We start from the raw sequence: 144179 nt of genomic DNA, 5'->3' as shown, positions 1-144179 counted from the left end.
AGCCCTGGGAGAGGTCTCACTGCATCACACCAGTCCCCCAAGACAAACTGCACCAGATCTATTTAAAGTGATAGTCAGCTGCAGGCTGTGCAGCGTTGCTCTTAGCAAAGGCTCGGGAAGCTCTTGTGCAAAGCTGACCTAATTTACCGCCTTCGGTGCTATTCTAGTAGTTTTGGATGTAGCGAAAAGGAGCCTGGCATCTATCCTCATTTAATACCCATCTCAGCCTGACTTTCAAATGTCCTGCTCAAAGAGCAGCCAAGGGAAACTTTTTTTATTTAAACAGACAAACAGCCAGGGGGGAGTAAAAAGCAAGGAAGAGGCAGTGAGAAAGGAGCAAACAAACGGCAACCAAGGGCTTGGGGACTGCAAATAGCTTCATGAATAATGTCATCCCCTGGAAATGAAGCGGGTGCAAACACTTGCCTGACCCAATATGCAAATCTGTCCCAGGAAGGGATGGGGCAGTCAGGAGTTTTTGTACCCAGCCCTGAGCTGTTGCAAGGAGGGAGACAAGCCTTGATGGCTGGGCACAGTCAGAGGCTCTTTGGCACAGTGTGTGTGCCACCTCTAGGGAGGCTACTACAAATGAGGTTAGGTTGTTTCGGTGAGACTTTGAGGAGGAAGAGGATGCATATGGTTGGTGGGGCCAACACTGGCCCATGAGAGCTCAGAGCACCTTGCAGTGCCAAGTCCATAGATAAATGTGGGTGTACATGGGGCTGCAGGAGCAGGAAGAGATCCGCTGTAGCTCCACATGGGGAACGTGGACCTCTTCCTGGGAACAGCAAAGAGACTCTAACCCCATGACGTGGCTGCCACTGGCACTGTCCCACCAGCAATGTCTTGCAGCACACGAAAGGCAGGTGCTCCACTCCCTCTGCCTTGCTAAGGCAGTTCCAACCAGCCCCGTTGCGAACAGGCTGCAGCAAACACACCTCTGTTTACAAAGTGCTCATGAGAAATAGCCTGACATTGCACCAAAGGAGACAACAGATCCTGGTGAATGCAAAGGGCATTTGCTCACCTTTGCCCTTGTCAGCCCATGGCATGGAGGAACCTTTGCTGCAGCATCCCTCCTGCAGAGGAAGGGCCATCCCTTCTGCTGGCCTGCATGCTGCTTACTAGGGAATGCAGCTGGGGAACCTCGGCACTCCTGTTCCCGGGAGCCCAACACAAGAGCTGTGACAAGGGCTGGTTCTTTTACCAGGTGGTTTCTCAGCACTCACAAGTGCTTGGCTTTGTTTTCCAAGACACAGGGGTCCAAAATCAGGGTGACTCTTGTGGGTAGAGGTTATTAGTTTCCAATAATGCATAAAGTATCGCTAGATATTTCCTCATCACCAATGCACACAAGGGTTTACCTGTGTATGTCATTCCCAGGGCACAGCCTTTTACAATGGCTGCCTAACTGGTATCAGTCAGTGATGCACAGGGACTCGCGTGCTGGCCTGGCACAATAGGTAGAAACCACCATAAATGTGTCCTGCCAGAAATGTTTGCACAAAACTGGCATTTTTGCTCTCAGAGTCCAGATACATGTGGTCATACTGCAGTCTCTTCAACGCTTTCATCCTGCCAGTTCAGCTCGCTTCCACGGGTCAGTCTGCTCACAATGGCTCATCGCACTCTGAAGGCCTTTTCTTCATTTCTTACAGGAACATCCTCCTTTTCCTCTCATGGCTCTGTTTTGACTTCCTCCCCTTTGCCCTTGGTGGATAACTTTGTAGTTATTTTTATACGGAGTTTTTGCCCCTCTTCATGGCACATACCTCAGGGATTACAACACTGACTGCTTTTTGTTTTCACAGAACACATCATTACATGCTCTGCACTTTTCACTATTATTTAGGGGTTGCCCCCATATATGTTACCGTAGGTCAACTAAGCTGCCTCTGGTGCAAACAACACAGAGCATCTCTTTAGCATCAACACTCCTTTAAAATACTTGCCAGTGGAGTGTTACTGAGATAGCTCTCAGAGAGGTCATCTTGTCAGTCTCACATGAGATGCAAGTACATTGAACTTGAGCACAAGGTGCCAGTGCTTGAATTAAAACTGCTGCAGCACAATTGTGCCTGGAATAAGCCTGATAAAGCTGAAGCCAGCAGAGACCATGATCAGATGAGCAATTTGCTGGGGTGCAGCTTACTGACCTCTCTTTGGAGCTGCAGTTGCTTCATTCTCCCTTTGGCACAAGGAGCAATTGCGAAACTTTTGAAGACTGAGGACTGATTGCTGCACATGGGTTCACTCCTTAGTGTGCTCCCCCGATTAGCACAGATTTTGAGGGTTGAATCTTGCAGTGGCTTTCTTGGATGCATCCTGCTGAGGTGACTATAGGCTAAGACCATAACAGTTTTGTTGCCTGGCACAGAGCTGCAGTGGGAAGGTTCAATGCTCTTGACAGAGATTCTGCCCTTTGGCCTGCAAATTTCCATGTGGCAAAAGCCATCCCTTAAGCTACAGAGATTTGGGCTTGCATTCCATTCTCAGCTGCTTCAACAGCTTTGGTCTTCTTTTGTCTAAGGTGTACTTTTTAATTTGGAGCACTGGTCACACAGCTGAGCCTCAAGGCTCTGTTGTTGCTAATATGAAGGTCAGTTTTAATACAAGCTTCAATTTTAACCACAATGGCGTTGAAGCCTGACTGACACAAAAGGGAACCAAGCCCATTCCAGTTCAGGTGTGAATTCTGCTCTGTGGCAGGACAAACAAATGGCAGAGCTCAAAATCCGCAGGTGCAATGAAAGTCTGCTTCTCTTCTTACTGCAGGGAAGAAGCTAAAAAACTGACCCTGGCATTTGCAGTGCAGATGTTGTGATCCTGGGAGTGTTCACTTGGATGTAGCTGTGTGGAATTGGTCCACATAAGGTTTGCATTGTGGAGGGAGGCTTATTTGCAGCATAGGATGAGATTTGCAGCGCAGGCTACAAGGCCAGAACCAGCTGACTTGCTGTATGATCATTCCACATGTCTCCTATGAGTTTGGGGCAGATTTATAGCTCCATCAAATTAACTACCCTAGGACAGAGATCTCCCAACCCAAGCAGACTTCAAGTGATGTATGGGATTGCTGTTGCTGTAAGGGGTGTTTCTTCCACAGTCTTCTCCTCTCGCTACTTCCACTTTTCCTCTTGTGCCAGTAGAGTCAGGAGGTTCGAGTAGATGGCTAGTCAGAAAACGAAGCCACAAGGGAAAGAAAGATAGCTGTCTGTTTCCTCCACAAAGCTGGAAAAGTCCCACTGGAGGAGAAGGCAGGTGGGACCATTATTTTCAGCTCTGCTGTCAGCTTAGCTGCATCGTCCCAGTGCTTTCCTTTAATTTGCATTGCTTTTCCCACCTCCCAGGGAAATTCCTGTCATTTTGTGCATGCCACCAACACACAGAGAGGCGATTTCTGCAACCAAAAGACAGGTAGCATCAAATGACTTTAGAAAACAGATGAGGATTTTTAGAGCATGTGCTGTGATAAGAATCTTCTTCACCTGCTATCAGGAAGAAGATACTTCAGCAGCTGTGGATGTAAATAGCACTTATCAGGCAGCAGAAAGGAGACAAAGGTTTGAGTAATCAGAAGAAGAAATGTCTAGTGGAAGATGATGGATTTTTAAAGGGCAAGTAAATCAGCTCCCATGCAGTTGATGAAGAAAGGAGATGCCTGACAGCATGGTACCAAGTCTTACAGGGTCATTTGGTAAAGGTCAGGCAAGAGCAGGAAGTGGAAACTTGTGCATATATTAGATTAGAAAAAAGAAGGAAGATAATAATGACTTTAATAACTACTGAGATTTGTCTGATTCAGGAACAGGGGTCAGCCTTTTTCAGATAAAGTTTATGGTCACATCCCTCTTTATTTCACAAATAGCATTTTTGTTGTACCTTCACCTTCCAGAGGTGGGCAGGGGATAATATAAACCCATCATTTATCTGATGATTGTACTTCCTTTTGATTCCTTAGTTTTCAAATAACATTTTGGGAGTGACTTCAATGCCAGCAGGCCCCTGCAGTGTGCAAAGACCCTTGGTTGGGAACAGGGCAGGGGCCAGGTACAGTGGTGATGGAGAGCTGCTGTGCTGCATCCTTTCTTGATGGTCTTGAGTTGTGGAGCCAAAATGAAAGTTGACATGATCAGGAGGAGGGCAGTGAAACCAGTGGAGCTACACTCATGTAAATCCCTCACGGTACAGGTTATTAATTCAGCATGACCAGTCATTTGTTTGACTGTGTTCAGATTGACTGATTGACAGTTCTCACTGTTCTACCCAATCTACCTGGTTTACCCCTTTTGAAAAAGGGGCCAGGAAATATTTTACCAGAAATATGTCCTGAATATTTCAGGTTAAGAGAGAGTGAAACGTGGAAATACATAGCTCCCAGTCAAGCAGTGTGAGACTCCTTTTACCACGCACAGGCTTACATTTGGCTTACACATTACTCAGATAAACAGCGTGCATTGCCTGAAGTGTTAGGAAGGTCACCCAAGGGTGCTGATGTAACTGCAGGGAGAGCTAACATTGTAAAGCCAGGCTGTTACCTCTGCTGTCGCTGCAGCCCAGGGGTATGGATTTCTGCTCTCCGGCTTGTCCGTGCTAGTCATGTGTGGCAGCATGCATGCTGCTCTTCAGTGAGGGAATGGTAATATAACTGCATAGATTACTGATCTGCTAATACACCTCTCACAATGGAAACAGGAGGAGTGAAACGATGTTGAGAGCAAGCGAACAAATGCAGGTATTTCAACCTGCATCAGTCTCTGGGAAAAACCTACGTTCTGGGCTGACACAGCAGCAGGATTGTTGGTCACTCGGCTCTGCCCTGATTTGACTAAAACAATTTACTTCCAGCTTCTTTGGTTTTAATGACAGTGAATGACAAATTGCAGCTGCATCACATAAAAAAGAATTACTTAACTGTGCTACCATTTGGTTTGCATTAACTGGGAGGCTGGTGCTAAGTCTCCAAGGCTTTGGTGCTTTTTGAAATCCCGCAGTATAAGCAACATGAGGGAAATAGAGTTTCCCTGAGCTACAGTGTGAAAGCATGCTTAACTCCTCACCACAGCTTTCCCCCTCCTCTCTGACCCTGCCATGCTCTCTGAACCCGCACATAACAATGAAGTGTTCTCAAATCTTAGAAGATGGGTTTTTAACAAGGAATGCTGGTACCTGGCTCTGGCCCATGACTGCCCTTTTGGAAAGCCCACCCCAAATCCTGCTCCCGCTCGACAAACAGCCCTGCCCATTTTCTGTTGCCCATAAAGCTGGCATTCCTTTTGAGCTGGGGACGCTGCATTGTGTAACAGCCATTGCGTTGTTCCCACTCAGCCAGCAATCACCATACAGAGCCCTCAGCTCAGCTCCCTGCAACTGGCCTGATGTGTGCTGTGGAAAACGCTGGGAATCTCAGGGTTAAGACAAGTTTGGATCACTTTATTTAGTAAGGCAAACAATCGCAGGGCTGCGGTGCCTAGGAGAGGTTCTGCCTCTTTCCATGATGAGTGCTCAGGCACTGCTTAGGCATGCCAGGCATTTTTTCCCTTTCTGAACTAGAGACTACTCTGCTGAAGGAAGCTTAAAGAGCAGAAGGAAACTGTTTCTTGTTATAAAATTCCACTTAAAAGTACTTACTGGTCTCACTGCATCTTGGGGTCTACTGTGAACTGGGCTTCTGAAGCCAAAATTCTACCTGCAAGGAGGCTGGACCTTCAGTGGCATGAAGGCTTCAAAACAGAGAGCTGAGTCCTTCACTCTTGTCCTCTGCCAACAGCCAGAGGCATCCAACTCTGGCGACGTCCTGCTCTCCTTCTTTGGTTCCTGGCTCCTGGCCTGTGGGGAGGGTTCAAATGCAGCTATGTTTAGCGACATTTTTATATGTGTTTGATTTAGATCAGTATTGGTCCTTTTAGAGAACCTTCCTAGCTTCTAGAACAGATTCTGAAAGCCCAAGCTGCAGCTGTGGCGCTTGTCAGTACCAGGCTGGTCCCAATAGTGCCAAACAAGCTGCAAAAGTTTACAGCCCACTCCATCCTCCAGCCAATTTATCCTGCATAGTAGCTATGAGTTACAGATCTTTCTGTAGGGAAGGGTACTTCTTCCCTTCCCCTCCCCATTAGCTTAATCCTTCACACAGAAATTAGGGAAATTAAACATGGTTTACATATCGAGTTACCAAATGAGAGGTGATCTCACCCTATCTAAGCACAAACCAGTGGGCAGTGTGTCCCATGGGATGTTCGATATCTTGAGCCCACTTGGAAGCTGACCTGTTCAGATCTCATCCAAGGATGCTACCTACCAAGAGCATCAGTAGAGGACTGCCCTGTTCACAGGAGAAGTTATTGATCCTGCTCTGGATTCTCCAGCAGCATTTGACAGCTCTTCTCACTGTTCATCAACAGATGTCAGTGAAGATTTTCTAACACTTCCAGCCTCCCCCATGTATGCACACCCAAATATCTGTCCCTGAAGATGTGGGGCCAGTCAACACCCACCAGTTCTGAGAGTAAGGGCCCTTGGACAGACTGCATCAGCAGTTTGCATCCTGTGGTCTACCCTAACCTCCATTCTGAACATAAGTGGGAATCTGGAAGGCAAAGAATTAAAATATACCAGCAGAAATCAGGAATGCTGAGGAAGCCACAGGGGCTTTACCATGGAGTTCAGTTCCAATTGAGTGTAAAGTTTGTGGGGTTTGATTTGCAATAACACTATGGTGATGGACTGCAATGTATGTCTGCCACCTCCTCTCGAGGCACACCCGAGTGAGGAGAGCTAATGAGGTCCAGATTGATCCGAATTGGAAGGAACACACAGTCTGCTTCTCAAAAGGATTAAGAATTTAAAAGCCACTGTCAGGTCCCGTAAGTGTAAGCCAAGGTACGAAACCCAGGAGCCCTGAGCTGCTGATGCCGAAAAAGCTCATTGAATTCTTCAAGGCAGGACGCAAAGGGCATCAATCCAGCAGCACCTGCGGAAGAAGACCTGGCACTGTGTCAGAAGGAGAGGCCATGCCAGGCAGGTTCTTGCAACAGGTTGAAAGTGTAGTGCTCACCAGCGGTGGATTAACATCTGTTTACCCATGGGGCAACTTCAGCCTGAATATCCTCGTCCCCTAACATTCTCTGAACATACAGCTTCTTTGTATTGATATGGTCCAAAGTGCATCTTAGAACAGTGCATCCCACGTGCCCAGGCAATATCAGGAACCCCACAGGTAGCAGAGGAGCAGAGGTGTTTCGGAGAATTCGTCCCAGCTGTGGTCCATGGGCGTCCTTAGTCACCTTGCTCTGAACCCAGACATCTGAGTCACAGCCCCACTTCCCTGCTGGGCCAGGAGGGTTTGAATCAGATCACAGCACGTGAATCAGGACTGGAATGAGCCCTGCTCCTGAGTGTCAGGAGGCTCTGAATCAGATGTCCTTCCTTTCCAGACATGGAGGGCCTGAATCAGGGGCTGAGCTGATATTTCTGCTGCAGAGCCCAGGGCATTAACAGGGATGATGGCAAGTATCCTTGGCTGGCAGAATGAGGAGGGAAAGACCCTAATTGCATGGTCTGAATAAAAACTGTCTGGATGCTTGTGTTGCCTGCCAGTTTGCTGTAATGTCACAGGACCTTTGAGGTGCAGACAAGAGGAAGGAATAGAAAGAGGAGTGTTCCTGAACAGTAATGATGATTGTGTTGGAGAAAGGGCACTAAACAGGTGCTTTCAATCTTCTTTCAAGATGTCCTGATCCTAGAGAATACATCTAGTAGTCTTCAGCTCAGTACAAATCCCCTTGCCTCATTGCCTCTACATTTAATGCAGGGGAGCAGAGTTTGTGCAGATTGTTATTAAGGTTTTGGAGATTCCTGTCGAGTTTTACAGAAGGGAAATAGCCTTTATCCAAAGTCACCCAAGGGCGCAGCGTGGCCAGCACAGATCAATTTTTCATATTGCTTTTGAAGCTTTGTTTTGCTGACACAGGCTTCCTCCCTCTCCATCAGGGAATAACGGGTGATGGCTTCAGCTTTACACTTTTTTTGAAGACATTCCCTTTCATTGACTTGTTAGCAATGGGAGTAATTAGAGTGGGCTGCACGTGCTCTTCTGTGCTCCTTATCTTCTTTATTATTCTCCTTGACACTAATAGTGCTCTCTGGCTGGGATGGCGATGATTCATGTGACACTTATTGTCATCTGAGAACGGAGTTGACAAGATGTATTTTCTTCCAGCCAGCACCATGGTAGCATCTCTCAAACTTTGGCTGTACCTAAGGGCTGTTGCAGCAGAGTATTTCTGCAGTGTGAGCCATCCGGGGAGCTGGGCTGTTGCAAGAGAAGTTGGAGGCAGAGGGAAGGATTAGTTAAAAGTGTGGGCCAGGTCCATCTGTGTGTGCAGCTCACTGGTTTCAGGGTGCATTATGGAGAGGACGACGTGGACAGCCAGTGTCTCACTGCTCACAGCTGATGGCTGTGAGACATGCTTAGACCAGGCTGGATTTTTTCTCTCCATGTTGACAGCTGCAAATGCGGCAGCATGGGTGCCTGCTCCCAGCTTCCAGTGTCAAGGTAGAAGATGCCAGATCACATTTGGAGAAGGAGGTTAAAGAACTGTGTTTCTTAGGGTTGCTTTAGTGGAAGATTGTTATGGTTGGAGACAAGGCTGACTAATATCTGGCAGGAATGAAAAGATATTTTGAGCAATCTGTGTAACCTTCTGTTTCCTTTACTCTTTTCCTACAATATTCCCTCCTTTCATTACTTGCAGCTATTGTATCACACATTACTTCGGATCTGCTTTAGCACCCTTGGGAATCCCTTTGCTGACTTGAGATAGTCAAGTAACATTGGAACAGACTTCTCATGTAACTATCTCTGTCGTTTATAGGAGGATGCTCATGCTAGGGTTGTGTCAGCAGCAATGATCAGAGCACAAGTAATGAATTAAAAATAAAATAGTAACAACAAAGTGGTGTCTGCACCTACCTACAGAGCTCAACACAGCCCAAGCTAGGCTACTGAAACAAAGCAGAGCCCACCAAGCCATTTCAGGCTGCTGCTATAAGGTGCAATCATAGAATCATTTAGGTTGGAAAAGACTTCCAAGATCTCCGAGTCCAACTATAAACCTAACACTGCCAAGTCCACCACTAAACCATGTCCATTATGATCAGGAGTGAAAATCAGCTGTATTTTCCAGTTCCCAAGTTCTGGAACTCTTCCAGCTCCTAATTTGCAGTACCTGGTTTACCCACAGGGAAGTATCCTTGTTTAATAGTAGTTGATTTCTAATTTGAACCTTTCCTAAAAGGTGTTTCTATATGATCTTCATTTGCCTAGTTTTTCTCTATAGGTCTACTCAGGAACACTTAATAACTTTTGAACGCTTAATTTTAAGGGCTTCCAGGGGAAGATAAGGCTAAAACTGGAGAAAATCCATCCTACTGACTGGCACTAAATCTAGTAGATATCCCCAGTATTCTGCTGTATCAGGAAAATGTTCTGATAAGGGGAACAAATGGAAATACTTGTAGACCTGCATGGGATCCCAGGCAGAGACAGCAAGAAAGAAAACCACCTCTCATGGCTTTGTATGCTTAAGTGGCATTAAAATGCATGTTAATAAGACAGATACTGTTTTTAGTGTTGCTGGGCTAAAACATACAAACTGGGATGTAGTTAATGCAGTGATTATTAAAATGCCTCTGGGGTAAAAGAGCTGTCACGCAAGCCCATTCCACATGGCTGGTGCCTTTTTACCATCTCTAACAAGACATCGATATTAAGCATTGGGAGCAGCTTAAATACAGGACTCAAGCCTCCAGACACTTGCTATTTGCACAGTGTTTCTTACCCTGTTGCTGAGTTTGGGCAGCACTCTTCTGTGCCAGTTTTGCTTAACATGCCAAGGATATGCAGCAGTGCTTGGTCCCAGCACGTGGCTGTGGGTGTTGCCGGGATGCTCACACCTCTGAGCATGCATGCAGAGTGAGGGGTTTGGGTGTCAAAAAAGTGGTCAATCAACCAAGCAGAGATGTTTTGCACCAGCTGCTCCCTGTGTGGCTTTTCCCTCTATTCTTTCAAAACCGCTTTGCTTTGGGAGGGGGAGCCTCTCTGCTAACGGCAACCTGACAAGTGAATCAGTGCATACGTGCAATCAGCGGTGCCGTGGAAGGAAGCAAGGATTTATCCTCCCCCTGTTGTTTTAGACAGTGCTTCCGCTTGCAGCCTGAGCTCCAGTTAAGGATGTTTATTGATTGCTACTTTGGTTTACTACTGGCTGCCCAGGGAGTGAATAGCAATGTTCTAAATAAGCAGGCTGAAATATGGCAAGGCAGGAGTTGACAAGCAGTGATTAAGCAGCTCTCTGATCTGAAGGAGGATAAGAAACAAATGACAGTATATACATGCATGACGGCTAATAGACCAGGGGAGAAAACGACCTCATTGCAGGAAGGTGGAAGGTCTTTCAGCTACTCCTGTTCCTGTCTGATGATTAAGCTGCTGAGCTGAAGATTACCGGAAGGAGGGACAAATCCAAATATGTTTTAAAAACACTGCTCCAGAGCACTGTGTATCCCTCCCTGCTCCCACAGCACCCGCAGAAATGAGGGGCTGGTTCAAAGACTGCTGAAGTCAATGGCAGGGTTTCCAATGACATCTGTGGGTTTAGATCTGATCCCTACATCCTGGGCATGGTTTTACTGAGAAAAACACTTACTACATGGCAGCCTTGGAAACTGGTCCCCAAATCACTGTCCTGAGAATAAAGGAAGCATTGCTGTTTACTGCTGGGTGCCACAACAGCACCTTGCACCACAGACAGGCAGTTTTGTATTATACACATTTGAATAATTTTGCTCATCTCAAGAGTTTAAGGGACTAAAGTCACATTTCCCCTCAACCCCAATCCTCACCTGGCACATACAGGCTAGACTGGAGGGTCCACTCAGTGGTGTTCTGCAAAACATCTTGCTAAAGAGGTCAGTTGTGCTTAATGGTTCATTCCCGATAGTACAAATAACTTTTTAGACAGAAAGAGTCACCTCATGCCCAGGCTCCTTAATCACACATGACTGGTGGTGCAGGTGCATTTATCTGCTGATAAGAAGTATTTGCATAAGGCAGATTGATTTATTTTTTTTTTTTAAATACATCCTGATATAAGAGGAAATAGGCTCCTGGAAAATACTGGCAAGGAACTGGAGAGATACCATAGTTCCTATGACATCCCCATCAGCCTTTAATCTCTCTCTATCACTGGTATTACCATTTGCACTGGGGTTGAAAGGCATTTGAAAGAGCTCAGGTGGTAAAAGTGCTGACTGCAAGCTCAGAGTCCACAGCTGAAGGTTATATGCTGAGATGGGGCCAGCAATGGCAGGTCTGACACACACGTTGAAAGTCAGGTGCTCACCTTGCCATTCCTTCACTAGACTTGAATTCAAAAGCCTTTGAAGGTCAATGGTAATTTTCTCATAGGCTGAAAGGAAAAGACTGTCTGCAATAAAGTTTTCACCAAATGCAATGTTACTGTAGAATCAAAGTCCTCTTTGTTTAACAAGGACAATGGGTTTATAAAGATCTTATCACTGCTGGGGTATTACTGTTTTTCTGCAGAAGCACACAGCAGGGTGCCTGAGAGCACAGGACTGACATCACATTAAAATCTGCAATTAAAGGAATAGTTCTTGCTTGGAAAAAGCCTAACAGAGAATGCCAATATTCAGCTTTTTGCAGGCAGGCAGAACTCAGAGAGACATCATGCAGGTGTCTGTGTTACATGGTGCTGGCCTGGACCTTAAAAGAGGCTAGAGAGAAAGCCCAGTCAAGGTGCTTGTATGATTCGAGTCCTCTGGGTTGATTTTAAGGGGTCCCACAGGACCAAGCGGTTTCCACTGCTAGCGCAAGCAGACTTTGACTTCTGTTTCTGAGCGTTTTCATTGCTTCTCATTAAAATTAACTTTCCCTGCTGATATTTCCTCCTAGTTGCCATTTGGTGAGTTGCTGGACTTCCCTTGGGAATAAGTAGCTGAAAGACCATTTCACGTATGATTCGCAACATGGACTTCAGAGGAAAGTGGAAGGACTAAAGGTTGCAAATTTGGAGAGATACAGAAGACGCATTTAAAGCTGTTGCTCAAATATTAAATGGCAAGCTTTTAAAAACAAAGCATTTTTATGAATAAGAGAAGCTCATTAAGACTTCTAAAACAGTGCCAGCTCTGAGGAAGAGACATTTTCATTTAGCTCTGCACGCTGTGAGAGAGAGAGTTTTGAGATTCTTGATATTTACGCTAAGAACAGGTTGTATCTTGTAAAGATCTGGAGAAAAGTGACAGAACACTTCCTTTACTGAGCTAAGGCATTCCCCCTGTGCAATCCAGGCCAGCAAGGATGCAGGTGAGAGGAGCAGGGGATGCATTAGGCTGCACCATCTCTTTGATCTGTGCTACCATAAACTCATCTGGCTTCCAGCTAATGTGTGTTACAGCTGAGCTTGGCTATCACAACTCTGCTCCAGAGACCTTCACTTTGCTTCCCTGTTAGATAAAGATTATAGAGTGTTTATTTTGTGCAGAGATAGGGCTGAACTACACTGGGTCATTCCTTGGCTTTCAGAAATACAAATGGTTGGCCTGAACTATGTAATTTACGACAAATCTTTGTTTCAATGTACATAAGCATTCTAAAAGGCATTAATTTACTGAATAAACTGCTAATACACTGACTGTATAAAGCACACTTTGCTTTCTGCACATAATTGATCATTATGTTCATATGGACTCTGTAAAGTAGAAACTAATATTATAAACAACACTGTTAGAAGGCTTAATATAAACCATAAAAAGGTAGAGGACTGCTACGGGCAGAGCCAGCAGCAGCATCTGGCCCTGTGCTGGCTGACTGCAGAGTCCTCACCCATGATAGTGCCGTGCTGGAGCTGAGTGACCCATCCAAGGTCAAGCACAGAGCCCAGTTTGGCAGCAGCAAGCAGGAACACTGGCCGTGCCCCAGCAGCTGAAGCTTTCCTGTACAGGTAATCACGTTTTCCGTGATGTCTTTGTTTTGTATTTACAAGAAACTGCCCCTGAGCTGCAGGGCTTCATTCTCCAAAGGGGCAGCAGCCTCCCTGCCCCTGCCCTCCCCAGAGCGGCACTGGCGTTCCTGGGGTTCAAACACAGCCTGACTGGGAGAAGGAGGACTGGCAGCAGGGAAGTGGAAACACTGATTTCAGCCAGGAACACGGAAAAAGCCTTCCCACTTCTGGGGCTTGAGTGTCTGAATTTGCCTCCTCCCACCGCACTTGCTCCTGGTGAGACAGACCAAAGTTCCTTCAGCATGGTTCCTCCATCAGGATAACACCAGTCCCCTGCAGCGTCCCAGGAGGTGACAGGGACATACATACAGGCACAGCACGTGTGTGCTCCTCCTGCTCTTGCAGCTCACAGCAGCACTGCCTCTGGGGGACATCCACCTCAGGGGGAACTTCCAGCTGCTGCCCAGCCTTTCCTTTGCTAGTGCATACTGATGACGGCATGGGATTATCCGTGGTGAAGGTACAACTGCTTCATTTCCCTCAAGTAAAACCTTTAATGCAAAAAACCCCTCTGTAACTAATGCCTGAATTCACAGCACATGATGCAGCCAGGTAAAGCTATGAAGGTCATTAAGGAGATAAAGGCTGCTGACTGCATTACCCTCACATGTGCCAACATGCATTTTGGGGCATAAAGCAACCTACCAAGATGTGCAAAGCTATGAGATGGGAAAGTCATCCCCACAGGAGCAACCTCTGCTGTTCCTGCTCTTGGGCGTCAGTCCCAGTGTCACCACGCATCCTGAGAGCCGCCTGAGAAAAGGGAAGAGATTTAAACTGACACATTAAGAAGAGACCAAAATGAAACACTGTGGGTGCAATTTGAATAAATGTTTCAGAGCTGCTAGAGCTTGTGCTCCAAAATAGCATGGTGGAGGGGGTTTTAAGCCCTCTGCGGTATTTCCAAGTGGCTCTTTGGCTAAATTGACACAAATTCCAGAGGGATTTTAACTAAAAGGATGAGGATCCAGAGCCTCTTCTGTTCAGCCTGTGCACAGGATTTAACTATGTCATGGAAAAAGCCTGATTTCAGTTCCATGGGACAGGAATTGGGAAGGGGCATGCTTATAATGTGCATACATTACACAAGCTTTATTAGGATTCTTTTTAGGAGTATTGTACCTAGCCAAAAAGGTATGAGCAACACAAGCTCCCTTCAAAAACTATCTAGTTTTGTGAGAAATGGCAAAATAAACATGCGCCTAGGGAAAGGCTCAGGAATAGGGTTAATTTCCCTGTTAAAGAAAGGATTTTGCTGTTAAAGCTTTGTTTGCAGAGAAGTGTGGTCTTTTATTGAAATCGACTTTAAACTGCACTGTGGAGAAAGTCTCTTGGATTTCCCAAGTATTTTTGAAGGGAGGGGGATGGTGGTGGGGGAAGAACCATGAAAGCAAAGCGGATATTCTGAGGATTCAGTCTGTTCCTGCTTACTTCCCTCAGCTACTGTACTGCAGTGCAATGCCACTCTGCTCTGAACCCTGAGGAAGGCACAATGCTTTGCCACGCAGGTTTGTGCCAGGTCCCAAAGAGATGAAAGAGGAGTCTGTCCTTCCACTGGCAAAACCCACTGGTTACACTGCTCATGGCAGCGCAGTTCCCTATCAGTAGTTGAACTGAACTGAAGCTCCTTGTAAGGCTGTGCCTGCACCCTCAGCCCATGCTGCTGTGGAGCTCAGCCTGGCGTTCCCGGATGCCAGCAGCAAACTCCAGCTGCAGTTACACAGCAGTAGTCCCCAGCAGCCAAGGCAGTGCCGGTGCTGCATCAGAGAACCCAGATTCCAGCATCAAGACATTTTTCAGACGGTTTTGAAGCCATCTTGCCCCTTTTATCTACATTTCAAAGATAATGAGCCAAACACATTTCTGATGCCATTGGTTTATATTTCCTCATTAACTCTTATTGCACTGGGTAGGAGAACAGGGACTCCAGGCAGAGACATGGCAGCTCCCTGCTCCTGAGCAGCAAGGAACGCCTTGGGTGGCGATGATAAAGGAAATCATTAGAGCAGTCTCTTGTATGGGTATCCCCCAGGTAAGTGCTGAAGGTGAAACTCTCTGGGATGTTAATCAGATCAGATCAAAGAGCAGAGCCTTTCCAGCCCAGGCATCCTTGACTGGCAGCTTGATAAGCTCGGTGCCAGCTGAGAGACATCCCATAAAACCGGTACCAAGTGGGATCAGGAGTGCACCCTGACTGCATGTGACTAACAGGACATTGCATGCAAACAGTGGCATTGCACGCAAACAGGAACATAAAAACACCTCTTTAATGTACCTGGGATTTAACAATGTCACCTTACACAAGACAGGTCTAATTCCAGAGAGACCTTTCCAAGTTTGTCCATGTTATCCCATCAAATGCCGAGCCTGGGACAAGCACTTGAACCCACTTGTCTGATGCATCTTTTAAGGCTCTTGCTTGTCAGTGGCAGTTGTTGAATGGGGCTTGAGTTACAGGACCCTTCCAGTTCCCCCCATTGTGTGAGCGCCGCTCTCACAGGCAGACAGCTGCCTTTACCTCTCCTCTGAAATTCCGTGAATTTTGGATCCTGTTCAAGACTGAGCAAATCAACGGACTTCCCATTGTTTGCCGTGAGTTTTGGAGCAGCTGTTATTGTTCTTCATCATCTGCTAGAACATTCCTGATCGAATTATTGTTGTCTCCCGAGGAAACTTTTAGGAGACTTTCAGAATGAAGAAGCCTTCGCATGTTGGCAAAGCAATTTTTTGGGTTCATTCCCAGGGTGATAGTCAGAGTTCTTCCTTCATACTGACGTCATGATGTTTGGATGTGCTTGGGCTAAGTCGTGGGTGAATTCAGTGTTCATCTTCATAGCTTCTGCTACGTTTTCCTTTTTGCCCTGCAGTGGTTTATGGCCACCAGTTCTCACAGAACCATGTTTCAGTTCCACAAAAGAACAAACTGTAGTCAGAAAAAGGTCTTTATTCTTGAAATATTTAGAAGGAAAAAGGATCAATTGCTCTTGTTTAATATCCCAATGTCTTTGTTTGTTTTTTCTTTGCAAAGACTTCTCACACATATCTCCATCTGTAGCTATTTTTCTGGTGCATCTGGGTTTTGTCTCTCTCTTCTTGTGTGAAGACTGATGGGCATTGTCAGCTTTTTCTGAAGCTGTGTATTTAGAGATCCAGAAATCTACTAATTAGTTCATGTTTAATCTGCATGATCTGCAGAAGCAGTGCTGGAGTCTTGTGGATTTGTTCCAGCACAGCCAAATGATGCTGATTAGATTGGTAAAGAGCCAAATCTAAAAGCATAAATAGCAATTATTTTAAATAAATTCCAAGCACATAAAGACTGATTTTAGCCTTGGCTGTTGAAAAACTTCAAGCAAATTGTAGTATGTGTTTATTGCATTTTTTTTCCCCAAAAAGAAGTGAAAGAGTTGGATTTATTAGTAGTCAGAACAAAAGCTGACGTGCCATGGGCAGCCGTGATGAGGAGCAGTGGAACAGATACTTCCTGCAGCTGTGTGGTGCCTTGCAGGGGAGAGCACCGTCACCCGCGTTTTCTGCTTCACCTGTTCCCAATGCAGAGAACTGTCTCTTAAAAGTCCTGGTAAAATCCTAATGCCTGTAAACCAAACTGCTCCTGTTGAACTCTGCCATCTCCCAAGGCTGCTTGAGCTGGCTGGCAGGGGAACTGGGCTGCTTCCTGCTGCAGCCACCCCTGCGCAGCACAAGCCCTGTTTCAGGTGAATGGATGGAGAGGTGCAGTCGCAGGCTCAGCTCTCCATCAGTGAGCACAACCAAAGGTGCTTGGCAGTGCCCTTCCTGGTGCTGCAGTGGCTGCTGACCCTGTTTTGGGGGTGGAATGGTGTTTAAACAAGGAATTTAAAAGCCTCGCTCTTTGGTTCATCACAAAGCCAGGCATGGGAGCCAGGAGGCTTAGCTCCCCAAGCTGTACTGCAGGTTGGAGGCTTCTTCCGTCATTGATCTCACAGGACTGCTGCACTTGCCAAACAGCAACACCCATACTCAGAGGATAAACAGAGAGTAGAAAACAAGTCTAATTTAAATGTTTGTGGACACAGTTGAGCAAGCCCTCTGCTTTTCAAAGGCTTTCAAATTGTTTAGGAAACAAAGCCATAATGAAAATCTCCCATCTTACAAGTGGGCAAATGTGCTGCTAAGAACCACTAGAGTTTTGCAATATAAATCTTATTACTGTGATTGAAAACACAACTGGAACTTGACTCTGACTTGCAGCAAGCAGCTACTACATGCTTCGGGAAGTGTCATGGAGCTTTAGACCATCACTGCCAGGAAGGCACAGAGAGACCTTGGAGCAAATGGCCATGAGCTCCTAGATTTGCTCCATTTAGTCATGCTTTGCTAGGAGGTTTAAAACACAAGCTCCGGTGAAAAAAAACGAGCTTGTCCTTCCCTGGAGAGGATGTTAGTGCTCCTCTCGGCAGTGTCGCTCATCTGTGAGCTGCCACCAAGCTTCTCTCTCCATGCTGCACCCCCAACACCTGGTACCCAACACCCACAAATCACAGAATGCTTTGGGTTGGAAGGAACCTTAAAGATCATCCAGTTCCAACCCCCCACCATGGGCAGGGACACCTTCCACTAGAGCAGGCTGCTCAAAGCCCCGTCCAACCTGGCCTGGAACACTGCCAGGGATGGGGCAGCCACAGTTTCTCTGGGCACCCCGTGCCAGCGCCTCAGCACCCTCACAGTGATAAAGATTTCTTCCTAATATTTAATCTAAATCTGCCCTCTTTCAGTTTACACTTCCTGACAGGGTTGCCCCCCTTCCCCTCTCCCTGGTAGCCCTTTGCATTTATATACACTAAGTTTCACCTGCACTTTATTGCTCAGTCAACCACTCATAAGAAGGACTCGCCTATAAAGTCTTTCTATGGTTTTTTACAACCTGTCCCCATCCTTACTGCCATAAACAAATTTGTGCCATCAGCAGATTTCCTCGGCTAAGTGCTCAGCCCTTTTTCCGGGTCATTTATAACCTGCACAAGTATCAGTAACAGACGCTGGGACGCCACTCGTGACCTCCATGCTCCTGTGAGACCCAGCTAGGATATCTACCCTCCATTCCTTATCCCTGAACTCATTACTTAGCCTTATTTTTCCAACAACTAATAGCTTCAGAAAGTACCTTAATTCTATTAGATTTCCAGCTTTTTGCATGGGTGGCTCTGCAGCCTTAATCATGGTCTTTTAATGTTACTTTGGGGTGTGTAATTGAATTCAACCACTCTTATGTGCTCTATAATGAAGTGGGGTAGCAAGAGAGGAAACCACTGGTGCTTTTAGCAGCCTATGTGGTATTTCTGCTTTGTTGACTTTTACTGGAGGAAATCAAGTGCTGGCTGGTATTCTGTAAAAGTGCATCAAAACGTGACTGTTTGCTGCTAGTGTAACTGTATTGGAGCGAGACTATTCAAAACCAGTGGTGGGGAAAAGTGCAGTATCTATGTACAGTCACTGATCCTGCTAACTCACAGGGAATTCGGGCTTTTTTTTCAGCTCTGTTAAAAACAATGCAGCACATAAGCCTCTTTGAGTCATTCTTTCTGCTATAAGAACAACCATAAACAGCTGATTTCTATAAGGCAGATGTATTTATAGGCTTGGGATAGAATATAGATTTTAAAATGCCACTTTTCTGCTTCAAAGAGATTGACTTACATCTTTAATCCTTATAAAATTAACCGAGCTGATTAATGAAAATGGCCACAGAGTAAAATGAATTAAAGTTTCAGGAGATCATGAAGCATTCATATGGCTGCATGCTCTGATTTAGTAATGAGTTGTGTCACAGTGAACATTATCTAAGTGTATCTGCATCCAGGTACTGTAAGAACTTGTGGGCAATGAGATGCTGCCACGTGAGAGCTTTGCTCTGGAGATTCTTGCTCAGCATTCAGAGAGCACTGTTCTTTAGGAGGCAGCTGTGACCCTTTCAGCAAAGGGGAGGTCTGGGATGTCATGTCCTGTTTTCCATCCTGCCACTGGCTTGCACAAGCCCCTTCTGCATCAGCCTGTCAACTGAGCATGGTGCTGTATGATTCCCAAAGAAGCCTATGCAGCCAGAACCCAAGTCATCAAGGCTGAAATTGCACTGAAATAAATGAGTAAGGGAAATCAGTAGGAGCTGGGGCATGAAACCCCTTTATTTTCTTTCAGAAATCTGCTCTTTCTTCAGGAAGCCAGCAGCTCCCTAACATAGAGGTACCATCACACTCACAACAGCAGCAGGTATTCCATCTCCTGCTGCAGCCATTTGACAAAACCCTTCCCCTCCCTGAGTAAATGTTTGCAGGATCAAAATCAAACTGCACAAGAAATGAAGAATGGTTTCCTTATGAAGCAGAAATCATGTGTCACATGGTGACTTATCATGTGGAAGAATCACATTTGCTTCTCCTAGGGAAGCATGTTGCACCTTGACTCTTATACCTCCATCAGAAGTGGTATGGAAGGAGCTAGCAGATGCAGGGTCTGAAGGAAACACTGAGCTTTGTGTATCCCTTGGAGGCAGAAAATGCTCTGAAGGATTAATGCACAAGACACAGTGCTGTTCCTGAGGTTGGGAGAAAGCCCTGGGCTAGCTGGCGTGCTGTGCAGTCGTGTGCCAGTCATGCCATGTCTGTTGTGCCGGTGGCTTGCTCAGCTGATGAGCTCTTTTGGGACAAGATCTGTGTGCAGTGTTTAGCCCACCTGGGCCTCTTGCTATAATGTTAGCAATGCATAGGGGCTGGATGTAATGCTAGCTACCCATTGAGTGGGGATACAGTCCCATTCATAGTCTATATAAGAAACCTTAAGGAGTCCAGTGCATCCTTGCTCTGACATGTCCACAGGCTGGTAATCAGCCATAACCATGTGAATTATCTGCTCTCTCTGCTGAAAAAGGGCCATTTTCTTTCTAAGTGCTGCAAATATCAATGAGGAAATGTTGAAAATGGTTTCCCCTGGGAGCACTGGGTGGTCAAAACTGGAAGTCAGTCTCCTGTCTGGGAAGATTTGTGTGCTTGTGGGGTATATATTCCACTCAAGTATTATCCATTTTCTTAAATGTTTCCACCTTATCTAACAGAGGACACAAAACCACAGCAAGAGAACATGCAGAAACTGCAGATGGTTTCTCGGTTAAACCTGATTTTTCAACACAGGCAATCAAATCCCTTTCTTGTTCAATGCTCTTGCCCAGTAATGTTTTTCAGTGTGTGATTCTTTTCTGTATTATCTATCAGTACACTGTGTATTTTTGTTAAGACAATTTAGACCATACTGCGACTACAGCGAGACATGATGTACATGTAATCCAACAGGTTGAGCTGTTGGATTGTTGACTGCAGATGTTTTTAAAACCTCTTTTCCTTCCCCTCCCTCCTTTCCACTCCCTCTGTTGCAGATCCAGCCTACACACCTTATTAAAACAGCCCGATTGCACTGACATCCTCACTAATGAGCATTTCTGATCCACAGCTTTCAAGGGGAGCAGCTGAAACCTTCTGGGGGATTGTCTCTTCATTGCAAAAAGGAGGGAAAAGAGAAGCTTTCTTCCAGAAATAATTCTCTACCTTGCCACTTCTTTCTGCAAGCAGATTTGACAGCTCTAGATTATTTTTTTCTTATTAGTATTCTGAAACATTGCTTTATGGACATTTTCTAAGGGCATGGGGGACCAATGCAGAGAATACCATAGAGCTACAATCTCGTCATCTTCCTCACCCCTCAAGTGGAATAAAGTAACTTCTGGCTCAGAATATTTTGGCATCCCAGACACCTGTGGTGGGGGTAACAACTGATAAGGTACTTTTGACTCAAGGAAGGACAGGAGACTATAGCTTCCCCAAAGCAACATGAGAGAGGAAAATCCCACTGCAGACTTCCCCTTCTTGCACAGTGCCTAATACAAAGGGAGGTTGCTAAAGCAGCAGTTTACCCCAGCTGACTGACCTGGTCATGCACATGGGCTTCATGCTGAATCAGTATCAGCACTACCAAAAAAGATGGAAGTTGTTCCTTCCTCTACTTAGGTAGCTTTGCTCAGCAAGCACCTCTGGGAGCAGTGGCTCTAAATTCACAGGGTCCCAATCCCCAACATTTCCTGCAGCTTTTCAGATCTCTTGGGAGAGCTTCTCCATAGCTCCACTGGAACCATTCATGCAAATTGCCCTTTTAAGAACTATAAAGGAATACAATATTTAGCATCAACCCACTCAGTCCCCACCAAAATATCTTAAGGCTGAGTTAAGTGGCTTGAATGATGCTGTGCTATTGCTGTGGCAGCACACAGCTCTCCACAGGGTGCCTGGGGTCAGGAGCAGTGAGGCAGCTTCTCACCACAGCACCTTGCAGCAGCCGTACCTGCAAGGCATCTGCATGTCCTCATGGAGTGGCAAAATACAGCCTTGCCTTGCTGTTCAGTAAAGAGAAGCCAAAAATGCTTGCATCTGCCAAAAACCAGCTGTGCAATCTAGGTCACCTTGGAGCATTAGGAAGAGCTCGTGCATGCTAGCAGTACGTCCAGTAGCCTTGGGTTTGAGGGCAGAAGAGGAGAGACGGAGGGAAAGGACCACTCCATGGCAAGGGAAGCCCAGTGGTGGGCAATCTACCTTAGCAGCTAGGTAGAAACATGCAGGTATGGTGAGATGATCCACAGGCCAGTGTTCCCAGCTGGCTTTTGCATTTATTTCTATCAGCATATCAGCCAGCCAACCTCAGAGTTCAAAGCTGTTGCCCTGTGGCAGAGAACAGTGTATCCTGAACAGTCCAGGAAAGGACACAGAGCTTGTGGATGAGATACGCAGGTAAAGGGCTGGATACCAGTGAGAAGGAGTATTTTTATCTGTTTAATTCAAGGTTTATTTGTTCCCTGTGTTGATATGATGCAGATTCACCGCAGCTCAGAAGCTGTCACGTAGAGAGAAAGGAAATAACACAGTCTGGCTTCCCTCTTTGGCATCTGAACAACACAGCTCCTCAGGAGCACTGGAGAGGCCAGCAGCATGTAAATGATTTCCCGCATGGTGACACAGACAGAACTTTCTGGTACTAGAGCAACCCCCTTTCTCCTTCCGAGTAGTCACAGCTGCACGTACCTTTGGTGTAACATCACGGTTGTGCAATGCGGACTCTCCCACTCTTTATTGTGCCCGTCATATTTGCGCAAGCAGAAGCTGGGATGGAGCCCAGCAATGACCTCCAAGAGCACAGGCATTTCTCAGTGCTCCTCTTCTGAGCCTGTGCTGCTCTCACTGGCACCAGAAGGGAGCTGGGAGCACCAAACACCACTGAACTGCAGTGTAGGAGGGCAGTTTTATCCAGAAGGAGCCTAGTAAGTGTTCATACACATGGGCTGCCCAGTGCACTCATCCACTCATCCAGTGCACTCATCCAAATGATGCAGACTGCTGGGATGAGGGCTAGTATTTACAAGTAGATCTAGGCTTGCTGCATCTCTGGACACCCCATGACTTCCATGGGGTCACCATGACTTCTAGGTCACCATGACTTCCGCAATCATCCAGTGCACCAGGACTAATGGAGCACAGATGTACTCTCGAGGGAGTGAGTGTGAACCAGAACCCTCATCTCTGGAATGCTTCGCAGGAAGAACCATCTCCTCACCATCACGTATCTCAGAGTACCTAAGCAGAAGACAAAGCAGGAAATTAAGCAGAAGAGTGAGTTCCTACCATTTTTGCTACTTTATCCCTTTAAGGTTCTCAAGCAGGATTTATGATCACACCTTCAGAGGAAAAACAGTGTTGTGCAGGAAACAACCTTGATGAGATACAGATCTGTAATGCTTTAGTTGATGGCTTGGCTTCACCAACGAAGATTTGGGAAGGGCATTACCCACACTCACTACAAGCACGATGACTAAGGGCAAGTGAACAGGCAAAACTGATTAGAGAAAAGCTGCATAGGCAATCAGGAAGATTCCGCACGAGACTGTCATCTCCTAGATCAAGCTTGAGTGACCAAAGGCCTGAACCGCCCGCAGGCAAGGTTGGGTCTGCAGCTTCCGGTGCACCTTGTCACCTGCCGTTTCGACCCTCGCCTGTCGCTACAGGGCTTTGCAAGTGTGAGTAAACCCTTCCAGCCTGCGCAATGGATTTTTTAGGTGAGGCGCAGCGTGTGCGGAACTGGCCCCACCCTTTACACCTGAGGTTTATCTGCCACGGCCTAGCTAGCTAGGATGGTGACAGCAAAGTCCTCAGGTTGTAGGTTTTGTAAGAGAAAAAAAAAAAAGCTTTAGTTAAAGCACAAGTAAACAACAAACAGCAGCAGACCTCTTCAGTGTTACACAAGCCTCTTCCTAGTCATCACTGTTGGCCTTGTAGGTTGCAGGTGTCTGAGACTGCTCTCCAGAATAGCTTGGAGGGCATGGAGCACAACGGGACAAGGTGAACCTGGCTGTTGGGCACAGCTGTGTACTGGTGATTGCCCACAGCAACTGAGAGATCCACATGCATGGCACGAAGCAGAGATGTTTCATTCCTGACTGAAGATTAAAACATATTCAAAAGAGAAATGAGTCTCTGAAAGCATGGCTCAGGCAGATTCCCCCAGGGTAGATCTATGCTCTAGATTCCCCAGGGCAGGAAAGACCCGTATTTCTGATTTACCACTGTGGGCAGGGAATACAGTCAGAATGTAAACAATGGGTTATCATAAGCGGAATGAAACAGTGAGGTGTTCTGGCAGTACAGCACCATCCATGCTGGACAGTGTGGGATTCTCCCCATGACCCTGACGACAAAGCAACAGCAGGAAGCGGTGTGGTGCTGCTGGCCATGGCTGTGACTGGCAACAAAAACACAGAAGCCTTTTTAATATTGCAGAGACAGAAATGAAATCCTTCTCTTCTTACACAATGCTTGCCCTTCCTCAGCAGGGATCAAATCAATATGGAACCATGGAAAGTCAATGGTTTATTTCAGGATATTTTGAATTAGGCTTTGTAGGCAAAAAGGCATCAGCCTTGTTTCAAACTCCATGAAGGTATGTAAGTATTTCCATTCCATGTCTATTTGTAGGACAGAAATGTGACTTTTTTCCTCTTAAATCTTGTTTAAATGTTTTGCTATTTTAAAATAAGGTCTGTCAGGAAAAAAGATTCAAGTCTAGGGCTGGAATTATCCCTGGTGAAGCCTGGGGATCCCATTTGTTAGTGAATGAGAATCACCTTGAAGGAACTTAAGAACAACTTTGTAGCATTAATGCCGTGTTTCCCTATTCTTTCTTCTGGTTTATGTTAGTACCTTAGCCCTACTTCTATGGTGGTGGTTTAAGCACACAGAAACCCCACTTGTGGTGTCTTCAACTTTAGAAGTAAATGGAGCTGTTGGAGCAAGTCCAGAGGAGGGCCACGAGGATGATCAGGGGACTGGAGCACCTCCCGTATGAAGAGAGGCTGAGAAAGTTGGGGCTGTTCAGCCTGGAGAAGAGAAGGCTGCGTGGAGACCTCATAGCAGCCTTCCAGTATCTGAAGGGGGCCTACAATGATGCTGGGGAGGGACTCTTCATCAGGGACTGTAGTGACAGGACAAGGGGTAATGGGTTAAAACTTATACAGGGGAAGTTTAGATGGGATATAAGGAAGAATTTATTTACTGTAAGTGATGAGGCACTGGAATGCATTGCCCAAGGAAGTTGTGAATGCCCCATCCCTGGCAGTGTTCAAGGCCAGGCTGGACGGGGCCTTGAGCAGTCTGGTCTAGTGGAAGAAGTCCCTGCCCATGGTAGGGAGTTGGAACTAGATGATCTTAAGGTCCTTTCCAATCCTATTCTATGATTTTAAACACATACATATGCATACACATGCAAGAATGTCATTATAACACAGCTCCCAAACCTTTACTGCCTGCCTTTCTGGAAGACAGCAGCAGCAGCAGCAAGAGAACTTTCACATAATTTCTGGAGAAATGCTGCAGTTGTAGGCCAGCTTACATAACTGGTTTAGTTCAACAGAATTGCTTTCTGCCCTTAATCTGCTCAACAGTTTATCTTTGCTGTCGTGATCGGTTGAGCTTTCTTTAAACCGTTATGGATTAGCATTCTGCTATAACACGTTAAAAGCTTAGCTTTGTTTATTTTTGTCCAGAATGGGGGAGGGATATCAGGTTCAAATGTTCAAGCAGCAGTTTGTGAATGGTTATTTTTCTTACACAGCAATCAATGTACTGAGGTACCAAATGCAAGGCACAGCCAAACACTTTGAGAAACAGTAGTAGTGGCTGGAATGAAAATACGTGTGAATTCACTATTAAAAAAAAAGAAGAAAGGAACACCATATATTTGCATAATTATTTTAATCTATAAATACAAAAGTTAATCCAGCATTCAAGTAATTCATCACACCCATCAGCTTTGTATGAAGACCAAAGAATAAATGGTCTGAAAACTGAATTAATAAAGCTGGTTGAGGATTTTACTAAGTTTGCATTATTGATGCAATTTTGAGACAGAAATCCTGCCAAATGCAATCTTTCTGACATTCAACTGCAAGAATATAATACACCATAATGCACATAAGCCATCAAACAAACAGAACCTCAGCCACACCACTTACAAAGAAGTGTTCAGAGAATATTAACCAGCTGTTCAGTGACTTTTCACAGTGGATTCACCAACTATGAAAGTGGATGATCTATTGGAAAATCCAGGTCCAAATTTCTACTATAAATTGATGAACACAACATACCAGTTTAAACCAAATCCATCAATTAGCACACTTCTTTGAAGAGTTTAGCACACTTCAATCTCACCTCTGTGAAATTGAAATTATTTGCAGATGCCAGTCTGGAATAGAGTAAGAGGTTATGTTCCTAAGTGGTGCCAATAATCCTATGTGCAGCTGAATGCTATTCCAAGGAAAAACTAATTCTGTGATCAGTTGTGCTGACAACATCCATATCTAACATGAAGTAAGTAGGCACTTTTGCATTCCTAAGAGCAACACAGACACTAGAGAAGTTAAAAAAAGGTGTCTAGTGTTGCTAGGAAAAAATAAAAACATAAACCTGGGAACGTAATTCAGAAAAGAGGAAGAAAAAATCCAACTTAATTGTAATTTGTGTGCTGTTTGTTTTGCTGTCTTATGGGGAGTGATCTTTATTCTGCACATTCCAGTGAAAGGCCATTCACTTTTCATTAATCTTCTTTCTGACAGCAAGTGGAGCACGATTCCAGAGTTTCAACATTCCCTTGATGCTGCTCTGCTTAATGTTTGTGTGCTATTTAAACAAAGCATATTCAAACCAAATCTGACTATATATGGAATTCCCTGACAAGTAAAAATTTGGATGCCTGACAAAAAAGAACCATGAAAACAAAATACACACACAAACACACAAAACACTCCAAACTGCACAAACTCAACATGTACTAGAACAGGCTCTTGGTGGCAAAGGTCAGGTACCCAGTGTGACCGACCATCTCCCTGAGTGGCACACCACTTTTGAACTCCACAGCTCCTTGCTGCAGATTAGAGCACGGGCTACCTTGGTTTGACGGGTTGCTGCTGTCAAAGCCAGTGCTAGAATTATCCTCAGCTGCTTTTCCAAGGTCAGGGATTTTCAAGCTAATTGTCCTCACATTGTACAGTCGGAGCAGAATTTCCAAGGTGTTAATCTCTGTAAAACCATATTCTTCCATCGCTACACAGGTTCTTTGGACTTGTTCAATGCAGGGGGAGAAAGAGCAGATGCGGCCACCTGCAGAATGAGGCAGGCAGTGGAGAAGAGAGCAAAAACCAAAATGCAGCACTTTTAATCATTTTTCAAATTCTCCCAGATGCCCATAGAATTACTGTTATACAGACAAAGTGAAAACATTCTTCAAGAAAATCTCTGTGAGGCAACTATGCAGGTTTAGTGTCAGCATGAAATCAAACACAGATGACTTTACAAGATGCTTCAAACCCTTTAAAAACTGCAACAGCAACTTCATTCATCTTCCAAATCCTGTGTTGCCCACTGCATTTGTTCATGATAAAACCATTAACATTGATCCCTTTAGAGCAAAGACCCTTTCAGAATCACTCTCCCACTATTCTGGACTGAGGACTGAACTGAAGTTGGCACCTACACAAAGCCAGAAGTCATTCTCCACACACTGTACTGAGTTGCCTTCATTACAATATCGGCGCGTGTGCACACATAGACTGACAAAAGCGGCTGTGTTTATTTGAGAACGATGGTATGCATGTACAGAATAAAGTAATCTCTCCAGGCCATCTATGGAGTGCTGTTAAGGCTTTTCCCGTTTAGTCAAACTGACTAGCATGTCTCCTGAGCATTAAAATTTACTGGATATCAAGAAGGTTTACAGCAAATGCCTCAAAACTCTAGGACAGGGCTTTTAAGTGATAATCTGACACTTGCCTCCTTATCTGAGCACAGTTCAGATTTTTGATTCTAAATACAGAGTCTTAGTAGGCCCCCTACAACTTTCTGAGTACTACAATGTCACCTTAACAGCTGAGAATAGAATGATTCAGATTTACTCTGAAAAGCCACAGCCAAATCAGATCAAAGAATTACAAGGACACTGTCTGCCACAAAGCCAGGGCATGTGCTTTCACCCAGGACAGAGTGTCCCACAAGGCCCTTCCTGAAAAGCTTTTGTGCTGGGGGAAGGAACACTGGGCAATGCAGCTCCAGCTATTGTTTTACTTACTACAATTAGATGAAAATGCTTGCTGACCTGATTTGCATTCTTTCCCAGCCCTCTCCCAGGCTCATCCACTCAAGCCTTCCAGCACCCATCATCAAAGTAGTTAAAGAACTCATGCAAGTGAGAGCAAAGCATTCTGCTATAAATAGAGGCTATGCTGGGACGACATGAAGCCTGCTTTATCTCAAACTCCCCTTTTTTTTTCTTTTTCGTTTCTACAGTCACATCTCTATAAAAAGCAAGCATCAGGTCTGAAAGCGTCAATGTAGCACTCCAGTTACTGAACAGCAATGATGTGCTGGGTACTGACTGCGAAGAACAGTTTCCATGACCATTAATCCACCATACATTAAGTAGGATTTAATTTTAGACATGAAACAAAGTCTCCACAGCCAGGGATTCTTATCATGCATCTTAAGAACAAAGTACCTTGGACAAGTAATTCCCTGGAGTGACAATTAAAACCCAATCTAATAATCACCTGCAAAATTAATGTTGGTATGTGTCATTATTAACCAACTCTGTTGATGTTGATTTAATTGCACACCCAGTCTGCTAGCTCCCATGAAATTAGATTTCTATGTTCAACAGGATTACCAGGGCTACCAAAATGATGCTGAAGTGGACAGCTAATCTTTTCTGGCCAAAGCAGTAGACACTCTTATCATGTTTGTGGATGTAAAAGAGAAAAGCTCAGGAAGAAATGTATGTTATATAATTAGAAAGCTACTATGAGGCACACATGTTATAAAGAAAGATGTTATATGCTTATTGTGTACGGAATTGAACAAATGTCTAACTTGGCTAAATGTCACTTCATAATAACTCTTTGTCTGCAAAGCAGGAATGTGCAGAGAGACCAGAGACTTACTACGATTTCATTCAGGCTTTCTGGTTTTGGTGGTTTATATTGCAATAAAAAAGGGAAATATAATCACATTTACATCAAGTCTGTTCTTATTTGTTCTGACTACAAGGATTTCAAGATATGTTTAGGCTTTCGAATTCACATGCTCTGGATTTACACTCAAAACCTAAGAAGCCTGCACACAGCTGTTGCCATACACGCTGCAGAGCCACCTACGAATCTTGTCAAGCCTTCAGTTAAAGGCAGAGCACCCTTCATTTTGCCTTGGGATGGTCAGCTGAGCACAGAATGTCAACACCAAACTTGGTGATGATTTATCAGAATGCCTCCTTGTAAAGTGGACTGTTTGAGGAAGTAAGATACAGAAAACAGGCTTTCAAACTGCCTGGTAGAGAAAGCAAGCTCTTGCTTCCAATAGCTAATACCCAGAGGGGAAGCACAAAAAATAATGTTACTTTACTTATTGCACTGCTGGAAGCTTCTCAGGTATGAAAAGTGAGAAACCAGTGTAACAGCTGGTGTTCCATATAACTGAGAGCATCCAGTGGGTTTTAGTAGTTCTGCCAATTTCAGTTTTTCCCTTTAATATTTACTGTTCTCATTGTTATTATTATACATGCCTCCCAAATAAATATACCTACAAACAGCTTTATGGATCCTAACAAGTGGGAAAGGAGTCTCCTCTGATTTTCCCTGTAAACACCATTAAGCTGCCTGGATTTGACTTGACGGCTGGACTTGTTTGATTAAGCAGATATTAAGAGAATATCGGAAAGGCAAAAAAAGAAATTGCAGTTCCAGACTGCGGGAGGCTGTCTGAAATAAAGATTTGGGAAACTTCAATTGCCATGGTATGTTTAGACCAGCAAAAAAACCTGGACTGTGAGCAGCAGAAAACCAGCACTCAGAAGGACATGCTCATCTGTCCCAGGAGCAGAGATCCTGTCATCCCCAACAGATGAGATGCTTCTGAATTCTCTACACTGTAGGCTGCCTTCTGTACCCTCACCAGCTTACCAGCTAGGCAAGACCCTTTCTGGCACAATCACCAAGCAGACAGAAATCTAGATTTTAGCATTCACAATTGTCAGATTCTCTAAAAGCCCTCTTGTCTTTTAGACATCAAGAGGCATTTAGGGCTTACAAGACTTGAATATGCATTGGTTTGTCTTGCCATGCCAAGGATTCCTTAGTGAATGAAGAAAAGACATGTACTCCCTCCCTCTCCACTTGCAAGGGCACACTGCTCTGTCTGTGGATCCCAAAGGGGTGGAGGAGACTAGAGAGCAGTGAAAACAACTGAACGGAAACTTCTTAGTACAAACTGAGTTTGTGTTCTTTCAGAGCTCTGCTTTTAGGAAAGCTACCGTTCCTAAATTTGGTTAATGAGATCTATGTGTCATTATAAATTGATACAGTAATTATCTGAGATTAATCCTGTTCACATTGGAAAGCTGTGTGAGCTTTTTGATCTGAAGAGCTCTCTAAAAATGTGTTTATTCATGTATAATGCACCTGACAAGTGTTACAGTTGAGGAGAAAAGAATAATGAGACTATGAAAGACTTAAATTTCTTTCTATCTCCAGTTCTATAGGGAGTGAGTTAGTTTGAAACATTTAATAGAGGTTAAACCTCCTAAACCTGTAGGCTGGAACAAGCCTACACAGTCCTGGCAATCATTATAACTAGCAATAGGGTCGAGAGGGTATGAAAACTGAAATGCAGTTCAAACTGGAATTATTAGAAAAGAGAGCATAAGGGAAGGGAGAAATAAAAGAGAAGATTTGCATCCACAAAACTCTGTACATTTTAACAGACAGTAACTGATTAGTAATCAAGGGACACATCCTTGCATTTTTACAAGAGGTCAGTGCCTCAAAAGTTGCTCCTCCTTCAGGAGCAGCTCCTGGTACGTTCCTGTGCAATTCCAGCAAACAATTTTGTTTCTGGTTTGTCTGAGCGAGGACTAACACCTCTACCAGATCTATTCAGCTGATAACTACATTAGGTTTCAAGCATGGAAAATCTGGCAGTACCCAACTGAACATGAGCTTAGGATACAGAAAATGTGTCCAAGTTGTGTGCTCTCACTTTTGTAGATTTTAGTATGCGTCACAAGTGCTTTCACAGTTTTTTTTTCATCATCCCAATATTATTCAGAAGATGAAAAAAGAACATATGTAGTGCAGCACCATTAAGTTCCAGGGAAAAGAGCCTGTAATTTTAGAAACAATTCTGTGATGTAAAGAATACAACACAGCCTTTTTATCTCTGGAAAAAGAACACAGCTCTGGGTTTTGGGACTTCGGTGCATTGTCATAATTGGAAGATTACGTTACAAAGATCTCAAGGAAGAAAAAATTACACAGGCATTATCATCATGCAGAGGCGAGGCAGGAGAGTCACTGAGCAGCATCACCATGGCATTTACTCTTGCTAGTAGGACACTAAAAATATTGCCTCTGTAAAAGGGGACAGAACGTCCTTAAAGCAAGTGTGCTCGTGGGCGATTTGATGTAGCTTCCCTGACAAGTGAAATTAGAGGATTCGGCTGTTGGAAGAAATGAAAGGATGTTTCTTGGTTCAGAAAACAAATTTTTCTTCAAATCACTTGCCAGCTCATTAACAGGAGCTTGATGTGATTTTCTGCAAATGTGACCTTAACCTCTACATTCATAGCTGCATCCTTCAAAAGGGATTTATTCCTGCTCACTATCATGGGCTGGCAAAAGCATGCAACAAGGAAATGTAAAAAATCAGTTGGCTCCAAACTGGGGAAGAAAACTTAAGGATTCTTTCATCCCAGACTACTTCCTGAAAACTATGTAAAGGCAAATAGCTTTGGCCAGCATTCGATGGCATGGATTATGATGCAGGAATCCTTCTGTTTGACTCTTAACACATGACAGAATCACTTTTACTTAAGGCCAAGCCCATCATATGCACTTGACCTACCAATCCCTGACAGACCAGAACTACGTTAATGCTCTCCAATGAGATACAACAACTTAGGCTGGCTCAGCAAACAGCCAGTGCTTGGGAGCCAAATGAAGCTGTGTAGTGGGTTTTCTGGTCCAATTTCCTAGCAGGGCAGCTTTGCACTACAGCAGATGGCCCCCCAATGTTGAGAGGATAGGATTCACAGAATACCAGGCTGGGAGGGACCTCAAGGATCATCTGGTGCAACTCTTGGCAAAGCATGACCTAGACTAGACACCCCAGCACCCTGTCCAATGAATCTCAAAAGTCTCCAACACTGGGGAGTCTACCACTTCGCTGAGGAGCTTATTCCAATGGCTGATTGTTGATTTTGTGAAAAATCTTCCTCTACTGTACAACCGGAATCTCCCCGGGAGTAACTTGTACCCATTGGCCCTCATCTTTTCCATGTGACTCCCTGTAAAAGGGAAGTCTCCATCTTCTTTATAGCCACCCTTTAAATACTGAAACATAAAGTCTCCCCTAAGCGTCCTTTCTCAAGGCTGAGAAACCCATTTCTTTCAGTCTTCTCTCATGCAGCAGGTTTCCCAGTCCTTTGATCATCTTTATGGCACTTCTCTGGGTAACACGTGCTTCCATCTTAACTTAGTTTGTGGATTTTTAACCTCACCTTCATTCTCCTTCAGATCAAACCAGGTACCACACTAGCAAAGGCTGGTGCTGACATTTCACCAAATACTTATTGCTGCATCCATTTATTCCAAAACAATCCCCTGGGGACACGAGAAGCACTGATACCAACTTGAGTACCACCTGCATGGGTGGAGGACAACAGCATGCTATACTGTCAGACTCCACTTCCTGTCCTAACACATTCCCTGAGAGTTCCTGAGATAGCCTGAGCCCAAACAATATCAGCCTAGATGTCACTGCCCTCTTCTCAGTGTGATTCAGCCTGTGGTACTCCCTACCCAGTTACCAGAGGGGTGAGACTTGCGGCCAGTGATTTCAGCTGCTCCTCAAAGCCACACTGAGGTGGTTTAAAAACTAGAACACAAACAACCTCTGGGGCTGAAGAAAAATAGCCAGTGAGACTTTTGATGTAGACCTAGTATTCCCTGAAAGCTCAGAGGAGGAGGGAGGCAAGCCCAAATGAAAATTGAAACTAGCTAAACCAGGCAATGCCTTACTTGTACCACAGGCTACTGGGAGGATGAGATATGTATTCTCTTGTACAGCATCTGTAATAACCAAACCTGGCTGGTTAGGACAACAATCAATGGCTATGCTAAGGGGAAAAAAATGCAAACAAGACCTGTTTTAAGTTCACTGTGTCCAAATGAAATAAATATAAGACTTTGGAAATGAAAGCCTACTACTACTACAAAGAGCAAAGTACTGCTGAAGGGCTTCTGTGATGGCAGGAAATGCAGAAGCCCAAACAGGTAGTTGTGCAGAGGTGACTTTCCCTGCAGAGTTTTGGGGGGAGACCTGACAGCACCATGTTACCTGATTCAGGTGGTATCTCAGGAATCACAATTTAATAAACTCAAAATATAGGGGCTTTAGGACACTCAAGAGGAAGTGGTGAGTTGAATTTAAGAGTAAAATCTTTAAAAGAAAGAAATGAAACAAAAGAGAGGTGCTTTTAATAATTTTATGACTCAGATTGTTAAACACCACCAATGACTGAGTTATAATGCAAGAGGCCAATCCAACCTAATAGATGGCTGTATTTTTCCATCTTCCTACCTGAAAAATTAAAATCCATAAGAAAATTATTGTACAAGTGGGTTTCTGCCTCAGCTTCCACAGGCTTGGAAGATATAGACAATATTTATGAGAGTGGAGTAGGTGGGTGCAGAATTATATTCAAAGCACTACAGTATTCAGCTGAGAGATGACTGTGACTCAAAAGTTTCAGGGCATTTAAGAACTGCAGAATATTGATGATATTTTTGTTACCTCACAATTTTTTCATTTTCTTCCTTTTTAAAATTTAGCCTGAAGGGGTTAACAGCAACTTTGCAAAAAGCCGCCAAGGTCAGATATTGGGAACAGCAGTTCTGACTATAGAACAGCATTAATCAGCAGATGCTGCAAAAGAAAAACAGTGCAGGTCTGAAAATGAAAGCAAGTTCTGCAGTGCAGCAGTGCCTGAGAGATACCACAAGCAGCATTTCTGCTGAAAGTGTGACTGGTGAAATCAGCACAGAAGGATGCAGCTGAGATGCAAGCCTGAATGTCGGCAGAGTACATCACCAGAGAACAAGAACCTTCTAGTCACAAACCTACTGTGCCATTTTATTCTTTTGGCTTTTCAGAGGCTGGCAGTGCTTTAAATGGGAGGCCAAGCTACTATAAGTGGTGTATTTACAGCATACTGCAAGGCATAGCCTCAGTGATAAATGTACTCTGTAAAGAGGATCATTAACACCCAGCCTACTAGGAGCTGCCACTATTCAAGACCTTGAGTTAAGTAGGGGAGAAAACACTGATTTGATAAGATTTTGTTAAGAACTCTCTCTTATATACAGAGTGTTCAGCTGAACCTATATGAATATTGTAGTTTTAAAGAGGAGGCAAGTTGATGTTATAGATCGAATTTGCTTAGCTCTGATTTCATCCAAAGTACCCAAAGACTTTAGGGAATAAATTACCACTATCTGCAGTACAGCTGCGATATCTGCACGGCACACCACAATAAAACCCACAGTGTGAATGGTTCAAATGTGACCTGTCCAGATGTGAGAGAGAGGCTGGGGGTGGAACGACTCAGTGCTTTATCACTGTGCTAACTCTTGGAACAACAGCAGTATGTGCACAGACTGTCCTTATTGCAGAGGAGCTTCAACTATTTGAAAACAAAACAAAGAAGCCCTATAAAGCTATCTGCCTGCAGTAGGGAAAGGGAAGCCATTACAGATACCCTTCTATCACATTTTAGATTTTGCAGCAGTAAAAGAAAACCCACAACAAAAATATTCATGATTTGGAATGAAACAGAAGCATGCGTTAAGTTTGTACCTATTATGACTGCAATCAATTATATTTTACATGAAAAAGCTTTTGTTTCCATGCAAAAAAAAAAAAAATAATAAAAAAATATGTTTCTGGCTCTTATTCAGGTGCTGTGAAACCCAAAAGATGAGCCTTAGATGAGTACCAGATCTCAAGACTCTGGTGGCTGTTTGCAGCAAAAGTTACAGCAAGAGTCATCAAATTTGCCTTTTGACTAGCACATAAAGTGTGTGATGCCACTTCACAAACACAAAAATGTGGGATTTTAAAGCATTATCTATATTGCCTAAACAGATGTAACCTTGTGGCACAGAAAAGCACAGCCAGATGGCGTGGCCACTTTGGAACTATACTACCTTTTTTAGGATTTCAAATGAGACAAGGATTCAAAACTTGAAACTGTTCAAGCAGCTCTGCTTAGTATGCTAACCGTGCACCACTTAAATATCTCAAACCGGACTGCGCAATGCAGCGCCTTCTAAGCAGGGAAGTCAGCTGACTGTTGTGCTTACTAGATTAGATAATTTGAGCATGGGAAGGGCATTGTATAGTGCACTGAAAACTACCTTTTTTCCCAGGACACACTGGAAAGCAGCTACAGATAGAGCTGTAACCCTTGCAGGTACAGAGTACCAGCCAGGCTCTCTTTATTCAGTATTTTTTTAAAGAAAGTGTGTGTTACACTGGTATCAGAAAGCTTTCTAGAACATTTTCAGTAGTAGCTGAGGTAGCCTACCAGCAAGGTCAGCCCTGACTCAGCAAGGTAATGTACATTCAGTGACTGTTAAGAACAAGCTTAAATCCTGTGATTTCAAGACCTAGCAATTCACATAAAGTCAGGCCTGTGATTACATATTTTAACAAACAACTGGGCCTTGGCACATAATCAAGTTTTACTAAACTCATGTCCCAGCATGCTCTCCTGATTAGAAAAGTCACTTTTGTAGATGTAAGTCATCTGGCATAAGTTAGTTCAGATCCACACCAGTAAAGTCACACTAGTATAACATTAATAAAGGGAAAAATTATTCTAGGATAAAAGAATGATTTATTCACTGAAGCTTATTTTGCAATAGGGAAAAGAACTAATGAAATCCATCCAATACCTTGACAGTTCTCACTTGCTGTCACAATCGTGGAATAACAGCATTAGCTAGACACCCTTTCTGTTCAATTCCCACTGCAACCAATGGCAAACTTCTCATTAGCTCCAACAGTAAAGATTTAAGGCAGAAATTGGCAAGTATATTTAAGTATAACCACATTAACAATACTGATGGAGTGCTCTGTTGAATAGGTTCAAGTCTACAATGATTAATGTGAAGTGTGTCTGAACACCTTTTATACAAACGCCTTCCCATTGAATTGCCAAATAAATATGCTTTCAGCATTTCTTGTTACTGCTGCTTCCCACACCCCTCAGATCTAGCAAAATGCACTTGACGGAGGTTCAAAGGGTTTTTCATAAATTGCCCATGCTAATTGTAGCAGCTAGCACAGGCCTGTAGGAAAAAAAGTTCTCCTTTCAAATCTTCCACTGTAAATTGAAGACCTCTTTTGCAGGTTTTTCAGCCTTGGAAATGCCTAGAGACTTTCACATTAGAGAACACTGATTACACAATGGAAGGGAGCAAACCTAGGTATGGCTCAACAGCAGAGATGTGTACATGCACAGTACTTCCTGAGCAGAAAGAGGTAAGTGCAGTTACCTTCAGCTTTTAATGCTGACTTTGCATGTCCTATGGCTTCCCATGGAGACGGAATATCTAGGAACACCGCATCTGCAATGTTTGAGACACCAAACCCATCTTTGCACACATCTTGGTTGGTGACAGTGACGAGATGTTCCACCCCATGCTCTCGAAACTCCTCCCTGGCCTTCTCGGCCCTCTGTTGGTGGAACTCCACCGTGTACAGGTGCCCCGTGGGAGCCACTGTCCTGATGACAGCATGTGAGAGGGATCCGCTGCCTGTACCTAGAAAAGACAAACAACTCATTAAATGCCTTTTGTCAGTGCTAAACATTAGAACAGAGCTCTTCTCCATTAGTATTCCTTGGAACACTTACTCAAAATCCAAATGAACAGAAATCACTGGTTAAATTACTCAAAGAGAACAGTCCTTCCTTTGCAAGGCAAGAGAGACTAAATGCCCTAGGAAACAGTCTTAAGGATCCTCAAATCATTAATTAAAAATCTGGCAAACTCTGTCTTATCTCCCTAGGGTAGGAAACTAATGCCAAGGGTCAGCTCTAACAAATGCCACAACAGAACACAAAGAAGTGCATGTGACAGGAAAAAGTCAGGGAAATTAACCAGATTTTTTTTTCAAAGGCCAGGCTCTTCTAGGGTGAAAAAAAGATGAAGGCAAATTTTAACGTCTTTCAAAACCTTATGCTTTATTAAAACAAAAAACAGATGTTGGCAAGAGCTAGTGCTTGAAAATCCTATTGATATCTATGCAAACAAATGGTCTTCAGGATATGAAGTCTGTTTTACCCAGGGCTCTTGAGAGACACTGGCCATCCTTGACTCCCACTGAAATTATCCAAAACTAAGGTTGCAGTCACACAGACCAAACAACCTGCTTTCACAGGTGACTCACATACATGCACAGCTACACAATCTTAACTTAGTCTAATGAGAGCCATCACGTACCTGAAATTGTACACAAGTATCATTACCATGTACAACCAGGGACTATTAAGACAGATTCTCTTCATTGTTTTAGTCTGATAATTTAGGACACTTATTTTAAATGATCCATTGGCATGTTAAATAGATGAATGACTAATAAAGAACATTTTCACTGCAGAAAACACCCATATACCAATTCACATTGCAAATTACTCACTGAAATGGCATTTAACAGAATAACCCCTCAAGCTCAAAACCCCACAGCAGCCCCAAATTATCTGTATTTATTGATTTGTAATTCTGTACTTGGAACATATTCCTCCTGTAGAAAGAAAATCTATTTCTAGCTATCTTAAATGACTGTTCAGGCTAAATTTCAGCCTGAAGCAAGTTCTTTCAACTAACATAGATCTTAAAAAGCTTACAAAGACAGACCCTGAAATAAAGCAGTGGTGGAGAAAGTTCAGAAATGAGTAGAAAGGAAATTAATTAGGGGACACAGGTCCCCTGCTTAATTGGAGCAATACTTCCTGCAACCATACAAGAAGTCAGAGTTTACTGACGGATCCAACGTTCTTGCCACCTAGTCACATAAGGGGAGAAACATTACCATGGCACCGTATTTAATCTGTCAGCTCTGAAAGAAGAGCTATTCAGACTGTAAACAGAGCTCAGGGCACATTTTGCCCCCGGATCAACTGCCTGCACTGTGGAATCAGCACTGCACCTCTGCTTCCCTCTGAGAGGGCTCTGACCCCAACAGGCAGGCTAGCAACCTCCCCCTGCTTTAATGGGATAGATAGGTGGGGAGGGAGGACTGACATTTTAGCACTGGCCTCAAAGAGGTCCAAAGGAAGAGAGAAACTGTGACACACACTTATTTAAGGTGAAAATCCATTGATTTTCACAATTGAAAACCAATTTTCAATTGTGACTTTATGACAGTATTAAAATAAAGCAAACAAAAGGCAAAGACACTTACATGTGCACACATGAAAAACCATCTGGTCATAGCACCCATAGGCTCTGAATGTCAACATGAACTTTTCCCTGGTCAGAAGGAGTAAGGGTAGCATAATAGCCATGTGGTTGTAAAGCCTCAATGATACATGTGCATAACAAAGAAGTGACATTTAATTGATTTTGCGGTGGTGGGGTTTTTTCCCTTTTTAATGACAAGAGCAGGGAACTATTTTTCACAGGATGCTAAAATGACTAAACTTCTGCCCTTATATTTCATGCCAGGAGGCAGGACTGCACAACTGAGACCTTTTGCAAACTGACAGAATTTCATTATTTTACCTCTCAAGTGAGTTACACTGCACACTTTCTGCATCTTTCTCTGCTAATCTAAAAGAGTGAACAGAAGGCCTGTCAGCACAGCTGGGCTGTAAGCAGAAGAGAGAGGCAGTTTGTGCATGTATCCAGTTTCCTTGTTCATATTCTTCTACATTTTTAATCACTTTCCTTTTAAATCTGCTCTTAAAAACACCACAGAAGATACTGTTTGTCTCCTTCCTAGGAAAACTCATTAAGATCTTTTGGCTTCTTTTCTTTTCTCTCCATGCCAAACCCTGAAATTTCCAGGATGTTGGAAGTCATCATCACTTGCACGCATATTACAGAGCTTTTGTTAAACAAGGTTGTCAGGAACTGTTCATTGTTGACTGGCTACTGCAAACATGAGAATATGTATCACGTTTTAACATATCAATCTCTATCACAGTAACATCATTAATGAGAGTATTTCTGAAGATGCTGTCTGCCTTCTCTGTGACAACTCTCAAAACTGCAGGAAACAAAGAACAAGATGGTTATGAATCACTCACCATTGTAAAATCTCTTCTTGAAGAGATTACAGGTTCTGAACGCAGTCCTGTGCAATTACGATGACTCTCAACTCTGATGTGTTTGATAGTTTGGCACGCTTGATGCAACTCATTAATAATATTTCCAGCAGTAGAAAGGGAAATTTATGTTTATATTCACCTTCTCCCATGCAAATCTGCAACATTCAGCATCTGAGTTCTCCCACCACCTTCCCAATTCCCTTTTGATTTCTCTTTCTACTTACTTTAAAATCATTACTGAAAAAAGTAGTATTCAGCAAAATAGTTCTAGTCAGGGTCAGGTTTCATTGGGAAATGAAGGGTATCCTTAGCATGATACAGAATCAGTCAAGAAAGCAGGAAAACGCAAGGAGTAATGCTACTAAGCCTGAAATATCATAGCTGAATTACCTGCATAGAAACGAACCAAAAACCTGAATGCTCAAAAATTAACATTTGCTATCAGAAGAGGCAAGTTAAGAACTGGATGGACCTCAAGAGATTTTCATTCTCATATAGGTGCACTGAAATGCCTATCTTTCCAATTTGACCTAGAAAGCGGAAGGTAAGAAACTTTTAGAAACAAATAGTTTTAATTTTTGCACCAGAATGCTTGCCTCCCTGACAGCCTGCACTATAAATAGTCTAAGAAACTGTTTGCTCGCTACCACAGCACAATGCCCATTTAACAACAGTGTATTAATCATGAATGGACTCTATAAAAGAGAGGTAAAATGATGGTAACTCAAACTGCCCTGAAGACATTCCTAACACCACAGCTGCCGTTTTAGAGCTCACTTAGGTGAGCACTTAAGACACTTGCTAATGCCCTGGGGAAACATGATGCTCTTAGACATTGACTATTCTATGATCTTAAAAGTCTTAGTCAAAAAGCAGACTTCTGCATTGCAGGCATTTAATAACACATCACAGGGTCCCCAGTACGCCATACTCAAAGCTCAAAACCTGAGGAGTAGGCACTGTGTAGGGGATCAGCATGTAGACTAGGAAAGTGGTCCATCCCAGTCCAAAGGCAGGAATTAAGATCCTGTGTGTTAAAACCACGTAAGTCAGGTGGCTCATGGCCTGCAGACTGATGTAGTATCCTTCCCTTCTTGGTGGGCTCAAGCACATTCCATTCTCCTCTGATACATTTAAACTCAGGAAAGTGTTTTTGCCCTCTCCCAGGGCAAAGAAAACACTGCACTGACGAGTTTCAATCCCAGCAAGAGAACAAATAGATGGAACACTCTAGCTCAGCACCTACTGATACTTCCTTCAGATTTGTAGACAAGAAAGTATTGATCGGATGCACTCCTCAATCATTCCCCTGACCTCAAACAGATCTGTTCTTCTCACTCTCTGCTTAATTCAAGCGACAGGTTTCCACAGAGAAGCCTCCACACACATCAGCTATCTTGAGATGATGTCCACATCAAGACCATTTCTTGCCTTTTCAAAGCTGCAGTGGACAACATCTGAGCTGTTAAAAAATAACGTGCTATTTCAAAACAGTATAGATACACATCAGAACACTGTCCAGAGAAATGTATTACTACGGCATCTAGCATAGCACTTGACTGGTAACTGATTAAGAAAGTACATTTTTACACTGTTTTCTGTTTATTATTCTGTCTCATTTTCTTACGGCAAAGGATATTTGTCTAACCTCCTGGAATCTGATCCAAGCTGTAAACCTAAGTGACTCAATTCTGTGTTCTACTGCATTTCCTTCTTGCAGGCTATCACTTGGCTTGTCTTCCCTAAAAAATTCTCATAATAGGTGCTTCTTTCTAAAAAAATAATTACAAATAGTGATTTTGAACATACAGATATTTACAGCTGTGCATATGCAAAAGGATTTTGGAATAAAGCAAAAGAAGCTCTTTTGCTTTAAGCAAAAAATAAGAACATTGGTTCTTATTGCTTGGAAATGGGAAAAGTGATATTTAATACTGGTCTCTACAATATCTAATAACATTTTTAACAGAACTGAAGTTTCTGCTCTAAATTTGGCTACCGAAGTTATTATAAAATGAGTAAATACAAAACAATGACAGTATGGCTGTATTTGTCTCTTAGCTACACCACTTAGACCTAGCAAATAGTAAGACAGGTCATGAGTCAGCTATGAGAAAGGAAGGAGCCTCAAAACCTAAAGAAAATTAATCTTTAGACAGAGCTAGCAACTCCACAGCTACCATCTGTCAAGAAACACTGAACAGAGGAAGACTGGTCATTGTACATGGCAAGTTTGTGTAACTGGAGAATCACTAATGATTTTTAGCAAATATATGAAAAGATATTAAGCACCTGATGGAAACTAACCCAAATATCTTACTGTGAGAATAGTCAAGGGCACAAATCATAGTGGCAGAGGTAAGACAGGGCAAGAGCAGGGACAGAGAGCAGCAGGAGGAAAGGGAGGGAAAGAGTTTTAAGAAGATGAGCTGGCAACTGACAAACGAAACAGTAAATCAAGAAGCCCCCTTTACAGAACATTAGCTCTTTCTGCTACTATTTTTTGTGGACACCATGCTGAACTAGGCATTTTGGGCAGCACGCTGGAGGTCAGAGAGTGCTGCTGCTCACTGACCACATTGAGTAGTTGGGGGAAGAATAGCAGGGAAGTTTTCAAGACTGGCACTGCCTACAAAAGGAATGAGAATGTGAAGACTGAACTTTTCCTTAGAGATTCAAGAGTCTGAGTTCCTTAGAGAGGGATCTTCTGCAGAACAAACATAATATTGTTAAGTTCAGAGCTGCATAACAAATGCGCTTCGTGGGCAAGTGAAATGATAAGATGAAAGTGAGTCCAGACAGTCTGGAAACAAATGCTTTAGGGCATGACCAGCATTCTTCATCAGCTGCATGTGAGCTGCAAGTCTGAATACACTGGAGTGATGCCTCATGTGGCCACAGTTGTTTTGGTTCAGTTCTCTGGTACATCAAGAGAATACTCTGCTCTCTGACATTTGTACTGAGGCCTTTCTTATACTTCAAAAGGTGCTATAGAAGAATCGGGTTTTCAAATTCTTCCCTCACTCTAACCTGAACAGCTGCTAGGAAGTAGGTAAGAGACATCATAAAACATTGACTTAATTAGTATGAACATGTTCCAAAATCAAATTAATACTTACAAACTCTGACCTGTACTTTACACTAAAGATAGAGTTGCAAACAGTTTACATATACGTATACCACAAAAATTGTAAAGACGTGAGCAGTATTTGTCAAAAAGTCTATAAGCACTTCAGAAGACTCATAAGCACACAGCTGACTTGCTAAGGCTTCACAATAAACTATTAATCATTTATTAAGTATCCATTAATCATTAAGTCCTCATTAATTTTTTATGAACGTGCTCTTAACAAAATCTATACCCAGGCTGAGTTTGAAAATTTCGTAATTGTTTCTGAGAAGCTCTAGTGTAAGGCTGGCTGGCAGCTCTCATTACTCCTCCACAGAAAAACCATGAGGACCCAGAATACCTCTCTCAGTCTTCAGAAACTCAGTCTGTGGGCTCAGAAACCCACTGCAGTGTGGCAATAAGCAGGGTTTAGCAATTTTTAATTTGGGATTTAGCCGAAGGGAAACAAAAAAATCCAATTAACATTTTTTGCTCATGTGAGTCTGATTTTGCTGAATGCTGAAGGATCACTGGAATGGTGGTTAGAATACTTTTGACTAAACTACATTTTGCCTAAATACCATGCTCCATTGAAGCTGAAGTATTTCTAAGATTTATCAGATTAAATAAGGTTTCACAGTGCTGTATTGCATTCCCCAATTCTGAGGGCTAGCATAGACACTTGTTTAGGTCTCACCAGGGAGAGAAGACAGTAAAAAAGCCTTGATACATGGGCACTGGAAGCAAAACTCTAGAAAAAAAGGGTTCCACACACTTCTGTTTGGAAAAAATACCTGAGAGGTTTCATTCTGGTTCAAATGTAGAATAAAAAGATTAGTTTTGGAGAGTGCGACACAAAAGATAAGATTCATCTTATTCCTTTATCTAGACAGTGGATGCACGTGCAATGAACACAAATAGGCTCAGAGTTACCTGATGAGAATTAATGGTTCCTGCTACCAGGCCACCCACAGCAGGTATTTTAGGAGCTACCTCAATTATTCTTTAATTCTAGAAAGATCAGGTTGTTAAAGACTGCGTCAAAGTGGGAAATTCCACAGTCCAGGGACCAATGATTTCAAGAGATCTTAGACCCAGCAATCATGCTAACGGTCTTTAAATTTCAACATACCTTTATAAATTAGAAACTGGCAGAAGGCAGAAAAAAGATCATATTCCTACACCTCCATCATGAAACATCAGGCAGATCCCGAGTTCCCTTATAGTCTCAATAGAGTATGCTTGCATCATTTTTAATTATGCATGCACTGCTGACAAGCTTGCTCTTTAGGTATTTATTAAAGATGATTAAAAATAGTAAAACCTGTATTAATATGATTGTATCTTTTATGACAAATTATGAGTAATCAATTTAAAATGCATAATTCAAGTGATATAAAATTGAGCCTTCTGGTTATTCTACTGAATTTTTATTATCACACACAAAAGATCATTTATACTCATATACAACATTATACAGAGGGTATTTCATCTTACTTTCTCAGTCTTCATAGAGTTGTGGAGACTAATCCACCATCCTGCCTGCTTACACTGGGCAAATGCCACAGTCTAATTAGTAAGACAAAAGAGCCTGGCCTCTTTACAGTGCCTGCTTTTCTGGTCTGATCAGCAACTATGTACAAAAGTTCAATTTCAAATAATAAAAAGACAGACCTCCATGCTAATTAATGCTCAAAATACACCTAAATGCAGCACCAGCAGGAAGCAGACTCAAATGTCATTACTAGACCAGATTTCCTGTCTTGTTTCTATTAATCGCCATTGGGCTGTTTCTGTCTAGGCCACACAAGGTTAATCTAGAACTAATTATTTTGAATCAGTGAAAACTGTCTAATTTAGGATGGCACCGAAGTAGGTTACATCACCACCCTGGAGGCTCCAGTTGTCAGGATCTGTAAAATTTTTCATTTGAATCACATCTTTTGGTCAGTTGCAAGCAAATTTGCAGTAAGATCTCTTGCATTAAGGTTAACAGGTGAATTTGATGCAATACTCTTTCTTTCTGAACAGTAAAACTTTCAAGCAATATAAGTACAACTATAGCAATAAAACTCTTCAGTTTTCCTGGAAAGCTGAAGTTACAATACTTTGACTGCACAGGCATTAAAATAAACCTGGGGACAGATTCCCATTAGCCAAAAGGATAGCTTATGGCTATGGATTTTGACTCATAACATCTTTGGGAATCTGGACAGGTTACCTCATCAAGTGTTTCCGTTTCTTAGCTATTTAGACAAATGAGCTACCACCTCTAAGTAGCTTGGACATTACTGAAAACTGTTTATGTGCAGGTCTGTACATCAACACCCACCTATTCCAAGCAAGGCAGGACACAACAATTCAAATCTTCCACACTTTGACTAATTTGCTGCGTTTATTTTTCCCATCTTGTCTAAACATAGCAAGGAGGTGAAGAGCTGAAGAAATGCCCAATGAACAACAGGGCTACTTCCCAAGACAAACCTAAAAATTCCTGACCATCCTACAAACCAACTATAAACTCACAGGACCCAAACATTTTAGCAGTTACAGAGGCTCTGCCTGTGGCTTTGCCTGTTTCAAGTGCTGCTATACAGCAACAAGCTCCATATACCACCTGTTCCTTAATTTGTTCAACTGGATGCAGAGATAAAGCAGCATTTCATCTTGTTGGAAAGTGGTCATTATGCCTCAAAAGCTGCCCAAAATTATGCTTGGGTGGGAACAGAAAATGTTAAATGTGAGAAAATACAGTACACCACAATCCTGTCTTGCTGATCCTTCGCCACATCTATGCTTGAGAGGGAAGTGTTTGGAACTGCTTCATAGAAACACTCAAAGGAAACGGCAAAAAAATCAAGGACAATCTACCCCAGTTCATATTTTTCCAAACTACAGAGATGGACTCAAATCAAGCAAGCCTCATACTGCTTGCAGCAATAGTCAAGAAGGTACTATTATAAACTGTATTTAAGCAGGAAAATACCTATTAATATAAAATTCTGCTCCTTACTTGCAAATTAAGCAAAATCAGGGAAGTTGTAATAAATTAAACCAAGTTTAGAAACAAAACACAGCCATGTGATAAACACATTGTCCATTGTATTAAACAGCTACAGAGATTCTGTATGCAGTTCCAGTGCTAGAAATAGATCCCACTTTGGAACAGAAAGCTGAAATAGATGTACTTACATGGTATCACACTATATAAATATTCCATTTTATTTTCCTTATTAGTTCAACACCCTATCATCAGACTCTCTTTCACTGGGTTATTTCAACTATGCTATCTGAAAGTGCAAATTCAAAGCCTGAATTTTGATTCAAATCATGTGTTCAAAAATACTTTTTAACCACTTAACTACAGTTTTAGAAAAGGGAAAGAAAAATATTCATATATGTATTTTAAGAAGATTAATTAATCAAACACATACTCAAAGGTATACCCATACATGAGGCCAGTACACTGAGGTAACATCACTTGCTGAAGAAACAGCAGCACATGAGGAAACACGTGCACTTGAAATAGAATACTCAGTGCGTAGGCTGCAAAAATTGTATCATAATGATTCAATAATTTATCATAAAGAGACTTCATGCAAAATGTAAAGATAAGCCTTTTTTTTTTTTTCATGAAAGTGTTGGTGTTACTTCTTAATAAAGGATTTCAACACATTAATTATTACCTGATTCGCATACTATGGAGCCTGGCTTCAGTTCTAACATCATGGTGATTATAGAGATGTCAGTTGAATACAGAATCTGCGTCCTGTGTGGAAGATTCACAGTCCACAGTTCTGGAGTTGGATGAAGAATAAACACCCATCCTCCTTTACTGCAGGTTACTTTGGAACCATACTGCTTGCCTATGAGGTCCGTGGAATGCCTGATGACCCCATATTTAGTGTGAGTTACAGTGCCATGCTGGACTTTCACAGGAAACATGGATTCATGGCCCAAGAACACAATAGCTGTGTCACCATCCTTTATTGTATCCCCATATTCAACAAAACTCATTGTGACAGTCTTGTAGCTTGCTGATAGTTGTCACCTAGAAGAGAATAAATATGTCAAGAGAGTTCTGTAGCATCTTGATGGACACATAAACTGAAGTAACTTCATTTTCCCCAATACCAAACAAAAACATACTGTGCAAATACGTTAGCAATAGAACTCCACAAAGTTCAGGAACCTCCCTCCGCTGCACTCTTGATCTAACTAAAATCAATTGAAAGGTCCCACAGATTTGAATATAACCAGTATTTTTCATATTTTATTATACATTTTAAAGAAAATTTACGAAATACATTATAATTTACTCAGCCTGCTCCACAATACTGAGAAACCTGCGAGTTACTATAATGTCAGCACTGCTCAATTCCAGTTCACAAGCTCTCAAGAGTCTAAGAGGAATAACTCTTAGAGTTATAACTCTTAAAGAGTTATACCACAGGCTCTTAAGTGGTAAATCTTATTTTCATCTGCTGGCTTTACCATGGTGATTTACAACATAAGACAATTGTTATTTGCCTGGGTATAAATCCAGTAACAAAAGTTTATTTGAAAGTTTTCCAAATGCATATTTAGAGATAGGATAAACATAGTATATGCATTAATTTATGCATAAATTTAACTAACTGCAAGGATAGAAGAATATTGTGGCCTTTAATTTGCCATCAGGGGCATAAAGCAATTGTCTGGGAAGTGATCTGTGCTGCAACTAAATGTAGACAACCATTTGCAAGCTAATGCAAACAGTTGTATTATTTTAGCTCCATGGTATCAAAGTTGTTTAAAGAATTACAATTAAATTTTGGTTTTGAGAAAATCTAAAAATTAGAAGGCACATTACAGTGAAACCTGATGTTGCCTTTCAGATAAGGCAGCTATCTAAACTGAAGGTTGATCAGTTCATGGGAGGAATTGTTTAATGAAGTAATGGTCATCCCAAAGTTTTCTAACATCAAACCCTAAGACAGAAGGCTTTGAAAGTCAGATTTCTCAGACTTCTGGTACTTTCTTCCATGACAGAATTAAAAAGTGTTACTTTTAGCTTCAGAAAAATGATTTGATTCCACCACTTCTGTACTGCATGCATGACAGCCTGGTCTGACTTCATTATTTTAATGAAAAGCTTGTTGTTCTAAAATTCTAGTTTGTTTTTGTTGACCAAAACTCGCTGTAGGTCAGTTTGCTGTTAAGCAGCTAGATTTATAATTTTTCCACTGCAGTCACTGAGACTGATAAACAGATGTGCTTGTGGCCAATATTTCCAAAGCTTATGACATGCTTATTGCATAAGGTATTCAGATGCCAAAGCAGAATGGACCTGTCTGGACATATGGCGAAATAGTAAGAAGGGCATCCCATGAATTCAGAAATGTATACATACTGGACTTTGTGAGATAGTAGAAATGCTTAACCAGATTTAATAGCTTGCACTTTCTAATTACATTCCTGTCTTAAGCCTTCAGAAATGATGTTTGTAGCTCTCATTCTATACAGCATTAAAGCAATGTAGTTTTCAGCTCTCAGTAATAATAGTATCATTTGAAAGGACTTTGACGGTAACCCATTTCTTTCATGATAGTTAGACTGTAGTTACACCCATGTGCAAAAGTAACATTCCTTCAGTATGTCAGGGACATAAAGAAAATTATTCTCCCTTTGATTACACAGACTGACTTCCAGTTTCTTTGCCTTCCTTTGAGCCACCAGACTTAGCACAGCTAAGTGTCACCACACTGTAGGCTGAGACCCAAGTGTGACAAATCTCTCAGACTCAGATCTCACCTGGCACATTATATTCATACATGGGGTAAATGCGGGGTCTTTGGTAGTTTGTCTCCCCTATGCCAAGGAGCACAGTGATCTACGAACATTCGTTTTCATGCATTTTTAATCATTTTCTGTTCCATACCACTACAGAGCCTCATGCACTGTTCTTACATTTCTCTTCCCAGGTAGCATACAGATGTCTTGGTACAGAGTTACTTTTGTCACAGGTGCTGTGTGGAGTGGGAGTGGAAGGGGAGACAGTGCCTTGTGGCAAGGGCTTAGAACTTTTCTATGGGCCTTGAATGCAGCAACCTAAACTCAAATGACCCAGTAAATCTCTCAGCAGCCTCACGAATTAAACTACTAAAACGATTCTGTGTTCCCGTCAACCAAAACCCAGATACAGGTCTCCTGACCAGCTACCACAGAGTCCTGGCATGCTGCCTCTTCCCTCTCCGAGAAGCTTGGCTGCTTGACAGGGCAGCACAGGAAACTCCCCGAGGAGGATGAGGAGGCAGGCATAACCCTCTCACCGCCGGGCAGCACAGGGCCCCGGTAACACGAAGGCCGGTGGCACACCCAGAGCGCTGTGTCCCCCGGGCCTTTCCTCTCTGCGGCCCCTCAGTTGAGGGTCGTGAGGGTGGTAAGGCAGCTCTCGAGCCGTAGGAGCACAGGAGCCAGTCCCAGCGGAGCGGGGCACCTAACGGCTGTGCCGGGGCCGTGTCAGGGTTGACGGATGTAATTCGATATTTGCTGAGGGAGGATTAAAAGCACAGACAGGGCAGGGAAGGAAGGGAAAGGGAAAAAGCCCGCCGGCAGCGTCAGAGGAGGGATTAGCCTGCAAGAGAGCAGCATTAAGCCGTGACGGGCCTGAGAGGCGACTCCCTGGACCGCTGCCGCTCCTCGGGGCCTTGCGTCCCCCCCCAGCAGCCACCAGCTCTTCCCGTCCCCCAGAGCCGTTACCTTCCGCGGCTGGGCCCCTCCAGCAGGTCCTGCCCGCCCCGGCTCTCCTCAAACGCGGTGCCCGCGCAGCGCCTCCTTCCGCCCCGGTCGCAGGCTGCTGACGCTCCCGCCGCCGCCGCCGCCTCCGCCCCGCCAACCCTCATTGCAGCCGGGCCGTTGCCGCCGTCCGTTTCCGGCGCTGAGCCCTAGCTCCCGCAGTCCCGCTTAAGCCGCCCGGCCGTCAGCCTTCTGTCCCGTTGGCCGCCGCTTCCCGACCTTGATTCCCCTCCTTTCCGCGCTCCTTGCTGGGTCCCTGACAAAGGGGGACAGTCACCGGCAGCCCTCCGAGGTGATCCTGCCTCGGGGAGGGGCGGTGTTCCCAGCGGCTGTGGGCACAGAGGAGCAGTCGCCCTCTCTGTGAAACTTGAGGGGCTCAGTGGGCCATGATGCGACCTAATGGACCCAGTGAGAACTCGTGTTCATCGCCCATCTAGCGTGCCAGTGGGGAGTCCTGAAGGCCAGTACCAGCAGGGGTGAAACCCCTTCCTCAGGGAATGACTGTGCTGCTGGTGAACCTGGGCCTCACTTCCTGCACCCAGGCAGGCAGCTTCCAGAAGGTTCTGCTACCCTACCCCATAGCAGCCTGCTTGGGGAAAGGTAACTCAAGGCTGCCAGAGTTCTTCATACGGATTTCGTAAGGCTGTAGGAGAAACCACAGTGTGGGCTCAGAAGCAGTGGAATTGTTATCTAAACCCCAAATAACATGGTATTAACTTCCACTTCTGTGTGATGTTTAGGACTGAAGTAATGTGGAGAGCCCTGTGTGCCCCTGTGGTATGGGGGATGTAGTGAGGATGAGGAAAGAGAGAGAGTATTGCCTCATCTGCTTGCAGCAAGGCCAGGCCACCTGGCATGGGAGGGATATGGGCATAGGAGAGAGCACGTGAATCACCCTGGACATGCAGGTAACATCCCCAGCTAATCAGATAATGCTCTGTATGGTGCTGTGTTCCCCAGTAACCTTTAATGCGCAATACTGCAGAAGAAGTCATCCGTCCACAATCAAGAAATCAGTAACGGAGAGCCGTTTAGATGGCAATTTGCGATTTTTTTTTTAGATGAATGTGAGTCCATCAAGTATAAGGGGAGTTTTGCCCATTACCTTCAGTGAGAACATATTTTTTGTTATGCTTTTGACCTGCCCATATCATAATTGCAGTAGTCTTTGTTATTTAGTTATGAAACTCTTCTCCATCTAATCTAAACATAATGTATGCAGTTTCAGGGGTTTCTTAAACTGCAAACTCCTACTCAGCTGTTTTTCTGACTGGCAATTATGGCTCTACTGTGCCTTTATATTTGCACCTACCTTGTTTTTTTCCTGTCATTTTTACTGTCATTGATTATATATGTAATTGTTCTTATGTCCTTTCCCATGATGAACTGCTGGTCAGATCACTGTGGGCCTGAGTGTATGCAAGATCAAGACACTCAGCAACTCCTAGTTTCCACAGGCACTCAGCTCACTGGAAACGATCAGTACTTTTTCAACAGACTGCCTAAGCAGTGTAAAAAAATACACCAAGGATAATAACTAGGCAAATATATTTTAAGCAGCAAATGTAAATGGGAAGAGAATTTTCAGTTCAGAAGTTAAGCAGATGCAGCTATAACCAATTTCTTTAATTTACTGACACGAGTGTTAGTTTAATTTTTCAATTGTTAGGTAGGAATTGGAAACAATTCAATTGTTTTAGTAAACCACTTTCTCTTGCTGTTTTCTAATATGGTATACTCTAGATTTTCAAGAAGATCCTAATTCTTCAGGTTCATCTTATGTTCATGCAAGTAATTTCAGAAGACACATTCAGTAGCTAAAACCCATCTCTTGCAGTTGTGCACTGCACAACATTTATAATTAAGCCTCTTAGGAAGTTAGCTGCATGGCCCATGATTAACTTCCCTTAATTCTTCGTTGTTAAAGCCCAGTGCAGAGACCTCTGGAGTAATCTCCCCACCTTTCCATCCTGGGCTGCAGAACGGCAACGTGGTGTGTAAGTCAGCGTGCACTACAGTGTCATCCCAGCACGGAATGTAAGTATTGCTGCCTTTATCACAGTCTAACAGGCCATACCGGCTTATCCAAAGAAAGTCTCAGCAGATGAGCGAGATAAAACGGTTGATCAGAGGCTGTTGACACATGGCACAGCATCTATAATTAAGTCACTAGGGAAGCTGGGATGGGATACTGTAAGAAAGGTAGGATCCAATTTACACACAGCTTTCATCAAATCTTAAAATGCTGTCTGAATAAAACCCAGTGAGGCAGAAGCCACTGCTGACTTACTGCAGGCTAGAAATACGTCAAATAGTGGTGAGGAACATGAGCAGAGGGTGCACTGTTTATTAAACATGTAAATTTGGTATATTTTGGTTGGTTTGCACTCTTTGTTTGTCTCTTTCCATGTCTTCTTGTTGGAAGAAGTTTTGTGAAGAGGCGTCTGTGTCAGAACGGCACATTGAGAATATATTTGTTTATAATAACAACTGGTATTCCCTGTTCTGCAGGACAGGGAGGGGAAGATTGTGTCCAGTGGATAGAAATAGATCCTTGGATTTTGGTTCTTGAGGTGGCCTTGACTGAACGAATCTACAGAACAATTATAGTACAGAACAGCTGATTGCTTCTCTGTGCAACGGTAGATTATGAAATAAGACAAAATGAGCCTTCATTACCTATCCTGATACACTTTTTTTTTTTTTAATGAAGAAAAACACTGCAGAAGTACGGTGTAAGAAAATGTTCTTGATTTTTTTTTTTTTGTTGTTCTAAATTAAAAATTAAATCTGAGTGGTTTACATTAAAAAAAATATGCACAATCAAAACTATCTTTGCCACTGAGGTCATCCAGCAATATTAAGCAATATTACACTTAGTTTGAGGACTCTGGGTACAATTTTACACTTACATTATTTGCAGTTTACACTATTGTGAAGCATGAGCGTTGTGTGAAACTAAAAGTAAAATACAGAGGAAGATTTTGTGAGGTTAAGAAGTCAGAGAAGACCTAGAGAGAAGATTTGTTCTTTGATCCAGAAGATAAGAGACTGGACTTGCAGAGATGCTGAGCCCTGGACTTCTGCTGGAGATCTGTGTGCTCAGCATCTGTCTGTCAGATCTGGAAAAACGTGGAAATCTGGATGGCAGACGAACACAGTACATTTTCATTTGAAGCACTCTGGTTTTTATTTTGTAATTATTTCCTCTAGGTGTATGTTACTTTTTTTAATCCTGATCAGTTCTGTAAGTGCATGTGCTTCCAGTTGTTGGGGTAAGGGTAGTGGCTCTGGTGCCAAAAGAATTGGGGGGGGAAAGAGCTCCAGCTGATGTCTCCTGATACTCACAACTTGGGTCAAAGAAAGCAACTCTGCCACTTGGATCTGCATTCACATGGGTGAGTACATGCCGTTTGGACAGGAGGATAAACTGGGTTCTGCTGCGAGAACTACATGTCATAGAAAGATAAACTTATGTAAAGGTGAAAGTCAGATCAAGATAGTCACACTGTTAGTGTATTTATTTCAGCAAACAATGGAATCCTCAGTTGCATCTTGTATTTGGGACAAACCCTGCTGATTCCTACAAATAGTCCAATGAAAGTTACTATTTTCACGAATTTCAGGTGGACTTCAGACGGGTCAAATCCCAACCTTCCTCCTTCCATCTTCAGCAGGAAAATCAGCTGCTCTCTAATACAGATTAAACCCTTTTTTTTTTTTTTTTTGGCACATGATAAGAGCAGGAGACTCCCTGTGCTTTTCACAACCACTTTGAAAGGAGCCATTTCCTTTCAAATTAAACTGTAAGCTGAGCCCACAGATTCACAGGTGCTGGAGGCAAGGTGCAGGGCAAGCAGCAGGACCTTACTTTACAGAATGAGGCAGCTGCTCTTGGGTGCCAGGGGGATTGAGAGCCAGACCTGCAGCGAGCTTGGGGGCATCGGGACAGAACAGCCCTGCCACTATGAAGCCGTATTTTTATGCAGGGGAGTTATTACACCCGTTACTGAATCCTCAGCCAAGGTGTGAAGCGTGACTGGCAGCAGGCCACATGCCTGCACTGGTGTGCGGTGGCACCCTCGAGACGGGATCCCCGTGTGCATGTGCGTGTTCAGTGGGGCTGGCGAGGCGCCGCTGCCACTCGGCTGTGGGCAGCGGCTCGGACGGGAACCCCCAGCCCCCCACCCAACACCGCCCTGCTTCCCCCCGGAGACAAGCAAAATGGCGGCAAGCGCGGGTCCAGCCAGCGGCAGGCACTCACCCCGCCCTGCCGCGCATGGCCCAATGGAATGAATGGGCTATAAATAGCGGCCAATGGGGCGGCGGGTCGCGCTCTATATAAAAGAGGCGCGGCGGCGGTGTTGGGCTCCACTCAGCTAGGGCAACAGTGGAGTGTTGGAGCGGCGTGGAGGTCCTTGCTGCGGTTTGGCTGCGGAGCCCCCGGTAAGTTCTGGGGCAGCAGAGCCGTCCCGTAGCTTTAAAATAAGATTTAGTTTAAAAAAAGTGGGCGGTTTTTTTATTATTTCTTTGCTCCCACCGTGTGGGGTGACCCGGTCCGGCTGAGGAAGGGGAGCGGGTGCGGTGAGGGGCAGCACAGGGCAGGGGCGCCTGGCCGGGGTGGGGGATGCGGCGCGGAACTCCTGCGGGGTGGGGCGCAGGTGCTTACTGGGCTTGCCCTCAGCTGGAGCTGGCCCCGCTCTTAAACGAGATTAACCCGGTATTTAGCAGGGTAGTTACATATGCTCGCCCCAGCCACGTCCCCCAAGGGAGCCGTCTGTTGTGTAATGGATCGTTGGATGCTTCCCACCGCTCCGCTCCCAAGTCGGGGAGCAGCCGGGATGTGGGGATGCTGAGGGTGCCGGGCGCAGCGGATTCCTCTCTAGCCCAGTAGTGGCGGTTGGAGGCGCGGCTGCCTTCAGAGGGCATCGCGGTGCCGCCCCGCTCACCTGCCGCCCGGCCCGTGCTCTTGGTGGGGCCGCGCTTTCCACCCCCCTGCCCGCAGCGTCCCTGTCGCTCCCCCTCCCCCCTTCGCGGAGCCGCCGGCGGGGGCTGCCCCGCGCTGCCACGGCCACTCTGCGCGACCTTGGGCGCGTCCGTTGACCCGGGCGGTGCCCGAGCCACTGCCCTCGCGGAGGGGATGTTGGAGGACCAGGCAGAGCTGGGGGCGGTGAAGAACTTTTTCCGTTGCTCCTTTGTGGCTCTTGCGGAAGGTGGTGTGGCAGCAAAGGTGTGAAAGGCACGGGCGGAATGACAGCCAAGGTGACCTTGCCTGGGTGCCTGGCTTCCCCCGGGCGATCTGGAGCTTGCCAAACCCCCGGTGATAGGTTTCCCCTTTTTCTTCGCAGTGACTGCAGATAGGGGCAGACATGCCTTTCTCAAACACCCACAACCTCCTGAAGATGAACTTCTCTGCCGATGATGAGTTCCCTGACCTGAAAGCTCACAACAATCACATGGCCAAGGTGCTCACCCTGGACCTGTACAAGAAGTTGAGGGATAAGCAGACTCCCAGTGGATTTACGCTGGATGATGTTATCCAGACTGGGGTTGACAACCCAGGTAATGGCGGGGGACCGTTAGATCTGCATAATGATGATCTGTTCTCCCTCCATACTCGAAGTGCTTTTTGACAATGGCATCCTAAGCTCTTCAGTTTCTAAGAGGCAAATCTTGTAAAGCATTGAAAGATGGCTGTAAATGCGTGGCTGGTTAAAAGGGGCCTTTCTTCTATCAAGCCATGTTGCTTGCTGTGATCTGACATACCGATTTCCAAACACTTCAATTATGTAGCTGCTCTGCTAAGTACTTTCAATCAGAAAAGAAAAAAACCCAAAACCAACCCCAAACCCAAATGCATTCTAATTATGACACAATGGGGAAAAAAAGAAAGTCAGCTTACCTGGCTGTTCTGATCTGATTCTACTCCAAACTGGTTATGTGATGTTCTTTAGCACTTCTATGAAAAAAGGGGAACAGATGTGTTTACATGTTAATGTTACAGTATTTATTTTTACTCTAGCAATATCAAAATGGCCCAACTAAATAATCAGAGACTGCCTCCTGATGAGGAGTATCCGGACGTGAGAAGCCACAACAACCACATGGCTAAAGTTCTAACCCTGGATTTATACAAGAAACTGAGAGACAGTCACACCCAGTGGCTTCACCCTGGATGATGTCATTCAGACTGGGGTTGATAATCCTGGTAAAATGCGTTGAGAATATTCTGTGTGAGCCAGCTGAAATAACTGGTGCTTTTGAATATGGTGACTTAAAACTAATTTTGTGGAGGTGGTTTTCATGAGCAGACTACAGAAGTACAGCTCTGTAGCAGAAGAAAAAAAAATTGAAGCATTCTTGCTTACAGCAAAGCATGATTGCTAAGACAAAAATTTCTATCTGGTGGTCTAAATTAGCTAGTGAAACTGGATATGCTATGCGAATTTGTCCTAAACCAAGCTTGACAAATGAGTGTGGTTTAACGGCAACAGCTATGGGTTTCCATAGCACTGCATCTGACTGCCTGGATGAAGTGTAAAATGTAGGGTCTCTCCAAATGTTTTTATGTAAGGATGCATTTCTAAGTGACTAGACCTACCACTACAGAACTTGCCTGGTTGGTGCTACGCTGGAGTACAGCCAAACATCACCCATACTTAGCTCTTCTGATTTCACTTCAGGCCATCCCTTCATAATGACAGTAGGATGTGTAGCTGGTGATGAAGAATCCTATGAGGTGTTTAAGGAACTCTTTGATCCAGTTATTGAAGACAGGCATGGTGGCTACAAACCAACTGATCAGCACAAGACCGACCTGAATGCTGATAATCTGCAGGTATAAACTTCCGATCGATTACTGATGCCTACTGGTCTGAGGACTGGGTAAAGTTGTTGGCAGCCGCCTAAACTGATGGCTCAGGCTCTGTTCCCTGCTTTCACCCAGGACATACCCACAGGCTGCGTGTCCAGTGCAGTCAGACTTATGAGGTGGCTTCATGTGCTGCTGCAGTGTCTAGTCATGCCAGACACGTTCAACATGTGTTTCCATGAACTGTGGGGCTATAGTAGCCAAGCTTTAAGTCACACAGTCCTGGGAGTCAAGGACTGTCATGAAACACCATCTGATTTTGGATCTTAAGTATCACTTGGTGGTCTCATACTTCAGAACAGACATTGCTATGGCTACAAGTAAGGATTTTTGCCCATTTTATGGATTTCAAATGTTACTGTAGACTCTAGGAATCCCTAATGCTGTGTTGATTGGCTAGCTAGAGGTCAGCTTGAGAATAAGAGACTTTGGGTGACAGTAGTCAATAACTCTCATTTGCAAGAGTAAACACCTAATTGAATGAGGGTTTACCTCATGTTGGTGCCTCTAGGTTGCAGATCTGATGAGGTAACAGAAGCCCAGACTGTAGTCTGAAATGGACGTAAAATCTTCTAGCACTACTTGGTATCTGTAGCCTTAGTCTCAGAACAAGTACTGTTAAACAGATAGTTGAGCTGAAGACAAAAGAGTCCTGAAGTAAGACCCCTGCTTGCAGGCCAGGTAGTCAATATGTCTGGTATAAGGTGCACATTAAAATGCATGGCAGCAACATGTATTTTAGGGTAGGTACCTTGACAACAAAGTTGTACTCACTGGCTTCCTAATCTTGTAGGGAGGTGATGATCTGGATCCGAATTATGTGCTGAGTTCCCGTGTCAGAACTGGTAGAAGCATCCGTGGATTCTGTCTTCCCCCGCACTGCAGTCGAGGAGAGAGGCGGGCTATTGAAAAGCTCTCTGTTGAAGGTAAAGTGAAAACTGGAGGCATCAGGGAATATTATGTCCTTTGCACAAGAGATGTTCTTTGCAGTTTGAAAATGGAGGCAGTTGGCAAAAGCTGCCTCCCTCAAGATTTGGTGTGAACATGGAGCCTTCCCTGAAGAAGGCTTATTACATTACAGCTGCCTCAGCATTGCTGTTTGTAGCTAAGAGCAAGAGCACATGTCAGAAGGAAGTTGAACTGCATTAAGTTGACCTTTGCTGATCTTGAAAGCTTTTTTCTATGTGTGTGGGGAAAGAGGTTGGTTCATCACGGCTCAAACCTGAAATATAACAGGTATGTAGCAACTTCAGGGCTTGAGTCATGGTTGCAGTATTTTGTGGCTGCTTTTAATTGACTTTCATTAACATTCAGCTTGCTTAGAGGTGTAGTCTTGCTCCAGATACGCAATTGACTAGAGTAAGCCCTAGTTTTCAGTGGAACTCCTCAGCTGCAGGTTTTTTCTATTGCCTCCCAACTCCATTGAGAGGAAAGGATACACTCAAGGTGCAGTTCTGGAGACCGAGAGTGTAGTTGTTCCAGAACCTCTCAAGGTCAGGGTAACAGTCCTTGACTAGAATAATGCTGTTTGTTGTATTCATGACCTTGATTCTCCTTGGAAGAAAGCATGTCACTTCTACAGTTAAGCAGCAGTAATGATTCTATACTGTATGTAAAGGGACAATGACTACTTGTTTAAGCCTGGAAGCTGCAGACAAATCATCTGATGCTGCCTAAGTTCTGTAATGGCCACAAAGGCATTGCCATTGCAGATGAAAGCAAGGGAAGAACCAAACCCAGCAGATCAGACATTGCCATACTTTGTTTATGGTCTCTAAAGTGCTGAGGATGTCTAGCATCTTCGGTCCCATCCTAAAAGTGACTCTGTCTTTCAGCTCTTGGTAGCCTGGAAGGTGATCTCAAGGGCAAGTATTATGCTCTGAGGAACATGACTGAAGCAGAGCAGCAGCAGCTGATTGATGATCACTTCTTGTTTGACAAGCCAGTTTCTCCTCTTCTTTTGGCATCTGGGATGGCACGAGATTGGCCTGATGCCAGGGGTATCTGGTGAGTATGTCTGGAAGAGGGGAGCTGTATGAAGTCACTGCAAACAAAAGTCTTGCAGTTTCAGTTATGGCTTTTACTGGGGGCAAAATGGCAGCTTCTGAGCTAGTATTACGGAATCTAATGAGAATCTTGTATGGTATCCTCTGGGGAGGTTGCATCTGAACCAGCAGAATTTGGAGAAGTGTTACTATGCCTCATGTTGGGCTGGTAGGAACAAGGCAGCTTTGCTAGCCTGTAGGTAGAGCCTACCCATCCAGCACAGGTTAGTGAAACCCCAGGCAGTAATTGAGGTAGCTTAAGAAAGTAGATCGCTTACAAAGGAGTATATGTGCCACTACATTTAGTTTCTTGTCCCAGGAGCTTAGAGTAACTTGTGCTAATAAGCCATAGCATTTGCTTAGTTCAGACTTGATACTGAATGCATAGTAGTCTCATCGCTTCTGCTTGCAGAAACTCACAGGTAACAGACTACTGGAAAGACTTCTCCCCTTGGCCCCAGATATATTTGGTGACATGAATTGACTGATGCAGAGGTGTGGAATGGAAGGATTCTGCTTATCGGATATAGGTCACCTACATAAACTTGCATCTCAGGAGCTTCTGCAACATAATTAACTTGCTCCCTTGTAAGCTAAGGGCTAGGTTTTTATCAGCTGGAATACTCCAGTCTTATTACTGTAGCTGCACTAGGAATACAACACAGAGGAAGCATGCTTTGTTTCTGGAGGTCACCTTTAAGATTGCATCATCTACTTGCAGATTGCCAGCACTAGATAGTACTGTCACCTGAGCATGACTAATGTACAAGCTTGAAGTGTAGAGTCTCAGTGTTTCCTGCATAAATAACTTTCCTCAGGTATAGTTAATTTTTTGATCCTAATCAAGCTGAGAAATTATCAGCATGATAAATATTTGTGATAGTGCTTGCTGCCAGCTGCAGGCTAGGACAAGAGGGGCCCACTGGTGTTCAGAGGTTTTTATAACATATCTGAAGAGCCCTGATCAAAAATGAATAGTGAAAACTAAACTTAGTTCTCTGCTAAGTTACGAAGTGCAGGTTAACAGAATCTGACAAAATTCTGGTAAAAGGATATATTAAACTTTGTCAACGTGGTGTCATTATGAACATCACTGTACAGGGCTGCCTCAGTCTATAGTGATCACCCTTCTGCAAACTCTGCTGAACAGGCCTTTACATTTGTGAACTTGGGCCACAAGTGTGCTAGGGGAATGACTGGGGTTTTTATGTCAAATCCTAAGACTGGCTCATGTCGTGTACTACTTGTTCATTCTGTTATGTTTAGGTATAGACTAATTTAAACTACCTCTTAGAAAGAGCAGGTAGCTTAACTCTGTTAGGTCCTGCATGAACAAAAGAAGCATGAATAATTTCTTGGAAGAAGCAACTAAGTGAGCCTCTTAAAAGCTGCAATGATGAGTAATTTGGTGCTATTACAATTACCTTGAAAAGGTCAGGTGGGACAGACAACAAGTTGTTCACCTTGTTTCCTAGGCACAATGATAATAAGACCTTCCTTGTTTGGATCAATGAGGAGGATCACCTTAGAGTTATTTCCATGCAGAAAGGTGGCAACATGAAGGAAGTATTTACCCGCTTCTGTACTGGGCTAACACAGGTAAATATTGCCTGAACTGTAGGTTTAAATGTTACATGTCTCTCTGGTTAGATCTGAGAATGCAGACTCTTTGAAAGCCACCTGTGGAGTCCTGCATGGTTGTGCTCCATAACCTGGGTCTCTGGGAACACCCTGATGTGGTCCAGAGCTGTGAGGGTTTTGAAACACTTACATAGACTTCATAGCCACAATGCTTTGCCTAGAATGCGTTCTCTGATACGGCATCCTCACCCAAGTGTTTAAACTGTACTTAAAGGAGATTATACATGGTTTTAGAAATCTAGCATTGAGGTGCCTTGGGTAGGAGGAGAAATTGCTTGAATGTGGATGGACAAAGCTGGACTGCAGTTTCTAGGCTGAATGCTTCTCTCAGCTTCTGGTCTTGATATGAACTTGAGCCTTACCAGCCTCTTCCCTAATCCAAACAGATGTGCCAGTTGGATATATACTAAATCAAGCTTCCCAACAGATAGTGACTTGAGATTTTGTAGTATAGTTTAAAATTAGCCTGTCCCACTGCTAGGAGCGAGGGCCTTAAAAGCCCCTTTTTGGTGGCCCATCTTTCCCAGTGGAGGGAGCTTATGTGACTGATGTAGATAGCTGTTCAAACTGTTGAGGCTGTTGCTGTGTAACTGAAGCTGTAAATGAGCACTAATGGATGACCTACATCCTTCATGCAGTGAACAATCTCTAAATGTCCATTCTCTGCATTTATAGATAGAAAATCTCTTCAAGTCCAAAAACCACGAGTTCATGTGGAATCCACACTTGGGCTACGTCCTGACCTGCCCATCCAACCTTGGAACAGGGCTCCGTGCTGGTGTGCACATCAAGTTACCAAACCTTGGGAAACATGAGAAGTTTGGAGAGGTCCTCAAGAGGCTTCGGCTGCAGAAACGAGGCACAGGTGGGAGGTCATAGTCATGTCCTAGTCAAGTTGCTCTAAGATGCCAGCAGAAGCCTGGGTACAGTCAGAACAATGTCTTGGTTCACACTGGCAGTGCCTGTCAGACCATTCAAAATGTACCCTTGTAAAGTACATGGAAAGAACCAAGCCTTAAAATTGCATCTTGGAGGAGGTGGGGATGCAAGTGCACTGTGTAGACCTTACTGTATCTGGCTGTCTAGGTATGCTCTATATGTGGTATTCTTAGCATCAGATAAGGTGGACCTGGTGGCAGGTGTTCTGTTGTAAGCAGGGATGGGAATCCTGATTTAACTTCTGGCTAGGAAATAGCTACAATGGGTACTTCTAACCACAGGTTAGACTGCTCGTGGGTTAAAAGAGTTAAGAGCTGGCCTAATGTCACGCTGAGTGGCTCATTTTGGCAGTCACATGCAGCTTTATCTCCCTGCATGCAGGAGGCGGCAGCAGCGGTACTTGTAGAGAGTTGTCTTGCTGTGTTCCCATCTCAGGCTAGTGAGGGAAGAAAGGTAGAACTTGCCTACTCTATCTGTGGTCAGTGTGCTAACTCTCTCTCTTGCTCCAGGTGGTGTGGATACAGCTGCTGTTGGAGGGGTGTTTGATGTCTCCAATGCTGATCGTCTTGGCTTCTCTGAGGTGGAGCTGGTGCAGATGGTGGTGGATGGTGTGAAGCTGCTCATTGAAATGGAAAAACGCCTTGAAAAAGGCCAGTCTATTGATGACCTCATGCCAGCTCAGAAATGAAGCACTTTATTTTCATGCTTCTTAACTTATTGGATGAATAATAAAATGTCACTCCAGTTCAAACCCCTGGGTTCAGAGCCCACTTAGTTACACTGTAGAGAAGTCTTCCATCCATCTGTGTTAGAGTTTATTTTTTTGATGGTTGAGATGTTGCTGAAAATTAAATAAACTGTTGTTTTGGCCTGAGCTGTCTTAGATGTGTCAACTGAATGTCTTTGAGGTTTAAGTGCTTTGATTTTATTAGTTATGCTAGATGGGCTGGTTTTGTTTGCTAGCACATCTTCCTGGCTGTGCTGCTGCAATCTACTTGAGCTGTGGTTAAGGCAATGTCAAAAATGAACCTTTAACTTGATTGTAGTTTGTGTAAACTTGAGAACTAGTGTTAAACATGAGTCACAGCAAACATGCCCTACCTCTAAGGCTTTGACTTGTGCACCTGCTCATGGTAACTAAGCTGTCATTATCCTGACTACAGTGAGCAAGACTGACTCCTGTAAGGTAGGGGAGACGGCCTGGTACGAAGAGCTACTGTTTTCAGGCAGGTCCTCCTGGAGCTGCAGGGCAGTGCTCTGAGGTCAGACTTCAGCCCATAATAATACCAACACTGAGCTAGCTTGTGGGGACAAGATAGCATGTTTTATCTAGGGATGTGCAAAGAGTTGGTGTAAACAACTAATTGCCCTCTTTGGGGGAAGAAAGGAAGGTGAAACTTAGATTAAGCCTATGCTGTAACTGGTTTCACCTCAGCTAGGGAAGAGATGGGGCATGTAAGCTGCCAGTCACAGGAAAATAAGTAGATAAGATAAATCTCTTCATCTGACTCTTGTTGGGCTATATACCAGTTGTTCCATGAACTGAAAAATGAGCAGCATAGTCAAAGCATGCTAAGTGGTTGGGCTTACAAGCTCTGGCAGTCCTCTGGGTGTGAGCTTACAGTGCTGGGTCAAGTAGGTCTGTTCTCCAGAATGGCTGTAGCTGGTGTACACATGTGCTTGCTGTGTGGAAGCATCACATTAGCCTACAAGATTAATACTGAGAGCTGGGGAGGACTGGACCCTTAGTGACAACAGCTTTTGCAGCTAGTGCAACCTGGGAAGCAGATAGCACCTGCTCAACAGCTCTACCCACTGCTGAAACCTTTTATAGTGGGAGCATGATGAAAGGTTGATGCATAGCTTCACAGCATGCAGCTTTATATAGGTTTGTGTCAAAAACTGAAGCTTTCTTTTGTAAAGGCTGTGGTATTTCAAAGGTTGATTGCAGGCTGTCACTTAGCTGAAGTGATGACTCCAGCTGGGGTAAGCTGATTAAATTGTGGTGAGGGAAAAGCTGAGGGAACATCTCAGATGAGTTTTTTATTTTAAATACAGCTTTCTACTTGATTCAGAGTTAACTGGGTGGGGGAGAGGAGATCACATGCAAGAGCTTAGTTTCTGCTGGGTGATGATCCTGTATTTGAGTTAATCAGCACAGGCGTTTTTCTGTTTGAGGCTTGTGAAGGAAAGGAAAATGGTGCAAGAGACAGCTGGTTGGTTCTGTATATTCTTCAGATCCCCCTTGCTGTGCTGCTTGTCACTGTTCATAAATGCTTGACAAATACCTGGTTCTGCATCTTGTAATCAGAGGATGTTCAGTTAGTGGTGCTTCTCCTGAACAGGGCATTACTATTGCACTCAAAACAATTACTTAATAGAAGGAGGGTGTCTGAAAACTTGTCTGTTTCTTTCTAGCTATATCAGCTGGAATAAAAAATACATCTCTCCCTATGCATCTTGTTTCTTTTATGTCCTCAGCCCATCGGAGCTGCTACATCTCTCTGTCTTGTTTTAGCCCCTGGGTCCCTGCAGTCTGAGACAGAACTTGTAGCTGGCTAAAAAATGATGGCCAAAGCAGCAAGCCAGTCTTTAATGCTTGCATCCAACTAGAAAATACTTCTTAATTGGTTTTCTTTCCCACCCACCACTACCTTTGCTGTGTTCCCTCCTGTTGCTGCCACAAGGACTAACATGACTGCTTTTGTTTCAGCTCCTACAAAACAATTGACAATATTCCAGAGAACGAACATGTCATGACAAAAGGCTGGACATGGCTGGGACTCGCTAAAAACCTGTGATGGAGAGAAATTAAACCTCCCACCCCCTCAACTTAAAGGCTTTGGTTTCTCAGCATTACTCACTGCTGTGCCCTCAGATACTGCAGCTGTGCAAAGTAGGACACAGAGCGGCCGCTCACTCGTGCCTCAGGCACCTGAAGCTGTGCTGGGCAATGGCAGGCTGCCTTGGCCTTAAACCGAGGGGAGAAGGGAGGTCACCAGTCACTGCTGTGCTTTATACAAGGGAGCTGCAATTACCCTTGCTGGCGGAGCCACCCGTGTCACGTAGCTTTCAGGAAGGACATGGGAGCTGGCATGGCAAGCAGAGCCCTCTGGATGGGTGAGCTCATTCTCTGCATCACACCCAGCGGGGCTGGCGTCCTTCCTCACCCAGCCTGGAGCACTGCACCGGCTCCTCTGCCGGCCAAGAAAGTGCTGACAATGTGCGGGTGTGGACGGGGAGGAGAGGGGCCAGCGAGCCCTTTGGGCTGTGCAGGCACACGTTGCATCTCTCTTCAGCTGAACTTCTCTCACTTACAGGTTCGGAAACAGCGATCATCGCTGCCGTCCTTCTGCTCAGCAGAGTAACTGAGCTGTCAGCTGCAACACGGGCCTTGTTGTGTTGTGCTCTTTCGCTGCCTTCACATACCCTGCTCCCACAGGCTGGCATGTTGTCCCTCCACTGCTGGCCCACTGCTTGAAACATGCACTGGTTTTATAACATTTCCAAGGGGAATTTCCTCTTGTCATTGCCTTTTTCTTCTTTCTGAACATTTCTGTGTTCCTCAGGGAGCAGCTGCCTCTCCCCAGTATGTGTGCAATGGCCATGGAGGGCAATGCCAGCACTGGCAGCAGCCATCCAGCCCAGTCCCCTTTCCTCTCAGCACACAGGGCACAAGCAGCACTTGTCCTTATTCAAGAAACCAAGCTGCCTAAGAACACATTTACTTCTCACATTACACTTACTGGCAGTAGACTGCCCATAAATGCTCCTTATTCCACTTCCATGCTATCTACTGGAAAATTATTCATAGCCTTTCACCCGCTTGTGGACTAAGCCACACAAAGGGTGGTGGTAAGCTCAGCATTGTGGCATTGACACTGGGCATGCTTCCATGCTGTGGGAAGTTCCCAGGCCTGAGTGAAGTGGTCAAGCTCCCTACATGCTCCCTTGTGCCCCCAGCTAAGTGAGGGGACAGGACAGCTGCTTCCCAAGAGATACAAGTGCTGCAAGGTTTCCAATGGGGTGGCCAAGATGTGTGACTCCTCTCTCACAAAATCAAAGTATAAGAGCACGGTGGGTTTATCTGCAGGATGCCTGTGTCAGCCCAGCCTGGGGTGCAGGATGCCGCTGCTCAAGTTCTGCCCTCTGCCAGGGATCCTCGCTTGGCTCACCCCCAACCACAACCAGGGCCAGGGCAAGGCTGTCCTCCAGCTTTTCATTTTGCCCAGCGTGTATTAATCCATCACTAGGCCAAGAATAAAAGGAAAGGTGCTACTGCCTAACACCTCCAGCACCCATCTGGGAGAGAGGAGGTTTAGGCTCCAGCCTGTCCTCAGATGAACATTACCACGTTTTCACTCAATGTGGAGTTGTTTGAGCAGGAGAGTTAGAGTGATTCTATTTAATCTACTTTTTTTCTCCACCCTCCCACACACAGACTGTGGTAGCGTGGTGGGCAGGGCACTCGTCTGAGAATGGAGACGGCATCACTGCCTTTTCATCTCCTGTTTGCTTTGCTTTTCCCCCTGGGGACACAGCAGGCCAGCAGGCTCCTTTGGCTGCTCCAGCTGGTCTGCCTTCCCACTCGCCTAACATACCATAGTTGGAAAGCTGTGAATAGCCTGGGGGTGACCATTTGCTCAGCCCGGTGGGACAGGGCACTTCTTCGCTATCATAGGGCTTTGGTGGGTTTTATTTGTGCCCAGTGAAGGGGAAGCCAAGCCTAGCAATGGAGGAGGACGCCCCATAGCCTAAGCTGTTGAGATGAGAGGCTAATCAGAACCGGGTCTCTTGCATGGAGTGACTCTCTTCCCCTGGTTTTGATGTGTTAGGATGTATTTTCTTACAGGAACCATGCAAGCTCCTGACCAGCTCCTTTCCCAGGCACAACCTGCCCTGGGTTCCCAACCACACAGCACTTCAGCATCACCGCATCGAGCTGCTGGCCACTGCTTGGGAAACCCAATGGCAAGGGGTGCCCTGGGGCTGCAGAGTGCTTGTACATGAAGGTACTGGGTGTCCTCCCTCTGCCTTTGGAAAGAACATCTGTTTTTGTCCAGATGCTGCCTGGAGCCAGGCTGAGTGCTCACTGCCAGGTGAGAAGCTGCACCTACAGCACCCACAGCGTGGGTCTGGGAATTAAACTGGCAGCGTGGGCTCAGACTGGGATTGACAATGGGAAAATCTGCGTTACCAGACAGGGTAAAAATAAACAGAGAAGCATCCAAACCTACCCAAGAGTTTGGTTTTCCTCCTCCAGCCAGTGAATAAGACTATAAGAAATCATGCATATATGTATTTGTATTTATATGTACACATGTATATTTTTATATATGTTTTCACACATATATGAATATAAACTTTCAAAGGGCAAAATGTCTCATGCTCAACACCTGGGAAATTGACAGAAAAATGTGAACATTGAGGTTTTTAATGACTGTGAAAAGCTTCAGCTAAAAAGCCTGAAGCATTCTGTAATGCAATTTCAGGATAAAACCAGAATTGAAGACTAATTTGACAGATACACGTGCAAGCTCCAGATCTCTGTAAAGATTTCAGCTTGTCACCATGTTCAGTACAGGTGGGTGCGACGTTCTGCTCATTCTAGATCCATGATTGATGACCAGAGAGTACAACTGCGAATAAGCCATGCTGAGGAGACCTTGGAAGTCTCAGCTTATATTTTGCTTATTGTGATGGTCTTTGATGGTAGTACTTGAGCACAGCAAAGCTTTCCTGGATTACTTGGGAATGAATGCAACTGAAAAATGAGTGAATTAACTCAAGTGGAACCCCATGTTCTTTAGCCTGGTCTGGCAGGGTGGTTAGCACACACACTGAGGACAGTTTGGTTGGGGTGTAAATAGTGGCTGTTTGCAGTTCAAATGCTGCTGCATGTTCAAAACGCAGTGAAACTGGAGTGAAAAGCAGGTTCAGGGCTAGCGCCAGCCAGCGGGAGCTGATGGGGTTGTGTGCCGACATTGGCACGGGGGTGGGGCGGATGTCTTCTGCTTGTCTGGCCCAGGTGGACAGGGATGAGCTGGAGGCGAGCATAGCAGTGAGATGCAAACAAGACAGCTTTAGGGCACTGGGCGGCGAATAACCTGGGGCAGGAGGGCTGGTGCTTCAGTGAGCGTGGGGCGGGCTGTGTCCTTGCAGTCTGCCCGCGGGAACCGGCCGGTCTGCCTCCGCGCCTGTGCTGCCGTTCCCTGAATCATCGCGAATCCCTGCTCAGGCTGACGGCGTTCCCAGGCTGCGGGCAGAGCATGCCTGTGTGTACTGGGAACCCGGCACAGGCGTCCAGGCAAGGCTGATCCGGACAGCCATGCTGGGACCGAGTGAATGGAGATGTCCAGATGGGCATGAGAGCTCTCTGGTGGGAATGGACACCAGAAGGGCCATGGACTACACTGCTCCATGAGTGGGCTGTGTTCAGCCAAGGGCATCAGGACACTAATTTATTGGATTGCTTCTGTAACAGTCTCCAGGCTGGGACTTGTCTGGGGAGAGATGGCTCCAGAGATACCCATGGGAATGTGCATGGAAAGGGGTTTGTGATGAACCCAGCCGCTCTGGTGCTCAGCCTCAGTGCCCACTGGCTGCTCTGGGCACCTCCCCATCTGGCTGTGGCTCTCCAAAGGCTGATCCCCAGCCTGCACAGCTCTCACAGCATCCCAGAAGGTCCATCCTTCCTACCCACCAAACTCTTGTGAAGCTGCATTCCAGCAGCAGGAGATAAGTGCTGGGGAAGGGTGCACCGCCCCATCACAGTGATGTCCCGAAGGGCTGTGTCCTGGCCAGCATCCCTGGCCACCAGTGACCATACCGTGACAGTTTCTCACTGCAGGGCACCTCCTGACTGCATTAACGTGGAAGACAGTCGGGTTGATAGCATCTTGGAGCAGAGGCAGTAGGGGTTGCACCAGCCAGCTCTCTGCAGAGCTGTGTGAGAAGCACCCTAATGCAGCAGTTTGGATCTGAGCGCCAGCCACCCTTGTGCAATAGCTACATTGCCCACCGGGCACCTCACCAGAGTGCTTGCTCTGACTTACTCATCCTGTGGGGTGCTGTGAAGTGGGGCAGGGTTGAGGGCTCATCTAGGGAAAAGGCTGAGCTAACCTCAGAGCCAGCAAGTGGGTGCCTGGCCAGCATGGAGCCGTAACCTATCTGTTTCCTGCTACCTGGTGGTTTGGCCTTTCGGGGGGGGGCACTTTTTTGGTTGTGTTTTATTTGCAATGAACCCTGTGGTTTGCAACAGGATTGCATGTTTCAGGGTGCAGCCCTGGGAATGTTGCTGTGTCCCTCTCCACCTTGGGAGGACCAGGAAGCCTCCAAGGGCTGAGCACCCTTCCCTGAAGCCCCCTCCTGCTCCCCTCGAAATGCCTTTGAATTGATTGGGGTGGCCCTGGTGCTTGGGGGGGGACACCCCTGAACGCAGGCTGGGAAGACCCCTGCAAAGCACAATTTTAGGAGACAAAAGTTGTGTTTCGTTTTTCCTCGCAAGGAATAAAGGGCCAGGCCTTGAGCAGTGTTTATGAGCAATGGCACCAAGCGATGGGTCAGCTGGAGCCCCTGAAGAGGCGTAAGACAGCAGATGGCCAGTGTGTCCCTCCCAGATAGTTTACATAATCAGAGTCAGAGCCAGCAATGACATGTGTTTGCAGTTATCCTCTGCGCCCTTTCAGCCTTTACCTTCCTGGGGTACCTGTGCACAGTCCTGCTCTTTTGTGATCATATCCATTTCGCTTGCCATTGATGTGGCCACACTACGATCTTCTCATGCAACCTAGTTCAAAAGTGAAGCCTCCGCCAAGAACAACTCCTCTGGAGAGCCGTTATCTCATTGTTTAAATGCTGATGTGCCTTTCAGCTCAGTTTATTCACTTTCAGCAAGCCCTGAGCAGAGCCCATCGGAAACACATACTGGATTACCTAAAAGGGATTTGGAATAAACACAGCAAAAAGGCCTAGAGAAACAGTGAAATACATTTACAAACCCAGGAGCTATTTGCGGCTCAGTGAGCATGGGAACAGTTATTAAAAAGAATGACAAATCTGGGAAGAAAGGTGAAACAGTTTTTAAGGTACTAAGAAACATCTTCCAGTGTGCCCCAGTGAGGGCGGAAGCACTTTGCTGTTTGCCGGTGCTCTGAGTCCCATGACACTTTCTACCACAAACATCCACCCTTAAACCTTTATTAATCCTCCCTTCTGATTTCCGTGTGGGTCATTTAGCATTACCTAATACTGAGCTTAGGGGAAAACCTAATAAGCCATCCACTAATCTTTGAACTTGGCACTTAATTCTCTATGCGCTGTTTCTCAACATGTTCTGTCTTGTCCTTCCACCCCATGAGAAGAGCCCTGCAGTGCCGGCAGAGGGAATTGTGGATGGCCGTGGCGGCAGCCTGGGTTCACGCCGGCGTCAGGATATGGTGACCATGGCTGAAGGGATGCAGATTCTGAATGAACTCTTGTGGGACTTGGGAATGAGCCTCTCAGAAAAGCCGACCTGTGGTGAGACTGTTACCAAGCCACAGTAAGACTATAGGATCCTTGGAAAATAAGACAAAAAATTAAATACACATATACTTATTTTAAGCAATGACACACTCTGCAGGAATCATGCGGCTAAAACATGTTTTAGAATCAGATGAAAGCTTGACAGTGTTTCTCTCCTTTCCAAGGTGGAAAAGCCCCCTGCCATCCTCCCAGATGAGGGATGTGATGTTAACCCCATAGAAGGAAACCTTTGAGGGCATCAATAGCATGAAACCCAAACTCTGGCTTGGAAAAGAAAACAAGAACTCCTGATCACCTTATACCAGGCTCAGTGCTATCAGTACTTTGTGCTTGTATGATGCTGTATTTAGCAAAGCATCATGCAGGCTTTTAGCTGGCCCTCGGAGACTATTGTTAGCCCCATTTCACAGTGTGGAGGAAGCAGCTGAGGCTGGGGACAGAGCGGTCAAGGTGGCTCTTCAACATGGTCCTCTGCCTTCCAGCTCACCCTCTTCAGAGGCGAGGGTAACCCAGTCACTCTGCTTGTTCTCCAGAGGGAATATGGAAAAGAATAAGCTCTCATTTGAGTTGCAGCATCCCCCCTGTCCAAGTGCCTTCCTCACATACAAACTCACAGCCCTGGGCAAGGATTTCCATCAAGTGTTTTTGTCCCAGCTTAGCTGGGTTTATTTATGCCCCTTTTAGTCTGTTCCTTCCTCAAGATTAAAAAGACCCAACAACAACAACAACAAAAGTAAAAATAAAGCACAAAGGTCTCGAGAGAGCTCAACCTTTCCTCTCCCTGCTGCCTCTCCTGCAGAAATAGAAAATTCCTGCAGAATTTCTCTTGGGAATGGGAAAAAGGACTATAAAAAGCACATTATGGAGGTGAAGAGCCTCATGGTCCACTGGCAGCCAAAGACCCTGGACCCCCACAGGTCACCTCCCACCAGGGTGGAAAGGTATCAAAGGGGACGTCAGCCTCCAACACAGTTCAGGGCATACCCTAGTGCTGACCCAAGCGCTGGCGCAGTAGAACCCTGCGGCAGATGTGTCTGACTCACAGTGCACAGCCCACAGCTCCTTGTTTCAGGAGCTGGGCTTTGTCCTCCAGATTTTGGCCATTCTGGGGTGTGGGATCCCTTGTGCCCTGCACCCCAGGGCACTGGTGGTGGTAGGATGGGGCTTTGCTGCCCCAGGAAGGATCACAGGGCTTGGACCACAGCAGAAGTAGGTGCAGGGAATGGGGACTGCAGTGAGGGTCCACCCAAAGGAGCCAAAAGGAAGAGCAGGGGAGAGATCTCCTTTCAGGGTGCAAGTGGGGTGGGAAAGAGGAGGCCCCAGGGCCTGCATTCCTGTGTTCTCTTGGAGACAGGAGCGATGCCCTCCGGCTCAGCTGTTTTCTCAGCTTGTTTCTGAAGGCAGCTCCTGTTTACACTGGTGAGCGTTTCAGCAGCCCCTTTGAGGGGACTCCCCCCGGCAGGACCGTGGGGCAGCCTCTGAGGAGCAAGGTAAGGCTGTGAGGCACAGGACGGAGAGCTGCCCTGTGCTACCTAATCAAAGTGAGGCCTGGAGCCTCTTAAATGGCAGCACCAGCAAGCCCCAGCCTCACGCACCGGGGAGGCTCTGACAAGCTGGTGGTAACCCCGTATCTGCGGTAGGTCATAGTCACATTTGGCAGAAGCCAGAAGCACGAGCTGGTGCCTTTCAGCTTCCCCACTGCACTGAGCAGGAGAAGGATGTGCTAAACAAAAAGCCTCCCTTGGCCCAAGCACAGGAGCAGCCACCTTCCAAGTAATTGAGTTGAGCAAGAGACTTCCAAATCAGGGCATCCCAGTCCCCCTGCGGTCCTCATGCTGCCTGCGTGTGAGCGCTGAATGGGGAATGCTCCTCTCTCCCCGCACTAGAAACGGGTGCCTGTCTGTTCCTATTAAAGGATATTGTTTAATCTCCAGCTGGGCTGGTGCTCGCGCAGGCTGGAAGCTGCAGCCCAGCAGAAATCCTTGGCAAGTCTCATTAGGAGCACAGGTCTGATTTGGGGTGCTCATGCTTTTGTGAAGGCTCTGAAACACGACCAGGTGTTGCTGCTACAGGCAGGGGTGCTTGCAGCAGAGCTCACTGCTCCTGAGAAGTGAACCCCCATCCCACTGCTTGGGTTGTGCTTCCATGGGGCAGCTCCCCAGGGTGAGGGCTGGCAGGACCTGCTGGTCTGGGTAATGCTTTGTGAACATCACCAGGTCCATCCTGCAGGGCCACCTCCACCGTGGATGGTGGGCAGTGAGGTGAGGGCCCACCAGACACGGGGAGTGGGCAGCAGAAGGCAGGGCTAGCAGTGAGCCCTGTCATGGCACATGAGTGCGCCTGCTGCCAGGAACCCGAGCATCCAGCTGGATTTGGGCTGGGCTTAGGGATGCGAAGACTGCCACCGCCACTGGCTGTGACCACATGGTGCCAGCATGCAGGGCTCAGATCTTCGCTGTCCAGGGTTTGGTTACCTCCAGCCACATCACTCTCCAAACCCAGGCTGACTGCACAGCAGCATGCTGTGGGCAGGCTTCCACTCGCCTTTGGAGCTATATTTCCAGGACATCCATCTGTAGGTCACAAAGCTAGGGCCACCACCAGCTGCTGCGGTTTGGGGCTGACAGTTTAAACCACAGATGGTCCCTACCATCACCTCAGAGCCCACCGAGCTGAACAGGGCTAAACCTGACATGATGTTTCCTGCAAACCATTAGGGTTTCTGATGACATGTTCACCCCACTGAGGGTCAGGTTCACAACAGCTATAGCCAATGTTGTCTGGGAGATGTGAGCAGGGAAAAGAGCACATCAAGGCATCGGGCTTTGCCTTCAGCAGCCAGGTCTGGCTGCCAGCAGGCTGAGCCACCTCCATCCTTCCTGCCTTCTCCTCCTCCCAGCTCTCCAAAGGCAAGGACAGGCACAGGCTCATCGCAACAGCAGATGACTTTTTCCACGGAAACAGATGCCTGCTTCAGCTGATGCTTTGTCTTTGTGTTGAGCTCAATCCCACCTACTCTGATTGTCACTGTTGTTGTTTCCATAGCTGTTTTGCCTCCAGACTTCCGGCATGTTCCTGCTCCAGGAACACATTACTTCAGCCCTGCCCACTCCTGGGGCTCAGAGGCTTCAAAAGGCAGCTAAGAGATCAGTCCTTCCTGGTAACAGGTTCTTCTTCCCTTGCATGCTCTGGGACATTGTCTGCAGCACGTCATATGTGGGGAGGAGCTGCCCAAGAGACCATGGCTACGCAGCCAGCCCAGGCACCACTCAGGCTGGGGCAGGGGGAAAGTGGTGATGCTCCTGCTAGCACCAAACCAGAGGGTGGCTTTGCTCCTGCTCTGCCAAGGGAGAAAACTGCTTGAATTCAAGTACATGACAGTCTGAGCAAGAGCCAGCGCTCAAGGTTCTTCTGGATTGCTGCAGGCTAAGGGGTTTACAAACACCTCCAGCGGTGCAGGCGAGACGGTCACAGCTACCCACCCAGGGAGACTTCAGTATGCACCAGCAGCTGCCTCCCTGGGATGTGCACAGGACGTCCTGGTCCAGCTGACAGAAGCAGCTTGTACACAGGACAAAAAACCATGAGGTTGATGCCTCCTCATGGTTCTTCGCTGAGCTATAAAGTAATAGTGCTTTTGGATGTGGTGACCCCCTTACTCTTCCCTTCTCCAGGAGAGGAAATTTCAGCCAAGTTCTCACAACACTGTGAAAAATTATTGTTTTACTTTGCTGAGAAGAAAACCTGGGGCCTTCTCAAACTACTCCGCTTACATCCCCCAACAGAGAGCTTTTGTTGTCCTACACGTCAGCCTGCCCACACTCATTGTGGCGGCCAGAAAGAGATCCAACCTGAGGCTCGGGAAAGTCTGACTCCTACTCTTCCTGCCTTGTGACAGACGCTTGCACAAGCTGCGCCACTCCCCATGTGCGAGGCCAGGACCTTCCCTTCCTCTTTCACACAGGGGAGAGCCCGGGCCATGTGGAAGATCCTCCTGAGGAGCAGCCAGCATCCAGCCAGCCAAAGGAGAAGTTGGCCTAGCGACCAGACAAGAAACCAGGGCTAGGAAGTGTCCTGGCCCCAACCCAGCCTGGATTCAGGCCAACAGGGAAATGAAACCAGCTGAGATAGGAAGAGGCACTTTGCTATGATTAGGCAGCAGTTTGTCCTTCACCTCCAGCTTCGCCCTGTCCTGGACCAGCACCCACCCCACCACCCTCCGCTGCTGTGATACAGGGTAATATGGCAGCAGTCCAGGGTGCTTTTTTGTGGAGAAGGATGTGCCAGTGCATGATCTTATTTCTTGTGGGCACTTGCCCATACCTGTCAGGCTGGACCCTTGCTGCAGTGGGCACTGGTGACCATGGACTGGTTGTATGTGGGCGCAGCAACAAGAGGGTTCTTGTTGCAAGCACTAGACAGGGAGGAGGCAGAACAAGTGACTGTCCTAAAAACTGACCCAAACTCCAGCAATGCCTGGGAGGAGGGTGGGGAGGAAGGGAGCTGCTGCTGCTCCATTTTCAAATCCATTGGTCTATTGAACCTCCTGGAAAATAGAATAGAAGCAGAGATGAGATCACTCCAGCCTTTCCTCTTCTGGACTTGGCTCCACTTCTGCTCAGTCTCCTGCTTCAGGAGATGGCCTAGTTAGGGACCCTCATCACCCGCAAAGACACATTTTAGTACCTTTTTCCTGAATCTCAGCCTACTCCAGGAATTTCCACACAGCAGCTGGTGAGTGGGATTGCTGGCAGGCCTTTTTGTCTCCAATGGCATCAAGGCTGAGCAGGGCTGTCTTCTATCTCCTACTGGGTTTAACACCTCATTTCCTTTGGTGTGTGGCCCAGGAACACAGAGAAAGGAGGCCATGCACCCTTTAGGCTCAACATCGAACTGTACAGCGCCATGCAAGCACAGAGAGCTTGCTGCGCTACAGGCTAGGAACTGGTTTGGAAGCTCAGGCTTGCTGATGACCGCATCCTCTTTGTGCATACACTCATTTCTGAATGGACACAAGCTGTTCATCAGAGCGCCAGAGAATGGTGGAGGTCCTCTTGAGCTGTGGAATAGGCGCTTTGCTGCACAGACTGCTCATACCTCAACCCTTTGCCCTTGCACCAGAAGCCAGGGTGGGTGTCAGGCACCCTTCAGAGAAGAGACTGAGGCTTCATTCTCCTTTCAGCTTGGTACAAGCACGAATGTCAGGTACTGCAGCTTAGGTAGTCACCATCAGGACTGGGGATGCCTCCTCTTCTGCACTGCAGAAGCCAATAGAGCCTGGCTCTGTAGCACATGAGGCATCCAAAAAGTCCTCTAGCACAGAGAATTCAACGTGGCCAATATTGCTAAAGAGGTCCCTGCCACAGTGGAGATATCCCCAGCCAGTTGCTTGTCCCCACAGCAATTAAAGAAAGGGCAAGCTACAGCAACAAGCATGACACTGCAATGCTCCATTTGCTGTGATCTTCAGAGCTGGCTCCAGCACCAGACTAGTTTCATTTGAAGAGACCGACAGTATTGTTTCCATGACATTGCTGTGGACACAAAGAAGTGGAAGCTCCTGGATTTACCCTCCTGGCAGCCTGCAGGGTGCTAGGGCTGGGCAGAGAACATGGCTTCAGGTATCCCAGCCCCACAAAAGAGTTCAATAGGCTTGGATACCAAATCTTTATTTTACACACCAAAAGTACACACAAATTTGAGCAGATGTTGGTTAAAAGGTTTGAGCTGTTGGAAAAGCAATACTTGTAAAACAGATGAACCAGCACCCCTTCCTTACTTTTCTTCCTATATTCCGTGGGAAGCCACTTTTGAACTGAATCAGGGTCTCCCACCTCTCAGGCCATGTGGCTTCTGCAGGTTAAAGATGCATATTAGTGATTCTCTGCAGTGCTCTGATGGGGGCAGGCCAGTGTAGCTTGCACTTGTCTAAGTAAGGGCAAAAAACTCCCATTTCTTGACCCCAGCAAACACTACTTGCTCTGATCAGCTGCAAAGGTTGGGCACTGCTGGCAGGAGAAAGGAGAGCCCCAGCCATGTCCCACACAGCCCTTAGGGGACAGTGTGACCAGACCTTTCAGAGGTCAGAATTTGTCCTCCAGCCTCTGCAATGCCTACCCTCAGGGTTACTCCATCACCAGTGGATTTAGCAGCACAAACCCCCGTTTCCCTGCAAGCAGCCAATACCGCAGAAGAGGTGACTTCCACCAGGCTCTACACACTCCCAGCCAGGACACTTGCACATGCCATAAGGAAAGAGGACAGAGCACATTACAGCAGCGTAACGGGTGCTATTAGCACAGACACAGATTTCAGTGCACTACCATGCTGATCCAGAGCTTTCTTCCAGGTTTTCAGTCTTCCATTTAGCAGCATTTCTATCTTTGGTTCAGTCCAAATTTAGGACTTGTTTTCATCCCCTGCCTTCCCTGAACTCAGCTGCTACATCAATGAAACTCAGCTTTGCAGAGGTATGCGGAATGCTACTGCTTCCAAGGCAGAAAACTGGGAAAAGGCATCATCCAAGTGACAAAGCAAGGCAAGGATGAAACATTCTTTATTCACACATGTTGTTGCAGGACAGAAGGGAAGGACAAGGTAGAGGTAACAGCAACTTAATGAGAGATGCTGGATGCTGGTTAAACAAACAGCATGTCTCCCCATAAACCTTGGCTCTCATCCCCCTGCTTTATTTTTATCCATGAGGATGCTTTTGTCGCTGCCTTTACATCTACTGCTTTGCAAAGGTTGTTGCAAGTTTCCCTGCTGCTTCAGCAGAATACCCAGATGTAAAATAGTCAGGAAGAAAACAATGATCTGTCTTGTATCATGCCAGGTTGGACAGAGCTTTGGGTGACATGGTCGAGTGGAAGGTGTGCCTTGGCAGAGGGGTTGGAACTAGATGGTCTTTAAGGTCCTTTCCAGCCCTAACTATTCTATGATTCTATGTAACACTCACCCTGGCAGACCCAGCTAATGTCAGCAACAGAAAGAAAATTGGAGAATGGTCAGTAGAATTTCAAGTTACCCAAGATGTAAGGCGCAAACTAAAGCTTGGCTCCCCCTTGTGCACAGCAGAATTCATCCCTGTTCCATCAGGATTTACCCTGAGTGTGGCTTTGACCTGAAAAGTGACCTTTTAAGGAGAGCTGCTTCTTGATTGACAGATCTGGTCCCTGCTGTGAACTGTCACGGTTTTTAGGCTGTTTCCCAGAGAAACAAGCCTTATGTAGCCATGCACTGTGTGTGACTGCCTGTGGTCGTGTACGCTCCATCTGTCAGCCAGCTTCAATCAGGGTCAGAGCATGGATCAGAGATAAACATCCCTAAATAAAGTCCTCTGAAGTCAGAGCTTAGAGGAGGAACTCGTCTTTCCATGCAGCCTCTGCGAGCGCAGCTTTACCCCAAGAGCATTTGCACTAAGTGTGAGATGGGAAATGGTACACTGAGCCTCTGACACCAATTCGCTTGAACCAGGGGCAACTTGAGGTGGTGCTCACCGACTTCCTCTTCTGCCACCAGTAAGCTCCCACCATCTCTCCCTTTACATCTTGGAATACTCCTTTTAATGCCTCTCCTTAGCAGAACTAGAGGGCCACTGGGGAGAAAAATGGATGTTGTTCCCTACACCACACAGCCTGGACAAGCTTTTCCTCCTGCTTATGGAGGCCTTAATGGCGAGAGCAGGCTGCTCTTGGAAGAGCCACAGTAACAGGACAGTCCTGCTCCTGTTCATTAGCACATAGAGTCCACACAGCATCTCACTGGGGCATTTTGTTATCATGCATACTGCCCACCACTGTGCAGGCCCTGCTGCATTACAGAATACACCTAGCCAAATATGCATTGTGATGACGTCCTTGGTTCCATAACAAGAAGTCTGGAAAGCACCTAGGAACCAAAATCATCCAGAGGAGATGAGTTTCCTTCCTTCTCATCCTAGTGACTGCTCTAAATTCAGCCATTCATTACAGTCTTGGTCTCACTTGAGCTACTGTCCTCCAGGCCTGAAGAATCACTTCAACAGAATACTGAGCTGATCCCTTTGCATCTGCCGTGCAGCGTACCACAAACCAGCACTGATATGTTCCAGGGGCCCTGGAGCACTTGTACTCTTTCCCCAGCTATAAGAGCACTTACACACCCAGTCTGGAGAGATTCACGGAGCACTGACACCACAGACCTGAAAAAGGGACTGTCCCTTGAATCAAGACTTGAGCTCAAAGAAGCAAAGTTCAGCCAAAGCTCATCTCTGGAGATAAGGAGAAAGCAACAAGCTTTAGATGCCAGGGATAAAGAGATTCATAAAGGTGTCAGTTAGATAAAACCACTAAAATATATATACATGACCCAACAACATTTGCTGTAGTGGCTGCTCCCAGACTGGTGATGAGGAGCAGAACTTCCCAACAGCAAAATTCTGCTTTTGGTGCTCCCACTGCACGGCCACGCACGAAGCGGTGAGCCCTGCACTTGTCACAGCTCCCACTGCAACCAATGATTCAGAGCATCACCTTGGAAGGAGCACGGAAGGGCTTGGCAGCAGCGGATAGCAGTAAGACTGCAGAAAGGAGGGGACAAGCTGCAGGGCTCCTGAGTAGAAAGAACACAAAGTCTGAGATTGACCAAAATAAACAGCTCCTCCATTACCACTTGCCAAATCCAAACATCCTAGCAATAAATGTTGGTACCAGTTGCTATTATCCCCCAATGGCAAGGCTTTGATTACAATAAGAGTGAAAGCTGCAGGAAAAATATGTAATTTGAAAAAAAAAAAAAACAAAACCCTGAGCAAATAAGGAAGTTTCACTTCTTGCCTACTCAAAGCACGAGCACCAAGATTTGTCTGAAGATTAAAACAGACTGCAGGGATGGAAAATACCAGCCATAAAGCTTTAGAGAGCTTCTTAACACAGAGAAATACAAACAGCAAGTGATCCCAGATTATTTTAGAACAGGCTGGCTGCAATTTAGAATCTTCATTAGACTGATTACTAAAGGATGAACAGCAAAATAGCTTCAGTAATTAAATTTCCGAACAGGAACACAAAGATTCTTATTCTTTAAAAAGCTGGAAATTAATTTAAATATTCAATATTACTTTTGCCCTCCTCAGCAGAAAAGCCTGCTGTGAAACATGGTAATTTCTAGGAAAGGAGATGGAACAAGGCTTGACAATGAAGTGGAAAAGGGTTTTGCAGCCCTACAGGTTTTCCATGGCAAGCTAAAGACCATTTAACTACACCTCTGAAACAAAATCATACTGGAAAGTTAGTGTTAGGGTATTTTTCAAACTGAAAAATTTGCAGCTTTCATCAGTATCTTGATATGTGTTCCCCCTCTAATGCTTTTAACAAGTCAGAATTGTCCAAGGAGATGATAACACCTATAACCGATGTGAAACTGCCGTTCTGCATGCAGCAAGTGATCTTTGGAGCTGTTTGCTAAAAACACTCCAGACGAGCACCAACCGGAGCTGTATTTCTGCATTTGAGAGACATCATGTGGCCACCACAGACACTGCAACGTCCCTCTGTTGCCTTGCAGCCACCTCGGTGCCATTCATGCTTCCATCCATCTGACCCTGCCCTGCAGCCTCTGCCCTTTCAGCAGGTACCCCACACCACCACCCCCTGCTCCTTTGGACACCGCAGGCACAGGACAATTAAGACGTATGACTCCAAGCTCCCATCAGGCTGGTGGTGTTTTTCCTACTGATGTGGAAACACGTGTGAAAGCACTTAATTTCATGTGTTTGGGCTGGATAAGCCAGGGGATGGAAATAATTCTGTCCTTAGAAAGACTGCTGTTTGTAGTTGATTACAGTGTTCACGCTGAGCTGATGTCTTGGGTAAGAAACACCTCCAAGCAAACAGGACTTTACCTTGAAGTAGGCAAGTGACTGAAAACTGTGTGACTGTTAACACCAGTAGCATTTTACTTCTATGTACTGGCATTTACTACTACGGTTTTGCATGCCCATGTGTTTTACCAGAATTGTTTTCATGGTGAGATATTTAATTATCTATTTTTACTCACCTAACACATTGAATGCAATCAGCAACTACAAGGAAACATGAACTTTATGAATATTTTGGGTTTATGCCCTGGATTTCATGAGGGTATTATTAAATGGTAACATAAGGGTATTAATGGAATGAGAACTGCAACATTTCAATGCCTTGAAATTCAATGCCGCAGTTCCCATGGCAACTATAACCATGGCCACTCTGCATGAATTCTGCATCCCAATCTCAGAACACACAGTTCCAAGTGCTGAATGCACATGAGCAAAACCCAAGCAAATGCTTTTCTTTTTTTGCAATATCTTACCTGCTAAGCCACAACCACTGCAAGGTGCTAATGGCACTTGTAGGTGAAGATAAACTCCCAGCAACTGGCAATTAACGCCCTGACCATGGCTTCTGTGCACAGGTAATTACTTACAGGATTCGCAGTGTTGGTATTGACACTACTTCTGTTTTCAGTTATTCCTGGAACATGAGCCCATTGTTTGCACCAAAGGTTAAAATATTCTTAGAAGGCTAAAAGAGACCAAACTGAAAGACCAATCACATGAGGAAGTACAATGACTGCCCTGAAATGTCTTATTGCTATCACAAAATGGAGTTTTCATGGGGGAAAAAAAATCATAGAACAGCACAGGAATGGGCAGAGCACTGACAGCCAAATGAACTCCAGCAGCACCTGGAATCCTCAAGCCAGAGCATGATACAGAATACACACAGAATAAAATGCAAAATTCAGGAATATTTACTACATTTAACAACTAAAATTACCCTTTAAACTAGCATAATCAATATCAGTGTTTACGGGGAAAGGGAGGGGAAGTCTGCTGCCTTCACAGAGTACAGATCACAAGAACTAACTTTAAAAATACAAGATTTTGCATTTTTCACCTGGGGTCAAATCTGAACTGTGCGCTATGAATAACTACTAGCTTGCTGCAAACTTAAAATGCAAATTTAGGCTCCAGTTTAAAGCACATGTTAGGTACATGCTTAAGTGCTTCACTGAAATATAACCATAAAACATTAATACAAAAAGTCAAGCAGATAATGCGGGATATTATCTACATAAGGTCTTGATGAAAAACTGGTATGAGTAGGACACAATACGAAGAAATCTCTTCATTCTAGTTTGCAAAATCATATCCAGCTCACCGGCAGTGATGGCTGAAGGAGTGGGAACCATCCCAGAGCAGTTTTACACCCTACAGAAAGCTAGCTGACCATCAGAGAGTTCATCAAATGCTTGTTTCCACGTTTAAAGAGCAACAGTGAACTCTCTCTGCAGCAGCAGCTAGATACACAACTGGCACAAAGCCATCAAAACCAATACAACCAGAGCCAAGTGGAAGCACACTGGAAGAGAGCTGCAAGATTTAACTACACTGCCTATGGCTGTAGTGTAGCAAGTTGGCTGTTACAACAGAGGAAAGGAGTAGTCAATTTGATTCCCACTTTCGGGTTTCAATACTGCTCGTGTCCAGAACACAAAGGACAGTACCGCCACATGTGCAGCAATACCTCAGAATGCCACCAACTCACATGTGGTGACTTGCATCAAAATATGGTTGCTATCTGAGAGCCCTTTTGTGTTTTGTATCAGTCTGACCTAATCTAACGTGGAGAACTTCGCCTGAAAGAAAAATCACTAGTTAGCATTTAGCACGTCCTTTTAAGACTGCCTCATTCCGTAGAGGAATGGTGAACAACAGAAGAGCGTTCTTAGCTGCAATCAATACTCATAAGCCAAAAAGGACAAAGATACCACTTTAGTAGTTTAGCAGAAGCAGAAGAATGGAAGTTTTTACCCAAATTTTAATGCACAAATCAACTACATTTTTAAAATTTGATTCAGACTTAAATAATAAATAGGTGGGCAAAATATAATGCAAGACTTACTCAGTAAAGGTGAATTTTTAATAATCTCATGAGATCTACTTAGAAAACAGGACTAATAATGTTCACAACCGTAAATCCAAACCCTTCACACACTTTTTTTTTCCTTAACACAGCAGTGAACTGTAAACCTGCATTTACTGGTTATCGCTTCAGTTATTTTAAATATTTAACTCAAGTGTTTCCTCCTTGGCCATTTCAATTTTTAGCACCAAAATTAGCCCAAAAAAGAGGTACTGGTACAGCTCAATGTTGTAAATGTATTGTTTACATATAATACTTTATATATTATACACACATACTGTACATTCACACATCCACACAAACAGGAGGCATATTTAAATGAATATATTCTGTGTTTCAATTTGTTGTCAAAGACTTAGGAGCAATGGAAATAAAGCAGAAGGGGTAATATTTTACATAGTAGGCAACTTTAATGCTGTAGTGCACTTATAAAAAAGTTCAACTCTCCCTCCCAGCTCAGCAGCTTTTTTTTTTAATATCGCTATTCAGAAGGATGCAGAAGTTATTGCCTAAATGTTATTCTATACATTTCCATTGGAATTCTCAAAAACACTTGAAACTGCTAACTAATTTCCAACTTCACTATGTTTCTTGTTACAGCTTTAACTCATTGGCAATTTTGGAAGCAATGTTTTTGAAAGCTATGGATGTTCCCGATATCCGCTTAAAGCGAACTCCATTCAGGGACAGTCTTGGCAGTTTACACACCTCCATCTCCCACTGTACAAGGTTTTCCGCATGCCCATCTCCATGGACACAGAAAAGCAAGAAACGCTCTCTTTGTTCATAGTCACAATTATTGGCGTCCAGGACCTTTCGTATTTCCCTCATAATTTCATTAGGATCCATGGAGCTGGTGGTTTTCATGCTCCAGGTAAAACGCAGAGACCGAGGCTTGGCTTCCTTGTTCTCATCCTTCTGATCCACAGCTACATTGCGGCTGAAAGACAGGGATTTCGTAGTTAGCAGGACCAGCCACCTTCTCCACATTTCATGTTAGTGAAGCACACTAACACTCAACGCACACTACCAGTACCAGAGCAGCATCTACAGGCTCCAGCTGTGAGCAGTGCCCTGCTTTCCTAGCTGCTGTACAAACACACGGTAAAGGTAAAGCATTAGCTGTTGGGGCTGAAACAGAGATACGCTACGACATGTGACACAACTGGAAGTCACTGGAGTCAAGAGCATGAGGGAAATGACCTTGTGGAAGTAAAACTACATGCATCACCTACAACTCGATTTTAATGCAGGTTCTGCTCAAACTCCTATTCTCAGGCTGTGCAGGCAGCTGGAACACCAGCTCTGTGTTAGAAGTTTCTGGAACATTCAAATAATGGCGACTTGTGGCAAAAAGGTGCTCAGCCCAAGTTGTGAGACAGCCATCCCATGGGAGGTGCCCAATCATAAGCAATAGGAATAAGCCTGTGCAGAAAGATCCTGGGTGTTCCTCTGCACCTCCTCCTGTACAACAGGGTACAGACCAAGCACAGGGAGGGCTGATGGAGTCCCACAGTAGCTAGCTGCAAGCAGGAGGAAGCATAGCAGGACCAGGATCCACGCAGCTAAAGAAAAAAGAACTACATTTGGACACGCAGGGGGAAAAGAGAGAATTAAATATATTGACTATTATGCTTAAATATTTTCTGAAGATACCTGACTGATCCCAAACCATACAGTTCAGGTCTCATGTTGAGCTTCAAAGTTACAATATTAAGACAAGCTACTCTTTAAAATAGTTGACCATGAATTTCTGGTTACACAATGCTTTTCTTCTACCACCATTAAGCAGGCAATTATGAAAATGTTAAATAAAAAGTGACAGCGAGGTCAAAACTAAATAACTATATTTCTCAAATATAGTCTATTTCCTAGTTTAACCTTTATTAAAAAGGTTTCCACTGACTGCAAGAGGCCCAGGATTATGTTGTCAAATCCAGCTACACGATTTGCCAGATGTTATGAAATTCGGCAAGCAAATTAGGGAGTACTTTGTTTTAACTTTAAGGTTTAAATTTAGTTAAGGCTGTAAGGGGGCTGGGGAAGCATCAACTTCTATTCAATGCTCATTTTATTTCTGAAAGCTTTTTCTACTTGAAAACAGTTGGCAGAACCTGCACGAGTTTGATATTTCTAGTATTTTTTGATATACAGATTTTGGAAGTAGAATGCAACATGAAAAATACTGTCTGTGATTTTGGAGGTGCGAAATATCTTATCACCCTTCAGTGGTTATCCCACACATTTGCTGCCTCACTAGAGACCACTTACCCACACAGCTACAAGACAACAGCAAATTACAACGACTAAAATGCAAAAAAATCCAAACCACACAAGGGAAAAGGCAACAGAAGATGAAAGTTTAGGACAAAGTCAGTGCTTTAACAGTTGTTGTGCAGACAGAAATGCTTCTTTGTTTAGTTTCAAAGCCTTACATGAAACAAAGCTGCTGCCTGAAGCTGCTACGCCACATAACCGAAGGGAGAAAGGTTCAAACTCATCTAAGTAACATTTTAAACAAAAAATTTACCCTCACCTTGAGCCCTCAAATCTCCCGTTCCTCTCATATTCAGTCGGGAGCCTCATTGAAAAGAATGCAGAAGCAAAAGGAAGTGGGAAAGAGAAGACAAATCTTACACTACAATATACAATATCCGAGTAGTTGCTAAAAGATACTGCAATCATACTAAAGGTGTGTTAAACTACAAAGCAACGAAGATGTAAAGAACTTTGTCAGTTAGACCAAATTCAGAATCTAACATACTGTCAAACCAAATGGAAGTCTATAAACTATAGCTTAAAAAGACCATAACTAATTTTTAGTGTATTTTTATATATATATATATTAATATTGTAGAACTCACATGAATAAAGTTGAACTTCTAAAAGCAGAAAACATGAAACTAAAGTTACACAGCATTTTGAAGTTACTGTATTATTTAGTAAGTACCTCCCTGAAAGAGAAATAACTACCCTATTTAGAGACAAGTCTGGCCACCCTGTGTGTTTGCACGTGCATCAGGTCTCAAGTATTAGTGTTTAAAACAATACCAAATACCTTGACACACAAGAGTAATATGCATACACATTTTAACAAAAGTTTAGAGGTAAAGCTAAGATTTGTCAAGCTGTTGTAACTCCATCCTCTTTATTCCCATGCTGACGCATCTTCCAGTCTTCCACATCTAAGAGTAAGCTTAAGCCTTCTGTCTTCCTGCATTGCTTAAAGCTACAAAGCTGACCACTACCATTTTTTAAAAACCCAGGATCAAGCAGAATTAAGGGCAAAATCATCTTCCTCTACCTTCCCATTATTGCAGTACCACGGTGTGTGTGACATCTTGGCACCAATTCTGCTCAGAGGGAAGCTGCCTTTATAAGGCTCTTATCAAGACTACTCTAGGCTAGTACATGGCTTCACTTACTAATGTAAATTATTACAGCAGTTTGGCTGACAGGTGTCTAGGGACAGCAACGTAAGAGTTGACTTTCTTGATGCACAGTGGTATTTATATCAGTGTGTGTGGAGTGTTTCATTTCCTCCTTTCCTTCCTTTTGAGCGTTGCAGTGAGAGAACAGGCTTGTAAACGGAATTCGTGCAGTTCCTGTCACAAGGGAAGAGACACTGTGCTAGCCCTGTGAAGAGCATGGTGGCAGCACTTGCTGTCTAGGCTGTGGAGCCTGCTCCTCATTCAAAATTTACGCTGCTATTGCAATGGAAATCTAATTAAGAAAGTGTTAAGTCACTCCGCTATGAGGTGCTTGTCACAACAGCATGCAATCAGAACCCTGCTCTACGAGGTACTGCTCAGCACATGGCGCAAAAGGGTCTTTGGTAGGAAACATTTGCCATTGACTGATGAACAGCTGTCACAAGCTAAAAGGATAAGGAGGATAACAAGAAGAAAACAACTGGCAAGTCCTCAACTAATTCTAGTGCTTCAAAGTACGTTTTTAATGGTAGCTATTTTCATGAGATCTTGTGCTATGGATCCGTGGTAGATACACGAGACGGCAGAGGATTTTTGAGGTCTGCATATACAGTCTATGCATTCATCCTTTATGACAGGTATGTAGGATCAAGAAGTGGGGTAGGTGGGATGGGAGAAACAATCACATGTACCAACTGAACAAATCCACACCTTTCAGATGATCTGGGAAAGGCTCATTCGCTGGCAAAGCAAGCAACAAGTCTGTAGACACTGCTCAACTGAAAAACTGAGAGTACCTGAACTTTAAAGAGCCTCCTGTATTCCTACAAGGCAGAAAACATCAGCTTTGTTAAGAGGTGCAAGCTTTTATGGATTCTTGGGGTTGGTTTGTTTCGTTTTGTTTATATTTTTGTTTAAAACCAATAACCAATCTCCTCAGCAACTAACAGTCATATTGTTACTGGAATCTGTCCAGAAAAGTCCAGGAGGAAAAATCCCTAATGATGTTCTTAGACACTTTTCAGGCTGAAATTAAGCCAAATTACTCAATTTCTAAACCACTGTACTCTAAATCAAAGAAAGTAATTATTTTCAAAATACCTGCCACTTTGAAATAATAAACACCTTCATGGGAGCTTCTCAGACAATCCTTACTTTCTTCAACGCACCGGTGTTCCATTCATTTCGCGCAGGGAACTGCATGTGGTGACATGCACTCTCAAATACAAGCCATCATGCCAAGCTTACGAGAGTTGTGCCAGTCTCTCTAGATGTTCCTTTTCTTCACGACAGACATGGTTATATCCAGCTCTGCTTATAAATACTAGCCCAGCACTGGTGTTCAGGAACAGTTACTTACTGTACTTCCCAGCATTGTTTTGGTGGGTCTCCAAATCAGATGCAGGCCTGAGCCCCCCCCACTGCTGATACAATCTTCACTTCTGCAGAAACGGCAAATTGCTAGTTCATGCTCTGAATTTTCTGCTTTTGCTTGTATTTTTATACAGATTACTTTCATTACTTTCCTACCAGACACTCATTGGTCTTCAGAATGGAACAAATACAGATGGAAGTTATGTCTCATTTATCATGCCTATATACTATCTCCTTTACGGTTTTTGAAAGGTTTTGAAAAATAAGAATCTTCCCATGCATCTGTCCTGGGTTATGTTGTGTTTTCTGTTCTTTACATCTTTGTATACTCTGTGTTAAAAGTCCAAATAAATGCAAAGAAAACTGTCTAAAAAGATATGGAAGACCAGCAAAAAGTGCAAGACAGTAAAATAAGATCAATTTATGGAACTGGAAAAAAGATGCTGCAAGAAAATCCAGAACATTAAGTGATTTTTGCTGTCAGGAAAAAAAGGTAGACTTCCACAATATGCAGATTGGCAAGGCCAGTACATGGTACATGAGATATATATATATTTTTATGCCTCTATGTACCAAGTACAATATTAGAACTCACTAATTTAAAAATGAGTGACAGATATCTACTTTTGGTTAGCTCCCTAGAATGATATTGCAGTACTATATATATAAGTGCTACTGGGTTGCAGTAGTTCTTTCACTATCAAAGATTTAGTGAGCTTAGGCAAAATTCATAATATATAAAGCAAGAAGAAATTGCCAAGACCTCCAGCACTTCAATTTCATTTTGTATATATACAGATCAGGTTGGGACACCACGCACACTTAAAACATTTACATGCTTGAATTTTAAATTTAAGAATTTAAAAAGCATAGCCTGGTCCTGTGTTGGTTGTGTAAGACTTTGTAAATCTCTTATTCAAAAGACATATTCATGGAAGCTGTAGCAGATGTTTCCACAATAATCAGATTTCCGGCCTCAAGTCAGAGAAAATTTTTTAAAAAATGAATTTAAAATTACCTTTCTTAAGTCTCAAATTTGAACAGTAACCTTCTAGTTTAAAACTGTATGCATATTAGCATTTTCCATCTTTCTTCAGAGCAGCAGTGTAACAAACTTACATGCACCCAGTTGTGGAGGTTGCACACATCACAGTCCTTTGGTTTAAAAGCAACATGACTAAGAAAAACAGAAGCTGCCTCCTACTAGCGATATGCACTCCACAGCCCATATAATGCACAATGGATTAAAACTAATGCTGCTGCTCAGTTTCATCTGTATGTTGTGTTGGATGGGTTCTTTCCTTAACTAAGAGTTGGTGTATGTTCCTTTTCTCAAGGCAGCTGTGACAATCCCAGCCAACCCAACCAATACCAGTTCTAAACACAGTCATGTCTGGAAGAGCTCTGATTATTATTACCATGGCACAGAATTTACTCACTTAATTGGGTAGGGTACCTTTAGACTCGGACTGTACACAATAAACCCAAATTCAGACAGCAATTTACATCTCAGATCTCCCTAATCTAAGTGTTTACTTGAAATGGTCTGATGAACTTCAAATTACATTCACACGCATAGCCTTGCATTCTGAAAGTTAAAACAGATGTTTATTTTTTACCCCATCTTCCTATTTTTCATCAGTGGTTGAAAATTTAAAGTCCCACCCTTTAGGAATCTCCAAGATATGATACAACTAAACAAAGTATTACAAAATCCTACCGGAAAATGTACCTGTGGATCAAAACTGCATAACCACCTTTCATGAGTCGCAATGGATTAACAAGATAAGTAGCAACCTGATTAATTCCCGAACTGCAAAACTAAATTCAATCATTTGGGCTTGAAACGTGAACCAGACTTCTGAACTCTGACATTTTGTTAATAAACTTGCATAGATGTTATACTTTTTCATAACCAAAGTGCTCTCTTTGCACTTCTGCCGCAATTAACTTCAGCAAATGCATCCCATTTTAAGATAAATACACAGCCACTGCGTCTTCATTCACAACCACGCTGCTTACTTTCTACTGCATCAACTGCAGACAACACTTAAACTGATTTGTTTTATAAAATATCGTAAAACAAAGAGAATGTAATGTAAATTCAGCATCACTTACCTTTATTTGCTTGTAACCTTATGTTTTGTTTATACTTTCATCATTGTTATCAAACACCTCATTCTTCAAACATAAGCATGCTAAGTGTATTAGTACAGAGAACAGGATTACTTTGGTACTACCAACTCTATCAAAGAAAGAAGAATTCACGAGGCATGCTTAGCATCTTGTTATACAGGTGCCACAGATTCTTAAGTATCATCAGGAGTTAATGGATTTATTCTATGCTTTCCTCTCAAGAAAGAATTTAGTTCTCAGCAGGAAGTTTAGTTTTCAGAAAACCAAGGCTAGGAAGCCAAATCTGTTGTTAATTGCAGGAGCCACTTTTTTTAAAATATAAATAAATCCTACCTTTTGATAAACCTGAATGACATGTTTCTAAAAGAAATTAAGCCAAAATAATAATTAACAAAAAGTTTTGTACAAAATAAATTGAAAAAGCCATTTAGAGCGAAACATGCAAAAAAATCTTGTTTAAAACGCACAATGGAAATTACACTTCAATGCATTCTGAGATTAAGCAGATGATTCAGGGCATGAAGAGTCAAACTCTTAGCACTGCTACTCCCAAACTTAATTTTCCTGGGAAATAGGCCACCAGTAGTTAATTATGAATTAAGATACGTACTGGTGTTAAAACACTTTAAAACTCATAATCTGCAAGGCCACGTAAAAATATTTGGATTTTCTTAATGTATTTCAAATAGAAAACAAAAATCTATAATTCTACTATAATTAGATCTTGAGTATCTTCAGAGTTAGGTTTCTTCTTTCCTTCATAACTTCAGGTCAGCCACGTTGTGCCAAGGACTGCCTTCAGCATTTAATTAATTCAGTGGCAGAAGCTGCAACAATTGCCTATACCAGAACATAAGTAGTTCATAATGAGAAGGATTCTGATTATCCATAGAGAATGCTAGAATAAATTAACAGGTTAAGAGTTTTGTTTGGGTTTTTTTTTTTTTTTTTTTTTTTTTTTTTAGAGAAGAAACTAAACCATGTCTTTTGACAGCACCATCCACCTCCTTTTAGCTTGTACAGCACCTCTTACAACACGGCCCCAACTGTAAGAGGTCCTCCAAGCGCAAACTTCCGTGTCCTGGTGTTGGCTGGGATGAAGTTAATTTTCTTCCTATAGTTAGTGCAGTGCTGTGTTTTGGCTTTAGTCTGAGAACAACGCTGATACCACACCAGTGTTTTACTTGTGCTAAGCAGGCTTACCCTGATCAAGAACTTTTCTGTCTCTCAGGACACCTGACCCGAACTAGCCAAAGGAGTATTCCACAGCACAGCACATTATGCCCAGTATATAAACTGGGGAGAGTTACCTAGAAGGCCCAAATTGCTGGTTGGGTTGGGCTGGGTATTGGTCGGCAGGTGGTGAGCAATTGTACTGTGCATCACTTGTGTTTTCTGAGGTTTATTTTTTCGTCATTTCCTGTTATTATTATTATTATTGTTATTGTTGGTATCCTTTCTATTATCACTATATTGTATTTTATTTTAGTTATTGGACTGCTCTTATCTCAACCCTTGGGGTTTACATTCTTTCAATTGTGGAGGGGTGAGGAAGGGGTGAGTGAGTGGCTGTGTGGTGCAGAGCTACTGGCTGGGCTTAAACCATGACAATCTGTAACAGTGCTATTGTGTTATGACTTCAGGCTATTTAATCTATTACAGATGGAACTTAAACTATTGCCAAAAGAAGTGGGGAAAAGCTTTGAGAAAACCACACTGCACTGTGAAAGTTGAAACTCGGAAGTAATGATAGAAGTTTGAATGCTGCCTAAAGAACAGAGTGAAAAGCTCGCATATTGACATTTTGAGCGTCTGCATTTGGCACGTCAGATGGAAAATTAAGTAAGGATATTACAAACAAAAGTACAGGAGGAAATATGTGCCAAAGGGATGTGTCTGATTAAGACTTCACTTGACAAAAAGCAGATGACTTAAATCATAAAAAAAAAATTCCAAATTAATTTGTTATCTCTCTCTCAACTGAAAAAGAATTGGGGGAGGGGGGAGGAAAGGGGGAATTTCATATAGCACAGTGTTTCCCAAGGAAGTGTAAGCTGGCAGAGAGGTCAGCAGGGTAAGACCTTTACCCAAAGGCTAAGCTGTCACGGTTTAATTTTTCACAAAAACAACTTCTACATTTTTACAGAAATTCACTCGCTAAATTGAAATCAGCGAGTTATGAAAAACTGAAGTCTGGCTCGTCATTATTTTGTAGGAATGGAAGACTATGAAGAGGAATGCCGAGAGGGAAGCATGTATAGTGACAGAACAGACAGGAAGGAAACGGCTTGGTGCTGATGTGATGTAAGACTAACACAAAAGCATCCAGGCCAAGATCAGAATGATATACTCCAAAAAAATTTCACATGGAGATTACCTTAAGGCAAAGATAAACAAACCCTCACTTCTGCAAACAAAAGTTGTGGATATCAGAGTGGTCTGAAGTATGTGGTATGTGAACCAACAGGTTTTAAATATAGAAGGAAAATAGTTGGTCTTCCATTTTCGACTTTGTAGAGTTAACTTAAATCATACATGGGTTTGAAATGAGAAGTCCAATTAGAAAAAAAAAAGAACTGCTAGTGCAGGAACAAAACCTGCTTAAGCTAGGCTTTGGCTAGACCAACATACCTTCACTCCAAAACCAGAATCTGCACATGAACTAAAGGTCAAACCAGAAGTTTTTCAGAGGTTTGACCAGACTCTTGCCTAGACTGAAACCACAGGCCTGCATTATCTACAGTGACCTATGCTAGCGCTACTGACAGAAGAAACTTTCGTCTCCTGTCCCTACCCTTTCACCTGTGATATTTCTATTCATGTGTTGCCAGCAAGATTATTCTGGAAATGCCAATAGCTAAGTGACTGGAAAACACAACCTCAGCTTCTAACACTACAATAAATATCAAGACTGGGATCCTAGTTTATGATGTCTACTGACAGACCATGCAGAGTGAGCCACTTTTGAACTGAGCCAAAATGTTTCAGCTCTGCAGCATTTGTATCTCAGACATGAGGATGAAGAGCACAGAAGGAACAGCACAGACCAAACAGCCCCACTTTTTATCCTGTTCGATTCAACTGCTAAAAACATGGCTTCTGTAACCAAAAAGAACTACAAAAAATAAGCTAGTGCATTTTAAGTTGCAGAAACTGTTAAGCCATTAATCAGAGAATACAGACAAAACCACCTAAGCAATGAGCTGCTAGGTACTTCTACTAGCCAATAAAAGGAAATGTTGCATTACCATTTTACGAGACTAACCTTCTTGTGAGTTTTGAAGTTAGTTTACTAAATAGATTAGTGGATCCCCGGGTTCGAGTCTGTGAGAGTGGTGTTGCTTCATGGGATAGACTGGGGGAGGCTGGTGGTCCATTGTAGGTAGCAGTACGTCGCTCTCTGAGCTGGCCGTGGAAAGTGCTCCGACTAGCTGTTCCTCTGGGGAAACGAATACGGTCAGGTGTGGTTGCGCTGCTAATGCTGTGAGTTGAAGCAACAGGAGTTCTTTGATCGGGAATAGTGCTAGAGCAGAAAACAAAACAAAGCTAGAAATTCTTCACAAGAAGCACTACAGTTCTGCAGGAAACACAAAACACTACATTCTACAGTAAAGCATAAGCAGACACTTTTATTTAGGCCAGGGTTGGAAATACCAACATTATTACAGCACTGTATGGAATCAAAACTTGTAAGAAGTTAGGATTAAAAGGCTGCCGAAACAGAAACCTACAAAGTCAGAAAAAAAGCAACAAGAGTATCTTGGAAAAGATCAGATATACTAGGCATACAGTTTGTTTCACTGAGAAGACTCATAAAAGAATACACAAGTCAAGTTTCCTCCCAGGAAAGAGAAGCAATAAGTAACTTTAGAGTCTCTCCCTCCACATTCTATATATACATCTTTTAAAATCTTGCTAATTTGAAAGTATCCTACACAAAATTCTCTACAAGTGAGCTGCTCCAAGTAGCAAAGTCCTTCAGGATACACAGTTAAAATCTCCCACAAACTCTGACAATAGGGAATGTCCAATACTCCTAACACTAGGAAAAAATTAAGATTCATTATTGCAGGATTATGTCACCGACAGCCTGACACATCACAAAACAAATGTAAACAAGACTAAAAAAATGAGGAAACACACATCTTGTGGGCAATATAAACTAGAACAATCTAGGACTAAAATTCCACAGCACAAAGTTAAGAAGCAGTGGGTATAAGTTAGTTTCACAACGATTTCAGGTTCTTACATAGGCCTGAAGTTATCTGCGCCATTGTCTATTGGAGGCAACATCATCTTCGTGTGCACAGAGGCTGACATGGACATCGACTTCTGATGTCGCAGCCGAACACTGGAGAAGGATGTAGTACAAACTGAAGCAGGGCTAGCTGCGTAAGCGGACATTTCTGTCAGGCTGTGAGGGGGTTTGGGTTCAGGCAGAGGCAGAAAGAAGAGCATGATGGACCAACAACAAACTACTGCACAGAAAAAAAGCAAACTTTTCCTTCTATTACTTATTTATCAAAGAACATGAACTCTTAACAGCCCTCTTCTAGGCAAAGAGCAGTAACTATCCTACACTCCCCTTAAAAAGCATCCTCACTATAGTACTTGACATCTATGACCATACTCTTACCATTAGCATTAGTTTACAGTGTTACTCTCGTTGATGCACAGAATCTGAGTAACTCAGTGCTGTGTGCCAAAGCACCTCTATAAAGCACTTATGTAACTTGCATAGGTTTTAACATTAAAAAAATGCATTAATAAACCCACCAACTGCACTTTGCAAGAGAACGACGACAGCTCTATTACCACAGTGAAATGCTTTGTTTTCAGAATGTATCCATGTTAAAAGAAAGCAGTGTAAGCTGGGCAAGCTGTCAAATCCCAGTCTACATCTGGTAATCAAGGGACTTCACAGGCATAAATAGAAAACAACAGTATCATGATCTTTAACAAGTCCAGAGACGCCCAAACAAAAAGACTACTATTAATCAACCTGTACATGTAGGAGGCAATGAATAACACATGGTGTTCTCTGAAGAAAGAGGTATTACTGTTTGAAGAGCATCTCATGTATCTTGACCACAAACCTTAAATTCTCTAAATTTGAGGTTCAGGCTTTAAAGGAAGGTATACAGTGCTGTCTTAGCAGAATGGTCAGTAAGGTGCCAGCTGTATAATATGAAATACTTTTCTTTCTTTGGGACAAATTCTTTGCAGCCTTCATATTATCTAGTAATGACAAGGATGGAAAAAACTGAGGCCACAAGATGTACTGGGCCTTTCAGGCTACAATGCTGTATGCCATTCATCTTAAGTTTGCTTTAAAAGTAAGGCAATTGTAATTCAGAACTATTGTTCAAGGTTAAGAAATCAGGAATTGTCAGTGACAGTTTCATCACACTGCATGTTCACTTCCAAGTTACTTCCTGGTTACATATACTGAAATTCAAGTCCTCTTATCCCCTCTTACCCTCTGGTATGTCAGAATTTGGAAAGGAGAATGCTACTCCAGCTACAAGGGTCAGCTGACCCACTTCTCAGATTTAGCTCCCAAAGCACTAGCAGAAAACACCTCACAGCTCAGACATCAGAACTGCTGGCTAGAATGGTTAGCAAAATCTACTTCTGTTTTGTTTCTAACTTTTCAGAGTCTCAAAAACCTCAGTCACGCACTCATCTCTTTACAATGCTGAATCCAGCAGGATGCCAACTACAAGCACTACTACAATGAAGCCTGCAACACAGCCCAGCTTTTACATTACCCCAGGGTATTAATAAATTGTAAGGAAATGAGCATTCATCTCAACAGCAATACCCTAAAGTCATGTAATCCCTAAGTAATTGGTCACTAGCCCCTCCAGCACCTCTAGCTCCTTCCCTCTCAATTTGTTGTGAAAGATACAGGAGAAATAATCTAGTTACAACACATTAGACCCAAGTTTTATTTAGTCACCTGCCTCCAAAGAGGTGATAGCTAAAGGTATCAATAAAGTATCAGGGCACATATCAAAGCACCTATATCTCTTCCTCTGAAGCTTTGCTAGAAATTAGCTTCCTTAGATTATTAGCCTAGGAACAGAGAAAAAAGTGAGCAAATATTCACCAATTAGTGCCAAGGCTTATTAAAAGTCTGAGGCTGTTGTAAATCATTTGCGTTACAAATGACTTAAAGCAACTGCCTATCATTATGAAGAGTGTTCCATGAGTCCTCAAGTGTTTTAATTAATGCTCAGGCTCTGGAGGAAAGCCAACAGAGTCATCTCCGGTACAATGCCTGTGTCAGCCACACAATGTGTTAAAGTAGGGATGTGAGGCAAAAACCCTTTGCTTCTACCAGTCTTGCACGGGCTTTTCAGGACTACTTTCTCCAACAAGTGCACTAGCTGACTATGAGTTCTTCAGTTTCGGTATCTTCAGAAATAATGCCTTCTCAGAATTCAATGTGTAAGATAAAAAACAGAACAGGCAACATTTTTATTCTTCCTGTAGGGAAAGTGTTGAGACTTCAAATGTGCACTCCTTGCCTCTGAAGGCAAGTTTCCACTGGGTCAGTCAGTATCTGACTGGCTGTGGAAAATCTAAAATCCAATCTGTAACAAATCATTTATATTAATTACTCCTGCCTTTAATATTTTCCACCAACAGACATTTCAAAAGCATAGAAAGCATTTCTGACAAACCCTTGGATTTATACAAATCTGAGGTTCTACTTCAGATCTTGCTTCACAGAAAAAAAACCATCACATTTTTCTACAGTTACTTTCTGCTAGTACAGTAATATTTCTGAGACTACAATAAAATAGACAGATACTACAGAAACACCTGAAGGCAGGCAGGATTCATTCTGAAGAGCCAGTCCCATCAACAGCCATGTTGATTCAGCCTGAATTAAAGGTCTCTGCACTTCATGTGATCAGTCAAGCCTTTGCCCGGTTACAGCAACAAAATATACTCAGACAAATTCTGAATTCTGTGCCAAATCACAGTAATTCTGAAACTGTGCCAAAATGAATGTGCATTTTAGTGTTGAAACGTTTCAGACAATGAGAGGTCTCCAATTTAAAGGAATTACCAACGCATTCTCGTTATCTATTTCATTCTAACCTTCTATAAAGAGTAACAAAAGCGGTAATAAAAAAATATGCTTAGAAGTTAAAATTATGTTTTCCAGACAGCGAACATATAAATGCTCAGATGTTTCATATGACCCAAACAGGGCTAGTCTGCAGGATAACAGATGATGTTTGGATACCATACTGACAATAAAAGGTAAGTTACATAACAATAACCAATTACAGATATAAAATAGAACTAATATAGTTGCCAAGTACTACTCAATGTTAACTTTTAGCTTAGTGCCCATGTGTGACAAACTGAAAAGACAGCAGTTCGCTGAGAAACTCAAAGCTGGGGAAAAAAATAACTTCAAAAGATAGCTACTTAGGAGCATGAAGTTACTCTTAAATAAATGGGACATCTGAATCTCAAGCATTCCTAGTAAACAGTATCTAGTAACTTTCAAACTTTTAAAAATGTATGGCAAAGGTATTAGCTCAAAGATGAACAAAAATATTATTATTAAACTAAGAAATTAAGTAATCAAATCTATTAAAGCTATTTTGGACAGAAAGATTCATTTTTCAAAGAGTCTGGAAAGAAAAAAGCTATTAACGTATCAAATTAAAGAACGGACGGTGAGCTTTAATCTAAACAAACTTGGTGATGTTAACAGGGACTAAGCAATGAACGCTGAGACAGACACACTAAGAGACAGTACCAAACAGCTGTGCTGTACTTCACAAGAAAGTTGACTGCAGGCCTAGCTGGCCAGCCAGACTTTTGGCACTCTTCAAACTTACACTTGACTTTTTCCTTAATCACTTCCAGTTCGCAGAAAGCTAGGAGGAAGAAACAGGGTCAAAACCATGCTCTTTATCCCTAGACTCCAGGAATCAACCAAGGGTCAGACAGACTTTCCTTTAAACATCACAACTTCACCACCCTTCCTTATAAACTGTGAAAAGGAAGGGGAAAGATTCTGTGCAAAAAAGGTAGATCTTTCGCCAAATTCAACACGAGCTAGAAGAAAAGTATTTTTTTCCCACCCTTTACAATATATCATAAAATTAGGAAGGCATAGAGAAAATTCTGAAGAGTAGGAGAGAAGTACACATTCCTCCAAGCTTCAGCACCTTTATTAAGCAGTATTAGCTTCTGGGTGCTCTTCTGGCAGTCAAAAACTTGTTACCAGCTTTTGAGACAAGTAAAATTTTGTGAAGATCAGCTGTCTGGAACTTTAAACACCTCAGCCAGCTGGGAAATTTGGTGGTAAAACAGTTGTTCTTCACAACTGTTAATCTATACCTAATGTTTGTGTTCACTATTATATTAATTTTCTACAACTCTTCTCAGTCTTTGGTACACAGGGAAGGACAGCACGAGATGTGGCTACACTGCTAACATATGAACTCGTTAACTCCTATTCCACTGCATGCTCCAGCCAGGCCTTCATTCAGTAAAGTAAGAGGAAACCTGTTATTTCTCTGTTTTCACTTAGACTGCCACAATATCAGTGCTTCCCTTTTCAAGATGAGTTCTGCAAATACTGGGAAGAAATCAGAGTACAGAACAAGTAAAAAACCATTACTGGTCCAAGACAATGGTCTATACTGTCTGATCTTTGTTCAGGAAAAAATTACTTTCTACTTTCCGCAGAAAAAACAGTATGCCAAATGATCCCAACAGAGTACCGTTTAGAGTGAAATGTAAAAAGGGAATGGCCCAAGAGAGATGGACTTTGTAGTTTCAAGCTAAACAAGCCTCTTCTGCAAGCATACCTTGTTTGGCCGCAGTAGGTAACAAGTGACTTAAGATGAAGGCTGTAAAAATGACATGTACTTAACCAGAAACTAGGAATTTATTTTTACATTCCAAGTATAAAGACTATGTATTAAGTATAGTAAAAAAAAAAACCCAAAACCCAGAAAATAACACAACATACTTACAGGTGCTCCATAATGCTCTGTACTCACCTTTCATTAAGAATTACACTAGAATACTACTGATTTTGTTTAAATTAGGTATTATAATTGTTTGGATATGTGAAGACAAGAGACATATACCATAGGAAGACATGTTATGTACCTGTTCTTCTTGCCATTTTGTATCACTGAATGCCTATCAGCAGTGGTTCTTTCACTACAAACATATGTGTTGCGCCGTGTCATTGCTCCGGGGGCAGTATTATTCTACAATTAAAAAACACAGGTTTGTTATTCCCCACAAAAGGCTTTTCTGGGGTTAAGTCTAAATGTAATTGAAGGCTGGTTTACTTCATGCTAGTTCTACAGAGTTATAAAACTTACAGTAATTAATATACAAACACCTTCCAGTATTTTTAAGAAATAATGCAATACAGAATCATGTATTTCATGTTGACGGCTCAAAATTAACACAGCTTGAAGTTTTTAATTACCAGAATTACCACTAATTCTGTATTATAAGTTCTCAGCATGTATAGCGTTCATCTACATCTGGATAGCCTATGTCTTTGTAACCTATTTTTGAGATACTTTACCACTTGTAGATTGTAGAATTTTCCTTTAAGTTAAAATCATACTCTTAAACAACATAGGAAAAGCAAAGACTTAAGAAACAAATGTGGTAAAATTTGGTGGGAAGGTAAACATGGACTTTTAAATATTAAAATACTATGAAACACTACATGGGAAGAATAAGTCAAATTAAAGAGACAAATTGCAGAGAATTTTAATAAGACTTAAAAAAAATATACATTTAAATACAAGCATAATACATTGAGGATAAGTGAACCAGGGGAACTTAAACTACAGACCTTACTTTAGAGGGGAGAAAAGAAATAGAATTACTTTGCCTCTGTCTTTACAGAGAAAGAGGGTGGAGATATGCCCAAGTTGGCGGTCAACTTTCCAGGAACGACTGAGAAGCTAGGTAATTCACAGATAACAAAGTTATAAAAAGTTAGATGCAATTACTGTAGGAGAAAGCATGGTGGTCCAGATAAACATGCACCCCCACATTGCAGAGGAAGTAAAAGCTGGCAAGCCTTAAATTTTTTCTCCCCACCCCAAGAACATAACATAGGAAACTACAAACTGATTGGAAAGTGGAAAAAAACCTTTTAAAATTTTCTTTGAAGAAAAGAATCACAGGGCAAAGCAGGAAGCAAAACAGGCTATTAACTTGAAACATCACTGCTGGGGAAAGTCTTGGAAGAGGCTAGCTTACGGGAATTACTGGTCAGCACCTGGATAAGCATGTTGAGTAAGGATGGCCACTAAGAATCAGGCAGGGGACTTCATGCTCAACTAACCTTTTGGAGTTCTTTGAAGAATTACTGCTATGGCAGACAAGGGAAATTCAGTGGGTTTTAAAAATAGCAATAAGAAAAGGTTTCATATAAATGGTCACAGTAGAGAATGATGTGAAGGAGGATAAAAAAAAAAAAAGGAAAAACTAGTTCAAGCACAAAAGGAGAGTAGCCAAACCTTTTTCGTTTCCAAACCTGAAAAAACCTGTTAAAGTGGAGTATTCTCAATAATCAGCAAAAGCTCCTCCAGTACCTTAAGGCAAAGTATTTCCTATACAGGGAGTCTCAAGCAATGCAATGAGCTGCAAACTGAACAATGAAGCCATCTTGTCTATTTAGAAGACTGCTGAACTGTTACACATCTTGCCGTGAATGTACAAATAAAATGAAAAAGTGAACTGCACTATCTCCTTCTGTTAAGATGTATAAAGAGTATTAAGAGTATTTTAGATTAGCAGAACTATTAATTAAATCATAAGATGTATGTAAGTTGTCTCAAGGGTTCTCAAATATTCTTCACTAGATAATCCTTAAGGATAGGCATGTGCCAAGCATTACCAAAAGTCCTCCTGGTCCTTTCACTGTACTTCATTCCTTACACATCCGTTGTCTTAAAATCAAACAAACCACTGATTCTTCTACTCTCCTCTAACATTTCTCATTATACAAGCTCCCCTCTCTTTACTAAATTTGCTAGCAACGAAAGCTGTGCACCTTAGGTAAAGTTTCATTCTTATGTTCTTGAGAGGTCAAGCTGTGCGAGATACTTATTGGAGCCCCCGCAAACCAATGGTACACTGAAGTATTGCATATTAATATTTGTATATCATTTTGTTCTGTGTTCCTGAATACAACAGAGAATGAAGCACCCAGAATATCCAACAGTGCTTTTCTGGTGGGAAATATGCACGATCATGAGTGGCTTCCTTCTTTCCACCTGCTGCCTTGGAACACTAAACACTTGTTTCCCTTGAGAAGATACCACATAACATTAAAATGTACTGTCATGCTGCACATCTAGAAAGACAAGACAGCAATCTCTGCTGGATCAAACTTTAAAGACAGATTTGGCAGTGGACAAGTTTTGGTATTCATATTTGAAAGCAGAGGACTCTAAAGATGTGCTTTCCCAGCACTTTCTGAAGCGCACAGACAGATGGATCAGGATACATGTTTTTTCTGTTTGGCTCATATTTCAGAGGCCATGAGAGGAGATTAAGCATTTCAAGCTTCCAAATTTTAGTTTTAGCAAGAATGCAGTCTTGAGTTTAAGTGCCTTTACACTTTTTAGTGTACAACCTTTCATGATTCATCGACGAAGTTCTTCAGCTATGACTTTTTTCAGCAAGTCTACAGACTGTTAATCTCTGGACATAGAATCATAGAACAGTTAGGGTTGGAAAGGACCCTAAGAACATCTAGTTCCAATCCCCCTGCCATGGGCAGGGACACCTCACACTAAACCATGTCACCCAAGGCCTCATCCAACCTGGCCTTGAACACTGCCAGGGATGGGGCATTCACAACTTCCTTGGGCAACCCATTCCAGTGCCTCACCACCCTCACAGTAAGGAACTTCCTCCTTATATCCCATCTAAACTTCCCGTTTTAAGTTTGAACCCGTTACCCCTTGTCCTGTCACTATAGTCCCTGATGAAGAGTCCCTCCCCAGCATCCTTATAGGCCCCCTTCAGATACTGGAAGGCTGCTCTGAGGTCTCCACGCAGCCTTCTCTTCTCCAGGCTGAACAGCCCCAACTTTCTCAGCCTGTCTTCACATGGGAGATGCTCCAGTCCCCTGATCATCCTCATAGCCCTCCTCTGGACTTGTTCCAACAGTTCCATGTCCTTTCTATGTTGAGGACACCAGAACTGCACACAATACTCCAAGTGAGGTCTCACGAGAGCAGAGTAGAGGGGCAGGATCACCTCCTTGGACCTGCTGGTCACGCTCCTTTTGATGCAGCCCAGGATATGGTTGGCTTTCTGGGCTGCAAGCATACACTGCTGGCTCATGTTAATTTTCTCATCAACCAACACCCCCAAGTCCTTCTTCCACAGGGAGGGCTGCTCTGAATCTCTTCTCTGCTCAACCTGTAGCTGTGCCTGGGATTGCTCCGACCCAGGTGTAGGACCTTGCACGTAGCATGGTTAAACTTCACCTCACATGACTAAACTGTACAGGTGCACAGCACAGGAAGCCTGAAACTGGTGTCACACCACACTCCCTGACTGAATGACAACCCCTAGGGTCAGCGTTAGCCGTGGAAGTTCATCCTTGTGGCATCACCTGCCTTTTTTGCAGGGGGTGCTGATACTGCAAAAGCACATGTTGAGACTTCTGAACATATACACGAGGTCCAGTCACAGCACAAAGGCTCAATCTGTGGTACAGTCCTTCTCTTTTCTTAATAGAGTGTTGTGCCCACTGCTCGGCAGGCTATTTTCACATTAAGAGACACCAGGGCAAGGACTGATGTAAAAAACTTTTAAACAATCAGCTTCTGACTTACACTAATGAACCAATCTATTTACTTAAGGACACTAGTACATTTTTTGGTCCTAAATTATTTTCCAAACATACTATCTATTCTCCTCTTCCAGTCATCCTAAAGCTATGCTAAGGGCTATGGGGCAGCCTTATTACAAGCACTGAGGAAAAATCCAAAGCTGTGAGTAATAAACAAGGAGTTGTTAAAGCAGAGAGTTATTAGTTGCTGCTAATTATGCAACCCCTGTAGCAGGTTTTTGTTATTAATTTGGTATTTGCCCAATGAACTTCAGGTTCTTGATGTGCACTTGTTCAGACTGCAGAACTACTCAGTTTGCAAGAGTTCAAACACACTGTCAACTTTACAAGTACAGCTTGGAGCCCCGTACTCCAACCCAGACTTAGCTCTCCGCTCTACATGCACAACTCTTATCCTTAAGTGCATGCTTGCAAGTTTTGTTATTTAATAAGAACAGCACACACCTGGCTAAGGGTGTGCAGTAAAGACCAGTTCTACTACTTTTCCTTTGCCCTTTTTTTTTTTTTAAACAGTATTTTTCTGTCTCTTCAGTGATTTTCTTATCGTATCACTGATTTTAAGACTTAAGTGCTCAGTGAGAACTAAATCCCTCTACCTCAAAAATGTTTTCAACTTCAGGACAATATGGTAACTCCAACATCTCTTCCCCCCCCCCCCCCCAGATGCATGACAAAACTGTAAGAAATAAAACTCCCTAATTAGTTCCAGGAACAGTGTAAGAAGTCAGCCCTTCCCTCCATCCCCACAATACCAGAAAGCAAAAGACTAATCTTTACTGGGGGAAGTGGGTGCTAGAGTTTGCACTGTCTGACTAAAGAGCTAAGAACAGAGACAATTTTAAACACTAACTATTGAGTAACATCACAAATCCAATTCCATGCTCACCATCTTGTACCACTGCTTGTAAAAGGTCAGTTGGATCAACTGAACACTGAATAGAGAAGTATCCTATGGTTATGACCTCAAATTTCATTTCAGCTAAAGTGGTATGAAACTTGAAATAAGACTACTGGAATAAAACCCCAGAATTTGGGAGTAGTGTAGAACAGCAGATCAAAATACTAAAGATACTAAAGGTAAATATGTTGGAACGGTGATGCAAAGCTCTTGAATAAAGTACTACACAGTACTGAGTGAAGGTCAATGCAGGACAAAACTATTTTGAGTATCCTACCATTTTGACACTCAGTAGTTAAGATCTGTCGTGTAAGATGAAACAAAATCCAAATGGTTCCTGGACTGATCAAAAACCAAGGCAAAGAGCAGGTACCCCAAAATTGTGTTCTCTTGTTCACATTTATGAATAACAGCTGCTACAGTAGAAGACATGTCTTTCCAAAGAATCTCTCTGACTGAGATCCTCCAGCCAAGTCACTATCAACCACTGAGGCAAGTGACAATACAGAGCTAAAGAAGTAACACAAATCCTGTTCCAGTTCTTTTGCTTTAGGCTGCCAAAAAGCTGTGAGCTCAGAAAGTTCTGTTCTCATTTGTTCTAAGTAAGGGTGCTGAGTATATGACCAAACATGACAGCTTTGTGGGATAAGTTTAAAAAAAAAACCAAAAACAAAACCAACTTAAACTACTCCACTGCAAGATGAATAAGGGACTGGGAAGTTATATCTCCTGTAAAAAAGGAAGTTTTTCAATACAAACCCCCAAGATTCAGAAATTAAATGTTACAAAACTCAAGAGTTATTATGTGAAAACAGATTTCCAACTTTGCCTCAGAGAGAGGCACCACAGAGCATACACATTAAAAGCCAAAAGGAACAAAGAATTTTCTATCTTTTGACACACTGCCTATTGCTCAACCCTGTAAATTCAATAGTTATGCACTGTAGTGAAGTTTTTTTGTTGCTGCTGTTGAGATTTAGGGCAGGTGAGAGAAGCCCACAGGAAAAAAGAAGTCAGGCACACTGATTATAAATACAGATTGAATTACACTTTCGAATGTTTTTAGAGCTACATTTCTTTGATAATGTTAATATACGTAACTATGACTTGGAATAGCCTGTTTGAGAGCAAAGATTAGGTGCCTCCTTATACACATGAAACTGTAAAACAAGATAATAAAAACAGATTTCGTTGTTCTGTACAGAGGCAACAGAAGAGTAGCTGATGATACCAGAAATAACTCATGCAAAATTTCAGTGGACAGCCTTTGAGTTCAGTGTCTTTCTTTCTGGGTTTTTTTATTAATATTTTTTTTTAAATACTCAAGTTATGTCTGTTCACTAACAGCTACTAGTGCTAACTATTAATACCTACTAACTCCTTCGTAATTATTAAGAGGCAACTTGAGTAGCTGACTGATGTAGGAGAAAGAAAAGCAACTATATGAGATATCTACATTTACTCTTGATGAATGAGAAGTACAAGCAGCACCACTGATAAATCACAGGTTTAACACTTTTTTTACCCCTCAGAAATACTTCATGTTCGTAATAAATAAGTGTTTTTACTTACACTAGGAACAGCTGAACTTTTCTTACGTTCAGGAATATCAGCCTTATTGGGATTGCTGGCATTTCCAAGCATTGGACTAGCTGGTGCAATTCCTCTTCCTGCAGCTGCAGTACTGCTGGATTTTCTTGACTGAATTCCTTCCTTTTTGAGGTCACTGTCTGTAGTACTAGTCTGGCTTCTTTTGGGATATGCCACTACTGAGGGGATGGATGGTCCAGCTTAAAAAACAAACAAAAGAAACAGGAAATGATCTTTCTTGTCAGAAGTTCAGTAGCTATTTTTCATTACAGTGGAAATGTATTCACACATAAGAAGCATGAGGATACTGGGAATCAGAGTTGAAAAAAAGGTAATTATTTAAGTTAATCAAAATTAAATGTATTTTGGACAACAGTAAAATACTGTGAAAAACAAAAGCCTTTCTAGGTGAAGATACTACTTGATTTCTATGAGAGAACCATGCATTTCATGGAGGCTTCTGGTGTTTGAGTACTGACACTGGTTTGACTTGCTAGGAAAAAACCATCATCTTAAAGACACTTAGTAAGTAACTGACTCATTCAAACCAGACAACTCTTCGTTAGCACAAATCTGACACATGCTGTTCAAGCTAATTTCCGGTAAAACTGGGCTCCTGAGACAGGCACCTGGTGACACAGCCCTGGGCCACCATCAGCTCTAATGGCCAGTGGCCTGTGGTCCTGGAAAAGCCGAGAAGCAGCGGCGGTTTGCCAGCCACTTCCCCAGCTGTGCCAGGAACAGGAAACCTCTCCAGCACACCTCAGAATGGGGCAGCCCCTTCAACAGTCCCAAGCTCCCTCTTGCTTTAATAGGTTTCTGGACACTGGGAGAAGCCTGTGGGGATGTCAGGACTGTGTTTTCTGCTGCCTCAATTATACCTCCTCAGAAGACATAGAAGAGGACATATCTAGATACATTAACCTTGTAGCTGGTGTTTAAATAACACTTAATCAAAAAGTGTATGTGTATATACACAAAAAAATACATAAACATATATGTAAAACATATATATATTAAAAAGTATCACAAAACGTGGTAACCATCATCCCAGAAGAATCCTTAAAAAAACCAACCTCTGAATACACCTGAGGTATTAAAAGGCAGTCCTGAATAGAGACTCCTTTTATGAGTTAAGTGTCTGAGCAGGAAGATTTTTAGATATTTAGATAATCCTAAGATACTGTCTTGCACACTCATTAAGCAGAAGACTTCCAAGTTTGTCTGAATCACTGGTACTTTAGAAATGTAATTTCTGCAGGACAATCAAGTGACACTACCCTCAGGAAACAAGAAATATTGGTAAACTGACATTTCTTCCAAGTTTTAGACACAAGCTGACCTACTAGTGTCAAAAGAAAACAAAAGCTGAACAGACATACAAGAGAGCATGGGGGAGGCGTGCTGTGTTTTTCATGAAAAAGCGAGTTGCATCATTCTCTTCAATTTGTGTAACAAGACTTTCTCAGCATAGTCAGGAATGCAAGGGACAACACAAAGCAGAATGTGAGAATTAAATTGGTGTACTCAGCATTCCTCTAGAAGCTGTCTTTGAAAGCTTTATAACAAAACCAATTTTAAAAAAGTATTAGTTATTCAGTAAACTATTTAGCCACCATGCTGTGAGCTACGCAGCTGTTGTCACCCTCCTTACCTTTGAGGGATGGAGACAAATTCAGAAACCGAACAAAACTCGAACTCACCATATTCTGCAACACTGAAAATGAGAACTGCTCACCATGATCACTGTACCGCCTCTGTTTCTGGCTTGAAGATATGCTTCTCTGAATTTTGTGATGAGGAGATTGTCCAGTGCTATTATTAAGATCATTACTTGGCCTAACTTTGGCAAGTGAAAGATTGCTGCTGGAGCTTGAATCGCTTGCATCCAACTACAATACAAATGAGAATATAAAAACAAGGAGTTCAGACAAAACAAATTAAACATCTACCACATTATGGGAGCATTAACAGGGAAGCAAAAGAAAGATGGCCTACTAGACAGAAAATTTTGTGACAGCAAGGAAGTTGCTTAGAGGCCCCAACTTCTCTTAGATTCTTGTGCAACTGTCTTAGGTAAGATTCAACAGAATTTGCAGTTCCTCAAAGAACAATCCAACAGAGAAAATCTATTTCTACTTCCAGTATCTGTATCTCTACTACAGTAACCTCTCCTCAGAGAGGATGCATTTTGTAGAAGCCGCCACATCAACTCCCCCAGCAGAGGAATCAAGAGCAGCTTACTGATGTCAAACCCTCTCAGCATCATACGAAAAGGTAATCTACAATGCCAGAACTTTTTTAGGTTGACAAGTTTTGTCCTTGGTTCTCTAAAATATTTACAGCTGGCACACTCACACTTGAGATCCTAGACTAGACAGGATAGTAACTGGCATACAAAGAGGAGTAACTGCTGATCGAGCAGAGTAGTTTTGGGGAGCGTAAAGGCAAGAGTTTACTGACTCATATCAGGGTGAGAACAAACACGTAGCATCATTTGGACAGTTGACACTGATGATGAGAATAACATGATTTTAAGTGCAATGGACTTTTGAGCAGGAATGCAACTGCCTATAGTTACTGAATTAATTTTTGCTTTTAACTTTACTAAGGACCCTTTCCAATTCCTTTGTTTCATTGCATTTTGTAAGAATGGTACTTACCTCCAATGATTTCCTTCCTAGCAGTAAGTATGTAGCTGTGATTTCATCATACTTCATTTTACTAAGTGATTCTTGAATTTCTTCTTGAGAATATCCCATTCCTACCATAATATCTAAAAACCAAATACATATTCTGTAAGTAACGGAAACACTCTGATGTTTAGGCTGGCTGAGTGCTGAAGTTCAAGAGAAAAAATGGAACATTTAAAGAATTAAATCAATTAAGTGTGAGAACATAAGCTTGATAAAATATCAGTATTAAAAGATCAGTAACTTTTTCCCAAAAGGCAAGGGAAAAAAACTCAACCAAAAACCAAACCCAACCACCCATCATGTAAACAGTATTATATTCTGAAAAAGACTTCATTACCTATTCTTTTCTGGTCCGAGATGTCTAATTCTGGTTCAAAAAAAGGTTTAAGTTCATCCTCCTCATGCCCTGCATTGATCCACCTGTCCTTCATGATTTGCTGTAAAAAAAAAAAAAAAGGGGGTTTGTTGGTACAGTGTATTTACCAGCAAAGAAAATGAGCTGTTGAAGTAACAGCTCCCTCACCTACCGAACACTAAGGACTTTTCTAATTTTTCTTTTCCAGAACAGGGCCCAGCACTTACTCAGTTTTGTTTTGCTCCAGTGAGAAGAATTAACTATGTACATCAAGCTGAGCTGCTTCCCAGCCAGCTGCATTCTAGCACATAGCTGATAGCTAAAAGCCTGTAACACAGACCAGGAGCAGTGTGCCAACTCTCAAGTCTAGTAGGTCCAGGCTCGACTGTGGACGTCCATGAAAGTCAGTATTGTTTTGGCCTTTCTCCTTCATAATGGTACAAAATGTGGGTGAAAGGCAAACACATCATAACCTAGCAGCCAGTAATTGCAGTTCACATTTGAAAACGTGGAAATGATCATCTATTTATGCAGCAACTGACAAGGTAATCCCTCAGGAAAATTTGTATGACATATGCAGTGTAGTCTCACGCTTATTTTGAAAGCAACTGTGGAGTCAAGTGTTTTGTAACCATCGCAAATAAAATCTTAACCCCAAAAAACCAGTCATATGCTCTACTCAACAACCTCCCTGCCCCAAACCTACCCCAAATAAACTATTCAGGAATGGTATGACAATAACAAGTTACAGCTCACGAATACAGTTTGCAAAAGACAATGTCTAGGTTTCTGATGCACCTTCTTTGTGCCATTACCTCTAGAGTGCCTCTTTTTGTTGGGTTTAGCACCAGGAAGCGTTTGAGGAGGTTTTCACAGTCTGTGGACATGTAGAAAGGAATCCTGTACTTTCCCCTGAGCACTCTTTCTCGAAGTTCCTTGGTAACAGAAGAGCAGACTGTAAGCTGTAGGCAGCAAATCACTTAAAACATTAGATAAACATGCCCAACATATTCTACAAAAACACACCTTTAAGTTCTGTCCATCGAAAGGAAGAGATCCACTCACAAGAGTATAAAGAATAACACCTAAACTCCAAACATCTACTTCAGGTCCATCGTATTTCTTCCCTTGAAAGAGCTCTGGAGCAGCATATGGTGGGCTTCCACAAAAAGTGTCCAGTTTATTTCCAACTGTAAACTCATTGCTAAACCCAAAGTCTGCTATTTTAATGTTCATATCTGCATCTAGCAATAGATTTTCAGCCTGGAAGAGAAAGAATGGTTTGAAAGATAAAATATTTTGATTTAGAATGCTACTGTCTGGTTTTACTCATTCTTAAAAGGCAAAGAGCTGGAATACCTACTAACATCAACTTACTTGCAAAGTCTTTTGGTATGCTTTAGTCTATCATTCACGGATCCCCTATTTTAAAAACCTCTCTACAATGGCTTCAGACTATGGGAGCTGTTATGCTACCTGAAAACTGTGTTATTACCACCTATCTGTTTTCTCCACGGAAATGCATTCTAAGCTACTGTAACTTACATTTTCATCCATTACGATGAAAACAAGATACAGTATTGACTATCCTTACTTTATATGGCATTATTGCAGAAGTTTGGTAATACATATAACCTTTAAACTTTTTTCAAGAGAGTTGTTTTTTTTTTGGTGGTGGGTAGTTTGACATCATGAAGCTATTATATGTTAAGCAAGTTATGTGGCAACACTATTAATATAAAAGGCACAGTTTAAAAAAGGGACATATCATTTCATGCTGAGCTATAAAGAAGCCATGCCTCAGTTTCATCATCATGACTGGTCCAAGACCAAAACTTTTCACACTTTCATACCTCTATCAAACTATCCTTATTTCTTTTTAGATTTCTCAGCTAACACTGACCTGCATCAGATTTGAATTTGACCACAGGGTGAGATACTATCTTTTAGCAGCCATTAAATTAATAATAAATAAAAGCCTTAAAAACCCTTTTTATTTGAAATGGTTTTATACTGTACATATTCCCAAAACTTGCAACAATACTGTAAACATTCCTCAAAACACGAAAAAAATAACTCAGAAAACTGAATTTATACTACATTTTAGTGTCACAATAAAGATCAGACCCACAGGTATAGAAGCTGGTACACACTTCACACAGCTTTTCCTACTCACCTTGAGATCTCTATGAACAATATGCTTTTGATGGCAATACTGCACTGCAGATACTATCTGGATAGAAAACAAGTCCAATTATATAAGTGACATTTCAAAGAAACCAGAGTTTCAATCACGAAGTTCAACATTTTTACTGAAGTTATGCACTTAAGATCTACCTAACCAACTATTACAGTGACCAACATATTTGGGGAAAAGCTGAGAAGTAACTTAGGTGTTTGTTATTTCATCTATTTCGTTTCTACGACACTTTAAAGAGAATTTTGTTTTTCATGTGTGGCTAATTATAGACCAGTAGAAGCAATGACTTTCAGAAAGGTTACCGAAGTATTCCCATTCCAATACTATACACAGCCATAAAAGCTTTCCCTCTAGACTGAAGTTTTCCAGGCCCTTTCCAAAGGTGATTTTTCATGCCACAGCATGGAAAGAAGAGTAAGAAATGGGCTTAGCTATTAGAGAAACTACTGGGAAACAGCTTGTTTGTCAAAACTTTTGCAGTGAAAAGCAACTGTGCATCTCAGGTGTGCTGTCAAAGTGCATATGGTTTATTGTATTTTGTACAAGAGCAAGGTCAATGGAAAAAACCCTATGTCTCACGTGTAACAGAATAATTTCTTCCATCATAATTTCCAAGTATCATTGAGTTTTTCCTGCTTTATATAGCAAGCTATATAAGCTATTTACACAGTACAGTGTCCTAGTACATTCCTTTAGAGTCAGAAGCATTGCTGCAGAACTCTACATGTATGGAAAAGGTTATTGTTACGTGATCACAAATGCGCTCAAATACACTTTACTGTCACACGCACGTGATCAGAATTGAGGCAGATGTTATAACTTCTTAAAAGTGGAACTGCACATGAAGTGCACATAAAAGTAGTTTACTGTAATAACTACGCTTACATGATGTATTTCCATTCTTAAGCAGGTGTCCAAGACAGAAAGATGAGGTATCATTACTGTTACAAAAATAACTCATCATCAGACTGCCCAGCTTAGCAGAAGGATCTCCTGTACTAGTAAGAACAATACTTCTTTCTCCCTGTATTTAGAGTAGGTTAAAGTAAGGTATGTAAGGATCTTGGTAGGTCAGAGACCTGCCTGACCTACCAGTCAATTTTGCATGACTCTTAAAACACCAATGTTAGTGTCTTTGTGCCCCAGTATTACTGAACCAAGCACATGAAAAAAATGCCACCTCAGAAACCAAGCAATTTATGGAAAGGTGAAATATTTCCATTCCCTACCCTTTCAATCTGTTTCTGCTTGTTCCTTCATGTATTGGCTCCCTCTTACAGACTCCAAGTTCAGCTTTTTACAGTTATTGAAACTGCCGAAGTGCTCCCACGCCACCACTTGTACCATTCCTTTTGGTTTTCCTTCCTTTCTTCTTTGCTACCATTACTTCAGCGCCAGTCACGAGCTCACTCTGCAGGGGCTTCCAAGGCTGACAGCATGACAAACACCCCAAGCTTTATTCAGGACTACAGAGACATAGCACCATACCACTTGCTCCTAAACTGCTTTTACTCCAGCTAAGAGCAGAAGGCCTAGCAGATGATCAATCACTAGTTTCCTTTATAGATGGCTCTGAACTACTCTGCATTGCAACAGAATAGCACAGAGACTGCAGAAGTAAGTCCAATCTAAATGGAAGGGAAATAATGCGATGCATATGACATTAATAATTGAAGAACAGCTCTCATAACTGAATGAAAAATAGCACAAAGCTGCACTGGATTGACTCCCTTGTCTTCCACCTTCCATCACTGTTTCCACTGATAGCTCCTTCACCTCCAGCCTACTTCAGCGTGAGAAATTTGCTGATGCTTGGCAGGTGGGAAGAAGGAGGGAAGAAAAGCAGACCTTTTTTGCTAGAAGTAACAACTGAAGCACTGAAATTCATTTTTTGGGAGGGATTCTGTATAATCACAGGTTTTAAAGAAGTTAGAACAAGTTATCTCTAGACAGATAAACCATTCTTCATAAGGATTAAATGACAAAAGGATAGATAAATGACCTCTCAAGGTCCTTTCCCCATTGTGGACCATTTTTATTTTCCAAGACCTGTCCTAACATCTACTTGCATTAAAAATTCTACACTGCATCTGCATGAAAACTGTGGGAAGAGTAAAGGAGGCCAGATCTAATTGGCTGCAGTAAAGAGAGAGAATAAATACACATGAATTTTTCATTCAGAGAGTTTCCCCCTGAATCAGATTTTTCTATGGAAAAAAGACTGAACCAGAACTGCTTGTAAGTCTGTAATAGCTGAAGAAAAATGAGGTGATATTAAGACTGTTAAGACATTCTGGATTTGAATTTCTCGCACATGGCTGCACAAAAAGAGTTGGAAAGGGAGAACTGCAGAGAGCATGGCTGTAATTTTAGTGTCTGTACTCTCTCCTGTGTTCCTTGTCAAGCACGACATTGTTTTTTCCTGCTAAAAACCTGAACTATGCATAACAAACTGAACTAAAAAAGATTTTTTTTTTTTTTTAACAAGCAGAGGGGAGAATTACCAAATTCTGCTCTTTGCCTGCTAGAAAGGAAGTGCCTTCTGAGATAAAACACAAGTGTCTGATCCAGAAATCCCATCTACTGAAAGAAGAAATATGACCTGAAAACAAGATATAATACAACCTACTGTAAGAACTCAGTTCAATACCACAGCACAACTGTTGCTTCCGTTTAGAGAGCTACTCTGTTAAACAAGTTAGCAAATCAACCAAAAAAAAAAAAAAATAATTCCCTATTATGTTCTAAGTCTCTAACATAAAAACTGAATCAGATAAAAAGCCTACAGAGAACATTCTCCCTCCAACAATGGCTACAAGCTATATGAAGCTATTCTGGGACTACAGCAAGGTAAAATGAATAGTTTTATGATCTGTAAACCCAGTAAGATCTAGTTTCCTTTGACACTGTCCCACAGCCAGAGTCCTAACCTCTAATAAATGCCAAGCTCTGATCAAAGTTGCCTGACTTCTGTCTGCATGCATGCTCTTCTTTCCAGCAAAGCACAATGAGCTCGTGCTATAGTTTCTCTCCTTGGGTTATTACTAAGGTTCTCTCTTTTTTGTCCAGCTGCTCATGCTTTTGCAGCTCTCAAGAACCTCCCATCCTTGAGATCAAGGTCCTCCAAAATTGGTTGAGCTCAGTAGCCAGAAGTCAGCTGTTACAGAAGGACAGAGCACAGCTGCCTGCACTAGGAGATAAAACCTGTAAGAAGAAACTGAAAACACGCTTCTTTGTATTTCAGTGAATTCAAGTGAGGCCATCTCTTTGTCTTTATAAGCAGCATTTACTCTACCAATGTAAAACAAACAAACAAACAAACAAGCAAGCTGACAATCTGAAGTGCATAAAAATCAGCTCTTGATAAGCCAAATACCCAGTTCAGCAGGTAATTACCTTTCAAATTCTTTCCCTTCACATTTGTTTTTGAAAAATGAAGCTACATGTATCTTGTACTACCCACATTATCCCATAAAATTAAGCACTGAGTGTACCTGTAAAACATGTTTGACCTGTTTCCACAAGTTCTCACTTAAAGGGCAGTTGAATAGTTAGGGAAAAAAAAAAAGGGGGGGGTGGAGGGGGGTAATTGTTGAACAAACATGCAATTTTCAACGGAATTACTTCAAGACCTTTTTCCACACAGCTCCTGATAAAAGAAATGGGGGATCAAGAGCAGAGAACCATAGCAGTAGAAGTTTTCAATATTCACATCTGAAAGAGAACAGCAAATCCTTTCAAGTTACTCTGAACCTCTTCAAGTGACATTACAAAGAGCAAGTCAACAGTCTGGGATTTAGAAGAGATAGATGAAGTGGGAACAACTGCTCCACAGCCCATCACATCTACTCTAACACAGCACAGAAACACACACCAGAAACCCTCAATCACAAAAGCAAGCTCTCTACCTGCCAGGATATGAAAGAGAGGGAAGCAGCTTTAAGAAGATAGGTAAGATGTTGTTAAAGAGGAAGAAAAATTTTCCTTACTACCAAGCTGTATAACCCCAGCAATGACAAATCACTTCTGGGGATATGAAGTCTGCAGCTGCTTTGGGGCTGTCCTATTTATTTGTTGTGACTTTTTTTTTTAATTTTTCTTCCAAAAGATTAAAGAGAATAAATACAAGATTTAAAGAGATGAGAGAAAACAAAGGAACAAGGATCTCACAAATATATTCCTTAGGTTAAATACATTTCTGTTTTTCGTTACTTTCATTGCTACTTTTGACCTTATTCCTTATATTGCTTTCACACAATTCTTACTGTATGACACAGAGGGAGCAAAACAGTTGTGGTAGAGTTTCCTGGTTCCCAAATTGTTCGTTTTTGTCACACTACCAATACTAGAGAAGTGTAAAAGTTTTCTTTACAAGGCATTTTGTGAAAGTCACTGATTAATTTCCTGGAAATCTCATATATTACATCAGTTTTTTTCTACTTTTGCATGGCTAAGCTTAAGAAGCGAAGCTGTTAGAGCCTCCCAACACTGAAACTGTCATGTCATTGCCACATTTCATCCAGTTTAAAACCCCTACATACTATTCAGTAAAACACTCTTGTCCCTATTCATTATTTCACTTCATAAAGCATCATTAAGCTGAAGCATAATTTTGATACTTATTACTTTTCACAACATTATCTAGGTTATCCAAGTGACTAAAGGGATGAAAATAAAGTCGGCATTTACAAATATCTGCACAATAGCAGAAACCAAAAAGTTATTAGACCAGTCAGATCTGCAATTGAAACTCTAGATGCTACAAGAGCAGAGACTGGATTTAAATTAGTTATGCAAAAATATCTGCTTATGTTCAATACCACTTTTCTGTAGAATAGAAATGCTTTTTACAGATCAATGAAATTCAGCATCTTTGCAGGACTAGTTTGTCCATCATAAAAAAAGCTGAACTAACAAGCCTGGGAATTACTTTTCAGTGACTATTTAGATCAACTATTAAACTGCATCTTTTCATGTAACGGGGTGGATGTGAATGGATTCCTGTTACATGCATTGCCTGCATTTTGAAACTGGCCTATTTGTAGCCTGTTACACCTGAATAACTTCCAGACCAGCTGAACTAAGGATATATGAAATCACCAAGAGGAAATGCATTTTGGAATGGAATACACTTCCAAATTAAGCAGTCACTGTGTTCTGGCAATCCTGGACACCCTGGCACTCAGCGCTAATGAAACTAGCATCACTGAAGGGACTATTAACCCCTCTGAAGTACTACTGTAACCCAAGTATTTTATTACTCAGGGCTACAAGTCCCCAACATGCTGAACATTACTAGAAGTTGAATACAAAGGACAGCTGTTTTACTCATTTCAGCATTAAAAACTTGAAGTTACAGGGGAAGCTGATGCATAGGAATGTAATACATACCTGTCTAAATTTAGCTCTAGCCTCCTTTTCCTTCATTCTTCCATGTGCAACCAGATAGTCAAACACTTCCCCTACAATTCAATAACAAGATACATTAATGCCAATTTCAAAACGTAGAGATTCTCTCTAGCAGTTGCCCACAGCAGCTTCACTGAAATGTACTTCAAGTTTATGATCACAGGTTAGCTTAAGAGAACAAGGCACAACTGCTATGCAATTTATTACACTGTCATCTCTACACAATAATGACTGACGGGGTATAGAAAAAAAAATTTCTTCCAATTATTTGTGATCAGAACTGAGCAACATACTTCTGTTTTGTGAATGAAGATGACACACATCCCTTCACAGACTTTCTCACAATGATTTTCTTTTGCCCCATAAAAAAAGTTTCAGATATGAGAATACTTGGTGATATTTGTAAACACTGTCATACAAGCACTAGAATTTTTCTTTGTGCATGTGCATAAAATTTTTCTAATAAAAATCAGAAACCTTAGCTTTAACCTAGGCTTGGAAGAGGTACCTGCAAGGAAGGTCACAATAATGAGCCTAGCTGGACACACTGACATAATCCATCAGACAACCACCAGATCTGTAAGATACACTAGAAAGTATTACTCCTGAACAAGCCCAGTGTTGTACATCTGTGGATGACTAAAGTAGATTACTAAAGCAGTACTAAAGATCTCTTGTGTTTGGGCATTTTTTCATTTAGTCAATTTACAGCACATCAACTTGGACGACAACATTTTAACTTTACAAGCAGCCAACTCGCTTGTGAAACACTGACATGTTTGTGAGAGCATGAGAGATTTTCTTTAGCAAAACCGAAGTCATGTACATAAGAACTCACAGTATCACAGTACGTTAGAGATTGGAAGGGACCTCAAAAGATCATCTAGTCCAATCCCCCTGCCAGAGCAGGAACACCTAGATAAGGTTACACAGGAATGTGTCCAGGCAGGTTTTGAATGTCTCCAGAGAAGGAGACTCCACAACCTCCCTGGGCAGCCTGTTCCAGTGTTCCGTCACCCTCACTGAGAAGAAGTTTCTTCTCAAGTTTAAGTGGAACCTCTTGTGTTCCAGTTTGTACCCATTACCCCTTGTCCTATCATTGTTTGCCACTGAGAAGAGCCTGGCTCCATCCTCGTGACACTCCCCCTTTATATATTTATATACACTAATAAGGTCACCCCTCAGTCTCCTCTTCTCCAAACTATAGAGACCCAACTCCTACAAACACAGACTAGTAGGCAGTTTTAAAAATTCTTTGCTAATATGCAAAATTAGTGGAGACTTTAGAAGTGGATCAAATAGGTAAATTTTCTAAGAAAGAAAACATTGTTTTGTAGATAGCCACCTCACAAGGGCAGAGATGAGTAACTCCATTTTTTTAACCAAGCAACTCCATCCAAATGGAATAAAAACCCCGGATTCATACAGCAGAAAAAGTAACAGCTGAGCAATCTGAGGGAATGGGAGGATTTTCTATAAAACAGCTTAACTTCTCTCTGTAGTGTATTATTTAATATCCAACTCAGATGATGTTCCCAGATGTATTTCACAGCTTTTTCTCCAAAATCCTTGAAGGAAGAAACCTGAACACTCTCTTCGTAATTCAGGAAAAATTACACCACAGAAAGACTTGTTCACAATTTATGCAAAGTGCCGCAGTAGTAGCAGTAGTTTCTTTCATTATGCAGCCTAGAATTTACATGCATCCTGTGTGCCAAGTATCTTGATACAGTGGAAATATGGGAAATTGATGCCTACCACTGAGATTACAGGTGTTCCTGTCTTGCCCAACATGGCACATGCAAAGGGTACTGCTCATGGCCTTTTAGACCAGTGAGGATGTACCTCTAGATTACTATGAGGAAGAGACTCACTGCTTTAGAGAACTGCTAGCCTTTCTACATCCTAGAAGCTAATCACTAGATGGCAATAGGTCTTCGTTTTTAAGTCTAGTACCATCAAACAGCATAAAGATGTCTCCACAAACACCTGTACCAGCCAATATTTTAATGGTATTTTACAAACTTTGTTTTTGTTTAGACAAATTGTGGCTGAGCATTTAGGGAGCTGCTAGAAGAAAACATAGGCAAGTAGAGAATCATTACCTGATTTATAGTAATTCATTAAACTTCACAAAATCTAACATCCAAGTCAGAATTTAATGATGATTTTCTCTGAAAAGAAGCCTATCTCCCTCCCAAAACTAAAGAAAAGCCTCTACTATTTGAGATTACCAGCTACTCATGCTAAAGGGTCACATTGACAAAATGAGTGCTATTAGGTTTTAGCCAGCAAGGAGTAATTTAAGCCCAAATACCTTACTTCTAGGTCTGGTGAAAATGTCTGACATGGCATGATGAATGCTTTTCCTACCCCTACCAATCAGGAATAAATGTTTCAGTTCTTCCTACAGTGGTGTAATGCTAAGCCTACAGCAATTGACAGTAGAAGGTCGGTGATTAAGGTACATCATATGTCATCAATATCTAAAAAACCAGAAGTTGCAGTACTCATGCTTTTGAAAGCAACAGTTAAATAAACACAAAATGTTTCATCTGAACATGTTTTTACCAATTATCTTATACAAAATAGGACACCAGAGGCAGGGAGCCAAGTACAATAAATTGAGAAGGTTGGTATTTGCTAGGGACAGGAACAATCAATGGACGAATAAGGATTCCCATTAAATTTCAGCTGTGAAAACAAAGCAAATGTCATTAAACTGCAGTAAGTTCAGAAGTTAGTTTTACAAGTTTTAACTAATTATATTGCACAAAGAAGTTCCAGAGAATATTAAAGATTTTGCTTAATATTTTACACTACTGCGACATTAATATTTGCAGAAACAGAAAGCAAAACTTTAAAGAAAACAAGTGCTTTCTCCCACTTGACAGTTTATATGTGTCATCACAGCAGTTACTTACCCCCACTTGCATATTCCATTATTAAATAGAGAGTTTTGTCAGTTTCAATGACTTCAAATAGCTTCACTGGAAAAGAAAGCCATTTATTAATCAGTTAACTAGTTGCAGAAGTATTATGTTAACCCCCCAGAGAATTCCGCCAAAGAAACAAACTATTTGCTTACTGCTTGACAACATCAGACTATTACCCCTAAAGAAGCCTGTTCTGTTCTTAAATGGAAAATACTCTCAACGCATACAGAACAAATTTTCTCAAGAAACAATACTTTGTTTCCCATACATGGGAAAAGTAGCTGAAACAGAACTTCAAAGACCTGAGCATCAAAAATAGCCCTTTTTATGGACTGAACTGGCACACATGGTGACAAATGAGTTATCAGTCAGCTTGCTAGCAGTCTCATAACAACACTATATAATTTCAAAGTACAATCCAAAACAACTTTCTGATCACTTTTTAGTTTTGGTATATGTTTATTTTTAATGAGAGCCCAAATTCAGTCAAAATCAGTATTACGCTCAAAAGGAACAAAATTATCAGTTAGTGATACAGTAACAGTTTTATGCAAAGGGCCCCAAGTGTTCTGGGTTTGGTTTGTTTGTTTGAATACACAGCTCTGAAAAGGTATTTATTACTGCTATCCTACATGAAATTGAAACCCTAGAGCAGAATCGTCTTTTAAAATCATACCACAACAATTTTAACAGTGAAAATGCTAAATTTCTCCTGAGTTGGAAATTATGTTAAAGAAACAAGGTACCTATATTTGGATGATTTAAGATCTTCATTATTCTTACTTCTCTGAAGAGCTGAAATAAACATAAAACAAGAAATAAGTTATTAAAATTGGTAACACCCATTCTTTCTAAGGCCTGATCATTTTCATAATACTTAAACACAAAGGGTAAACATTACTATTAGTGTATCAGTGAATTTCATGAAATAAACACTTACCGGAAGGAAGAGTTAAGTGCCTGCTTCTTTTAACACCCCTCCCCAAACAAATCAACCCTCAAAAAACTGAAAACAACCACGAAGCACTCCAGACAGCTCAGGAGAGAAGAGATCTTAGCTCTGTGGTTCACAGACGTTTGGGGCCAGAAAACCATTACGAGCCCATGAAGATTCTTGCTGTCCAGTACATCTCACATCATCTTTCTTCACCCCTTCACAGAAAATACTGTTTCCAAAGTTTTGTGAACCTTCACCACTGCACCTTCTGCAGACCACTACAGCATGATGCTGGTATGAATTCACCTCTCTTTAGTACTTCATTAAAGCCACAGAACTACTGCGCTACAACAGGAACTCACAGGTGAAAAATAAGCTGCTTATATTGCACAAAAAGTATGTTATCCAACTACACCAACAAGGAGGAAGTTTTTAGGAGAGCTGAGAAGGTGAAGCTCTCCCTTGGTCATTCAGAAATGTTCCTGTGAGGCAACTGAGGCCCGGTAGCATCTAGTCCTGAGTTTGTCACTGCAGCTCCACTGACTCACTGCCAGACATCCAGCCTTTGAGTCTGCTCAGCCAGTACAACACACTGAATGTACTTGCCAAAATTAACAGAATATGGTGTTTTCCCTGACCCCAGCAGACAGAAGAAACATCATTACTTCAGGGGTTGAGTCTCAAAGAGATCAGCTTGCTCCCACCCTCTTCACCATCCACTTTCCCATGCTACAGGACTGTACTGCTCCCATTTATGTAAGCATTGGTGTTAACCCAGACTGACTTACAAGGTCCATGAATTAAATTAATAGAAAAATTTCACAAAACACACCACTCTCTCAAATAAAAACACTCTACCTCTCAAGGTTCCTGTTGCAGGTCCCTTGCCCACCTCAGCACATCTACTTTGGCAGGATGGGTGGTAAGTAAGTCTAACTGCCCATTTGACATCAACCCTAATGCCATTACATCAATGGTGCTGCATCCAGAGACCACATACTGATTGTAAGGATCTTGGCTGTCCCCCCACAGCACCAATACCCACGTGAAGGTTTTGCTTGAGCTATTACTTCCAAAGAGTTCAACTTTGCCTGTCACACAGAATAAACTCTGTCCTCCTGCAACTGGACAACAATACAGGAATGACATATTATTAACAAACCACAAATGAAAACAATCTATTACTGATCAGCTGTTAATTATCTTCCCCTCTGAAAACTCTGCTGCAGCAGACAATTAGAAGATGCAAGTAAATCTGAGTGTAATACTGAAAAATGTCATAGGTGGTGTTACTGCAATATAAAACACTGCTTTTAATCAAGCTGGTTAATAGCAGATGAAATAAAAGTAGTTCCACTTCTTCCAGAAAAGACTCAAGATAAAAAAAAAAAATATCACTACTATCATTACTGAAGTGCAAAAGTTATTGTATTTGGAAAATCCCAAAAATTCTCTTTTCAGGCAGTATGCTATATGGCAGTCTAAGAGTGTAGCTATTCTGCCTCTGCAGCTCCCCCCATGCCAGCCCAAGACTCCAGAGGGTTGATGTTCTTAAGTGTTGATTATTTTCTAAGAGCATGCTTCAAAAAGAGGGAGTAATCAAGAGGTTTTATCATAAACCTAACATCAACCTCTACAGAAATACCAGCAACATAATGATCGTACTGAACTTAATGTAAAGAGACTGAAGCAGAATGAAAGTCCAAAGCTCCACAGGAATGCAGACTTAAGAGAAAAGAGTTTTGTAAATAAGAGATAGCAGCATTGTTATTAACAGTAAGGAAGCAAAAAATGCTGCTGCACTATTCGCCTCAGGTCAGATTTCAGATAAAGACATTTAGTATGTCTGCTTATTACTAATGACTCAAAAAAATCTATAGGTGCACTTAATAAAAGCAAAACAAAGTGAAACACAGGAAACAAACAGAAAACAACCAAAGAGTCAAACCAAAATCTTTGTGCCTTTGTGTCTTTTAATAAAAGAAAAATGAGAGGTGGGATGTAAATAAATAAATAGGAAAACAAAAAACCCAAACCAGAATTTAGAGATCAGCTGTTCTAACCATTCTCTGCTTTCTGATGTTTCTGTAAAGGCTAAGATCTGGGGAGCAGTCCTCACTGCACTGCCCAACAGACCTTCTCCCCCATGTGAAGAGAACACTACCTGGACACAAAGAAAAACCAAACAGCTTGCCAAATACATTTACTTATCGTTATCCAGGTCTGTGCCTGACACTTTGCTAGATGACAAGCTGCTTAAATGCAATCAGGATTGATTGATCAAGTGTATTTTTTGGCCATGCAAAGTAATTTCAAAACCTATGCATGTGTGTTTTCTTTTTCTCCAGCGACACAATTAATTTGCCTATTTTTTTAAAAATCTATGTTATTCCTGGAGCTTTTTCATATATCATTAGACAAGGTAGGCTACTTCACCATCACTCTTCTGATCAGCAGAAATTTAAATCAGTTGAATCTGTAACTATTTTTTGCTTATTTTTTCATTCAGTTCTGCTGAACTCATGTATAATATACTCTGAATACTCCACTAATACTTTTAATGGCAGCTTATATAACTGAAAGCCTTTGGTCAGCTTTTAAAGTTTGGAAGAGTTTGCTTAATTCACTCGCAATTGACTGTTGGTATCTTCCACCTCCAATACTCAGATAAAGCCTGCTGGGTCAGACTCTCACCAAGGGTAACTCCACTGTTGATGCTGCAAAAGATTCTAAGCAAACATCCTTAGTCTGCTATACAAATAGCTTCTAGATTTCAGAGAATCATAGAACTGGTTGGGTTAGAAAGGACCTTAAAGTTGGCCACCTAATTTCCACCTCTCTGCCACACACAGGGACACCTTGCACCAGATCAGGCTGCTGAAAGCCCTGTCCAACATGGCCTTGAACACTGCCAGGGAAGAGGCAGTCACAGTCTCTCTGGGCAACCTGTGCCAGTGTCTCACCACTCTCATTATAGAGAATTTCTTCCTAATACCTAATCTAAATCTACCCTCTTTCAGCTTAAAGCCATTCCCCCTTGTCCTATCCCCACATGCCCTTGTAAAAGTCCCTTTCCAGCTTTCTTGTAGACTCCCTTTAGGTACTGGAAGGCTGGTAGGTGGTCTCCCTGGAGCCTCCTCTTCTCCAGATTGAACAACCCTATCTGTCTCAGCCTGTCTTCATAGGAGAGGTACTCCAGCCCTCTGATCATCTTGGTGGCTGTCCTCTGGACTTGCTCCAACAGGTCCATGTCATTCTCATGTTTGGGGCCCCAGAAGAAAGAAGTACTCCAGGTGGGGTCTTAAGAGAGCAGAGCAAATGGAAAGAATCCCCTCCCTTGACCTGCTTGCTGGTCACACTCCTTTTGATGCAGCCCAGGACACGCCTGACTTTCTGGGGTGCAAGCTCACACTGCTGGCTCATGTTCACCTTTTCACCGATCAACATTCCCGAGTCTCTCTCCTCAGGGCTGCTCTCAAACCAGTCTCTGCTCAGCCTGTATTTGTGCTTGGGATTGCCCTGACTCAGGTGCAGGACCTTGCAGGCCTGTTGAACTTCATGAGGCTCTCAGAGACCCACCTCTCAGGTGTGTCAAGGTCCTCATCCTTTTCTTGCAGTTTTTAAAATACTGATTGACCCATGGTCAGAAAGAGCATCGTCCATGTTAAAAGTAATGTTTAAGAACTCTGAAAAGCTTTAACAAAAAAATGGCCCAAACAAGTAGCAAAACATCTGCACATAATGAACAAAACTATTTGGCTGAGGAGCCAAGATCTAAAAAAGGAAAACGAGAAGTGACATAGTACTAGTACAAGGGCTTGGTAAAAAAGCCCAAAACCTTACATATAATGACATTGCTAATTCAAAAGAAAAAATAATAAAAGAAACCCAACAAACTGCATTTTTTTTGTCTAGGAGGAAGTGAACTACTACATCAGCACTTGTTTCCAGTGAGATCGATACTGGAACTGGGTACACAAGTACGTTTGTAGACAACAGGCATTATGACTAACACCACCAGCATGGGAAAAAAGCTCTAAGAATTCCCTTTTCTTACAAAGCAGGGAAGTACTGCTTACAGTTTCCTCTTCACTAAGCAAGAGCAGCAGAGTAGTAATTAGGTCCTAAAACAACAGTTAAGAGTAGCTGCATGTGGCTACCAGACTTCCTCAGTGGCAGACAAGAAACCCAACTCTTCTGAAGAGCCGCGCTGTTGAATATTGAGCTATGAGGACTGCAGCCACCTGCAGCTTACTGCAAGGGCATACTAAGAATTCCTGCTCCAGAAAGCAAAGCAAGTCTTTAACAAGGTTAACTTCTTTCTGGCAGCTGAATTATCAGTGTAGAAGACATAATACAAAGAAATCAGAACTGGCAGCCTTAATCGCCATTTGCTTCCCCACCTAAGGATGACGAGGCTATGTGGCTACACTGCAGCTGAGACACTATGCACCACACCCTAGCCTCAGAGCAGACCTTCCCTCCCCACCATACCGCAAATATTTTATCGCTGTCTCCAGCAGCACAAGGACAAGAAGCACTTCCATCCCAGCTTCCCTGCATCTACAGGTTGTGTGTGCAACTGGCTTCAAAAGCAACGAGTCTACAGCACTGCTGACAGTGCCAGGGGAAAAGGGGCAAGGGTTTGCAAAAAAAGCCTTAACCAAGGAAAATTGCTAAGTAGTGTTGTGCATTCACTCTGCTTACTGTGGCAAACAGGCATTTAAGAAAATTCGTTTCAATTTTTGAATTGAGAACAGACATACCTTGCTAAATTTTCTTCTGTGCTCATATAACAGATCAGCTTAGAGAGGACAGCACATCAGCAATCTCACTCCCCAAATTTGATCTGATTTCTACCCTGCTGTTTTGTACTATTCTTCCAGATTCCATTAAAGAAAACAAGACCAATTTACAAATCACACTTCATAATCTAGTTTTATAAATTGTAAATAAAAATGAAATTACAGATACACAAGAGGACACCGAGCAGGCTGAAACCCAGAAACCAAAGGGCCCAAAGGGCCAACAAGCACACTTCCAGCTTGTGGCTTTGTGAACTGAACCTGTGACTTGTAAAACATCTGCTTTGTACTTTAATATGAGCTCAAGCTAGCCTTGTGGCCCAATCTCAAGACAACATTTGAAGGGTTAAGATTTCACATTTTTGTCTGAAAGCAAAATGGCGCCTCTACTTTTCTCTGACCATGCTTCCGATGCACTGAACCCTCTCCTTTGTATCACACAGCTTTTGTTCTTCTCCCAAATGCTCCGAGCATTTAGTAATTTTTTCAGGTCTTCCCAGTTGCACAGATCTGCCACACAAATCAACTCTACTTAATCCATGGCATTACCTAATTTGCATTTCACTTCCTCTCTGCATACCCAGAAATTATCAATAACTACAGAGATTAAGCTGAAAAAGAAATAAAAGAGAAAACTGGAACCACATTATCTACTTTTACCCATTCTACAGAATCAGCAGGAAGTTGATACCTGCTCAGACAAGAGAGCCTTTCTTCTATAGGCTATTCTTTGCCTCTCAACCAAACCATAGAACGTAAGAACTTGTGTGTTTTTCCAATTTACTTTTGCACTATTCATTTTGATAAAAACATCTTGTTGCACGATCTCTTTAGTATTTGCACAAGATCTGAATGTGTATATTCTCCAGTTTACTCTAGTTATGCTACTTCATTTTGTTTGCAGGTAAGTTCTGGGTATTCTCTCATTCAAACAGAAATATTGTAAGGAGCTTTTTTTATCAAAGTACTCAAAAGTAAATAAAAAGCTTTTTGACTACAGCACTTAAAAGGACAGAGTTAGGAAAGTCCTAGGTAAAAGGAGCATGTAAATGTACTTCCTGTAGGCACTCCAAAGCAGACTAGTTGCCTTGATCAAAGAGCAGGATTGATCACTACTTACTAAAATAGATAAGGCGATACAATTGTAACAGCACACATTAAACATTTGAGGCTAGAGGGAAGAAACCAGAATAGCCATGCCCCAATTTGCTCCATAAAACTGCATCACCACTCCTGCTGCAAACTACATGAAAGGCACAGATACTACCTGGCTTCCAGTGCACAGGCAGTATTTTCAAGTTCAAGAGGACAGAAGGTAAGCTTTCTATTTGTAAGTTTTACAAAGTGACCAGCATGAAGAAGACATGAGGACATGACACCATGTACACAGCTCTGTACAAGTTCACCTTGAAAAAACTGCAGGGTTGTCAAAAATATCTGTTACAAAACTAGTTATTAAATACTGTAGTCAGATGTGTGCAACGTATGCAATGCTTCAGATTCTCCAGCACGGGCATTCACGGTTAACAGAAAGAGGGAGTGAAACAAAACAGTGCAGTTGGAAGATTAAATGCAAAAACCTACCTTTTGTAGACTAGTTGGGTTCAACTGTGTTTTGTCAATTATTTTTATGGCAACCTAAAGGAAGAGTTCATAATCAGTATTTTCCATGTGAACAATGCAGCATTATTACAATATGGTCAAATCCAGTAACACTAATTGAAAACATGAATGTTATACAAAACCCACTCAGTTTCTTCAGCAAATTATGTACTAGTATTTGAAGTAAAAACATTTGAAATTAACAGCTAAACTGTAATTTATTTCTACTGCAACAAACTAAACAGCAGAGTGGAAAACAAAACCCCCTGAGTATTTTAAGCATATTAAAATGAGAAGCTCACTTAAGTCTTTTGCTTGACATTGAGACCATCACGCTTACAACAGTGGAAGCTCCAATACCAGAAAGTGCCCAGATAGAGAGCAGTGTGCCTACAGATAATAGTTACACAGTGTAATTACACAACAGATTACACAGTACTGACTGAGCATTGGCAGTTTGTGAAGATGCTTCTAAAAGCAGAGATTTCAGAACAAAGTAATTCCAGACAGATTAAGCAGGAACTAAATTCACCTTTGGAAATTCACTGAATATTTGTATCAATTTGCTCCCTAATGGATATGAAAAGAATTATCACTCATTCATCGAGAGAACCCCACTGGCTGTAGTACAACGATTTGGGCAAGTTCACTCCTTTACTGGTTCTCATCTTTTCATTAAATACTGCACAGAAATATGAAAGAAGAACATAAAAATTTCACAAAATAATCAAAAGCTAAATTCAGTACCATGGTTCAGTACTAGTCATAACCTGACGATTTGAGGCAATGAACAGGCAAAAGACTAGCTTCAGTGCAACGCAATTTGGATATAGGATGAGTTAGAACAGGAAACGTGAATCTTTCTAGAATTACATGCCAACTGGTATTTTTCCTTTCTAAATTAAAGACTAAACATACCAGAAGAAACTCTACAGAAGCCAAGGAGATGGTGTCTCTCTAAGAAGCAAGATGCTGCAACTCAGCTGATTATAATACCTCACTGGTGCAAAGCAAGGGCTTTCAATTCCCCTTCAATTTTTGGCTCAAACAGTATATGTTGCTACTCCCCGTGCCACATCTCCTGTTTCCCTGCACCGCTTTGTGCTATCTTTGTCATCTTATTAACTTGGGATTAGTAACATATGGAATAAAGAGTATCTTACATCAAAGCAAATTCATATTCATACATTCAAGTGCAAAAAACACATGGATGGATCATCATGACGGAGAGAAGAAGAGGGGAACAGAGCGTTCAATGCTTGGGTGCATCACAGAATTGTGTGACAGATACAGTGTTTTCTGAAACTGAGCTTCAAGATTTGAGCCCTTCTAGATGCAAGATAGGATGATATGTCACCAAAAAATCATTTAAGAATACTTTTGCTTTGGGGAGTATTTTTTTCTAAGGTATGCTACTGAAACTTAAGATCACTATTTCCAGAGGCAGAATTCCATTGCAAAACCCCTTGAGAAATCACTTAAAAAATACAAATAAACACATTAAGCAATAGGCATTTTTACATTAGCAGCTGTGTATGAAACCAAGAAAGATTTTTATCTCTACCTTTATGCCTGTTAACTATTGTCATGAAGGTAACAAAGTTACTCAATTCCTGTAATCCCTTATAAATCCGTGCTGGACATAGGATAACCACTGCCCTTGTCAACAGTAGATATTATTTCAAAGTCAGTTGGTGTCCCAGGACTACCCATGCCACAGAAGACGGCTGGTTGCTTGGTAAGTGCATTCCACTCAGAAAAAGGTTGCAGTTCTGTGTTCTAAACTGTAATGATTATGGTCAATCTTTGAAAGATGTAAGCTTGTTTCAACCCATGAGGTCTTAAGGTTATTGGGTTTCTGCAAAACACAGCTCACCTCTCTCACTTGTACATTGGTGCCAGATGATCAGAGAGGTCTCTCACACTGGCAAACAAAGTCAGCCCTGGAGATACAGGACAGGTACACGCCTCAGTTTTCTTAAAGGCAGACTCACAGGCCTGTTCAGTGCACTAATTATAGCCTTAGAGGCAGGACAAATTTAGAGAATTCCTATCCATGTGAACACTGAGAGTACAATGTGTTAACACTGGCTGTGAGAGCTTGAACCCATCATCAGAACAGGCAGCAATTTCAGGTGTCTTGATAAGGTCTCCAAATCACAGGCAAAGTGACCTAACCTCAAGAATAGTTCTGACAAGCCTGAGAAAGAAAATCCTCCATTTTACTAAGCATAGTTTAAAAAGTTCAAATTGCCTTCCACTCTGCTCTCTTCGCAAAGTGAATCTGGAGCGGTTTCAAGTATTGTGTGGTATGGCCAATGCTGGAGGAACACAAGTCCACCTACGCTGTTACACCACTGCATCATCTATTATATTCTGTGTGAGACTGTTAGTAGAATTAAAATTAACTTTACTTTCACCATTCACAATAACACGACTTAAAACATTCCTCCTACATGACTTGAATGAGGGAGTTAAAGCAATCAGAAGTTGAGACGCTGAGCAAATTGGCCAAACTGCTACCATTCAGAATGTTTTCTTGCTCTTAAATTTCACTTTTTCCAAGAGAAGAACAGAAAGAAGATGACAATAGATTCCCTGGAGTCAGACTTGGATCCTGAAAGAACCCTGTCTCACTAGGAAACTTCAACTTCCTGGCTATTAACTGAACACATGCTTTTAATGAACAGAAGGATCCATACATTTTTGGCTCCGATTCCAACCACCTCAGTAACAGCAAAAGGTAGTTCTATCTCTTAAATTGATTTTGCAAGTAGGAAAACTTGCCAGAAGAAATAACCTTTGATAAATTACAACAGAAAATACATGGCTTAAAGTAAAAGAATTAACAAAAGCAGATTTACAGTGAAGATTTTTTGTTTTGAAAGGGCAAACAGACTTGAATAGGACTTTTCTAGACAGAAGATCTTGAAGGAGTGTTTCCAAACACCAGCTCTAGTGCAGTGAAACTAATCTCACCTCCATAACTCTGCAGTGAGAATGCCACAAACCCAGTTCAGCCACCTCAGTTAGGCTGATGTTCTGATCATCCCCCAAAGGACTAAACATTTCTCCCTTTCTGTAATTTGAGGCTGGGCTCTTAACATACATGCTGCAGACACACTGAAGATAGAAATGAAAGAGAGCCCTGAAACTTAGTCCAGTTAGAAACATGAAAGCTGTACCTCAAGCAGGAAAATTCATAGTGAAGGACTCCAGGTATAAGAAGATGAGCAACCACCCTAGAAGAATGCTTGAACAAACATACCATCCTCCCAAGAAGTGACAGAGAAATGCTGATCTGCTGCATGATTTATTTAGAAGTTAATCAGTGCAGAGATATAAAGAAGGAATTGCCATAAAGCGTAACTGAACTGGAGACTTAAAATAACATTAAGAATAGCCACACAGATAACAAAAAGAAGGTAAGTAGGGTTCAAATACAGCAAGGATACAGCAGAGATTAAAAGTCATTTAAGCGTGACTCCCAAAGCTAGTATTTTATTATAGGTTTTGGTACATAAGATGGAAAAAAGAAGAGGAACAAAGACAGGACAGCCAGTAGGAATGAGTGTGTAAAGCCGGAAAATACAGATTCAGGAAGATGAGTGCTATATAGCTGAAGCCGTACTGAGAACTTTATCCTTAAATTCTGAAGAGTGGCAGGTTTAAAAAGGGGGAAGGGGAGGAAGGCATTCTTATAGCATGGATTTCCAGTATCTATCAAGAACAAAATGGCAGCACAAGTTTAGAAATTATCAGACTTTTTTTTTTTTTCCCTAGTAGAGCCGTTTACCACAAAATGCTTGAGCTCAAAACTCACAAGGGGAAATACACAGTAACAGGCAGAAGGGTTAAATGCAAGACATTTTCCCAAGTTAATTCTGCCCTAGGGAGACAAACAATATATGACAACCTGGACTACTGTAAAGACTCATCTAGGAGGATGCACAGAAATTACTGAACTAGATAAGGTGAAATGTGCACAGAGCTTTTTTAATTAAAAGAAGTGGCTAAAGAGATACCAAGTTGGAAATAAATGAGTAAGAGTTTTTCAAGGACAAGACTTGGGACCAATCTTGTTTAGTATCTGTATCGGTGGCCTTGGCACATAAAGTCAAACCATAATGATTTAGTCTGTTGAAGGAATTAAGAGGCACCATCAAATACAATGGAAAACTGATATAAACAACCTTGGAGATGAGTTAGCAAAGAAAGCAAGATTCAATGAAGTACAAGGTGCTGCTGCTCATCAGTAGAAACATCAATGTGACAGCCATGAAAAAGGTTAACACAATCTTAAGATTGATGAGATAAATACTTCTGTAAGGGCACAAGTAAACTAATGACACTGGGGAAACTGTTATCCAGACTATTGTGAAAAACTCTGATAATATAAATCTAAAATATGCAATTATCATCAATGCTGTACAGTTCACCTAACAAGAAGAGAAACTTTTACTCATCTCTTTACAAAGAGAAAAAATTAAGTTTTAAATACCTTCAAGGTATTCCTACAAACTAGCTTAATTGTTAGCTTCAAAGGAATGTTACTCATTCTAGGTTAACCAGGACCAATGGCTACATCCTGGAAAATATTTACGCTCTGAACTGACTGAATGCCATTTATTTCATGAGAGTTACAGAAACTCGGTACTTGAATCTTTCAAAATCTGGCCAAAGATTTTTGCACTGTCACTTTATATGTTGAAATTTCAGACAAAAATAATGAACCAGTGGTCAACACACAGTTAAGTGCAAGTAAAGAAAATGTACTTCAATTTTTGCAAAGCAACATGTGACACATGCTACCTACCTCCAACTCCTATACATATAATAATAGCAAAGAAATGCTAACCAAGTACGCAAGGACTTGCATTTCCTGTGTTAAGTATTAGTAAAAAGAGAAGGGAACTTAAGTGGAAAGCAATTAACCACAGTAGGAATCAACAACTTTCTCTACACAGGAGCACTGACTTTAACACCAGAATACAACTGCTCACCACCAGAACTGTCAGCTTGCACAAAACAAAAACAAATAAACAAAATCGCTCCCAACAACTCTTGCAAATTTATGTCCTCTCTGTTCCTCCTAGTGCTACTGAACTCAGTATTAGCTCAGAACAAAAGAAATTCCCTTAAAGTGCTGCAGTCAGCCACATAGATTTTTTTACAAGTCCTTGCTGATATCAGCAAACATTTACTTCATTAGATGGTTCAAGAAAAGGTCAACAAGGTGTTTCTCCCTGTTTCAGTATGTAGAGTTGCTATTAATAAAAGAGCACTAAGAAATACTTGTAACAAGCAAACAGGACTACAGTTCACCAAATCAGAACCGTCATTAATGGCAAGTTATTAATTACACTGCAGGAACTATTTATGGAGCTGAGTTAGACACTATGAAGAGATATAGGAGAAAGCTTGTCTATACCACACAACGCTGAGCAAGACACACAAACCGGCTCTGAACAAACTGGAGTGTCTTCCCAAGGCTGCCCAGCACTGCATATGCTAGCTAACAAAACTCCTGGGAGAAATATTGCTTTGGCAAGAAAATACTGTGCTTGGGCTACTCAGACCATAATCAGGAAGATATACTCATTCTCATTCCTGACTTCCCCTTCAATAGAGCCCTGAACTATGCAGTACAGAGACACCAAGAGGCAGTTTTTGCAGCAAGCTTAATTGCTATATATCAAACCCTATTTTGGGAACAGAGAATTTAGCAGAGAATTCTAGTGGCAAACTTGAACACACTTCAGTTGTAGAGGGACTTGTCAAAAATACAAATTTAAGAGACTATTTTTAAGAGAACTTGTTTTGTAATAATTACTAAAAGATACAGTTTGCCATTTTAATCCTACATGAGTGGCAATATCTCTAGTAAAATATGCTAAAATGTTCACCTGGATGATATTATTCTGAGAGAACCTGCACACCTACTGCAATTCACTACTGTTTACATTCATACCACTTTACCTCTCTGCCAGTTAGGATGTGCCTTGCCAGTTTTACTTTTGCAAAATTCCCCTTTCCAATTGTTTTAAGGAGTCTGTAATTTCCAATATGTGGCTGCTCATCTGTGCAGGAAGCTATAGAGTTCCTGCAGCGAGCTCCAGAGCGCCCAGTCCGAGAGGAAACTTCCTGCCGTCCATCTCCATGGGACGTGTGCTGCAATAAAAACACACACAAATAAGGCTGAGAAATAAAGACAAAACACATCAATGATGAGAAGCATACAATATGCAAAAATGTTAGCAATGCCTCTGAAGAAACCTTCAGAGGATCCAACTCACACTCCAGATTCACACTGAACTTTGCTCTGATGGGGATAATAAAGAGGTTCCCAGTTCCTAAGACAGTATCCATTTCATCACCTGGTAAAGACCAAATGGAACATCACGTGAACTGCAGCAGCAATTGAGCATTTTTAAGTAACTTATGTGGACTGCAAACCAGTTATAGAACATGGATGTGTTTAGTATTATTTCCCATCTTCATTACTGTGCCTAACTAAAGCAGGAAAGTCTTTGGAAAGGAGACATAAACAAAGCTTTTCCAAAAGCACACACAATAAAAGTTCACCTTTATTGGACAGTTTAATACTACTGACAAAATAATAAAAGGTTTCCTTTTTTACTAGACTCCTGTTTTTGCAAAACCTCACGACTGAAAATACACAGGACAGCCTGGAGAACAAGGGAGGAAATCTTCCCTAACGTATACAAACCTCAGATATTAGTAGGCTGAGCACCAGTTACAGAGATCTGAGATGCTGTCTACAACCTCTTAAGTTTCCTTTACTTGGTTTCCCTGAACAGCTATTAATAAGAATGAATGGGTATTATCTCCTACCTACAACAGCCTTTATTCATTAGATCACATGGTTAAAATATTGGTATTTTTTCACTTCCTGACAGCCTGTTTATGAAACAGCAGGTCCCCTCATGTTCTCAACTCATGGTTGAGCTCTATACACCAACTTCACTGAAGTATTAGTTAGAAATACTCACTAGCGTGCCATTATGGAGCAAACATCTGGCTATACAGAATATGACATGCTAAATTCACAGACACTCCAGAAATGCCAGATCTTGCTCTTCTACTACTACTACTCTTGCTGAAACCCAGAGAGCATAACAAAAAAGCTGGCATGCAGCAACACTCAGTATGAAAATCACTGTAGCATAAGGATATAAGATCATAACCTAAGAGCTAACAACCATTTTGGAGGCACAACTAAAGAAATCCATGCTTACATGACACTTAGCAAGTTTCACACTGTTATTTAGTAACCTGATGTAACCTTGTGACCATAAACTCTGGCATCTGGTTTGTTAATTCAAGTTCAACAGCTGTGATCAAATTGGTTTTTTAAAACACACTGATTTAATTTCAGAAATATTACTGATGGAAGTCTATCGCAACTCTTGGAAAATTGTTTCAATAGTTACTATTTTAAAAAAGCCACACACAAATACGTGGTGCATATGATGAAAACATATGAAAACAAGTATCAGTCTGGCTTTAGCTTCTTCTTACTGCATTCCTACTGCATTGTCACCAGACTTGTACTTCCCATATGGGTACTAAATTACTATGATCACATTAGTCCTTCACTTTAGTAAGTTATATTGAGCTCCCTAAACAGGCTGCTGCAAGAGTGATTAAAGACAAGGAAACATTTCTTACAGTTCTTTTCATAACTCTTTCCTATTTTTCCAACATGTTTTTGTGGGGCTCATGCTGGAACTGGACATGCAGTAAGACTAAATACAGAGAATGCATTTTCTGTTCAACACTCCACTGATTTTCCATAGACAGAACTAGCCTTCCTGGAAGACCACCATCTGTACCTGACCACCCAACACTGATGCTAACTCTTTTTAAGAATTATTGTTTCCCATTCCCTTACCACATCTAATAACTTTCATTGCTGGTTCCTTGCATGATCTCATTTGACTGAAGTAAAATGCAGTTTCCTTACATGCAGGTTATTACGTGTTCCCGATGATTAGCCCATCCTGCCCTATTTAATATTCTAGCAACCTTTATCCTAGTTTTCAGGAGCAGTTGTATACATTTCTTCCAAACCCACTAATAACTGGCAAAGGAACAAGAAGCACACCTGTAACAAGATCCCATAAAATTTCAGTGCTTGATAACAATTCATTGTTCTCAATAATATCTCGAGACCTAGAGCAACTTGGTACGTGTTTATCAATAACACTCAAGGAGAAGGACGACAAAAGCAGTTGCTCAGGTGAAGGAACTACTAAAGCCAGTGAAATCCTGTATCGGCAATTTCACTATTTTGAATGCCCTTAATGCCAGGCTGCTGGTGATTGTTGTTCAGGCTACCTTAGCCACCTCTGCATGTACTGGCATAGCAATGCCCACCTTTATACTTCCCTGCACTTCAACTTCTAACACACCCTGCAGCAGCACGCAATGCAGAGAACTTCTCTGTCAGCTCCTTTGGTACCTTCTAGTGTCAAATTATTCAGACCAGCTAAAAAAAAGCAACAACTGCTGATGCTAGATGCTAAAAGACTCCTACATTACTAGCCCAGTGATCATGGACTGCGATGTTCTGTACAGGGCCACGAGGATATTTCTTGGATATATTAGAAGGCGGCTCACTTTAAGTTCAAGTACAGCATCCCAGAAATACAGCTGTACTACTTACATTCCACTTCACAGAGCTGATAACCTATCTCACTAAAAGAAGTGTACTACAACCATTTAGACTATAGCCCTTTCGCACCTGGGCATATGGCACAGGCACACAAGCCGGCTTCAGCAAGTATCTGCATCTGTGCTCCCTTGTGCTTGAAATAATAAGCTGTGTTAGACCTGAGCTAGCTTATGATGCTGTTGAGATGGAGGCATCAAATACCATGTATTCCCAAACCAGAGAGTCTGCATATAGATTATTCAGAACTTATCTTACTCATATCCTACTTCATATAAACTGAATTAGGTAAAATAAAAGAGTCCGTTACACTACCAAATTCTATTCCACATAGTAAACCCCAGCTTGAGAGCTTCACTATCCTCTGTTGAGGAATGACTTCTTGTGCTCTACCATATTTTTCATGCTTTCTAGCTTTGTGCTTCCCAGGAGGAATTAACAGCTGTGAACTCATTTTGACTAGCGTTGATAAATTTAACACAATTTCCTTGTATGGAGGCTTCCATTTCCACCCTAACCCAGATCATTTCTTTTTAAGAATATGACCTTTTTCAGCTGTGGTTTTTGAATTTCAAGCTGCGTGTTCCTAAGCAGTTCAGTTCTCTCCAACTGACTTGCTCATAGATGTGTTTTGCTCTGTAGAAATCTGTCTATTTGGAACCATATTTAATTTGGGCTTTATTTCACAGAATTAAATCTATCAGCAAGACCCTCCTCTGTCAGCTTTCAAATACATGCATAAAACAACTTTCCAGTTTCAATACGGATTTTCTTTTGATTATGGAAATGAAAGAAGAGGGCTTGGTAGCATATAATACTAAAAGGCATGAACTCAAAACAGAGTGAAAGTGTTTCTACCACTGAAATAATTTTCAAGAAGCCATGACAGGTAGATGGTGTAGGCAAAAAGCAAAAATATAGATGGTCCAGAAAAGTTTAAGTCATGCATTGGCTTGTATAGCATTTGGTTGTAGTCCAGTACTTCCCAGGGCAGAAAGATAAAAAGCAAATAGATTAAAAGCTCCCATCTCAGCCCAGAGGAATAGTAATAGCATTCTCTGCTCTCCAAACTGAGATGTAGGTCATCTGTCTTTTCCCAGGCAGACCCTAAACTCTCCTGATTTTGCCTCCCTCATCCATTGACACACAAATATTCTGATAAATTTCAGGCTTCTTTTCCAGGTCCACATTTATATGGCTTCAATAAGAAATGGGGTTTATCCTCAAAACATGAGCTTTAAAACAAATGTGCTCATTTGTAGTAAGTTTCCACACACTGTGGTAGGCAGGCTGTACTTCCTGGACATGCATTCTGTGGAAGGGTAACACTCCCTTCATGACACTCACCATGGCTGAGTGATTCCCAAAATACCTGTCTTCATGCAAAAAAAAGACCATTATACTGCAGATGATGAACTGAAGCAGGAAGACATTGTGCAGCTTCAAGCTAGCCATAGTCACCATCTCTTTTAAATGAAGCCTTCTGAAATCCACTCATGACAAGAAAGCACTTTCTTCTGTATCCTGGTATGCATCAGGTTCCATTTAAAAAACCTGTTAAATACTGTAAAGGGGATGGGTGGTGCACATAGTAGGAGGGCTCCCTAAAAAAAAACTATCAATTTTCAAGCCAACAAAACAACCTCTTCTTTCTCTCTCAAAAAAGCATTCTCTTCCTCCCCACCAGCCCCACCCCAGTATTACTCAACCCAGAAGGAAATGGAGTAAAACATCTCCATTTGTGAGAAACCTTACTGCGAGGGAGGGACTGAGCCCAACACCAACTATATTTGGAACACAAAGCAAAACCCACCTTTTCGCAAAAGCCTTCCCCCACTGATGAGCCGACATCCTTTCATAGCCAGAGAATGATTAGCATGAAGAGAAAGAAAAAAGAAAAGAAAAGAAAGTAAAAAGCAAATGAAGTATGAAGGTGGCAATAACAAAATCTTTTTGGCAGATGTCAGCTTTATCCATTATCTGTATGATTAGAGATATCTTAACATTCAGAGCATTAGAAACACACAGGGTAGAAGATGACTTGCATCAAAGATCTTATACTGCTTAAGAAGGTGCCCATAGCTGAGAAGAACCTGGAAGAGACAGAATCTGATATCCATTTGAAGAGCTGAAAAACATTAAGAAAATAGAATGCTCAAGACCTGCAAAAATCCATGTTTATTTACAGTAAGTAGGAAGATTGCTTTCTACAACAGGGAGGACAAACAGTATCAACATTTAAAGCACTTGATCTATAGAGCAGTGAAAACTACCTTCTCATCAGCTAAATGAACTAATAAAATGTAATCTTACAATAGTCTCTAGGAAAGTTTATTACCTTGGCTGTTAGCTCATCTTTGTATGAAATACTACAAAGTGGTATTATAGAATTTCTTGGAAAGCTGTCAGACCAGTAACAACTGCAATGGCCTCATTCATCTCTGCATTTTTAATTATAATAAAAAAAATTGTACTTAGAGCCTATCCCTTACAATATTAATACTTTAAACATTTCAGGACATAATGAACATTTGAGACACTAAACTGCTTCATTACTCTAACTTGGGCACACAACATGTAAAGAAGACACGGCAATTTCTGGCTATGCACTCTCCACCAGCAACCTAACTTATAAAAAAAACTTACCAGGAAACATACTGTATCTTTAAAATATAAAAACAACCCCCCATTCCACCCCTGAAAAAAAGCCAACCTTAAGTTAAACATGTGAAGACAAATTTCACTGCAGGCCTTCCTAACAATGTGTTGTATTTTATTTCCCACTTATCATTAACATCTTTAGGAAGATAGAGACTGCTAAGTACTAATTAGGGCAAGAGAAGAAAGGTTAGCCCTAAGGATATTCACAGAGGTAGTATCTTATTGTGCAGATATATCCGTGAAACAGCATAGCAGGGCATCCCACAACTGCTGACAAAGGAATTCTACTAGAAAGTCCAAACACAGACTTAAGATTTTTGGCAAACACCAAGAGGTGCCACAGCAAACACTCAGCCACAACTGTCCATATACCAGTACTGCTCTAGAAATTCTTAAGTCATCATACATTATAAAATATTATTTTCCTATATTACAGAATAGGAAGACATCAGGTGAAGATGTTCTCTATGTGTCCTGGTTTTACTTCCCTTCTACCACTGGCCAAGGCACAAATCAGGACATGGAGCAAGGTGGATTTGTCAGACCCAGCATTCCCGTGCCGATGTTTGCATAACCAATTATTTCGTTCCAGCACATGTAATTAAAAGGCGGTTTTCAGCCTAGCTTGCTACATAATCCATCCTAAGGCTGAACAGACATTGTTTCCATCTCATGAAATTTTAAATGCTGTCCTACAAATGAAAATGATATCCAATGTGGTATTAAACTTATCAATCCATGAAGGCAGATTTATTCACTGAAGTGTGCTACAGCCCTACCATTATGGATGCTGTGATCAAGTGGAACAACTGAAAGGGTCAGAACTCAGCAAGGGAGACAAACAGACCTTCCAGAAACACATTATAGCTGGTAAACGAGAGAAAACTAATGTGGATGCTTCCACTGCCAATAGGTGAAGAACTCAATGTACAATTCTCAGCCTATCATAATACTCATCCATTTAAGTGGCATGAGACTTCATGAAAATGAGTGGCTAGTTTAATTAGGTCATATTTGTCAAATAACCAGTTTAAAAGGAGAACCTGAAGAGTAAATACAGTCTTTAGCACACACAGGCTATACCTCTTGACACACATGCCCAATTCCCCCTAACCTCAGCGGGGAGGGTGAAATAAAGTAAAAAAACCAGGAGCAGTAGTCAGGACAAGGCAGCTACAGCTCAAAGCACAGCAATGCAACCCCTACACCAAGCAGCCTGATGGAGGCAGATGGCAAGGGGTCTAACATATGGGAAACTTTTGCTTGGCAGAAGGAGCATCGCTACCCAAAGCAACACTTACACGATCACAATTCTGGCCTCAGACGAGTGGGAAGAGCCAGTGACAACTGCACCACTGCCCTGAAGATCAGAGTGCGAGAGCATCAATAGCAAAGCACTACCAGGCTTCACTGAAGGAAGGATGCTCCCCTTTGCAGAAATACAGGGTCTGGCTCAGGAGTGTATAACCAGGTATAACCACTACAGGCTCCACTGACGTATTTGACATCATTTGGTTCATACTCTATACAGCATATGAAAGGGAGTGAATCTGTAATTCCACGATTATAACTGAACAACACAACACTGAAGAAATCCTGCTTATATAATCAAAAAGCTAAGTCTGGTGTCAGTTAGAAAAGCTTTTTAAAAGCTCTTTTGTTGCTTCACATTATCAAGATCTGACATTCATCATATCTTTCCAGCCAAAAGTTTCTTTATTGCTGATTAAAATGGATATTTATTGACATCAGCCTGAGGAATAATAGCCGAAGAGCCAACCATATTCTATTCTTCATCAACGATACTGCCAACTAAGATGTTTCCAGAATCATCACTGTCAGTAATTACATACTAAACAAAAAAAAAAAAAAAACAAAACCAAAAAACCACAAACCCAACCCTCACAGTTGGTTTTCAAAGACCACATTGAGTTTGCAGATAGAGAAGTTTATTTAACCCTGCAGGAACAAATTTTATTCAAAAGTTAATTTTTGTTTATATGTGTATATATACTCATATACATAGAGCACAAATTGCTGCTTTACAGGCCAAAAATCTTAACCCAAGGGTTTCATCCAGGAGACTGACTTTAAGTGCTATCACAGGTGTACTCAGTACCTTTCTGGTTTATGTTTTAAGAGCAGTAAGCATCTATTCATCATTTGTACTAAACATTTTTAGAGGCAGATCTTCACACCAAGCTGAGCTAACTTTGATGTGCCATGAGCCTAAAAAAGTGACCTCCATTTCTGATCTGGCTGACATCCATTAGGCAGCATTATTTGACTGAGAAGAGGAAGTTGCAGACACATGCTACTTACATATCATATGAAAGGGAGATCTGGAGAGACAAATGCCTCCACTCTTAGAATTCCTTTGACTTGAGTCACCTGAGACACGTAGCCAACAGGAATTGTCCGCTTGCATCAACAAAAATATGTCTTTTGACTAGAATTAAAATGGAGAATTGAGCAGGTAAGGATATTAGGTGACTGGCTAAAAAAGCCTAGGACAACGTCTACAAAGTTTATTGTACTAAACCCCATATTTTCTCTTGTTTATTTTCTTTCCATAATTTCTGTAGCTGTGTTCTGTTTTTCAAACTGATATTTCTAAGGCCACAATTCAAGACGTATTCAGTAGCACTAATAAAATACATGAACTAAGTCTGACTTTTTAACAACTACTGGAGCAAGGTCCCATAGCTTAGTTTTTCTGAGTTACTGAAATCATGTAAACAAGGTAAAGAAGTTTGTTGCAGGAGCAGAACACCATTAATTTGTGAAAAGTGCTCCACTGCAGTTATGTATCTCTGTAGTTGTGGCAGAATGCAAGTTATCTTAGCCCTAGTGTGTTGTGTTATGACTGGCATAAATCAAACCAAAACAAAAATAGTAAGACTCAATTGCAGCCTTCCCCATCTAAACTGGATATGCCCATCCTCTCTTCTGTGTCAGTATTTGCAGCCACACAGAATGGGGATAAATCCACTTTTTTGGGAGGTTCATTTCCGTCAGATCAGAGCATTGACCAGACTTGTCTACAGCCTTGCAGTAATCAGTGCTGGCACAAACGGCAGGAGGGGAGCCAAGGCTGATGCCCCTAGCAGCTCCCATCAGTTCAAGCGGACAGTAAACCCAAATGATTAAACAACATGGCATAGCCTACTTAGCAGAGCTGAAGAATGAAATTTCTCACTTCAAAATGTGAATATACTTTTAATGTCACACAAGCTAATCAGGTATTTTTTTGAGAACCAGACCTATCGGGTATCCCAACCAGTAAGAAATGCAGAAAAAGCAATTCCCAGTCTGTGAAACTTCGAAACTAAAAAATACATCCCAGATGAATTCCTAAAACATGTTTAATTTTTTGTTATCTTGCCACCTTCACCTAATTTATTTCAAACCAGAATACTTACGACAACTGGTGAAAAATATGGAAGAATGTAGATGGTCCCTGCAGAAGAAAATCCTACCAGAACTCTTGCCCCAGGCATACTTTACTCCTCAGGCCCTTCTTTAAAAACAAACAAACCAAACCCCAACAAAACCCAAACAGGATTTCACTCCATGGGAAGAAGTATTCTGATTACAGATCTATTTGTAATAGGAGAAGACTGATAAATAATATATAAAATAATGCAAGATTGCATATTGTCTGCAAAAGCTCTAATGTACTTCATAGCTAATTGCTAATAAACCAAGATGTACCACACTAACCTTCACAGCATCTTAAAAGTAAATTTTTGAACCTAACCCTGACCTTACTATCCTTTTTAAAGTAAAAATATCAGATATTTCTGATGCACAGAATCCTTTTGTACAGGCTTGTACAAGCACAGTCACCATCACACTGACTTTTTTCAATAGCAAATTTCTCACATTAGGCACAATCATGGAGGTATGAGCACATTTTAGTCTTGCCTTTCCTCAAATTACTTAATTTTTTAATTCAGACTGGCCTCCAGTACAACACATTCTAAAGAGTTACCTTTTTCCCTCCCCCCAAAAAACCCAACACCTGTGCAATGAACAGGTGTAAGTTAAACTGTTCAAAGATTTTTTTTTTCTATAAAAACCTTAAAAAAGCCTACCAGCCTCCATACCACCTGTATTTTCTTGTTTCCATCTCCATCTTCCCACTCTTTGGGAATTCTTTTTAGGGAATATTTGTCCTATTCCTCACAATCTTGTTCCTCCTGCTCCTATTTCTTTGCCACTGGTTGTCCTCCATCCTCCATATGCACATTTCTCTGTGCCCAGCATCTTTGATTTCCTACCCTCTATCTTCTTTTCCCATTATGTTTCCACACTTCTCCCTCCTCCATCTTTTCTCCCTTCTCATCACTAGTAAACAGGTTTACTCCTTCAGCCACCTAAAGACCCTTCTTCTGTGTCTATCTTGTCCCCCAGTTTTGGATAAAGGAGGATCCCACTGCTTCTGTTGCTTTTTATCCACAGGCAGGACATAATTTTGAATAAGACAGAACAGATCTGATCCCCTCATTCACTTCTGTCCCCTACGCAGCTGGCAGCCACTGCTACACAAGATGTGGCCAGAGAAGAGCTGCTCTATCTTTCCGGTGAGAAGCCAGCTCGTTGCAGGCCAACAGCCAGCTTCCAACTGTCCAAGTGTGAAGTGCCTATGATCACAGATCATCTGGGATGCCTTTCCTCTCAAAATCAGGTGACTCAGAGCCAAATTTTTTAATCTCAAAGGCACTGAAAGCTTGATAGCTGTGAGAGGCTTTTGGGGAAAGTCACGGCAACAGTATTTCCACTTCAGCAGTACATGTCTCGGTTAGAAGTGGTATACGCTGTCTTAAAAAAACCTATCAGGTACTGACAATTAGACCTTCTCTATTCAACAGGAGCTGCCAACCACTGAACGTGGTTAACTGCAGGCACAGACAATGATAGTTTATGCTCACTGTCATTCTGGAGGCTAACTTCATTTTCGAAACTGCAAGTATAGGCATGGATAAGCTATGATCAGCATGCTTCAACCAGATTCAACACCAGCCAAGCCTTTGTCAGCAGTGGTAACCTTCTAAGTAGACAAAGGTACTAAAGGGGTCCACAACCATGGGCCAAATACCTTGGCAGCTCTTAAGCCTCCTCCCACCGAAGCTTCAGAGAGTACTATGAATATTAACTAATTAAGACTTCTCTCATGTGAAAGAGAATCAAGAGCTCAATTTACCTGTCAACACAATACACCCATTGATCTCTGGGGTGGCAGGGCAGTTAACTGAAGTATGAAAATTGTTACATTTGGTATTAAAAAAAAAGAGACCTGGCATTCATAGCTGTAGGGGTAATTAAGAGAGACTAAATGTCAGATTTAAATTTAGTTTTAAGCGAAGCTGAACAGAACATGTTTTGGTGAATTTCTAGATAGCCAGAATATCAGAAAAAGCTTCCTGAAGGATATGATATTGTACAGGGGGGGAAGTGGGAGGATGGGTTAGTTCAATGGACTGGGCAAGTACTCAGATTAATCACTCCCTGCCAATATCACTACCTACAGGTATTTCTGTGGTCACCAACCCAGATTACAGCAGTTGAAAAATATGCCTTAATCTAAACCTAAGACAATTCATCTGCAAGCATGACAATCCATGTATGTTAAATTATAAAGACTACAAAAGAGAAGTGTTAGACCAGTATTTTGAAGTGAGAACAATGTGCCTTAAGTGGAAGACATGTAAAAATCCTAACTGCAAGTGCTAAAACACACAGCTTGTGAATAATGTATTTCCTTGAGCACATACTAAGTCTTTCCACCATTAAGTTATCCAGGGTAGAGTTTGAATTAATTAGAGAACCTTATCTGAATGCTTTCTAAAATGATTTACTGGGTGGCCACTACACATATACATGCAGCTTGAAAACCTCAGTCAGGTCTGCTTACAGACCAGAACAATTATCCAAATAAACTGTGTATAGTATTTTGTAGTGTATGCTACAACTTCAACTCCTCCCTATGGCATAGGAAGGGCTGCATAATATTTTAATTATTTTCTTCCACAAGGCAGGAAGCTCACTGAGATTTTACAACCAAATATGCTTAGTTAGCTTTTTACTCAATAGAGCCTTTAGCCTGCAGGTTGCATCTAGTGCTAAAACAAATAAAGATCACAGAAGTTCGAAGTGCCTATTATGTCAATAAAATCTAAATCCCTAGTAATGCAGTAATTGTTCCATGCAGCATGTTTCCTAGTGCTTTGTCTGGTCTTGTTTTAAACAATGGTGCTACCATCACTTTTCTCAGACTATTTATGGTCAGGAACAATCCAACAGTTTTTCCTGATATTTAACCAAGGTTCCACTTTTTATGCCAGTCCAAAACATAAGAAGCCCTAGTAAAAAAAACCTCCTCCATCAAGTTTAGCATCGGCCTCCTAAAGAGTATCAGATAACCTCTACAAGAAAGCTGAATACAAAGTTCACTGATCGACTCATTTTAGACTACAGTGAGTGACAACTCCCTTCTGTTTATCATTTGGGAACATGTCAGAGCCTATGCAGAAAAATGGTTCAACAGCATACATGGGGATCAAGTAAGTTTCAACTTAAATGCGCTTCCTATCTCCAGAAACGGAGTCTCCTACTGAGCTTTGTTTGTGGCTCTCTGCTCATGTGGTAGGACTTTTGTTTTTCCCCCTTTCCTTTAGCATGCGACCTGTGTGATTACTAATACAGTTTGACTCAATCTTGTGAATCAAGTGTCAATTCCTAAATCTTGGCTTTGTTAAGGAAAAAAAAAAAGAGGGGGGGGGCTGGGGGTAAACAGATCCTCTTGTCTGGAGAATAGTTCCAATAAAGAAATCTTTTTAATGTCATCTGAACAGGTGACTAGCCTAACAGCGTCATTATCAACGAGAACCCTGCAAATTAAGCAGGGAAGAGGCCCATTATCTAGGTCACCTAGCCCACCCTACCAAAGCTGAATTATTACCTTCTGTTTACCAGAGGTTTATTCGGCAGCTTTTAGCAGCAAGTTTGCATACTGTAAGACAGCAACCCACTGGGACCCCCCCTCCCCACTGCGGATCTTCTCTTCCCGTTAACAACAAATCCGATCCTCGCCACCGAGATACACTCGAATAAAGCGTCAAAGAGGGGACACCAGGTTTGGGGGAGGGATGCCCGCAAATGCTACTGAATCGGCGAACCGTGCTGTGGGAGAGGGTGTTTAACAATAATTTAAAATAAACCGGTTATCTGGGAACAGCCCAAGCGGCAAGAGGTTAATGTCAGCTCTCCGCAGGGCGATGCCCCTGGCTGGCCGGGCCCCGTCGCCCCCAGGGGAGGGTGCCCGGGCCGGTCCCCCCGCGGCCGGCGGTACTCACGTTCTCGGTGTCGCGCTCATTCACCGTGGGCAGTGGAGTCCGAGTGGACATTTTACTTCACTCGGGCGGCCGCGAAGGCGGCGCGTACAGACATACACGGGCCCCCAGGGCAGGGCTGCGCGTCTGCTCGGAGATGGTGGTCGCAGGGAGCCACCATGAAGGACGAGGTGGCTGGCGGGGGGCGGCGTCGCGTCGGTGCCCCCCACCTTTTGGCCGCGCCTCACGCCCGAGCTAGATCCTCCTCGGGGAGCGGAGCGGCCTCGCCCCCTCCAAGCTCATCCTACAGCCAGGCCGGGGTCCGCGGGGTCAGCGCCTCATCAACTGGGGAGGGATGGAGCCAGGGGAAGGGAGGCGACGAGTGAGCGGCAGGGAGAAACGCAGGGCGGGCGGGGAGGAGAAGGAGGCAGGGCTCCGCTGCGCAGCCCGGCTTCTGTCGCCGGCCCCTCTCCGCTGCGGCCGGGGCACGGCGGCCAGCGCAGGCCCGCCGCCGAGGGGACTCCTCTCTCCTTTCCCTGCCGCAGCCCCTCTTCACCGGGCAGCCACTCGCATCCCGGCCCGTCTCTACCTGCCCGCCCCAGTCTCCGAAAGGCCGGCACCCTGCGGGCCGCGGCTGGGCTGAGGAAGCTGGGTGCCCGCCCGTTATGCTTGCCTGCCTGCCCCCCACCCCTCCGCCGCTCCCGGACGAGCCAAGATGGCCGCCCGGCTTCCTCCGCGCGAGGCTAGCTCCGACGTGAACCGGAAGGGGCCGCGCCGGGGAGGCCGGCGCCGGCGGGTAGCTGCCAGGGGCCGCGCCGGGGCAGGGTGTGGGGCTGGCAGCGGCGGGCGGGCGGGCAGAGCTGTTCTTCGTGTGGCGATCCCTCCCCCAGCCCCGTCCCCCGGGGGTGGGGCGGCGGGACACCTGCCGTCTCCGGGGCTCCGCCTGGCGCTGCGCAGGCATGGCTCGGTTGTCCTTGGCTTAGCGGAGTAGCCCCGGAGCGGCGTGAAGGGGGGATTAGAGTGTGTAGAGTGTCTCCTACACAGGCCTTGGGGAGCGACGAGACCCCTAGTGCGGCCGGGCAGGGAGTGAGGGGAGAAACGGTGTGAGCTGGGTCAGGGAGGTCGGGTGTTGGAGAGCGCCGTGGGGCACAGGGGGTGAAGCCGCTGCGAGCAGTTGGAGAAATGGCACCATCTGTGGAGAAGGGATACGGGACAGACCCTGCTGCCCGCTCACAGCCAGCAGCAGGAACACTTGCGTGGACTCTAGAAACGTGCCTGCTGTACGGCGGTGGTAA

At 42.7% G+C, this 144179-nt stretch overlaps 3 protein-coding genes across 26 annotated transcripts; 1 reads left to right on the top strand and 2 right to left on the bottom strand.

The window, feature by feature from the left end:
• Positions 1-26129: 26129 nt before the first annotated feature.
• TRMT61A (tRNA methyltransferase 61A) lies at positions 26130-49009 on the bottom strand. The gene is made up of 4 exons (XM_080619153.1): positions 48934-49009; positions 45879-46243; positions 36307-36573; positions 26130-26806 (listed from the first exon to the last, which is right to left on the bottom strand). The coding sequence occupies exons 2-4, from the start codon at positions 46207-46209 to the stop codon at positions 26478-26480; spliced, it is 927 nt and encodes a 308-aa protein (XP_080475279.1). The 5' UTR covers positions 46210-46243; positions 48934-49009; the 3' UTR covers positions 26130-26477.
• A 5329-nt stretch (positions 49010-54338) lies between these two features.
• Positions 54339-61153, top strand: CKB (creatine kinase B; the record flags this gene model as incomplete). The annotated part of the gene is made up of 7 exons (XM_080618444.1): positions 54339-54531; positions 55653-55807; positions 56634-56766; positions 57676-57847; positions 59361-59484; positions 60202-60391; positions 60975-61153. 7 exons carry the CDS (start codon positions 54339-54341, stop codon positions 61151-61153), a joined length of 1146 nt encoding a protein of 381 aa, XP_080474570.1.
• A 20171-nt stretch (positions 61154-81324) lies between these two features.
• On the bottom strand, positions 81325-143582 carry MARK3 (microtubule affinity regulating kinase 3). 24 transcript variants are annotated; one of them, XM_080618607.1, is made up of 20 exons: positions 142909-143582; positions 134703-134741; positions 130174-130365; positions 124177-124230; positions 117597-117645; positions 116839-116904; positions 113897-113967; positions 108482-108538; positions 107332-107568; positions 107121-107240; positions 106288-106387; positions 105918-106030; positions 104909-105146; positions 103237-103454; positions 97034-97137; positions 92130-92294; positions 91146-91403; positions 88214-88240; positions 83476-83520; positions 81325-81879 (listed from the first exon to the last, which is right to left on the bottom strand). In XM_080618607.1, exons 1-20 carry the CDS (start codon positions 142957-142959, stop codon positions 81534-81536), a joined length of 2550 nt encoding a protein of 849 aa, XP_080474733.1. In that variant the 5' UTR covers positions 142960-143582; the 3' UTR covers positions 81325-81533. The 24 variants fall into 24 exon arrangements, 23 of the variants coding, with proteins under 23 accessions (XP_080474733.1, XP_080474734.1, XP_080474753.1 ...); XM_080618608.1 differs by having other exon boundaries at positions 91146-91319; XM_080618627.1 differs by having other exon boundaries at positions 92130-92231.
• Positions 143583-144179: the final 597 nt, after the last annotated feature.

This window comes from Psittacula echo, assembly GCF_963264785.1.
Source record: "Psittacula echo genome assembly, chromosome: 5".
Taxonomy (NCBI): Eukaryota; Metazoa; Chordata; class Aves; order Psittaciformes; family Psittacidae; genus Psittacula; species Psittacula echo.
Note: the sequence above shows the minus strand (reverse complement) of the source record. Positions and strands in the feature narration are given on the sequence as shown.

What these genes read in the sequence shown, in the direction of transcription:
- TRMT61A (XM_080619153.1), bottom strand. Translation starts at nt 46,209, where the DNA reads ATGAGTTTTGTTGAATATGGGGATACAATAAAGGATGGTGACACAGCT. An exon ending in CTCCATAGTATGCGAATCAG is followed by an intron (nt 36,574 to 45,878) that starts GTAATAATTAAT and finishes TGTCTTTTCTAG; the next exon opens with GTACAGGCAGCGGATCCCTC. An exon ending in GTCAGCATTAAAAGCTGAAG is followed by an intron (nt 26,807 to 36,306) that starts GTAACTGCACTT and finishes CTCATTCTGCAG; the next exon opens with GTGGCCGCATCTGCTCTTTC.
- MARK3 (XM_080618607.1), bottom strand. Translation starts at nt 142,959, where the DNA reads ATGTCCACTCGGACTCCACTGCCCACGGTGAATGAGCGCGACACCGAG. An exon ending in GGGAAGGCTTTTGCGAAAAG is followed by an intron (nt 130,366 to 134,702) that starts GTGGGTTTTGCT and finishes TTTTTATTGCAG; the next exon opens with CACACGTCCCATGGAGATGG. An exon ending in TTGTTCATAGAGATCTCAAG is followed by an intron (nt 107,569 to 108,481) that starts GTGAGTAGGAAA and finishes TTTCTCTTCCAG; the next exon opens with GCTGAAAATCTATTGCTAGA.